The sequence below is a fragment of the Athene noctua genome, chromosome 17 (genome assembly GCF_965140245.1).
Source record: "Athene noctua chromosome 17, bAthNoc1.hap1.1, whole genome shotgun sequence".
NCBI lineage: Eukaryota > Metazoa > Chordata > Aves > Strigiformes > Strigidae > Athene > Athene noctua.
In genome coordinates, this window is record NC_134053.1 from 12,338,463 (window position 1) to 12,442,101 (window position 103,639).

The following is a 103,639-nucleotide window of genomic DNA, read 5'->3' on the forward strand; positions in this document are numbered from 1 at the left end:
TGCTATGTGCTTCGCCAGGAGCTTTAGCTTGGGACCAACCGGCGGCAGGCAGAAGTCAGCTTAAGTGCCAGCTCAAACCCCCATGCCCTCAGGATGACTGGTAGAATCAGCCAAGCAAATGCAGCAAGATATTTTTTAGTTTGCTTCTGTCTTCATGGTGCACCTAGTTAGGAGAAGTGACAAATATTTACAGTCTCTTTGACTCAGGTGCAAGTACATCTTTAGAAAACAAAAAATAATTGGACAGAATAAAAGCAAAAAGTCCCAGCAAGCTTCCCAAAATAGGTCAGATGCTCCCAGTGCTTTTTGTCTTCTTCAATCTGTAACAGCCACTGCCTCTGGAAATGTGTTTGCACTTATTGGTCTTTGTGAGCACCCCCAGTCAGCACAGCAAAAATAAAAAGAGTTGCTGTTGATTCTCCCCACCCAAATCTGCACTCACACACTGCACCCTGCTTCGGTTTTGAGGGGCTTTCACCTACTGCACTGGGCAGTGGGATGCTAGAGCTAAAATTGGATCTAGGCAAAAACAGACAGATGGGGAGGTCTCTGTCAGAGTGAGTCAGGCAAAGAGTTGAGACCCATGTGCCCCAACAAGTCAGTGACTGACACACTCTTTGCACCAAGCTGACACTGGTACAAGCCAAGACCCTGCAAGCCAAGGGGAGCCCTGGCCATACCCGACCGAGCAGCTCCACCACAGTCCCCCTCCTCATCTGCTCGCATTGCTGCTGCCCTGCCGGAGCCAGGCAGCAGGCATGGATTATATAAGGTTGCTCCAGGATACCTGTCCTCTCACCTCAGCACCACAGCTACTGAGTGATGGATGCACTGGAAAATGTTTTTCATTGCCGCCCTCATTAGGGAGACAAGTGCTCTCTGGAAGGAATCTCTAATCCTATGCTGCTCTACACTGCTGGAGTTAAACATAAAGCCACGTAGAGAAAGGACTGTTCAGTATATAGCAACATAAACAGATACATCTTACTGTAAAATAACACCTTGGCTTAATCTGCACATGGGAATTCGGGGGAAAGAAAAAGCAACACCAGACACATCATTTATGTCTCAGAGTAGCCTCTGCAGCAACTCAGATGTGAAGAAGGTGGCTCAGGGTAGGCTATGTTTATGCTGTTAAGAGCTTCTGTTATCTCAATTATTATATTATTTAAGTTCATAATAACTCAGTAATTGATTTGTAGCACTCCTTGAAGTAGAAAAATGTTATTCTAATTTTGCCAACGTGAAACTGAGGCCTAGAGAGCTTGAGGGCCAGACTTTCATGCATATAAAGGTGCCCAACTCCCACTGAAATCAAAGGAAATTATGCACCTAAATATTTTGAGGATTTTTAATTTAACAACAGAAATCAGTGCGGCAGTTAGGAATTTCAGGTCTCAGGCTAACCAATCTACTAATCTTATATAATTGAAAGTGTTCTGCCCTTGTAAAATTTTTTAAATTTTCTTTTTCACCTTAATTCAAATATCTCAACATAGCCTCCACTCTTTGTCAGACACCTCTACTGTCTGTGCTTACCCACAGGTGATGTACTGGTTACTAAAGAGTCATGGGTTAATTTTCAGTTTTTTTCAAAAGCTTCCTTCCCAGATAGGCAAGCTCAAGGATTTTGTTGTTGTCCTCCTTATTGTTGCTTGTTTCTAATACTTTCCCTTTGGTTTACCTGTGGTTGTTTCACAGGTTTCTGGAAATTTACTGAGGAAGTCTTGCAGCATCATCAGTGACAACCAGCCTTATGAATTGTGTCTTCTGTTTAAGTGCCATTCAGCACAGAACACACACTGAGTCCTGTCTCACTGGTGTGCTCTGAGATCTGTTATCTCTGAAAATACTGATCTCAAGCACAGGCTGGAAAGTGAGTAAGACTCGCTGCGGCCATTCTTAAGTTTCTGCCAGTCTTTGCCATAACATTATGGAATTTTGCACGCCTCCCTATAGGTAGCAAGAAATCAAAATCCCGCTGATGCTACTGGATTCTTTGTGAAGAAGCAATTTTTCAATTACACATAATTATCCTTTATCTTCAGAGACCAGAACAAAGAATAATTAATCCATTTTAACATCCCTATTAAGGAGGTATTAAATATGGGTTTTTTACACAGCAGATTACATAGTAATTTACTTGGCCTACTGTTCGCTGTGTTCCCTAATGCTGAAAGGAAAGAGAAAAGAGAATCCTGAACTATCTGAACTAATATTCTAGGTTTTGCCTTATTTTAATTAATTAGTTTGGAAACAGCTGTTTGCTCTTTGCAGCAGTTTGCTGCAAATGAAAAGTGTGCTGCCTACAGATCTCATATATAGAAGCAGTTTTACTATACTTGATAATTAACAACATTCATGTGGACATTTTACTAATTTTTAACTATCTATGAGTAAAACATTTGCAGCTATTCCCATTGCAGAACTGGAGAAAATGAAGCTCGGAAGTTTAGGGCCAGCTTCTCTTTGGCACACTGCTTTTTGCACTGCTCTTCTCACACTGTTTTTTGCTACACAGGAAGAGATTTCTGATTCTGTGTTCATTCTAGACAGGACATGCCAAACTCATAGACACTTATGCCCTTTATCAGATCTTAAAATTTGGCTTCAATCTTCCAAGGTGGCTTGCAATTTCTGATATCTTAATGGAAGCTCACCTTACAACACTTGGGATGTCTCTCAGAGCACACAGTCACTATTAATCTGAACTGAAATTTCCTGTTCTTGACTATTAAAAATAATAATCAAAGAAACGTGAATTTACTATTTTGGTCTTGAGTAGTCCAAGATCACACTGCAAGCCACTGAAAGAAGCAGAAACAGAATTTGCTTCAAACACATGGTTTTGCAAGACAAATATTCCATGTGGCAGGATGACAGCAAAGATGAGGGCAGTGCTGCAGGCAGCATGCATGGCAGCTCTGGCAGACAGACCAGCAGTCTCTGGCCCATGACAGCTTGGGTGCCCAGAAAGCTTATGGTTAGTGATTACATGTAAAGGTGATAAAAAAGGACAGCTTCTATTCCTATATTATTGATCTGAGGGATCCTGAGCTCAAAAGGAGGGAGTAGAGAGATGTAGAAAATGGGGGAGCAAAAAGGAAGGGACTGAAGGGAGGAGGACAACACCCCAAATGTTAAATGGAAGCATCTGCATGAAAGGCTTCAGGCCAACATGCTGAGAGAATGCACTCTTCTGTCTCAGTGACCTTGTGAAGATAAACTGAACAAAAAGCTTCAGGCAACATCAGACGGAGGATTTAAGACACAGTTTTAATTTTGCCCAGATTGTTTTGTATTTTCAACTGCAGGGTTATCCGGGGATGCAATGTGCATACAGTGGAACAAAATGTAGCTGTCACCCCCAACTCTGATACCACACCTGATGGCAAATTCAGTTCCATGCTTCCAGGGGGAAGCAAAAATCATGGATTTGGCTACGCAGCAAAGATCAAATTGTGGTATCATGACGATGGAGCACCAGTGCATCCTCATTTTACTCCAGAACATAATTAGTTGGCTACCTTATGCATGAGCAACATCCAAGACCTATACTTCAACACAGTATTCGCTGATACGCTGATTCCCTCTACTCACATTATGTCCTTGCTCTGTGTCTCCAGACTGACTGCATTTTACTATGAACAAACTGTTTAATCCCCCTGTACCTCAGCTTCCTCATCTATAAAATGGAAATACCCTACCTAAAAAGAGTGCAAGGATTCACTAACTGATATATGTTTTTTCAGTGAACACATTTGCTGGTAATTTTAATTATAGCAAATACATACAAACTCTAAGAGCTGGCTGCATACAATAAAACATACGTATTAATCACAATGTCTATTGCAGCTTATTAGTGCAATTAATTCTATACAGTACAAATGCAATCTAACCTGCAATCTGGAGATTACAAATGCCATATAAATCCAAAATGGGGGTCTAGATCTTCAAGCCTGTAGAAAATGTCAAATCGTGAACTAAAATGGTAATACAACCAACCTGGTCTGCTTGGGAATAACCCCTCCACATGCACAGTACCACATGTAACAAACACGAGCTGAGAAAATGAGACCTCCTTACTCCTCCTGCAACTCCCTAGCATCACCACTTTATTGGACAATCATTGATGAACACTTATGCTGGTAAAGAGTCTTCTATCCTAAGTTCTCAAACTGCTTTACAAATCGTCTCTAATGTGTATAGACAGTGCCCATTATTTCCCCCTGTCCTTGTGTACTCTGTCCTCCATAATTTCTATTTGATAAGCTGTCCCGAGGCCACATTGTCTCTCCAAGTCTGCAGGAGAGACATCCATTCTCTCTTTTGGCAGGTCTCTTAACCTACTCTTCAATTTAAATAGCATTTTCTGATTTCTTCTCTCTCAGATCTTTTCTTAGGAGACAGTTCTTTCCCACCTTGACTGTATAACTCACCATCACTTGCGACAGTTTCTTGAATCACTGATGCTGCAATCAATACAGCAAAGCTGGCAGAGGATGGGAGTGAGGAGGTGGGAAAACAAATGTGAAGATGTTGTAACCTTCTAGTCCTTGTGCTGTCAGCTCAGCACACTGTGATGTCTGACTGGACTCACATGGCTTGTACAAACTCAGGCAGTGACTGTACAGGGAACTGTGGTGGCTCAGGGCTGCTCTGTGCATCCTCCAAACCAACAACAGCAAACTAAAGAAAATATCCTACCTGAAATGAAGCAGGACAGGGCTCTCTCACAACACTGCGTTCTCTTTATACTGTGTCTCTCCTAATCAGCTTTCTGGACCAAAACCAGAGGCCTTCGCTATATGTAGGGCCCAGCCCGTAGCATGCACAGTGCACATGTCTTATTGGATTACAGGGCAGAGTGCACTCACATGGTCTGCTTGTCAGAGACCCAGCCGTGGCTCTGCAAAGAGAAGGAAATGAGGGAGGGCATGAATGAAAGCAACCCGCGGCACAGGACAATCTGAGCCCAGTCAGACGGCAGGATGGGGGCTGCCACCAGAAAGGCAGGGGCCGCAGGCAAATATACCTTGGCAGGCACACTGGAAGGCTAAGCCAGGACCTCACTCCACAGAGAAAATACATGGAAATCTTCATGGACTTTGATATCATTCAAAAATGTGAGAATAGCTTATCACCTAGGAGCTCACTGTATTGACAAGTGGAACAGATGACGGCTAGATCCCAGTTTGGATACTAAAACACAAAGCAATACGGCAAAGATCAATGCAATGCAGTCTCTGTCACAGAGAAAATGCTTCTATCTGCATCAGCTTCAGAAACCATCAAACTTCCCCAGTCCCTTTAATCACAGCCCCAAAGAAAAGGTCTCTTGAAAAGTCCAGATTAGACTTTGTGCTTTTTTCTCCCTGGGCAACTCATATTCTAGAGATCTCCAAAAAACATGACCCAAGAATGTGATCATGGGTGAAGGACAGAGGAGTTAATAGAGAGCAGCAGAATAGGCATCTATTTCAGAGGGCAGAAGTTTATCACCCACAACAGGATTTCCACTGGGTTTATCATTGTTTGTCTAGAATTAAGGTCATTAAAGAAGATGTTTCCACTCTGAATTAGCAATGAGTTCCCACTTAATTTATAGTGCCTCAGTGCTCCCGTGTGATATGGCTCCAGGGACCTTGGTGTTTCTCCTGTGAATTATACGTTGCCCTAACTGGTTCTTTCTCCCACCTCACATCTTTTCCCTGACGCTCCCATTCCCCTTTCCCCAGTTTCTCCTTTTCAAAGAGCACTCCCTGCTTCCGCAGGTCACGTCAGAGATCACACCTTTGAAAACCACTATAGAAATAATTGGAAGAAGTAGCTCTGTTCCACAATTCTCCTCGAAGTACTCATCCCAAATCACCCCATACCTGGAGCCTGAGGAGCTATAAATACTGGAGCAGTTTCGTGAGGTAGCAAAGGCAGAGCGCTCTTCCAGGGAGGGGTACAGGGGCGGCACTGGACACTCTGCTAGTGCCCTCAGCCCCGGAAGGCAGATGGCGGCCCCACCACCACCGCAGCCGGAGGGTGACTGCAGCACCGGGCCTGTCCTCGCCCGCCTCCCCAGGACCTTTCCGCGGCTCCAGCAGGACGAAGAAGGGGGTGAGCGCGGGACGTCCCGCCTCCATCATTTAAGACTTTTTGGCACTAGACAAAGCGGGCTGGGGTCACCTCAGTCCAGGCGGGCAGCAGCAGCGCGGCGAAAAGGGCCAAAGCCAAAGGAACCGCCTTCCGCAAGCCCGGGGCAGCCGCGGGCCCGCCGCCCCTCACGCCGCCCCGCGCAGCCGCGAGCCGCGCGCGCCCCCGCGCGGAGGGTGCGGGCAGGCGGCGGGGTCGCCACGCGGAACGCCCCCACGGACCCGCCCGCGCCTCGCCGGGCAGCAACGCGCATGCGCGTGAGCGGCCGACGGAGGAAGGCGGGGCCATACCGGCGGATGGGCCCGGCTCTCTCCCCGCCCCTACACGATGACGATTGGCTGCTGTGCGCGGAGAACCCTCGCCCATTGGCTAGGCGCAACATCCGTCCCGATCGGGCGCCACCGCCGCCATGGTTCGCTTCAAGAACAGGTGAGGCCGGAGGTGAGGCCGGAGGTGAGGCCGAGGCCGGGCCCGGGTTTGTTTCCCTCCCGCTCCGCTGACTCCGCGCCCTCCCGCAGGTACGTGCTGTGCGAGGTGGTCTCGGAGGACCCGCGGTGCCGGCAGTGCATCGAGGACCGCGCGGTGGGGCTCGCCGTCAGGGACGCCATCGGGAAGGTGCACGGGGACTACGGCCTGGCCTGCTGCTCCATCTCCTTCACAGGTCCGGCGGGACGCGCTGCCCCCGGGCCCTGGGAGGCGGGGGGGCTCCTCCGGGAAGGGCTGTGGGCTCACCGGCGCGTGTGTGTCCCCGCAGTGAAGTACCTGAACGCCTACACCGGGACCGTGCTGCTGCGGTGCCGCAAGGACTCGTACCGGCTGCTCTGCTCCGCGCTCCCCTTCGTGAGGCAGCTGGAGAGCCGGAACCTGCGGTACCCCTGCTTCCTCAACACCCTGCACGTCGGAGGTCAGCCGCCGTGCCGGGCAGGGGAGGGGGGAGGCCGTAGAGCTTAATCGTACCTTCCAGACCTGCTAAAGTGGAAGAACCGCAGCTCCCTACTGTGGGTGTGATAGACACAGCTTATGCGTCACTAACTTAGCAGCTTCCAGCAGATCTAAATAAGAAACAGGCACCAGCAGTTCGTTGTTGAAACCCTCACCAATTCTGCTTAAATCTTCATTACATTTAACACAAAACCAGAGCAGTGAATACTATGTTACATTATTTTCTTTTAAAAATATATTTTAAAGTATGGTATTCTGAAGATTAAAACCACTTGGGGCAAATAATGGGCACTACATGTCAGAAATTATTATTCCACTTAACCTCCACAGTGCAGGAATGAAGTCTACAGCCACTTAATAAAATTGTTGCCTGGGACATTACATTCAGAAAATATACTAGCAGCTCTGAAACACTCGGTTTTGTAGATTGTTACATATTTTTGTGACTCCTACAGGTACCATAAGAACATGTCAGAAATTTCTGATTCAGTATAATAGAAGACAACTGCTGATGTTGTTGCAAAACTGTACAAATGAAGGTGAGTTTGTCCAGCCGCTCTCCTAAAATGCAGCCTCAATTCCTGGGGATTCTGTAGGATATGCTGGGCTACTTCTGAGTTCTTGTACTAAGACATGTTCTTTTCTTAGAAGTTGACGATATTCCAGCATATGTGAAGAGATCAAGTACTGACCCTCTGTTGCTCTTTATTGCAGAGGAAAGACAGTGTATACAGAAGTCCTTGTTGAGCTGTTCCCTTACAGAAGAGCAGTCTCACAGCGGAGATGAGGAAGATGATGATGGCACAGAGACAGACTGAATGTTACTTGTTACTGTTCATCTCTGTCCTCTACTCGTGTAATCAAGATGATACCAGTTATCTTCAGTGTTAAGCAAAGGACAGAAAAAGCATCTGTACATATTTAGACTTCATTCCCCCATTCAGAGTGTTCTTAAATAAATTTTTAAAAAAATAATACAGTTTGACTTAAGTAGGTTACTTGCCTGTTTCACAGCCACCTGCACTCCTAAGGAGCGCAGCAGCTCAATGTGACCTTCATGCTGAGGTAGAAGTGAGCTTTAGGCAGTTGGCATGGCCAAGGAATGTAGTTATTCTCCTTTAGTACAGAAAAAGCATTAACATCTTACTGTTTTTTTACCTTGTCTTCAATGCACCTGTTATCCATAGGGCTATCCATTGTTTTGAGTCACAAAAGCACCAGTTGTGTACACAGGAGCAGAGATGACAGGGAATGCAAGGTAGAGCTGTAAAGCTCCACTCCATCTGACCCATTATAAAACTCATAGGTACAAGTACTGCTTAGATATTTATTAAGTTTACACCAATCAGTTACAGGAAAGTAGCATTGCTGGTGGTATCTCTTGAATCCATAGGAAAACAAGATACAACTTGAAGATGCTGTCCTGTGGAGACTGCCCCTGCAGAAGGGACGGTCTGCCTTCCCCGCATCACTTCCCTTGCTCTAGTGCCTGTGAGAGGTGGAGGTGAGTTACACCAGCTCCAGCTATTCTGTCTCTCTTCCCAATGCAAAGAAAAGTTGACTATAAATGTGTAGAGATAATAGAACACAACAGATACTGGTTAGACACTTAATAAGTTACTCCTGTTCCATGGCTTTAAATGACTATTACAAATAGGAAATTATAGTACCGTGAAGGCAGTTACCTGCGTACTTGAATCTTACTTGGCTGCTTTCTCTGCCCTCACCAATATTTTTCCAATGTGCACGTAAAGCATTAACAGCAAGATGTGCTACCACTTTCAGGCATCCTGCCTTAGTTTCTTTGCACTCTCTTGACAAGCTGTACTGTCTTTCCATCCAGTGTAGTCAATTGTGACCAAGCATGAAGTCAAGCTGCTTTCAAAGAATGTTTTGCAGGTGTTTCCTCTATCCTCCTGTAGCAGTTGAAGTATTTTTTACCTCCCCCCTCTCCCTCTCCTTTCTGATTTACAGCCACATACAGAGCTTTGTGCAGTATATTCTTTGGAACTAGCTTCCCATGCACGCATGCTTAAGTGCCTCGAGGAAGCACTGGTATCATGTGCAGCCTATCGCTTTGAGATCAAGCGTCAGTGTACTGACAAACTTTTTAAACAGGGATACGACCAATGACTTTACCAGTAGTATAAGAGTCTCCACGCACACACTTCCTTGCTCAGATCAGTCACTGTGTAAAAGGGAGAGAGCACATCACCTTTTATAAGGCCTGTGTGAATGCAGGCCAGCCACGGTGCAAATGAGGCCAAAGATAACAAGACACAGTCAGCCTCGCCCTGTAGGTCAGGCAGTACTTTATACCAGCTCCCTGGCATGAACTGGGGCAGTAGGATGGTAAGATTTGAATCTATGCAACTAAGTGTTCTTGTGCTCCACACTGATAGGACAGCTCATTTACAGCTCAGGAAGTGTACAGTGCTGTAAGTGCGGGTGCATATGATTTATTGCAGCTGTTGGCCTTGTAATGTATCAGACACCTACAGTTCGTTTTATTCAACAAAATCCACACCACTGAACTCATTAGCTCAAATCAAACCACAAGCAGTGCAGAATCTGACCACCCAAAAAGAGCGGGGAGGGGTCCAAGAAGAGGCATGTTTCTAGCCTGAGGTGCTTAGTGCAGATCAACTTACATCCCAGAACCAAGCGGATACAGGCCTTTATCCCAGTACAAGAGACCCCAGTCTCTTGCTGGGGGATAAAAGTTAGCTACAGTCTCCAGCTATCAGTTGTTTTCCAATTCAAGAGCAGCCACTGTCAAAACATTCAGGTAGTTACCAAGAGCCCTAGGGTGGAGTGTTTATTCTAGATGATCAGGTTACAAAGAATGTGTAGCCCATTGTTGGCAAAAAAAAAGTTAGCAGCCTCACTCACCCACATTAAAACAGAGTTGAACAACTGAGAGAAGCTAGGAGGTTCCTTCTACCACTAGTGCCAGTACGCATTTTGAAATACACAAAATCATCAAGAGTCACTTCAAAACCAAGTAGCCGAGTTGTGCTTTACACTCGCCTCAGCTTTAAATCTTTCCAAGCCAGGAGAACAGGAGGAATTCTTGCTCTTTAGAAAAAGAACGGATATAGCAGCTAACACCCTAAAGCCAGGAAGCTCTTTTGCCCATTTCAGTGCAGCAGAAACCAGTTTCTCAAGAGAGCAGTTTGACAGCTTTACCGAAACAGCACTACTGCCACAGTGAGATGGACTCCTGCCCATGAATACTTCTAGGGAAATAGGCTTGCTGCCTCTTCACTTAGTTAATATTGCAGTATTCTGGCAGTGACACATACTCCTTTCATACTCCTTATTAGGCCAAAAAAACAACACAGCACAGACTAGAAGCCTTGGCTGGTTTGTCTCTGGGTTGTTTCTTTCAAAACTTTCTTTCAGTAAAAACTGATAAAGCAGTTGGGATCAAAAGATCTTACTTCAACATATACTATCATGGTTTCCTCCTGAACCCCCTAGAAGCCCTGGAAACACAAGTTTAGTCTGTTCAAATTTAAATACTTAAACTATAGCAGCAAAACAAAGCAAAATGAAAAGAAAACCAGGAGAGGAAACTTCTCTTGAATAGCAGAATCACTTTGTGTGAACAACAGAGGTGCTGAACAATAGCTTCTGCTTCTGTTTCTTTCTTTTCTTGCCTCCCTTTTCCTCTGTGAAGAATTAAAATGATACTGTCATTCTTCTCATGGAACAGGAACATCACACAAATGATAAAAGGTTTTCCCTAGCTTCAATGACTTCTACAGGTTGTCCTGATTTCAGCTGGAATAAAGTTAATTTTCTTCCTAGTAGCTGGTACAGTGCTATGTTTTGGATTTAGAATAACACTGGTAACACACTGATGTTTTAGTTGTTGCTAAGCAGTGTTTATACTAATTCAAGGACTGTTTCAAGCTTCTCATAATGCCCTGCCAGCAGAGGCTGGGAGTGCACAAGAAACGAGGAAGGGACACAGCAAGGACAGCTGACCCAAACGAGCCAAAGGGGTATTCCATACCCTGTGACATCATGCCCAGTATATAAACGGGGGGGGGGGGGCGTGTGGCCACAGGACACCAAAACTCAGGGATCAGATGGGCATCAGTCAGCAAGTGATGAGCAATTCTATTGTGTTTTGTATATTCTCTTACTATTTTTCCTTTCCTACTAAACTGTCTTTATCTCAACCCATGAGGTTGGGGGTTTTTTTCCCCAATTCTCTCCTCCATCCCACTGGGATGGCAGAAAGTGAGCAAGCAGCTGTGTGGTGCTTAATTGCTGGCTGAGGTTAAACCACAACAAGGTCTGTGACACTTCCTATCAACTCACTGAGCACCAGGTAATTTAATTTTAACAAAAAAATTACTGCAAACACACCTATAAACATCCTTAATATTCTAAAACTGCTGTTGCAACAGCAGATCCTAGGACTGCAAGTGTGCAGTGGTTTGCATTTCAGACAAGTATTGCTTCCATCCATGTCCAAAAAACACAACTGGAGCTCCCAGACCCTCCTGTTCAACTCTCTCCATCCATCATTCAGTGCAGTCTCCAAATAGAAGCCAAAGCTAAACATCAGAACTGAGCATTATAAATGAGTTTTACCTGCCAGCACCCTGCTTGGAGGTTTAATTTAATTTCAATTTGTTTCAGACTCCTAATCTGAAATTTCAGCTGGCAGTTACCTTGACATTTTGGTCAAACATAAGTGGTAATTCAGCAGCTCAGGTATTTTTAGTTTAAAAGAGCATAACCTGAACTTCCTTGAGATAAAGCTTAAATTAAGTTCCAATAGAGACATGACAAACATGATGGTCAAAAGCCATCTTTGTCCTAACATGATTCTTTGCTAGTTGGGAGATCTCAGCTCCCACCAACAGAGCTGCTTTAAGCCCTAGTCAAGCTGTTCAGAAACCACCACCTGACAGTTTTCAGAACTGTTCTGTGGCCAATTTTTGGTCCCCAAAATTGCTGCTCTCACTTCTCCCAGAGGAAGAAGAGGAAATGCTCAGTTTTTTCACTTCAGAAATTTTTCATGCCTTCCTCCCACCTTGTACCTGATAAATGATCAGCTGTGGACGGTTTGTCCAGTTTCAGGAGGGCTGCCTCAATAGCTTGGCTGAAGGAATTCTGGAAGCTGGGCACAGGTATGCGGTCAGAGCTGTCACTTTCTCCATCACTATCCACTGACACAGGGAGTGCCAGAGTATTCTCATCTGAAAGAAGGAAAGAACCTTAAGAGGCAGAAGGCTGTATAAAACTTTCACAGTGCAAATGCCCCCCCACTCTAGATGTTTCTCGTGAAGTTGTATCTTAGATTTAGATGCGCAGTAAAGAATCCGATGTAATAATACCAAATTTTCTTACCTCTTGTCTTTGGAGCAGGTTTGGGCCATGTTTCTGGTTTCGCCTTTCCAACTCTCAACATCTATCAAAAAGTTGTAAGACATGATTAAATCCCATGTATTAGAACAATCCTGCATATCCACTAAGTAGCAAGAAAGTCTTGGAATCCCCTGAAGGACTCAAACCCTGCACTGTCTCCACAAGATTTATCCCACATTGTTTTTGTGGGGGAAGCATTTGTGTTCTCAGACTAATCCCCAACTAAGACACAAGTAATTCTGACAAGATTTACTCTGCTACATGGCTTACCTGGGCAAAGGAAGGGAAGGGAGACTCTTCTTCTAAACTCCCACAGAGCAACGGACTGACCTGGCTGGCAGCAGGTGACAGAGGAGTTGGAATAGACTCTACAGAGAAAACAGCAAATAATTAAAGCCAGTTGCATTTCGCAAAGGCACTCATTATGCTGCTTATCAAGATGAAACAATGATTATGTTATGTAATTAACCATTTTTATCTCAACAGTTTCCATTAGTCACACAGTGGGACCTCTCAAAACTACTCAATCTTTTTATTTAAGGGAGATTTAAGTTTGGATTTGTTGGTGGGTTTTTTTGTTTGTTTTGGGTTTTTTTGTTTACTTATTTTGGAGTGTTGTATGGGTTTTTTTGTTGGTGAGGTGTTTTGGCTTGATTTTTTTGATGAAAAAACCCTTTAAGAGTAGTTTCCATTTAATATTTTATGAACTGCAAGATAAAACATTTTGTAAAGCATGACTGGACAACAACCTAACTGAGAGCTCATCAACCACATTTTATTTCATTATAATGTGGTGGCAAAAATGGAGAGGGTAGAAAGAAAAATTGCCAGTAGCATTTTCCGGGCATACACACTTTTCTTCCCTTTTTGAGGCATTTTTTCTCCTTTCTTCTGCCTCAGCAAAGACTTAAACGAAGGGGTAACTACAATGCAGATCTCACATTGTCACTGAAGTAGAGGTAGTAAAAAGCAGAAAAGGACCAGAATGTTTCTTAGCTGTGCCAGCCTTTTGTGTATGATCTCACAGGAAATCTATGAAAGAAGCAGTCTTTCATCAGTATTAAGGAAGTTTAGAGTGATGACCTGAGCAGTAGATCCCAAAAGAATGATCGAGAGCTAGATGTGATGTGTTTTTCCAGATGCTCACCTGTCTGAAACACAGGGCTTCTGCCAAGAGGAGACAGACAGAAGCTCTGATGATCAATGCTGGTAGTTTCTCCATGACAAGAGGTAAAAGCAGGGAACTGCTGCAGATTCTCTAAAGCAATATGGACCTCTGGATCTAGAAAGAGGTTTTAAATTAAAGCACTACACAATGTGGGGGAGGACTGTCAATATGCAAGTTGTTTCAGGAGTCTAGGAGGTGCCAACTCAATTTTTTTCCACCCTCTATTTTAGAGACCAGCACAAGCCCTGCTGCTGGATGGAAGCAGTTCCTAGGCATTTTTCTTCCTTCTTCATTTTTTTATTCTATATCGTGATTACTATAAAAACAGCAACTAAGAATCTTGAGAGCTGTACACACCATGGAGACAGCTGCACCCTCTAATGCCCTCTGTCTCTCTCATAATGGGCAAGTATGCAGCAACTGCATAACATCATTTAACATCCTAACTAAAACGGCTTTTTTTTTTTTTTTTTCTTTTTCACTCTACAGACACTGTTTCTAATACCTCATAATCTTTTCCTAAGTACACACTACAAACTAAGGGGCTTAGAGTTCATCCTATAGCTCAAGAAATCAGCTCAGCAACTGAAGATGACTGGAAACCCACCAGTTATGCTCAATCACAACTTACATTTGCCCTGTTTCTTGTTTTCTTCTATCTCAATTCTGCGTTCACGTCGTCGTTCATCACGAGCTTTCTTCTGCCGTAGACGTTTCCTCTTTTCAAGGTCATCTAGGAGCAATGCACAGGATTGGATATCAAAAACCCCACACCAATACACTTTGGCAATGTTTTCTCCAACTTTGAGAACAACATATTCAGTTATAACACATTAGTAACACAATATGCTTACAAACAACATATGCTCTTCCAAGCAGTCAGCTTTTTTATTCTTTGTATAATTGTTCTCTATAAAACAGTGAATTGGGGTTGTTCTGTCTAGTAGTCATCAGACAGTTGGTGCAAGAGGAGTAAAGCTGCTATGTATGTTCTTTTCTCTGCCATTAAGGCATAAGAACAATTTCCCCTTCACCATCACAGATACATGACAGAGCCTACCAGAAAGGTTGTACCAACCTGAAAACAACTCTAAAGTCTCCTTAGAAATGATGGGTGGCTTCAGAGCCAGTTCACAAATGCTGAACTCACAGGTGAGAGGCAAGTGACAGAGGTAGCGATGACGCTGTCTTATATCCTGATAAAAAATGAGCAGATATATAATCACAACAAGGTCTAGAAGCTGCCATGGTGATGAACTTATGGAGACAGAACACCCACTATTCAAAAAAATCAAATGGAAAAAAAAAATAGCAGTAGTGACACAATAATCACTTTATAAACTACAAACACATGAAGGATAAACTGGGTCAGAACCAAATGCTCCAAGATCTCCATCAACTGGATCATAATCAGGTTTGGATGCAATTACTCCAGCTCGTTTACTGATTTTCTTATTCCTCCCTACTCACTCACATCACTGGAATAAAATTCTACAACACCTGTCATCCGACACAATTATTTTCTGCACCAAATTAGCATTTTACACTTAAATTATTTGGACCAACGACCACCACTTTGCTAGACTGAAACAAGCTGGGTTTTGTATTTTTTCCTCACAGACCTGAAAAACTTGAAGACAATTCCCTACTACTTCTGCGTCCATTCTTTCTTGAGCATATCCCTTCTTAAAGATGAATTAAGAATTATGTATAGTTGTTACTGCACATGTCAATTCTCACAGTTGTCTTTATCTGAGATAAAGGAGGAATTCAAGACCCATCCTCTCTTCCATAACTTCAGTACCTTAAGCACTTTCACTCTCTCTTATCTCACTGAAGTTTCTTTCCATCCTCTTTATTTTCATAATATCCCACCTCTACCCTTGATGCTCAGCTCAATACAGAAGCAGAACACTTCTTCCAGTTGAGAAAGATGATAATCTGTCTAGTTCAAGCTACTGTCTTATATAAGAATTTACTTTTTCTTAAAAGAATTTTTAAGACAGCTTGAACAACAAACCAATCTTAAGCTTGCAATTCTTTTCCTACCTTCTAGAAAGAAAAAAAGCTAGACTGCAGCCTATTTATCTAAAGCAACATAAGGTACTGCACCTGACACAGATGCCCTTCACTGATGAGCATGCCTACCCATTCATAGTTATTATTTCTTATTTCCAAAGAGAAACACATCTCATCTGTCAGCTACAATGATCGATCTGCTAAAACAAGGGCTCTTAATTAATAAAAAGATAAAATAACTACCTCTGTCATTGAGTAGCCAGTTATTTCCACTACAGCTGCAGTTATCTTCTCTGGACTCTTCTCCAAGCTGCCATATTCACGAACAAGACATCGAACATTCACAGGGTGAAGATACATACACTGTCCATCCTCCGCTATAAGATAAGATATCATCACTTGTTCTTTGCCTGTTAATTTTCAATACCCTTCTCCCCACCTCAGTACATTCTCCAGTAATAAAATTAAAACTCCTTTGAGTTTCTGCGGGACTGATTTCACAGGGTTTAGCTGCATTTAATGAAGTGACAAACATCTTTCTCAAGAAGGATCCCAAAGAAGGAATCTCTGCCCCCGTGGTTACAGAATTTCACTGCACTGACCTTGATAGAAATAGTAAAAAGGAGAGTTGCTAAGATGTCCACTGCTAATTGTATCTTTAGATTCTCTGCAGCTTGTTTCAGCTGGATTTGGTTCTTCTGTAGTGTTCATATCGGGTTCCCCTACAGTGTCCACCTCTGGTACTTCCTCTTCATCCAGCACTGCCTCTTCTGCTTCCACAGGAGGTGAAAAGGAACTTGCCAGATCCGAGCACGGCTCCACAAGCTCCTCATCAAATGCAGAGAGATATTCCACACCACACTATCACAGCAGAGAGCATACAGTTAGTACCCACATCACCACCTTCAAGAGATTATCATCTCTGCAAAAATCTTTGGCACCAGTTCACCATATACTGCAGTGTAAAGTGGCAGAATTAAGTATTAACAAGATCTGCCAGAGCAGAGTTGTCACCCACCTTCTTCTCTCGGGAAACTGCAGGCTCCACAGTCTTGGAGCCTTCTAGGACCAATTCTTCCACAGCTGCACTGATTCCAGCAATACCATTGTTTTTATCCTGGTCAGCAGAGAGTGCTGTTTCTCGCTCCTACAGGTCATCCAAAGAGAGTAAGTTTCATTTTCCTATTTAAGCCAAAAGACTATCACCAAAGTTATTTTTAGCCTTGTCCTTTATCTTCAGGTTTTCATAGATCTATAATTCATCTGTGACAAAGAGTGACCCTCAAAGAGAGGTCCTCTCCTTCTTGTTATTGGAATGTGAACCCATTGTAGGATGCCTAAAGGCTCTGAAAAGGAATGTTCTACAGGTTTGCTCATGTCTACCCAATAAAAGTTATCCCAGAAACTGTTGGGCCTGAAAGGGAAACATCTTCCTTTGAAAGCAGAACTCTTACATTTATGGAAGAAATACCATTCAGTAAAAAGCATTCTGTTCTGTTATCTTGAACATCACACCAGATACCTGGAGTCCAAAGGATATGTTCTCTTCCATGATTTATAATAGAGCAGCAAACCACCACCTTGCTAGTACGTACATCGTGGAGACCAGAATAATCACACACAACCACTTACACAGCAGAACGTAGGTGATCAACACTCAGTATACTGTCAAAAATAGTTACTAAAAGCCTCCAAAGAGGTTCTCACCTTCAGTTCCTGGATAGCTGCCTCAATAAAGCAAGCTTCTGGGGTGTGTTTTTCTTCCTCATACTGTTTTAGTAATGCTGTTTTCTCCTCCAGAATCACCAGCTGCAAGACCTGCTCCCTGGATGCCAGAAGCAGCTTTGAATACTGACTGTGTTGGTCATCTGAACAGAAGGAGCACCACATCATTAATATCTGTGTGTAGAAGCACCAGTTTGAACTGCTGTTTCTTCTGAAGTTTTGCTACTGCTCAGTTTTTGAGTTAATCTGCTTCAGAGTGGACAATACTTAGCAAGAGTTTGATACAGACTCAACATATTACCATTACACCATTCATTGATGACACAAGCTGGTGCCACATACCTGCTCTGTTACACACATCTCCTCCACACAGTAGTTTATTTGCCACTTTCAACCTGCCACTTCACCACTCAGTTGCTACGCATCCAAAAAAAAAAACCCAAACCAAGTCTAAACTTCTTTGCTGTGGAAGCATCACCTTTGAGAAACCCTGAGTGGTCAAAACTTCCCAAAACAATGCAGTCTGTGGCTTCTTCCTCCTCTCTATATACTAAAAAATTCTGCAACTGGAAAGTTCTGCAGAAGTGACCTCTATTTTGGCTCAAACTAATTCATAAATCCATATGTATTCAAAATCCGTACAAAACATTATTATGAGGTTTTTTTACAAGAAGCACAGCAGAAACAGTAAACTAAAGAAATGCAAGTTTAGCAGAAGCCAGTCTTCTTTATTACTAGAGAGCTTATCTTAACTATAAAGTTTACAGCAACCACAGCATCACGTTACTAGTACAGTCCATAAATTCACTGCTCCCAAGGGTCCAACCTTGTCTAAAGAACACCAAGTTAATGCTGAATTTCCTGGGTTTAGAATGATCTTGAATCCCATATTTCTTCTTTTGTTTGTCTTATAACAGGATTTAAAGTCCTTTACTTCCAAATACCGAGGAACATGTAAGCACACACCCTGCCTGCTGGATACCCATCATGTGTTAGAAGACTTGACTTTTTACAGACAGCTTAAATGCACACAGCCTTTCATAAATGTGACTGCAAAATGAAGTGAGCCAAGACAGCCCACAAAACAGCAATGTTAAGTAAAATTATTTCTTTAGTCACAAAATTTTTGTGATACTAACAGATAAGATGATGATGTGTTAGTCACATTACTTGACTGGAGAAAACTGAAGAAGTCAGGCAACAGATGTTTGGAATAGGTTTGCAATAATTCTGATTATTTTCCCATATCATTCACAGATTTTAGTTGATAAGTGAAGATGATTAAAACCTTGTGGAAGATTACATCCTTGAAATAGTTTAGACACAGAGACAGTTATTTTAGCTAAACTGTATAATGAGGAACCAGGAAAAAAGTTAAGGACACTGAAGAGCCAACAAGAGCAGCAAGAGTCACACCAATGACCGCACGATACGAAGCACACATCAAACTAATACCGACAGCTGAGAAGGCATGAGTCTGCAGTGCACTATCTTGAAGGGAAACAGCACACAAGTTAAAGCCTTACCAAAACCAAGGTGTGGATAGAAAGCTTATTATTGGTATGTGGTCATTAAGGTTTTCAGCTGCTAAAACCCATGTTTTATAGTCTGGTTTATTTTAAGGTGACAGCATGGCACTGCTATGGTAAATCCTCTCTACACAAGTCGTAGTCACAGTCAGGAGCAGGATGTCAACCACTCAGATACACTCACCTCCGATGTAAACAGGCTGCACCACATTCATCCACTGAGATTTGGGCAGTGCTATCAGAACACCTTTCTCTCTTCTCATAAGTTGCATTGTAATGGTATCACCAATTGCATATTGGCGTGTTTCCATAGCAACAACACTGCAATGTAAGGAGGAGGTTAGTAGGGTAAAAATAACATTTCAAAAAGATTTATCATTTAATAAAGTCTCATCATTTAATCAAGTCTCACCTCTTGAGATCCTTCTTGTGAACAGAGCCATAACAAATAGGACATTTGCTCCAGGTCTTTTCACTCAAGGAGAGATAGTGAAGGATACATGCCCAACAAAAGATATGCCCACAGCGGGTGATCTTTGCTGCGGTTGGTGGGTACAGACATATTGGGCAAGAGGGCACTTCATGGCTACAAATTCGCTGAAATGGCATATGAAAAAAATAGTACAAGTTTTAGACTTGGAAATCAGTTCCTGTGCTACAGAGTAAGCCACCTGTAAGATCTACTCTAGCATATTAATCTTCCAGCTCTTTAGGCTCTGCTTTTTTACCAGGAAATTAAGCACACTGTGAACTACTTCAGACTGCATATGGAATAACCTTCAAAGCCCCCCACCTGGTATTTCTACTCTAATGATATTACCTACTTTCTATTCTCATGGTTCCCCTCGTGTATTTATTATCCCTAAGAGTCAGCAGCATCTTCATCATCTGAATTCAGACACTGAGAAGACAACAAATGAGCTCTGTCACCTCATTTACACAAGCAGACTTGTGCAGCCCTGTTAAACTGTGAGACTGAACTTACCTATTTCCATGAACATGCTAGTTTTGTCAGACACTTTGTTAGCATCTGCATGTTGCAGAGACATAACTGCTAAGCAAGCACCTAGATTTTTCAGCTCTCTTGTAGCACCAGTTAAAAGTAAGCCTACCTCCTCTCCAGCTACACCATACACCAAAACTAGTCTTGGCAGATAGTAAGTTTCTACTTGAGGCAACCTCAAGTTCTGACCACAGCTCTCAAGAGATTTTCCATTTTGTTGCTAGGCAAGATGAGCCACCTATGCACAGAATAATTCTTCAAAATTCTACACTCTAGTCCTCTTCCATGGACTCGTGCCCAAGTTTTCTGTTAATATCTCGATCACAAGGACTCTGTCTACAGAATGTCAGATACTATTTTTGATGAGCTCCCATCTGCGAAAGCTAGAAGAAGCTGCTAATTTTCCTAATAGATTTTAGCACTTCTCTTTTCCTGTCATGAAAGTATTTCATAATATATTCCATGACAGATCTTTCCCAGTATTGTGGGAGTGACAGAAGAGGACTCAACTCAAAAACAGCTGAGTTTTACGTAACATCACAGAGATAAAGAGGCAGATAAAGACAGGTTGAGCTTCTTAAGGAAAAAAAATAATAAATCTAGCCCATCACAACTGACCACTTGCTCCACAAAGTCCCAGTTGACCAAGGTATCTGGATCAGCAAAGTGGACTGTGTAGTCCTGTTCTTCAGAGACAACAAACTGGCAGCTGGGGAAAGGCAAAGAGACAGATGATCCACTCAGTTGTTTCCAAGAATTCTTTGAGAACTATCCTACAGGATTCTCTGAGCTTCTTCTTTGTTACGCAGTCAGTAACTTCTACCAACAAAACCCAAAAGAGTTCAAGTCACAGCCAGGTTTCCAGAATACAGGTGTGCCTGATTTCAGTTAGACACAGTATCACATACTAACTACAGCATGAGCCAGGCAGAGTGGTTTTCCAAAAACATGTAAGAAACAGCCAGCTCCATCGGGGATCTATTAAAAAACAGGGAATCCACAAGTGGAAAAAGTATGTTCACAAAACCTAGAACTACTGGGGTTCCTGCAAATAGAATTCACTACAGTAAGGCACAAAACAACAGGGAATCAGAAGCATCAATGCTGAAAACAGTTTTTATTCTCTTTAATATGATCAGATACAGTATGTCCTGAACACACTTCAGATTCTGGTGAAAGCAACCATTATTTCCAGTCAAAAGCAATTCTGCTGCTGGATTACTACACTGATCATCATTTGGGTTATACTGCATACCTAGGGGCCTGTGAAATAATCAGCAGTTTAAGAACTAAGACCCATATGAGTAATTGCTTCTGCAACTTACAAAGTCAGATTAGCTTTGATCCAGCAACTGCTACCCCTACCATCTCAACATATTATTAAAAAAATAATCATCTTCTGTAAGGGAACTACATAGGTCTTCCCAAATGGGAGTGTCATATTCCACAAGCAATGCTAGAAAATTAGAGCAGAAGACTAACTGGTTTGTGGTTACAGAACTCACTCCATGAAATACCTTGTAAATAGGTAAAGATGACAACCTGATATATTTTTATCCCTTTCAAGTATAGTCATCATCACTAAAAACCCTACAGAGAGGTAACTTGGTTAGAGGTCATCATCACTAAAAACACTACAGAGAGGTAACCCTGGAAAAGTCAGCACAAGTAGTCAAGGTCAAACACCATTCCCTGGCTAATTATCCCTTACAGCTCAGTGTCTCTGCAGAAGTCTAAGAGCCCTACTGGTCTTCCACTCACTTGGCCTGTAGGAAGAGCTCCTTGTTGAAAGGCTTATGGCCCCACTTGTTCCTTTTCCCCCAGTTGCCATGTCCATTCCCATCAAAATGGCCTGCTTGGCCACGGGGTTCAAAAGTGAAGTTCAGTAAGTGGTTCAGATTAATCTTCTTGGGACCAGAGAATTGGGCAGGGCTGAACTCTGCCCGCTGAGCCTCTGCTACCTAAGAGACAATAGCATTTGTTAGAACTTGCTAGAATTGCAAAAGCATCAGTACAAGTTGGTACCCAGGCCCCATCAGTGATTACATACAGAATACACAGCATTCCCTCACTCATCTTCTCCCATTCCACTTCTGCAAATCAAGTAGCGCAGCGTTACAAGTGCATGAGAACTTGAAAGTTAGAACAGAGTGGTCTCACCCCACACTGATCAAAAGGAGAAAAGCATAAAAAGAACCCACATAAGTAAAAGCTGGCAAAACCTAGTAGTCAAGGTTAATAACAGAAGAAAGTTGTTTGAATCCTGACAATATTCTTTTAGATGGCCAGCAACACAAGTCTGATTACTATCTGCACAGGTTATACTTGTTTTGGTTAATTTTCATAAAATGAAGCAAAGAATGAGAACAGAGGCAGCAGATGAGTTTTGACAATAGCAATTTAGGTGAGCAGCGCTGCTCATCCACTAAAACTGAAAAATCAGAGTATCAATGAAAACCCACAGTCTACAGTATTTAGACCCACATCAGCATAAAAGCCTGAGTCTGGTTTTACTCCATCTTGATGTCACCAAGGCTAATACAATTACTTTCCCAATACCACCATCACATGCAAAATTGTACACTGAAGTGGTTAGACACAACCGCCTCAGACTTAAAAGCTAGAAATTGTACCACTTGATATTTTCATGAAGGACCTCTGTTTCGTGAGGTATGAACATGGCCTGCCTAGGTACCCATTCCTCAGCCGGTGTTTTCTATTGCAAGTCTCTCAGAGCAGAGAGCACTCCTCTTCTGTTGTTGCCAAGTTGTTTTGCTCACACTCACTGTGGCATCTCAACGATGTTAGCACCTCTTACCGCTCTCTCCCTTCCCAGCCCTGGAGCTGAACACAGAAGACCTATCTAGGCAGGTCAGAGTGATCCTCTGGTCCCAAGAAAGAAGGCCTCGGAGGAATGGCATTACAATTCTCACCTCATCTCGTCTTCCACCATTACAAGAGCTAAAAAGTTTGCCACTTCCGCCGCTACCTCCCCTTTGAGGGGGCATCTTGTTAAAAGCTTTGCTTTTCTGTGAATTGGAGCGACGGGACTGACTGGAAAAGTTCTCATTTTTTGAATATGAAGTTTCTCTTTTACGATTATAACGTTGTTTGGATCCACTCGCATTTTTTCCATCTGAAAGAAAAAAAAACAAGCAAGAATCAGATCAGCAGCCTCAGCGTTGTCCACACGTACTGCACCTCAGCCAGCTTTGCCTCAGAGCCAGAACCATGTTCTCCTCAGCCACTGCCTTGGGCCCTGGTTAAAAGACTGGTGTTTATTAGGACATCAAATCCCCCCAGAAACCCAAATTGTTTCATTCTTATCACTGCCCAAAGAAAACTGGTCAAAGAATATAAAAGAAGAATGTATTTGCTGTGTTTTATCTTTTATTAGAATGGCTGAGTTTTCTTCATCCAGATTTGGAATTGCCATTACCAGATGTTAGCGCACTGCCTGGTACATTAAGTGATAAACACCAACACCACATTTTCATGACCCATTACAAAAATTGTCAGTTAGTTTGGTTTTTCATTCCATTTTCTGAAAACACACAATTTATCATATATCGTTCCCTTATATAAATATACTGCTACCTGCATTTGTCTCGAGGTTTCCCACTTTCCCACTTTGCAAGACCCCATTCCCTGCTTTCACTCAGTTCCACCCCCCACCCCCTCCCAATGCTTAAAAGACCCCAACAGATCTAATTCTATTCTAAAATACCCTTTTCTTTCACAAAGCCAACAAATGCTCATCGATCCTGAAGCACAAACCCAATGCTTTGGCCTTGCAGGGCATACACCTAATATCTAAGTACTAAGTCCACCAACCTATGCAACAAGAACTGTTTGCCCACCACTGACCCTAACACAGAACACGGCAGTGAAAACACAAAGCAAAATACTGCCAAAATAAAGCTCACAAGAGCAGAAAAATCACTCAGGCTCTTGAAAGAGGTTTCCTGTGTCTAAACAGCTTCTTCATTAGACTGCTAGAAAAGAAAATTAATACTATAAAGGTTAATAGGCTTAACACAAGATCAGAGTTGCCCCAAGGACACACAGACTGCTTACCTTGTCACTTAACCTATCATTTCCACCAACCACCCTAGGTTTTATTTGTAGAAGAGTTATGTTGATAAGCTTGGAAGCAAAACTCCACAAGCCCAGCAAGATGTCTATCCACACCAGCCAGCTCCAAAGTCACTCTGGATACTCAGCAAGCGTTACACAAACAGCAACACCTCACAGAGTATCTAGATCCATTTAGTAAAAGTCTACTACTAGTTTCCCTTTTCACACTTCGTAGATCTCCCCACCCTTTAATATAAATCTTACATGGCAGGCAAACATACCACTGTGATTCAGGATCTTGTTACTCACATGGGAAGTTGTCATTACCAGTGCCTCCAGACTGCCCCTTCCCCAGCACCACTTTCAATCCACCTGAGCATTTAAAGCAGCTGGAATGGGATCATTCACAGAAAATCTCACTTTTTGTGTTATTTTTAGTTTTGCACTCCTCAAAAGAGGGGGGCAGTGGACTGAAAGGCCTATGTGTTGTTGTACATCGCTGAGGATCCAACTATTTAAGAATAAGTAATAAAAACAGCCTGGCTGGGGTTTGTGGTGGTTTGCTGTTTCTTGCCTGCTACTACAGCAATAGAAGTAAAAGGACACTATCATCACTTTCACATGATGCAACAGAGCTATTTTGCAGACAAACTTCATCACCAGAACTGGTCATTTACTCTGCTATTCAAAAGGCTGATCCTTTAATTCAGAATTAAACCAACTCAACTGGAACCACAGATGTGTAACTCAAACACATACTTGCATAGCTTGCAGTGCTGTAATGCATGTCAGGCTAAAAAGGCATGGCTTGAGCATTATCAGGAAAAAAACACACCAGAAGCTGCCAAGTACTGAGGGTGTGACCAAGTCTGGCTGAATGATTATTTAGATAGACCTTTTCTGAGAGTTTGTAGGGAATCAACACCACTGAGTTTCTGGTCAAAAATATTTTTTTTAAGAGTTTTGGACAACTACTTGAGCTGTTAAGGAGCAGAGCTTGTCACTTTAGAGGTCAACCACCCTCTTAAATCTGCAATTTCAGAGAACCTGCTAGAGAGGCACATGCTTATTGTGTCTATAGCAACTTTGCAGTTTCTCTGCAATCACTACCTGGGGAAAAGAAACAACTCAAGAGGAGTTCAGTCTAACGTGGGTCTTTACAAGGCCCAGGAACAGCTTGTTCCTGCAGCTGACAAGAACTTCCTACCACTTAATAGTTTTAATTAAGTTAGTCACCATCAAATCTGTCAACAGTTTACACACATTCCTGTCATAGTACAACATCCTTTCAGACCAAATCCTAAAGCCTTTGGTAGTCACTATTAATGACACTCACATTTTCTGCAGTCTTCTCCACGTGTGGCTTTTTTATGAAGGACTTTAGATGACAGACTAATGATGCTCCACATCTGATTTTACTAATGCACATTGCCCCCCACCCTCACCCCAAATCCTCATGAGGATTATGGTCCATCAGAAATTAAATCCATCAACAGACAACCAAGAATTTGGAGTATGCATTTGTAAACTGGAACACTTTTCCCCCCACCCTGAATCTAAGCAATGCTGTTTCTTTCAACCTTTCCAGCATGACACCCATCAGGAAGCTCTCTGCTTTGTATCATCCCTCCTTGCATTCCCACGAAGAGCAGGGCAGGACAGGGCTATTTGCACTCATGCAGGGAGAAAAGTGGAAGATTCTCACTGCCACCCTCTCTTGTTAGAGCTGACTTAAGTTGCATAAGTTTGGATTTGGGAGTTTCCTTTTTCCTTGTTTTCTTGGCAAATTAGGAATGAGCGGTAGTGCTGGTGAGGTACTTGCTCTTCATTCAGGTCCTCAATTATTTTTTTTGCTGTCCTCACAGGATCTAGCCTATAATAACTATATCTACCCATCCACACTTCAAGAGAACACAGACTGCTAAAAAATACTGTCCATATAATTTTATAAAACTAGCAAAAAGCTGTTCTTGCCTTTTGGAGCAAGTTCTCACATCTGTGGTTTCTCCTGCTGGATGCCACGTTCTGTTAGAGGACCTCTGTCTCCAAAAATCCAGAGAGAGGAGATCAAGTTCACAGGACTAAAAGCAGCTCTAGGTGACCACTTTGGTTCTAGAGCTGCAGTACTGGTTTGCTTCCAGGGTGAGGACTGCAGTTTCCTTCCATCTTTGTTTGCCTCTTCTTTTCAGCTGAGCTGTGTTGAAGCCAACTGTATAGCATAAGGGGTTTGAGCAGTGGATCACACTTAAGCCACAGCGTGATTTCATGAAAACACACTGAAGTTATTGCTGCTGCTAAGGCGAACATCCCAATGAGCAAGAGGTGACTGAGCAGTCACACACCCCAGCTAAGCATGCTCACACTGTCATAGTAAGGCAGCCCAGGAACATTTGCGAGAACTAATGTTGTCCATCAGGTCTCAAGGACAGCAGAGAAACCCAATAATCCTATTTCCCCTTAGCTACTTCATTCCATCCTAATGAGATGTGACTCTTGTTGGTGCACTAATATAACCCAAAGAAACTTTTCTGTTGGAAACTTCTGAGTTTAATTCAATTTCTAAGGTCAAGGTTGAAGACAGCTGGAGTCCAACTTCCACAAGTACAAGAGCTTAACGCTATTCTATTTAGCTCATTTCAAGATGTGCTGCAAGAGAAACAGGAGAAGCTACCACAAGGTTTCACATAATGCCCATTTCTCCACTTCCTCAGCTGGACTTGATCACAGCAAGTTAACTCTGGAAAGCATCTAAGAGGCAAGAGCTTGACTGGACTTAAATCCAATGACCATCACTGCAAAAGTCAAGTATGTAACTAAGGGTCAACATTTTGAGGAAGGTCTATGGTCCATAAAAATACTGTCCATTTCAAAGGAGATGCAAGATTTTCAGAATATACATCCTATAGCTTTCCTGAAACAGGAGAAAAATTGGAGTGGACCACATCAGCTACACATAGACACATCATTCCTAGAGTGACTGTCCCATGTGGTGACATGCCAATGTCTTATGTGCAACAGCTACAAAAACACAGCCACTATTTAACACAGCTGCATCCTGTGGCGGTTTGTCTTAATCTGACCAAGGGAATCTTATTTCAGTTTTCAGTACCCTTCAGTTAAGATATTCCCAAATATACATCTACTGCCACTAAAAGAGATTCTAAATTTTCCAGGCCTCTTCAGTGCACTATAAAGGAAGCAACACATTCCATATCCCTTTGCCCTCCACTGAGGTTAGGAAACAAGCATCTTCGAAGCAGAATCACATCAAAATTTTCTTCTATTTGATTAAAAAAAAGAGGTAATCAGAAAAGTCTGGGTTTTTTTTTAATTAAAAGTCTACTGTATTGGAGTAGAAGAGTATGGCACACCAGGACTTCTCTCCCCACTGCTCCTCTGCTACTAGTGACATTGTTTCAAGCCCGCAAAAATAACGCGTTTATTTTAGGCTGGAATGACCAAGGCCTTGTACTTCCTTCCTCACTACAGATACCGTTTCTTCTACATGAGGGCAAACCAGCCACAGGACAGACTATCTTAAACCCTTACTGAAGGATGTTTATATTCTGTGAACAATCTTCCATATGGCATCACACGTCACTAAAAAAGAAGCTGTAGTGATGAGATATCTCTTGGTGAGAGAGACGGACACCAGTTCACCACAACAGGAAAACCTCCAGTCTGCCAGCCTTTCACGCTGCCCCTCACAATACATGCAGAGAGGTTTACACCCTTTGTTATTCCATCAGAAGCCAAAGACCTGGTTCTAAAACTCTCATTGCTTACCTAACACATGATATCCCACACTTCCACCAGTCTGCCCATGAGAGAGAAAAAAAAATAAACAAGAGACTGAAAAATAACGAGAATGGATTGGAATAAGACTCACATCAAATCCTGTTGCTGATGCAAAAAAATTTGCAAATCAGTCGGGAGTTCTTCAGACATTACTGCCTAAAAAGTTCTTTCTAAAAAGACTTTCTTGTGTTTGAATTTGAATTTAAAGTTAAAACTTAACTATAATTGCACAGTTACACCACAACCTGGAGAGCTGTGGGTGAGCCACCTCCCACGTCACTCACTTCAGTCTACCCTATGGAAGAGCAGTTAATACAGGTGAAGAGCAGATAATACTTGATTATCTGGGATCTGAGTATATTTAGAAGGTCCAAAAGGGAGTCAACTCCTTCAACTTACTCATTTTGTTAATCCTCTGAAGTATATTGCTGCTTTCGCAGAGACCTAAAGTAATGCAGTTGAAACAAACCACTGAGGAAGGAAATTAGCACAGCAATAACATTGCAGCAACTTGTAGATAATCTCACAAGTACTTCCAGGACTAAAAGCACCAATTTTAATCACTACTGCCCCTTTTCTGGGTTTTAGAAAAAAATACAAAGTTGCCAGGAACACTCCGCTCCCAAACAGGTTTAGAGAACTGGAGGTGGCTTAGGTCTCACCTTGAAAAGACAGATGACAGGAACCATAATGGCTCCTCGGGAACTGCCATGTCAGCAAACCCACGTGTTTGCAGTGACAGGTGTAAGTAAGACTTTGGTTTAAATGCCAGATGAACTAACAATGTGTAACTAACTCAGAGCTCCTCCGAAGTAGGTTACTGAAGTACAGCTGGTAAGGGGAATGCTGTGTGCCGATGCAAGACCCACGGAAGCAGGATGTAAAAACACGTTCACCCTCTGTATAAAGTTAAGAATAGTGTGTTCTTACTATAAAAGCAAAGCTTTGGCTCTCAAACGGATTACTCCCATGCTAATGGAGATGAAGCATTAATCCTTCAAGGAAGAAGAGCAGGAACGGCAGCTCGGCGGACAGGGCACAAAGCCGGAAGAGGAAGGAAAAATAAAGCAAAAACAAGCAGTGACCTAAAACGAAGCGTATGAAAACTCAGCTGAGAGCAAACAACCTGACAAGGCGAGGTTCAGCTTCACCACAAACCCAACCCCGGCACAAAGCCGTCGGCTCCCGCGGCCCCCCCGTTCCTCCCTCCCGAGCCACCGCCGCTTCAGGCCCGCAGCGAGACCCAGCGGCCGCCGAGGGCCCACCGCTACCGGCCCCGGGGAACCCCGGCACTGCCGGTGCGCGGCCAGAGCCCCGCTCCGCGCCACCCCCCGGCCCCGGCCCTTACCGCCTTTGGGCTTAGACTCCCCCGCGGCGGGCCCGGCCGAGGCGGATCGCGGCTGCTGCCCTTTGCTGCCGGCCGAGGAGCCGGGCGCACCGGAGCCGCAGGGGCTGCTCTTGTCCATGGCGGAGGCTGAGGCGGGGGCCGCGCCGGGCGGACTCTGCAGCATCAACGGGCGCCCCGGCGGGCGAGCGGCGGCCCTGAGCGGGGGGGCACGACGGGCGCTGGCGGAGCCGGCGGGGGCCCAGGCTCATGGCCCGCGGGGGCGACCGGCGGGGGCGGCGCAGCGCGGACTCGGCCTCCTTCATGGCGACATCTTCTCGCTGCTCCGCTCGAACCGGGGAGGGCCGCGGGAGGCCGGGCCGGGCCTGCGGGGCTCCGGGAGATGAGGGAAGGAAGCTGCTCACGGAGCCCCGCGGGGCCCGGCGCTGCCTGCCGCCCGAGTGGTCGGCACCACCCAGGCACTCACCCGCTCCTCGGCGCCGACCCGGCCCCGGCTCGGCCGCCGCTGCCCCGTAATGGCGACGAGTCGCCCACAGCAGCGTCCGGGACCCGGATGGAGCCGGGCCCGGGCGGGCCCGCGGGCACGACGGGACGCGTAGTCCCCGGCCGCCGCCGAGCACGCCGGGAGCTGTAGTCCCCCCGGCCGCCGCGGGCACCCGCACGGGCCCCGGGCGCCCTCTCCTCGCTCCCGACCCCGGCACCGCGCCCCGGCCGGGCAGCAGGAAGGGCTCGGGCCGCCCGCGGCCTCCCCGGGACCGACCCCCGCCCCGCGCCGCGGCAGCCGGCCCCGCACAGGGCAGCGGCACCGGCGGCCCCGCCCGGGCCCAGCCACCCACCGCCCCGGCCCCGACGGCACAAAGCGGCCAGAAAGAGCGACCTGGCGCCTGGGGGAGATCTCGTCCTTTATTTTCCAAAACGGTTCTCCACGAGGCATCGGCAGAAAAAGAAACGGCTCGGGCTTTGGGGCAGTACATCCAGCACAACAAGGGGGGGAAAATAATCAAAAAGCAAATTAGAAGAACAAGGGAAGTTCGGAACAGAAAGAACTAAACGCTGTCAGTTCTTGAGCAGGTATGTGCTGACAGTACTAGGGGTTAAGCTTGTGAACACGGAGGCCTAAAAGGATATAAAGAGCCAAGCATTTCCACTGAACTGTCGCAAACAACAGTGCAAGTTATGAAGCCAAAGTGGCTTCACTCAGGGCAAATCGTGCCTGACAAATTTGGTGGCCTTCTACATTGGGGGTTACAGTTCTGGTGGGTAAGGGAAGAGCAACCAACTCGTCTACCTAGACTTTTGCAAAGCTTTTGACACTGTTCTGCACAACATCCTTGTCTCTAAATTGGAGAGATGTGGATGTGACAGATGGAGCACTCGGTGGATCAGGAATTAGCTGGATGGTCGCACTCAGAGTTGCAGTCAGTGGCTTGATGTCCAAATAGAGAGCAGTGACAAGTGGCATCCTTGGGGGTCGGTGTTGGGACTGGCACTGTTCAACATCTTTGTTGGTGACACAGACAGTGGGATCGAGGCACCCTCAGCAGTTTGCCAACGACACCGAGCTGTGTGGGGCGGTCACACGCTGGAGGGAGGGGATGTGCCATCCAGAGGGACCTGGACAGGCTGGAGAGGTGGGGCCGTGCCAACCTCATGGAGTTCAACAAGGCCAAGTGCAGGGTCCTGCCCATGGGTCGGGGCAATGCCAAGCACAGACACAGGCTGGGCGAGGAGTGGATGGAGAGCAGCCCTGCGGAGAAGGGCTTGGGGGTATTGGTGGATGGAAAACTGCCTGTGAGCCAGCAACGTGCGCTCACAGCCCAGAAAGCCAACCGTGTCCTGGGCTGCACCCAGAGCAGGGTGGGCAGCAGGGCGAGGGAGGGGATTCGCCCCCTCTGCTCTGCTCTGGTGAGACCCCACCTGGAGTCCTGTGTCCAGCTCTGGGGGCACCAACATCAGGACAGTGACCCCCCCCCCGAGCAGGTCCAGAGGAGGCCACAAAGATGATCCAGGGCTGGAGCACCTCCCTTACAAGGACAGGCTGAGAGTTGGGGGTGTTCAGCCTGGAGGAGAGAAGGCTCTGGGGAGACCTTCTAGTGGCCTTCCACTACTTAAAGGGGGCTACAGAAAAGCTGGGAAGGGACTCTTATCAGGGGGTGTAGGGATAGAACAAGGGGTAAAGGTTTTAAACTGAAAGAGGGGAGATTTAGGTTAGATATAAGGAAGAAATGCTCTACTGTGAGGGTGGTGAGACACTGGCACAGATTGCTCAGAGAAGCTGTGGCTGCCCCCTCCCTGGCAGTGTTCAAGGCCAGGTTGGACAGGACTTTGGGCAACCTGGGCTAGTGGATGGTGTCCCTGCCCATGGCAGGGGGTTGGAACTAGATGATCTTTAAGGTCTCTTTCAACAAAAACCATTCTTTTAACTCCTATTTTCTCCCTGCTTAAGTCTGTTATTCTTAGAATGACTGACCAAATTATGAGGGTGGTTAGCACTGTTGAAATGTTTTAGATTTGAGAAAAGAAAGTTTCTAACAAAGTTAATCATCCATATTCACAGGGAAATAAGAAACAGCATGAGCAACACTAGAAAAAAAGAGGGTACACAGCCATAAAACCTTTGAAGGTAGAACATAACACTTTTATTAGCAAAGAAGCTGGCTATAGAAAGAAAATAAATACAAGTTTTTTTGAGGTTTTTTTTCCCTCCTAACTACAATGAAAACATGCTAGCAAAATCCTTGCCCTTGAAGGCCAAGGTCTACTTCCTCAGGAAGGCTGAAGACACCAGGCTTCATGCATTATGACACAATTGAGCAATGAGATGAAAGTCTGAGGAACAGTCCATGGCTCTAAGCACCCTTGAGAAGAATAGTAAAAGGACCCAGGCAGATGAGCATGAATTGACTGGTCTCATGAGTCACAAAATTTCTTCCTACAGTGGTGCACTGCCAGGTAGGATTATATTTCCTGTCAAACTCCTACAGAACAGACCCCTAGGAATTTGGTATTACTATTCAAGTGCTGTCTTTACAGAGTGGAGGAAAGGACTTAAATAGAAGGAATTGTGAAAGAGAAGGGGAAGAACCAAAAAAGTGCATATAAGGGGTACAGAAAGGAACATAAGGACTGGTCTGCAGAAAAAGTCTGACTAGACTATACAGTGACCACAGAACTTGGTTCTCCAGAACTACTTACCCACCAATATTTTTGCTTGACTTTTGAAGCCCATACAGTATTCAGTAGGAAAATATTATGAGTGAACACTTATCCTCTTTATATGAGCTGCAATATTATGCTCAACATTGTATTCCTTCGGAGACTGAATGGCACACTCTACAGCATCTTGCTACATCTCTTCAGACACGTCTGTATCCTTTGTCACAGCCATCTGATCACCCATGGTTACCTGTAATAAAAAGAGAAGAGCATTCAAAGCTGCAGGAGCAGCCACACCGGTATCCTCGCTCCCGGCCCGTCCCCAGGGCCCGCGCTGTGCCCACACCCGCGGCTGGGCAGCCTCGGGGCCGGCTGGGCCAGAGGCGCAGGCACAGCCCGTGCTCAGAGCCGCAGCAGCGGGGCCTTACAAGCCCGGCCCCGGCCCGCTCCCGCTCCCCAGCCCCTCCAGCCCGGAGCGACACAAGCACCGCCGCGGCGGAGCGCCTGCACACCCGGCCACCGCCCGGCCCCGACGGCCTTTCCCTGCCGAGCGGAGGCGAACCAGGCCCGGCGCCCCCCGCCAAGGGCCCGGAGCCCCGTGCGGCTGCGGGGACGGCTCCGGCCTGCGGCTCCCGCGGACGCGGGAAAGGTGGAGGCGGCCGCCGCGAAAGGTCCTGGCACGGGGGAGCCGCCGGGACACGTACTAGAATTCGCGGTCCCTGGGTGGGAGCCGGCCCCTCTCCGGACCCGCGCGGTCCCAGGGCGGCCTCTCGGGGTCCCGCACGGCCTTCAAAAACCTCCCCTCACGCACCGGCGACAACCGCCCCCCCGCCCCTTCACTGTTTCGCGGGATCCGCGGGACCAGCTCTGTGTGGAAGGGGGCGGAGGGGCCGTGACCGGGCGGGCCGCACCCCGCTCCGCCGCCGTCTCGGTTTAACCGACCCGCGCGCTCCGCGGCCGCCTCCGAGTGCCACCAACCCCGCCCCCTGCGCACCGGCCGACAACCATTGGCCATCGCCACCACACCCCCGAGCGCTCATTGGCCGGGACCACGCTCCTCCCGGGGGTGTGTACCCCTCTTCAGACCAGCATGCCCCGCGCCTGCCCCCCGTTCCCATAGCGACGGGAATGCGCCGCGGCAGGGCCGCGCCCGCAGCGCCCCCTGCTGCCGCCCCCCCGCAACGGCCCCGCCGCGGCGGCTCCCCCCGGCAAGCGGGGACAGCGGCGGAGACCGGCTACAGCCTGAACGCTTCCCAAAACTGTTGTAGTACTTGAGGGCGCTGCAAGCAAGTAAGAAGCAGCCTTGGCTAAACGCCCCCCGGTGCCCTCTGGCCAAGCTTTGATCGAACCCAGAGATGCAGCTTCTTGAGCTGCTACGAGCAGGGACTTTGGTTGCTGAAAACACACACAGGACCCTGAGCTCATATTCAAAGCTCCACCCATCTACCTGTGCATCCTTACCTACACCAGGACACCGGGAGTTAGCCACTGGACAACTGAAGACTTTGAGCCCGGCCAAGGGCTTGCTCTAACTCCTACATGCCCCTGACAGAGCACAGTCCTGTCTAACTGCAGGGCTCCTCGGTGCAGCTTTGGGTTACTGACATACTGGTGCACTTAGCTCCGCATTTGAATATTCTCAGTGAGAGATTTCTTCGAAATGTGGTTGTTCACACGGAAATGAGGAGCCCAAGCCATGTTAGGGAAAACAGCCATAGAGAAAACAGCCATAAAACTCTTAGAGACAGAACACACATAACATTTTTATAGCAAGCTGACCCTGGAAATAAATACAAGGTCGTGGGGTTTTTTCCCCTAAACAGAAAAACCACATTAACCACTCCAGAAAAATCCCTATTACCCCTGAAGACCAAGGTCTTCTTCCTCAGGAAAGCTGAAGGCACTAAGCTGCTCCTGTTAGTGTGCAGTCCTGTAAGCACAAGCAACTCCAAACAATGATCGACAGCTCTAACCAGCTTTAAACAGAATATTTACTCCATGCGTGAGGAAGATGAAGTACGTGATCTCATGAGACACACAGCTGCCAGGTTTCCTTCCTACAATGTAGTACCGAGTGGGACTGTATTTCTGCTCAAACTCCTGCAGAAGGGATCACTAGGAACTTAGCACAGTTCTCACCTAAAAGTTGACTACAGATTTTTTTGTCATTGTGTCTCTTCTTAAGAAGTATCACTTTTTGAAAAGGCAATTAAGCAGCAGCATATGCTTTTAACTATAAGGGCTGTGTTACTTACCTCTTATACTTCACCTGCTTCTTAGACACACACAAAGAAAAAAATCCCAGAGAGTTTCCTAGCTGAGCAGGAATAAGCCCATGGACTGCAATTCCCCCCAAGAAGTCATGATGTGTTCTCAAGCTATACCGCTGATGTATCAGGTCATGAGATCATGTTCTCCCATCATACTCAGAAACCTACCACACATTACAAAAATCAAGATACACAGCTCTACGAAAAGCAGAACATTCCAGTCAGTCATTATATACTGTCACACCCAATAGCTCTCAAATGAGGAAGCTTCCCATGAGAGCATGCAAGCATTTCTGATCAGCTATTACAACCCTGGATATATTACCTCCTCAACACAGTTCCAACTAGGAGCCTCAAGGAAAATCTGACAAATAGAACCTTAAGACTAATTTGAACACAACAGATCAAGGACTAGGTAAAAAAAGGCATTCCTTCTGAGGAAAGTAACAGGAGTCTTCAAAGGGTTGCATTTGCTACCAGCTAATCAGTCACACTGGGAAAGGCCAGCAGAATCTCTCCTATTCTGCTAGACAATGGTAGTGAAAAAACAAACATAGAATGTATGGCAAAACAAAAACTAGAAAAGGTACATGTAAAGCATAGGAAAAGGAACACAGGGACAGCAGCCCATGGGAAAAGCCCAATTTATTTTGTGTCCACAGAACTTGCTCTTCTAAACAGTGTAGCAACACCACTCTGCCTGACTTCCAGTGTGGATAGTGTTCAACAAAAAGATATTACAAGCAAACATTTACTCTCTTTATAAGGGCTGTAATTTCTCTTCCAACATTATATTTCTCTATGGCCAAAATGGCATACTCCAGAGAATCACGGCATCTCTTCAGACATGTCTGTACCCTTTGTCACAGCTGTCTGATCACTCATGATTGCCTGTATTGAACGAAGAACAAGAGCATTCAAAGCTGCAGGAGCAGGCGCCTGCCAGGGTCCCCCGCCGAGCAGCCACACCGGTATCCTCGCTCCCGGCCCGTCCCCAGGGCCCGCGCTGTGCCCACACCCGCGGCTGGGCAGCCTCGGGGCCGGCTGGGCCAGAGGCGCAGGCACAGCCCGTGCTCAGAGCCGCAGCAGCGGGGCCTTACAAGCCCGGCCCCGGCCCGCTCCCGCTCCCCAGCCCGGAGCGACACAAGCACCGCCGCGGCGGAGCGCCTGCACGCCCGGCCACCGCCCGGCCCCGACGGCCTTTCCCGGCCGAGCAGAGGGGAATGAGGCCCGACCTCAGCCCTCCCGCTTCCCCGGGCCGGCCCCGGCCCCGCTCGGCAGCCGCCCCGCGGGACCGGCCCCGCCTGGAGCGGAGCGGCCGCGCGCTCCCCCTCGGCGGCGGTTCGAGGGACCCGCGCGCGACGCGGCCGCCTCAGAGGGCCCCAGCGCCGCCGCCCCCCCGCCCTTACCGCCGGCAGGCCCACGCTCCCCGTGGCGGATCGCAGCCGGGGCCGAGCGCCTGGGAGCCTCAGGGGCTGCTCTTATCCACGGCGGAGGGCAGCAGGGCGAGCGCTGCAGCACCAACGGCAGCGCTGGCGGGCAAGCGCCGTCCCGTAATGGCGACGAGTCGCCCACAGCAGCGTCCGGGACCCGGATGGAGCCGGGCCCGGGCGGGCCCGCGGGCACGACGGGACGCGTAGTCCCCGGCCGCCGCCGAGCACGCCGGGAGCTGTAGTCCCCCCGGCCGCCGCGGGCACCCGCACGGGCCCCGGGCGCCCTCTCCTCGCTCCCGACCCCGGCACCGCGCCCCGGCCGGGCAGCAGGAAGGGCTCGGGCCGCCCGCGGCCTCCCCGGGACCGACCCCCGCCCCGCGCCGCGGCAGCCGGCCCCGCACAGGGCAGCGGCACCGGCGGCCCCGCCCGGGCCCAGCCACCCACCGCCCCGGCCCCGACGGCACAAAGCGGCCAGAAAGAGCGACCTGGCGCCTGGGGGAGATCTCGTCCTTTATTTTCCAAAACGGTTCTCCACGAGGCATCGGCAGAAAAAGAAACGGCTCGGGCTTTGGGGCAGTACATCCAGCACAACAAGGGGGGGAAAATAATCAAAAAGCAAATTAGAAGAACAAGGGAAGTTCGGAACAGAAAGAACTAAACACTGTCAGTACTTACATAGCACAAGCAGTAATTGGGCAATACTGTAGATGGCTATAAAAACTCTCAAAGGCAAAACTGCTCCAACAGCTCTACTAGCAAAGAAGCAGCGTTCTGAAAAAAAAATAAATACAAGGAAGACTTTTTTGGTATTTTTCCTTTTTATACCCACAATGTAAGATCATCTGCTATAGCATAATCCCTGCCATTGCCCTTGAAGATCAAGGTCTGCGTCCTCAGGAAGGCTGCAGTAACTAGTCAGAGGAGTCAGCACACAGTCCTGTAACCAGATGCAAGTTTCCATAACAGTCCATGGTTCTAACCAGACTTGAAAAGAAGAATAGCGACTTGGCCGAGGTAGAAGTAGATGAAGTGCTTGGTCTCATGAGTCACGTAGCTGCCAAAGTTCCTTCCCACGATGCAGTGCCAAGTGGGATTGTATTTCTTGTCAAACTCCTGCAACGCAGATCACCAGAAATTAAGAACTGTTCTACATGGGTATTCACCTTCTGAGCAAGGCAATTAGAGGAAGAGCAGATACTCTTAAGTACTAGCATTATCTTATTTACATCTTACTGTTCACCTGCTGCTTAGTCAGACCAAAAAATAAAATCCACAAAAAAGCCACAGTACTTCCCATCCGAGCAGTAATAAGTTTAAAACATTTGTTCAGAGAAAGTAGTCTCTCACCCCATTAATTCATGATCTGAAACTGCAGCCCTCAAGTAAAAGCTTCACCACTAGTTTTATACCCACAGAGATTAAGCCGTAATTTAGACTTCATTGTTCATCTGCAACATGGGTGTTAAAGGTACTCAGTGGAAAATTCTCTGCCACATGCTCTGTAACAGCAGTAGTGCTACCAACAAATAATTTGTTTTATACATTTGAAACATATCCTCTACAAATTCCCAGTAGTTTCTATAAAGAATATGTGAAAAATTTTTGATTAAGCTGTCTTTTACACTGTCATGGATACTTTCTGCATCTGGGGAAAAAATGCCTTTCTGTATTATGGGCATAGCAAATCAATATTTCTCTAGTGGAAGCAATCATTCTGCTTAGTTGAATTTATTTTTTAACAGCTCTTCCACTCAGATCAGTTTAACTTCCATTGACGCTCTTTGATTTCTCCATTCTCCTGAGCTGACAAAGCAGGAAATGTAATCAGAACTAGATCTTTCCTATGTTCAGTATTGTTAATCCTACATAAAGGAGGACACAGACATTGCAAACAACAGATAATCAGTGCCACCAGGATTTTTTGTGTGGACTTTTTTTTTTCTTTTTTTGCTTATGTCACTACATAAGGAGAGGTGTGATTACAGTACACTTGCAGAAAACTACTTTTCCCTGCAATTTTGGACCCAGCTGGATGGAACTGTAACCAGATCCTGAAGTTCAATAAAACGAAACTAAGGACCATGTAAAACAGGCTTTCTCTCAGAGGAAAACTGTGTAAGAGCTCAATAGAGCCCCTGTGTTTTGTACCAGCTCAGTCACAGGGACAGTCTGCTGCCACTCGCTGTTCCCTGGACAATGGGACAGCAGCAGAAAAGTAGAACGTGGTGCAAGAGAAAAGCAGAAGGACCCGGAAAAGGCCACATAAAGGGTGGGGAAAAGGAACATAAGGACACCAGCCTCCAGACAAAGCCCAACTCAATTATCTACTGTCTCTAGAACTTGTTTCTCTAGAGCTACTTGCCTAGCAGCATTCTGCCTGCTTGATTTTTTATGTTCATAGAGATTCCAAGAGAACATCACAAGCAAACTTTTACCTTCTTTATGTGAGCGGCAATGTCCTTCTCGATGTTGTACTTCTCCAGGGCCTGAGTAGCACATTCCACAGCATCCTGCTGCATCTCTTCAGACATATCTGCATTCTTGATCACTGCCTTTCGATCACTCATGATTGCCTGTATTGAACGAAGAACAAGAGCATTCAAAGCTGCAGGAGCAGGCGCCTGCCAGGGTCCCCCGCCGAGCAGCCACACCGGTATCCTCGCTCCCGGCCCGTCCCCAGGGCCCGCGCTGTGCCCACACCCGCGGCTGGGCAGCCTCGGGGCCGGCTGGGCCAGAGGCGCAGGCACAGCCCGTGCTCAGAGCCGCAGCAGCGGGGCCTTACAAGCCCGGCCCCGGCCCGCTCCCGCTCCCCAGCCCCTCCAGCCCGGAGCGACACAAGCACCGCCGCGGCGGAGCGCCTGCACACCCGGCCACCGCCCGGCCCCGCTCCGGCTCGGCAGCCGCCCGCCGCAGGCCGGGAGCCCCGGGAAAGGCGCGGCCGCTCCAGCGCCCGTCCCCGACGGCCTTTCCCTGCCGAGCGGAGGCGAACGAGGCCCGGAGCCCCGCACGGCTGCGGGGACGGCTCCGGCCTGCGGCTCCCGGGGGCGTGAGAAAGGCGGAGGCGGCTGCTACAGAAGGGCCTGGCACGGGGGAGTTGCTGGGGCGCCCAGGCACCGGCTGCCCGGCCTCAACCTCCCCGGTGCCCACGTCAGGCCCAGCCCCTCACGGGAGCTGCCCCACCGCAGCGCTCGCGGCTCTCACGCCGGTCCTCTCACCGTTTGCCAGGCGCCGCAGAACCAGCGCTGCGTGGAACGGAGCGGGCGGGGCACAGAGGAACGCGCACACGCAACTCGCTCCGCCGCCGCGTCGGTTTAACCGGCCCGCGCGCGCTGCCGTCGCCTCCGAGTTCGCCCAGCCCCACCCCCTCCGCCCTGCCCGCCAGCCATTGGTCACTGCCACCACCCCCCCGAGCGCTCATTGGCCACCATCCGACATTCTCGTAGCGTTTTCCTCTTGCGTTTTCTTTCAGTCCGGCATGCCTCGCGCCTGCGCCCGTTCCCATAGCGACGGGTGGCAGTGGCCGTGCAGGCCGCGCCCCGGGCCCGCCCGGAACGAGACCTTTGGGGAGCCCCGGGTCTCCCGGAGCTTCCGCCGGGGCGAGCCCAGGGCACGGCGCGGCCGCAGCACCCTGCTCGCGGCTTGCTCTCAGGCCGTGCGCGGCCTCTGCTCGCCTCCCTTTCCTTTCCTCGCGGCTGAGCCTGAACGTGGCTGGTTGCCTGTGACTACAGCGTGAGAGGCTCTGGGTCACATCTCTCGTAGGCAAAGATCGTCTGTAGCTGAGGCAGGCAAAAAAACCCGCACAAACCCCCAAAACATATGTGATGCTTTGCAGGGCATTCTGCTGGAAAGAGCACAGGGCAACAGATCAGAATTTTATGTTTTGCTTAATTCTGCAGATAAGGTATGAGAAAGTCATGGTAGGGTCTGATGGTGCTGAGAAGTCTGAACGCAGAAGATTTTGGCAAGGGAGACCAACTCGGGGAGTGCCGTCTCTGGTCTGCTTTATTAACAGTGTGATGTAATCTCTCACGAGAAGGCGTTAAGTAACTTTTTTGTATCTACAAAGCTGACAAAATTTCCGGATGATTCAAACAGTGTGATAAGCAGGGCAGCTTTTGCAAAAAAATAGCAGAAAAAGTCCCTAATTTGTACTAATATCCCTAAGAGGAATCAGAGGCAGCCTTTCACTCCTCTCATCAGAACCCACAAACCAACCAACCCTCCCTCCTACACCCCGTGAGGCTTTACTTTAGCCAGGAAACTGTAAAATTAACTTCTAAAGAGATTAGAGAAAATTATTTGCAAAATCACTCAGATATACTCAGGTGTGTTGGGTTTGGGGTTTTCAGGGATAGTCCCCCCCCGTTTTACATGTTCTACCAGGGCAGGTTGAGCCGTGCACCGAAGCAGCCGGTGGCACCGAGCTGTACAGCCTCGGCATGAACAACTCCCCATCACCCCGTACGGGGCACGGGCCTTGAACCCCGCGTTCCCCGGGGCCGGGGCCGAGCACGGAGCCCGCCCGCCGCGTCCCGTCCCGCCTCCCGCCCCCGCGGGGCCGGCCGTGCCGCGCCCAACGCCGGTGTTGCGGTTGGCGGAGCCGCGGGCCGCGGAGGGGAGGTCGTGCCCTTGCAAGATGGCGGCGGCGGGGCTGTGCCCGTGCCGGGCGCTGCTCACCGGCCGCGGCGGGGCTCTGCGGGCGCTCGGCGGGGCCGGGCGGGGCCTCGCCGCGGGGCCGGAGACGCACTTCGGCTTCCAGACCGTGACGGAGGCGGAGAGGAGGGAGAAAAGTGAGGGCGGCAACGGGGACTGCTGTGGGGCCGGGCGGCGCCGTGGGGGAGGGCGGGCTGGGCCCGGCCCGGCGGGAAGCTCCCTGGGCATATCGGCCCTGGGGGTGAAGGGGTGCCCGAGATGTGCTTGGAGCTGTGCCGTTGGTCTGAGACGTTACCGGGAGTCTCGGTGAATAGTATCGGTGTTACGCCAGCTCGGTTCTTCCCTCAGTTCCAGAAGCGTTACTGGAAGTGGCTGTATTTCTCCAAAGAGACTTTGTCAGGAACAGGCTCGGTAGGATTCGATCATATTGTTTGTAAGGAGTTTTCAGGTGGTGCTTTTCAGTTCCACATGGTGATAGACCTCCACGAGGCAATAAAGGACACATTTTACTTCCACAGGAACATTTTAAAGTAGATTGCATCTCATTCTCATGTCCTTTCTTTGCAGTTTATCAGGTCTTCGAAAGTGTTGCCAAGAAATATGATGTGATGAATGATTCAATGACTCTAGGGATTCATCGAGTGTGGAAAGATATCCTCATGCATAAAATGAACCCTTCCCCAGGAACACTTCTTCTTGATGTTGCTGGAGGAACAGGTAAAAAATTTTGGTGAGTTCCTCCTAACAGTGCCTCACTGTTTTTGAAACTGTTTGAGACTGCCCAGGTTCAAGCTGCCTAGTGTTTTTTTTTCTCCGCTTGGTTCCCTGTCTTTAAAACTAGTGAAGCATCTACTTTATTTTCACAGAGAAGGGTTAAGAGCTAACTTGTGTTTTTAAGTATTTTCCTCTAAGGATCTGAAAGTATTATAGTACTACCATGATACTTTTTGGAAAACTTCCATTTGTAGGAAGCCCTAGGCTCTTTCATTTGAATGTGTTCCCTTTATATATTTTATATATATATATATATATACACACATACACACTCTCTACTCTGTGTGTGGTGTTTATTTTTCTAAATATATATATGTAAATAAAAATTAACTCGGTTTGATGTTCAAAGTCTTATGTTCCAATTTCCTGGAGTCAGGAAATGTTCCAAAACATGTATCTTTCTTTTAAAACAAATGCAGGTGACATCGCTTTTCGATTTATTAATTATGTTCGCTCTACACGAGAACGCCAGCTCCAGCAGAAGCTTAAGAACCATCAGAATTTATCGTGGCAGGAAATTTCTGAGAGTTACCAGGAAGACAAATTTAAGTTGCTAGGGGATTCCCAAGTGGTGGTCTGTGACATTAACAAAGAAATGTTAAAAGTTGGGAAGCAGAAAGCACAGCATCTCGGCTACTCTGAAGGTGAGTCATGCATTGTACCGTTTCAGTAACATGCCCGATAACAAGAATTTGACATGTGATAGCCACAAGGTAATCACCACTTCAGGATTACAATATATATTATATAGCCATGGTGTATACTATAGTTGTGCATGCATATTTGCCAACGTTGAGTTACTTTTTCAGTGAGCCTGTATGTAGTATGTATGCTGTTCAGATGTACAGTGATCCTCTTGAATAACACTTGAACGTTCAGAAATATATTTACAGAAGTGTCCATGAGGTCTGATACACAGCTATCCTTGAAAATTGATCACGTAATCTAAACCTGATGTTTATATCTGGGCAAATGAATCTGATTTTACTAAGGCAGATAATGCAAAAGAGCTCAGCCCTAGCATGATTACTCTAAAGATCTTATAACAGGTATTTAAGAATCAAGGCAAGAAATAAAAATTGCAAGAGCTGAAGTATATTGTGAACCTATGAAACTTTCCACCATTAGCGTATATGCTAATAATACTCGGAGAAACTGAATTATATTAAATGTTAGTTTGCAGGTCAATGGATTAATTCACTGATATCTAGAATTTGTTGGGGACTACGCCAATCCTGATTGAAAAGCCTGATATTAAGAAGTAAGACATAGAGAAAGAAGTCCTGCTTGTGGCTCAGCGTTTGTATGATAGTTGTTTATCCTCTCTTAATTTATGGATATTTGGCAAATATTTTAGCAATGTGAAGTACACCAGGAGGTTCACAAATTTTGTTTGCCTGGGTACCACCATTAGGAATGCCCTGGGTAGCCTCTGTGTGTGTGTTACGAGATCTCCTGCGTGTCCTTTCACTGTGTGCTGCTCCCACACCCCCCCTGGGACTCCTGTCACAGCTGCAGCCACTGAACCTTCTAATATTTACTGCTGTTGGGAGGGGTGTGAAGACGGGGCCTTCAGGCTTCCAGGCAGGTACAAGTGAATTTCCTGCCTGCAAACTGTACAGGCTGAAGGACGTACAGAACAGCTCAGTAACACAAAGGGGCTTAAAGAAGCTGCTGGCCTAAGTTCTCTCAGTTGCTTTTGTTCCCTGCTGGTGGGTTACCCCAGGCCGTTGACTGCCTGCCTCTCCTTTTTCTTTAAAACAAAAACTAAGTGTGAAAGCATTGGTTCTTCCAGCTCTGGCAGATTGCTTGCATCATGCTTATCTGAGCAGCTTTCCAGCCTGTCCAAAGCTATTTTTATGCATCATAGTTTGGGAACACCTGAACTGTACCAACATTTTAAGTACAAAAGTTTTATGACAGTAGTTTAGGACCTGAAATGAAGCTTGATGCTGCCTTCCAGCTACTATAAATAAAGTATTTTCTTTAATTGGCTGCACTTTTTAGGTATTTTATTGACAACAAACTCTCAAAATGAATATTTACGGTTTTTAATTTTCTTCTCCTGTACATTGTAGCTGTAGAAGCCTAACTGTCTAATTGTTGCCTGGGTTGTCTTATTCCCCACCATGCCACAATTCTGACTTCTTAGTCTTTTTCACTCCCTTGTTCAGCACATACCCATTTCATATGTCTGTTTTTCAAGTGATTCCTCCCTATTGTAGTAATCTCAATTTTTACCTTGCTTATCTGTTGGTTGTCTGAGGTCTCAATTATTTTTTTTTCTTAAAATTGTAAGGGGCAGAGTTTTCTTTCACTGCATTCCTATGTACATTCACCAACAGTGGGGGCTATGCATGCCAAAAAGAAACACATGTTGCACAGTTGCTGATTGTGCATTTTGGCCAGCAGGAGTGGCAGCCTGTGCTGCATGTGCCCCGGTTTCTCCTGCTGGACACCAACAGCCCCTTTTAGGTATCCATTTAAAAACTCCTGGCCTCTGATTTTACCACAGTGTTATTTTTCACTCAAAACCTTTTTCTGATGCTCACTTCTTGGGTGTTTTCTCAAACTGTCTACATTTAAATAAACTAAGAATTGCTGCTTTAATAATGTTGCGTGATGCTTTGCATACAATAGATTCTACAATATATATTTTGTAAAAATTAAATTTGAATGTGTCCTGGCAACAACTGTTGTTTTCTGCTGTTACGCTCTCCTCCATGTCACTTTCTAGCATACTGCCCTTTGAAACCGCTGATCTCTGTTGCAGAAGACTCCTGGTGTTTTTTTCTGTTAGTTTTTTTGTTTTGCATTTGAGTCACCAAAAACAGTGACATCAAGAACTATTAATTCTAAATTAAGCAGTCTCATGCTCCACGGATTGACATGGCCTTGATCCACTGGGGTTTTAGGAAGCAACACGGCAGCAACAGGATCACATACTGATAGTGCTGATGGAGTGTGGCTTTTCATGTTCCTCAGTCTCTGGAAGTTTTCTAGCAAAGTGTTTTAAGTGTTTTGACCATTGCTGGATGGCAAGACGTTAATCAGTGTTTATAGTTATTTTTTGAGGAGAGAGTCTTTTTTTGCAACTTTGCTACAAACAAATGGCAGCCAGTTTCTGGAAAGCCAGTTGCTTTCCACTACGATGCAAGATTTGAATGAAATCTTTTTGGCAGACTAAAGCACTGTGAACACAACATGTATATATGCAGAAGAATGTTTTGGCTGATCTGCAACATTAACGATTTTACTTGAAAGACAGCTGTATAGTACAAACCTTGAAAGGTTTGTGAGTATAGACCAAGGTGTCCTTCCTCACACAAAAATGCAAAATTGAAATATTAGTTCTAAATATCACTTTATTATTAATAATAATTCCTTCTAGAATAGATAAATTCTAGTCTCTGTGGGGCAGTCTGAGTTTTATAAGGTCTGTTCAATACTGTGTCTTTGTCTTTTACTACAGGTTTGTCCTGGGTACTTGGGAATGCTGAAGAGTTGCCCTTTGATGATGATAAGTTTGATGTTTACACAATTGCCTTTGGAATCCGAAATGTAACTCGTATTGATTTGGTAAGTTGCTGTAGTGTATCCTGACATGGAGCCTTTAGGATTCACCTGAGGTTTTTTATTCTAGTGGAGGAAGCAAAGGAAGAGTTCCTTTGGATAAAGGAACATCTTTGTCTTCTCCTGAAGCATTTAAAATAAGTAAAGACCCTTCTGCTCAGTGTCTTTGCACTGACTGGTAGTAGAGTTTTCCATGAAGAATGAGGATGATTTTAATTAGGATAAGCAGTATAGTACCCTTTGTTCTAAACAATATCTGTCCTTCAAGAAGGACTAGCTGTCTTGAGGATGAAGATAGGTTAGATCACCTGCTTAGCTGGACTAGTTGTCTGTGTTTTGGAGGAGTGTGTTACAACCTTGGCAGAGTTCCTTCTGTGGAAGGTGTAGTGTTTGAATCCAAGCCACCTTGAACTGTACGCCTTCGAACTTGCCTTAATGTGGATGGCTTTTCGTGATGCTTTGCCTGCACCCTTCCGAAGCACAGGCTCTTTGCCTTCATGGATACATCAGGCTGGTAGCATAGCTCCCTGGAGACATGGTGCAAAACATATCTGAGCTTCCAAATCTTTTGCAGAGCTCCTGTCATATATGTGTACTGTTTATGTTTTATCCCCTAGGAACATGACAGTTGAAGCCAAGCAGATGTACAACCTGCAGAGGTTCTTGAATACAGCTCTGCTGTGCTTTTGTATGAACAGTTGTAAACAGAATTTTTTCTTGGTGGTGCTTAGGTGTTTTATTTTGGATATAGGATGGAATTTTTGAAGTAGCGAAGATTTTCTTCTTCCCTGTCTTTCCTCCCTGTTCTCACACGTTGCTCATCCAAAACCCAGTATAATTTCTTCTTTCATCCTTTGGGTGTGCCTCACAGTTCAGTAAAAGCTTTTATTTTGACTAAAAAAAATACCTATTGTGTGCTCTTTTGATTTTCAGCTTCTTGTAGCTGAGTCACCTTCTCCCCTTTGGGTTTGGTCTATAATTACAAGAGCTCTGCTGGCAAACATTCATCAGCTAAGAGTAGGGAAGAAAAATAAAAGCTGCAAACCTGATGTCATAGTTTCAATACAAAGCCTGGAATAAATCTATTTATATAACAGCAATCATGTTTGTGGTCTGGTTTTGTTGTTCATTTGGGGTTTTTTTAGTACTTGTCGTGGGATGCTTCTCTACAAGTAAATATGGGAGATTGCCAATCAGGATTCTCTTTACTCCCCTCAGTTCATCACTGAGTTGCCATCACATGGCATGGCAATAGGCAGGTGCTGTTCTACAGAAACATTTATCACATCTGCTTTATCTCAGGCACTTGAGGAGGCCTATCGTGTGCTGAAACCAGGAGGAAGATTTCTCTGCCTTGAATTTAGTCATGTCAGCAACCCTCTTCTTTCCAGGTAGGAACATGGTGATGCTATGCCATGTCACATGGCCCTGATTTGTACTCAGCCAGAATAAGAGGTGGAGACACTTTGAGGCCACCTCATTGTGCACTTTTAAAATCATATACAGATTCCATAGTGTAGTGGTACAGAGATCAACCTGTGGTGGAGGGGTTGGTTTTAAACTTATTTGTATTCATCTGTATTTGCTGTCTGTCTGTGCAGGCTCTACGATCTATATAGTTTCCAGGTTATTCCTGTTCTGGGTGAGGTTATTGCTGGTGACTGGAAGTCTTACCAATATCTCGTGGAGAGCATCAGACGTTTCCCCCCTCAGGTAAGACAATTTCTCTGAATTCACTAACACACAAAACATGGTCCCAGCATAATCTTAGAGGCAGCTGGCTTATAGGCCTTCAGGTTATTATAACTATGGAACTATTATTTTTCAGGAGGAGTTGAAGGCAATGATAGAAGATGCAGGCTTTTTTAAAGTGGATTATCAGAATTTAAACTCGGGCATTGTTGCCATTCACTCAGGTTTCAAACTGTGAATCTACTATGTAGCAAAACACAGGAAGTGTAATTTATTTGCTGAGGAATATGAAAGCTGTGGAACTTTTAAGAACTTGTGCAACATACACTTGGTCAGCAATTGGACCCAGAAGAGCATCAGCTACCTTTTTTCCACTGAGAAACCTGCAGAGGGAGGCTCCTGTGGCATTTCTTACGCTTGCATTTCCCTTCAAGTGCAACATGAAGGACATGGCCAAAACTGAGCGGTGCCAACAGATGAAGCAACAGCAGTTACCAGTGCTGGATACAGAAACAGATTGACTAGTCTTCAAACGAGATGCCTCGTTTTTTCACTAAGCTTCAAGGAGGATATCATACTAGTATAAAGTAACTTGGATTTATTAATTTTTATTAAGCTGTCATTATCTTTGTTGTGGACTTTAAGGGATTTTTCCCTCGATTCCTTTACTGCTTTCAAGGGTCTGTGGAAGGTTTGCAAAATAAAACAGCTCTGCATCAATGTTTTTCACTTACATCAATATTTTAACCTTTTTAAGGTTTCCTTTCTAAGAAAGGAATTTTTTCCCGAAGGAGAATGACCACATAACTATATTGTGGAATGAGATGACATGTTTTCACCTCCATATAAATCTTTTTGCTAGTGCCAAATGCATAATCTACATAAAAATACTGTGCATTTCCTTCTGTTCTTTCAACTAAACTGTTGAGGAACAGATGCTTCTGTAGCAGGATACAGGGATAGAGTACAAAAAAAACCCTAGAGAAGGTAAATTTATATTTTAAAGTGACAGCTGTGTAAGGAACTAGCATGAAAATTTCTCTCTTCTGGAAACCGAGAGGTGAAAACTTGCTTTTAACTCACCCCTTCACTTGAAATCAGAAAAGCAACACCATGTATCCCAACTCCAGAATTTGCACTGGAGGTTACTAAAAATATGCTTATCAAGAATTGAATAGCTGTCTCTCTTTCAGAGAAACTCTCCTGTTGTTCTCATTACTGACTGATGACATATTCAGATTAGCTCAGGCTTTGGATGCTGTGGATCTAAGGGGAGAAATTGAGGTAGAGATTTTCCTCCTTCATTCATAATGGAATAAAGACAATAATACAAGCAATAGAGGGCAGAAGGGTAGAGAAAACTCTTAAAGGATAAACTTGTTCCAACAGTTTTATTAGCAAAGAAGCCATATTTTGAAAGAAAATAAATACAAGGAAGACATTTTTGCATTTTTTATAGCCACAATGAAAATACCAGCTGCTACAGCAAAATCCCTGACCATAACAATACAACAAAAGACCTGAAGATCAAGGTCTGTTTCCTCAGGAAGGCTGAAGGTAGGAGGCTGTTTGGAGTTAGTGTGCAGTCCTGTAACCAGATGCAAGTTTCAGAAACAGTCCATGGTTCTAACCAGACTTAAAAAGAAGAATAGCAACTTGGCCGAGGTAGAAGTAGATGAAGTGCTTGGTCTCATGAGTCACGTAGCTGCCAAAGTTCCTTCCCACGATGCAGTGCCAAGTGGGATTGTATTTCTTGTCAAATTCCTACAGAAGAGAGAACTAGAAATTCAGCATTTTCATGAGAATTGTACTAATATTGCCTAACGGGTTTTTTTGTGATGATATGACAGTTGTTAACAAGTATCACTTTTGGAAGAAGGCAAATTAAGGCACAGCATATGCTCTTAAGTGCAAGGATCATCTGTCACTTTATAACTCATCTGCTGCTTAGTCAGACCCAAAAAAAAAAAAAGTGCTTCCAAGCTGAGCAGGAATAAGCTTAACACATATGTTGGGGAAGGAACTTCTCCCCACAAGTCACACCATGATCTCAAACTGTAACTTCACTGCTTGCTCTGAATCTCTACAGATTAAGCCATTACTTCGACTTCATTAGCTGTTTTCAACAAGGATGTTGAAAGGACTCTTGATGGAAAATTCTTTGCCACATCCTTGATACCAAGTCATGAGACCATGTTCTTCCTACACACTGTAGTCAGGAGCCTGCTGTGACTTTCAGATAAAGTCGTGTGTACAAGTCTACGGTGAGTAAAACCATTCAGTCCATAGTTACATACTGCAGCTTGTAACAGCTGTCAGGTGAAGAGACTTTTTATGAGACCATGCAGGAGTTTTCTGTTCTGCTTAATCAAACCCTTCAACTATTTGCAGCTCTATCAAGCTGAGTCAGAAAATCTGACACACTAAGCTAGGAACCATCTGTTCTGCGTTAGCATGAACAGTTTGTCTTGTATGTGGTGGGGAAGAAGAAACCAAAACCACTTATGAGAAGGTCCGCAAACCAACACTTCTCAAATAGACTCCATTAGAGCCCCTGCGTTTTGTATCACCACAGGGACAGTCCACTGCCACTCGCTGTCCAAGGCTTAAGTTGAAGGTGCTGCAGAAGGACACGGAAAAGGCCACAAAAAGGGTGGGGAAAAGGAACATAAGGACACCAGCCTACAAAGTCCAACTCGATTATCTAGTGTCTCTAGAACTTGTTTCTCTAGAGCTACTTGCCTAGCAGCATTCTGCCTGCTTGATTTTTCATGTTCATAGAGATTCCAAGAGAACATCACAAGCAAACTTTTACCTTCTTTATGTGAGCAGCAATGTCCTTCTCGATGTTGTACTTCTCCAGGGCCTGAGTAGCACACTCCACAGAGTCTTGCTGCATCTCTTCAGACATATCTGCATTCTTGATCACTGCCTTTCGATCACTCATGATTGCCTGTATTGAACGAAGAACAAGAGCATTCAAAGCTGCAGGAGCAGGCGCCTGCCAGGGTCCCCCGCCGAGCAGCCACACCGGTATCCTCGCTCCCGGCCCGTCCCCAGGGCCCGCGCTGTGCCCACACCCGCGGCTGGGCAGCCTCGGGGCCGGCTGGGCCAGAGGCGCAGGCACAGCCCGTGCTCAGAGCCGCAGCAGCGGGGCCTTACAAGCCCGGCCCCGGCCCGCTCCCGCTCCCCAGCCCCTCCAGCCCGGAGCGACACAAGCACCGCCGCGGCGGAGCGCCTGCACGCCCGGCCCCGCTCCGGCTCGGCAGCCGCCCGGCCCCGACGGCCTTTCCCTGCCGAGCGGAGGCGAACGAGGCCCGGCGCCCCCCGCCAAAGGCCTGGAGCCCCGTACGGCTGCGGGGATGTGGGGACGGCTCCGGCCTGCGGCTCCCGGGGGCGCGGGAAAGGCGGAGGCAGCCGCCGCGGAAAGGGGCCTGGCGCGGGGGAGCCGCCGGAACACGCACCGCACCGGGATGGCTGAGGCACGGCGGCCGGTGCCTGGGCCGGGCCCAGTCCCGCTCTCCCTCGGGAGCCGCCCGCACCCCGCCGCTCCCCTCACCGTTCGGCGGGCGCTGCGGGACCAGCCCTGTGCGGAGCGGAGCGGCGCTGCGGTCTGCCCACTGCGCGCCGCGACCGCTTCCGAGCTCGCCCCGCCCCCTGCGCGTCGACCGCCAGCCATTGGCCAACGGCGCCCGTCCCCCGAGCGCTCATTGGCCACCGGCCGGCGCTCGCGTAGCGTTTTACTCTTGCGTTTTCTTTCAGACCGGCATGCCTCGCGCCCGCGTCCGTTCCCACAGCGACGGCGGCCGCGTGGGCACCGCCCCGGGCTGGGCGGGGCGAGCTCTGTGGGGCGGCGCCGCTGCCCCCCGCAGGCCGCGGGCGAGGGGTGCTGCTGGGGGTGTCAGTGTAGATTTCAGCTGTGTATGGAATCCTCCGGTCCTGGCTCCCGTGCTGCTCGTCCCTGGCAGCGTCTAGTGACCTGGGCAAAAAACGGGTTCCTGAAAGGACGCTCGGTCTCCAGTGCATTTTACTGTGTCCACCAGTTTGGGTAAAACACCTCTCCGTGGTTAATATGGGGACTCCAAAGGCCATTTTATTACTTACCCCAACTCATATCACAGAGATGCCGAATTTAACCCAGTAATCTCTGCAACAGGCCCTTGTTTCTCTTTGAACTGGGACAGCTCTTTCGGTAAGATGGTCTTTACTGAGAGGAAAGCCCACCCGTGCTTCAGGAAGGAGTTTCAAAATGGCACTTGATCATCTTGCCTATTCACGTGTCTGTTTTCAATTTATCTTTGTCTTTCAGACTGTCACCTCTGATAGAAATCTTTTACTATGTTTACTGAATGTGATCAAGTCAGCACTACACCTTATTTTTTTAGTGAACTGATTTCATCAGACTTAAGTCTCATTTAAAGCATCTTTTGCAGACCTCAATATTTCTGCAACTCATTACTTTTTGGAGGGAGGTGTCATTTTGGGTTTTTTTGTTTTAAACGAGGCAAGATGTTTTGGGAGACGGTCCTGCTCTGGTTTGTTAGTTTCACTCTCCCTGGGACACTTTTGCTCATACTCCTGTCCGCAGCTAGAAAGTTTCTGTTGAGTCTTCCATAGCTGGTGATCCATTAATAACAGTAGTCTGAACCATGTCTACAGCAAACAGCACAGGATGACTTGAAAGAGATTTTCAAATACTGGTAGGTGGGACTGCTATTTCCTTGTAGAAACAAAAAACCTCAAGAGCAGTCATCCGCCTCATTTGAAATGCATATATTTCTCATATTAGTATATTATAGTTACCTGCTCAGTGTCATTCATAGCAAAAGCAGCATAACTACAAGGAATCTTTTGCTTTTGCAAGCTCTTTGAAGAATCTTTGAATAGTCTGGGGGCCACAGCACTTAATTTACAGAACTGTTTAGTATCTGCAGCACTAGCAATGGTTCTTTGAGTACTAAACAGTTTTGTGCTGACAGAACGGAAACATTTAACAATCTTCCCAGTGCTTACAGTGGACTTCAGAAACACTCATGAATCTCTAAGGAGGTGGCTGCGTTTGGTAGCTGCAGGCAAATTTCTATGCATTTATTAAGTAATGGTTAGCTGAAAGAACAGATGTGATGACGACTGCAGGAAATGTCAGTGTGGGTGAGATACACATCGTTAATGAGAAACATTAAAGCCTGAGATATACAGCTTTAAAGAGAAACATTAGAGCCTTACTTGTTAATCAAGAATATAAAAGTATAGTTTCCCTAAGGACAGAGCTGCAGGGGAAGGCAGAACAAATACATGTAGGAGATGATAGCTGGAGTAGAGGAGGTGCTGAGGAAAATTGGGTAATGGATAAGGCATATCACGAGATTCCTCTTGCAGATGGAGGTTAGACTGTAAGCACTTTCAGCTGAGGCCTTTTTTTGCTGTGTTGCGTACTGTATCACTATATCAAATACAGATTTTTCCTGAAGTTCCTGGTTACTATCAAAACATAAAATAATCATTATTAGCAATAAAATAACTTCCATTTTCTTTTTTCCATAAAACTGAAGAAATCTCCACCTTGACATTTTCTCTGTAAACCTGAATCTATATGTTAGGTCTTCTAATTCAGTTTTATATGTTACAGATCTACATAGCAGTAGAAAAACCTTAGCAGCTGTAAGTCAAATTAACTCTATGGACTCCAGAGAAACTAGATACATCTACATCATCTCGGAATCTGGCCTTCTTTTGTTGTTTTGTTTAACCAACTTTTTTTCTCTTTTTGCCATACCTATTGACCACAGAGAAAAGATGAGTTATTTCACAAATATATGTTTGTCTCACTACAGTTAGAAGGATTTTACAGGTAGTGATTTTATTACACGAGTCCTTAACGATAGTTACTCACTTGCCAGTGTTTATAAATTGCATTGTGGCCAGAATGCCGTAAAGATCTGAACCAGATCCAGACCCACTTGTGCATCAAGGCCCTGTGGTGAAAGCAGGTGAACTGGCACTATGAAGGGCATCTTGTCCCCACCTCAGGGTGCAGCCAGGGCCCAGCAGAGCTTTGTGCCATCCCATGGGGTGCAGCACCCACCACATCAGACATGCTGAGGGAGGCTGAGGTACTAATATATTTTGCCCCATAGGCAGCTCATCTGGCTTTTGCCAGGATTTCTGCTTTGGTGGTTGCATGTGTCTGAGTCAGGGCTGTGGTAAAATTGCAACAAACTCCTTCATTAAGGAAATGTGTGTTTTCCACTTTAAATGCAGTTTGGGCTGCAGGGAACAAGCGTCAGGCAGTCTGCTCTCCCGCTGGAGTGTGTGGGTAAAGGAGCAGCAGTGAACTGGCAGTTTTAAGCTTAGCCTGTGCTGCACTGGGAATGTTGGATCATTTTTGTCCAAATTGTTGGTTTGGTGGTTGCTTTTGAAGTGTTACTTGACGATATATTGGGTTGGAAGCTCCTACAGCCATGCAGTTCACTCTCAAATTCCTCTTCCTTTTTCTATGTAAATAACGTCCCTATTCTCTCTGATGGTCAAAGGAGGCCAAAATGGATAAAACAAGTGGGGATTTCACCAGCTGGGAATTCTCTGCTAATATGTTTGTTGTATAATGACTTGAGGTCTTTCTATGTCATGATTTATATATGCATCATAAATTACTTTTAGGCTGAGATTGTGTATTTGTAAAACTTCAGCATTTGCAGGGTCTGAATCTTGAAAAGCCTGAGACTAAAACACTAATACAGTGTTACAGCTTTGCAGAGAACTCGATTAGTGGGGTTAAATAGAGACTTTAATTCAACACCCTTGAAAGAATTCAAGTATCATAATAATTACATGTTTTATGCATATATATATATGTACCTATGTATACATATGTACGTATATTATGGAAGCTTAAACAAATAATGAAGTAACCCCACAAGTAAGAGTGGAACAAGTGTTTGGTCTCACTTCCTGCCAGAGAAATATGAAAAAAAATCAGTTCCAAGCTTACCAAACACGCAACCTTTGAGGGTAGTGAGTGACAGTGGATCCTACCCAGTAGCTGTGAAAGACTGCTGTAATCCTTTTCACTCAGCCTAGGTTTTCCATTAAATACATGGCACATAATGAATGAATAGCCTGAGAGGGAGCTTGTCAAAGCAGTTTGTACACACGATATTAAGAGCAAACCACTAATAGGCGAACCTAGTACCAGTACTATTCAAACTCTTCAGTCATTTTTTCAATGTTTTTCAAATTATGATACTTCTAATATGCTTGGTGGACTTTTGAGATGTTAAGAAACAACACATGTATCATTGATCTCTCATTTATATTACCTGTTGTTTGCAGGGGTGTGGAAGATGCAGTTCATAGGACAAATAGTTATTATGGCCATGCTCAGGACTTCCTCTATCAGACAGCTGCCAGGACCTGAAGGGACACATGCACCAAGCTGGTGTTTATTATGCAGATGTACAGAAAGATGGGATGGGAGTAACAGCTTTTCTTGGCAAAAAGGTACAGAACAAGCACTGTGTAAGCTGGATGACATCAAGTTACCATCCCATGAGGTGAGTTTCTGCCCTCAAGGGAAGCATGTGCCTGCAGTCATGGAGGAGCATACTTCTCCTATCAGGCTCTCAGGAGCTTAAGATATGACTCAGAACTGGTGATTAGTAGTATCCTATTACAATAAAATCAGGGGTCTTTTCTAGCACTTCCAAAGAGAATTCCACTGTGGCTCAGCATGTCATGATCCATTCTAGTGCACAGAGGTATTGGAATAAATGATTATGGATTCTTAAATCTGTACGTAGACAGGGCCCCATGCAGGAAGAAAAGTTTGTTTCTCAGCTTCTTCTGCGTTCTTTATGGCCTGAAAGTGAATGGTCTGGACTATTTTGTTCTAGTTTGCTGCAGCATTCTTCTTTGAGCAGGTCTCTAGTTTCTCCCAATGAGCCTTGGCTTATCTTGCCTCTGCCTGTTGGCAGTTCTGTGAGGAAGCCTCAGCATTCGCTGCCAGGACAAGACAGGGACAATGAACGTTGTTTGCTAGAGCAGTCTTCCCCATTTGCTCCGCACAGCACCTCTTCCTGCAATGGTCTCCTGGCCTCTGAGCCAGTAAGGCAGAGTCCAGGGGGCTCCTTTTGTTCTTGAAGCTCTGCTACTTCTTTGCAACCACTCCTTTACTGTGGCAGAGCTTCTATGACAAACAGCCCATCTGGGAGCTGATGGCTGAGGTGCTTACCCCAGCCATTTCCTTGCAGGATTTGAGGTACTGGTACATGACTATTACTTGAGGGTAACAGGCTGAGCTCAACAGTTAATACTTTTCCGTACCATCTTGCAAAGAAACAGAAATATCCCTGCACTAATTCTGTCTATTGTTTCCCTCAAGATGGAAACTTTGTAAGCCAAAACCACAACTGAGCAGCAAGAAAAGCATTTAGAGCTGTGTGCTCAAAGATATTTTACTTCTAGGATATTATAACAGTCTGGGGAGTGGTTTCTACAGCTCTGAGATCTAAAGTAAAGGCTCATACTTCATACTTATAACAAGTAACAGAGAGTAAAACGGTGATACTGAGGTGATACTTGCAGGAGTTTGTAGAGCCAGAAACAGATTAAAGGTCAAGCTGTATCCAGAGCAGTATCTGCTAATCACACTGCTTCTTCTAGTAAAGCTGTTGCAAGCTTCCTGCTAACAATGTCTGCCTACAGCACTGAAAAGTACCAGAGTACTTGTATTTCTAAAACCTGTTCCAACAAAAATAAAGGTGACAGCATACATTTAGTTCACTGTGCCAACAAAACAAAAATGCCAAGTTCACAAGTAATTACATTCTTTATTTACAACAAGCTTAGCCACACAAGATGTTTTAAATAATGCAAACAACTGCAGTATTTCAAAGTGGAAAAACGGTTTCATCCAGAAAATATTGCTGGTGCCATTATAGGTACGCATCTGGTGGACAGAAATACTTGTGGCAAACATTTTTTATTTTAGAGCAGCTATTTCTGCACTTGAAAAGTACTTTCTCAAATTATGTACAACTCCAGTTGTATTGTGAGAATAAAAACATGAAGTGGGAAACAGAAGGTAACCCATACAGACATGGAGCACAGAGACCAAATGGAAATATTCAGTAGAAGAAAAACATCTGAGTGAATCATCTTCTCAAAGTGCCTTTTCTTCCATAATGAAAATCTGAGTTCTGTCTGTATGTCACAGAGATACTCAGCAATGTTACGGACGCCTCCTCCACATTAGACTTTGTTACTTCTGGCAGGTCAGAGCCAGAGTCGATCTGAAGATGAGAAATAAGCAAATACAACCTTCCAACTCCTCTTGTTTTCCTGACAAACTTGTTGAGGAAAAACACAGTGGTCTGGGGGTTTTAATCATCACCTTTTAACGGTTTCTTTAAAGTCTTTAAGCCATTCAGTATCTTAAAGAATAACATCAAATTCACTTTGCTAAATAAAATCACTAAGGTCATCTGTCATGCTGCCTTCCAGCATGAATATTTCAGTAGTACTACTAAACTTTTTACACCTTCCTTCCTCTGTAAATTATCTTGCAAGTGCTCTTCTGATCAAAATACATGGCAGGCTATTTCAGCTGTGACTGCACAAAACTTAAGTTTTCCCAAGTAAAATACTGAAATGGCATTTGGTTTCTGGACTTCTGCTAAGAGCCCTTCAGAAAAGTCTCTCGTTCTTCTAGCTTTGGTAAAGGGATGTTACCTGATAAAAAACAAAAAGAAAGTTGTGTGAGACTAGCTGTAAGTTACCTTCTGGGTGCTTCTCCAGTTTATCCCAAGTATGTACAGGCAGTTTAAATTTCCTGAGCAAGTAAGGAAAGTAAATCCTGTCTGACTTCCTGTAAATAATCACTCAATATATGCAGTAACTTTGGAGTAAGATTAGCTTCTGTGCTGCTTTTGGACCAATAGAGTGCAGACTGTTTTATACAGATGGCTACAGTTATTTATTTTAGTACTTACTTATTACTAGCTAGTATTTCTGAAAGTAAACGTAGCTATGGCAGGTTATATTCCTCAGGTTGATTCAAGCAAGATTAAAAAATTTTTATAAGCAAGGCAATACCTGGTGGAGCTACAAAGTATTCCTCTACTTTCTCTCTGGCATTTTTCAGCAACTCTTCTGTGCAGTTGCCTTCTGTAACATCATCTTCTCTGAGATACAGACACCTGAAGCACAAAGATTACTAGCCTGTCTTTAAGATATTCTATGAATATGAAGAAGGAAGTGTGGCTTATCTCTAAACCCGGTTTTGGTATTAAGAAAGCAGTAAGACAAGTATTGGAACATTTTTAAGCAACTAAAAATGCCACTATCAGGTATTTGGGGAGCAGCGTGTGCCCGTCATTCATGACAAGCAAGATACACAAAGGAATTGGAGTTCATCTTTGCTATGCTTATGCATAAAGATCATGGGTGTTGGTGACATCTTCCTTCCACACAAAGCCACAGTAAGACTTTGCATAGCCAGGGTGATTCCCAGGGTTTAAAAAAACAAAAGTTACAAAAGCAAATAGTGTGATACATTAACAGATAAAAGGATGCTGCTGTGATTTATTACCTGTCCTCCAGGACTGAATCCATCGGTTCTACCCCATCAGTGTTTACTTCATGAAGCTGATCAGCGAACTCGATTGCTTTCTGCAGCCGCTCTACGCCCTCTGAATCACGGAAATCAACCAAGGCCAGGTGTTCCAAGTGATCCAGTACCTCCACTGTCACTTTTTGCTGTACAGAGACAAATATGGACAAAAAAGGCAAAGTAAGGAAGTCTAATACAGTGCTACTTTTGGTTGGTTTGTTTTTTGTTTTTTTTTAACTAAAAACTTGCTACACGGCAAAACCTCGCATTTACATCTGCTGGGACACGCTGATTTCTTGCAGTTTCTCAGAAAACTAATCGAAACCGTGTCTTTTCCTCCATGTAAGCTCCTTTCCAGCGAAGGACGAACCGGAGCTGGCTCTCGCTGCGGCGGCTCGGCCCGGGCAGAGCGGGACCGGCAGCAGGAACGGCCCGGGGCCGTGCCGGGGGGCTGCGCTCTCCCCACCCGCTCCGCTCCGCTCCGCGCGCTGCTCCGGCCGAGCCGCCCTACCTGGGCCGGCGGCCGCTGCCGTCCCGCCGCTGGGTCCGGCGCGGAGAACCCGGCGGGTGCCCTCAGCACGGTCCGGACAGGAGGGACCCGCCGCAGCAGCAGCCCCACACCGGGCGCCGGCCGGAGCCAGCGGCCGAGGCCCAGCGCGCGCATCCCGCGCTACCGGCGGCGCCGCGCTACGTCACCTCCCCGCGCCGGAAGCGCGTCAGAGCGGCGGCGCGGCCGGCCCGGCGCGGGGACAGGGCGCGGGCGGGCGCTCGGCCGCCGGCGCCGCGATGAACAGCGTGGGCGAGGCTTGCACCGAGCTGAAGCGCGAGTACGACCAGTGCTTCAACCGCTGGTTCGCCGAGAAGTTCCTCAAGGGCGAGAGCGCCGGGGACCCCTGCGGGCAGCTCTTCAAGCGCTACCAGCTCTGCGTGCAGGTGCGTGCGGCGCCCACCCGCGCTGCTGCTGCTGCTTTGGCACACGAGCACCCTCACGCCGCTCTTAGCTCTGCCTCTTCACTTTCCGCCCCAAGCGTTCTCCCACCGGACTTACTCTTCCTACCGCTCTCCTGGTAGCCCAGGGGGAGCTTCGGCCATAGCTGCGCACCCCACCGCGCTGCTCCGGATTGTTTCTTGTCTCATGTTTCTCTCGGTCATGACATATGGTATTTTACAGGTGTCTCTGACTATATTTCTGTCGTTAACGTGACTTCTTAAGCCTCCTGGCTTAGAGGGTGTAGCACGTTTATGTGAGAATCTGGATTGTAGTTCCTCGTGAGTTCTCAGTACATACTTAAGCATCTCTAATATTGAAGCTTTATCCAAAGCGTTCTTAAGACTACTTTTTCTAGATCATGTTTTGTACCAAAGATTACGTCACTTAGTACTATAAAGATGTGTCAAGTTTAAGTTTTTGTTTTTCTTTTCAGAAAGCGATCAAGGAAAAGGACATACCCATTGAAGGCCTGGAGTTCATGGGCCCAAGCAAAGGAAAAACTGAAAACTCCTCTTGACCTCAGCTGTATGGACGGAGTCACTAATATGAGCCTTTGGACTAAGCAGCATGGTGTACGACTAGATGCCACCTGGATAAGACCTTTGTTAAGCTGATTTCTAGGAAGCGAGAAATCTTCTCTGCTTGTAAAAACAGCCACAAAAAAAAAAAAAAAAAAAAGACGACTGGATCATGGGGTAACTACTGCCTTCTCAGTGAATTTTGGTGGTGGTTCAGCATCTAACAGCTTGAAAAGCCATTTGAACTAACTTCCTGTTGAATGTACTCTATAACAGGAGAATGCTTATTAGGGTGGGCTGAGATAGGAGTTGCTTTGTGACAGATTTCTCTTGCTTATTTATATAACACTTAAAAGTGTTTAAAAAGAATATGAAGGAGGTTGATTTACTTTGTTTCATTTCTATGCTGCTGAATTTTGGTGGAAGAAGTTTGTTTTATATGATCCTGAATGCTGAGGGGCTAAAGCTTTGTTTTATATCAGCAACAGAGATGGTATAAAAGCACTCTATTGGACTTGCAATAACTTAGCTAAAATAAATATAACCAAGTTATATTTTGTTCAAGTAGATAACTGTCTAGTAGAATCTGACTGTGACCTCTAGGAGGGATGGTGGTAGCCTGCAACAGAAGCTAAAGAGGTAACTTCTAATGCAAAGGTACTTCTTCAGCCTTTTATGGGGTCCTGAAAGAATCCTGAACTTGAATTCTCTCTCCTTGAGCAGGATTGTGTGTTCCTGCAGTAAAACTGCAGCGCAGCCCTGGCCATCCTTTTCCACCCTACCACAAAGCACCAGGCTGGCCATGGTCACTGTTAGGTTTTTGCCTGTGGTAGTTAAAGCCCGTGTTGAATGACAGAAATATTGGATTGGAGCTTGACAGCTTTAAAATTATCATGTTAAAAGCCCCAGCTGCTGCTTGGGGATCTTACCTGCTCAGGAAGCTGCTCCTGAACTGTGTGTACTTTACACCTAGGAAAGCAAACAAAAAGTAATTGTGCTGGCTTGTAAACTGCAGAAATGCTTGCAGCAACTAGAAAAAGGGTTAAGAGGTCAGGATTCATCCCATCCAGTGGCCCTGTGAGCACTGTGGCAGGTGAGATTTCTGTTGATCCTCATAAAGGGATGAGGGAAAAGCTGTTGCCTCGCATTACACCAACAGAGGTGAAAGAGTGAAAAATATTATGGCCTGGGGATAAAAGATGTCAGCTTGCTAATTCTGCTACAACTACAGTGAGGAAGAAAGTGAGCTTCACTCTCTTTGCTTTTAAGCACTACCTGAATGATCGTTCAGAGGCTTTACTTTTTAAAAAGGTGCATTTCTCAAACATAATAGCTGGCTTGTCTGCACTACAGCCCATGAGTAATGAGACCCCAGACACTGAGAGTATTGTGGGACTTGTGCAGAAGATCAGGGACTGCCCCAGACTGGGGCCATTGTTCTCTGTGTCTTCAGCGATGGCCTGAAGACGTCAGCTGGAGATGATCAGGTAGCCTGGGTTAGCCACACTCCTGTTCTCAGGTGCATAAGACAGTGCAATGTCAGCACCACAATTAAATGTAGCACTTACAAAACCAAGCTGCTGATGCCTAAAGTGCTGGGTCGCTCAGGTATAAATAAAAATAGTAAGGGAAAGGTCTTTTGAAGAGCACTGTAAATAGCATTTTAGGGACTGTCAAGTATGCGGCTTTTTTTTTAAAGGAATGACATGTACAACGTGTAGGCATAAGTGTAGTATGACTTTATCAGCTTTAAAGTAACTGAGCCTATCAGTGCCTTGTTCTGTGCTTTTAACACAGAAAAGCTCATCTTAGCAGTCATTTTACTAGTAAGTGGATAAAATAAATTGCATTGAAATTGAGGTGTCCTGCAGCACCCACTTAGAGATTCTCACTTGCTATTCATCAGAAGCAAGATGCCAATTCAGCTGCTGCATTCTTCCTTTTGGGAAAAACAGTATTAATGACAGCTAAGACATAGCTCTCTTTCATACCCTGCAAAAAAAATAGAGAAGTTGCAGAAGGAATTGGAGAAGTTGACTTGCAGAGAAGAAAAACTTCAAAATTAATATTGTACTGGAACAGACTCAGGGCTTTCGAACTGGCTGTTAACTATGGAAGATAATTAAGCTCTTCTAGATTAAGAAGCTGCTGACTGACACAGTATGCATTATACAGACCTATGTAATGAAGCAAAGATTGTGTTTTTGTTTGTAACACCTGTATGAGATTTTGTACAACCAGACTGCAGCTTTATGAAAAGCAGAGTTGTGAGCAACATACGTGCTGATCTACTAGAAAATTTGAGAGCTGAATATTAACATTGTGAAGGCACACAGAACTTAATCAAACATCTTTGTTGCCACTCCCTCGCCCAGAAGGGTCCAAGAGAAAATTACCTTCATGACTGTTAATAAATATTGCATTAGCTGATTACGGAGGATGTGCTTCAGTATATACTGAATTTTAATCTACATTATTAGCCTGATCATCTGGCTGTGAGCTGTGGGTTTATAATGATCAGTTAAACCAGACATAAAGAATACAAAATTGAGTAATGTCCTATGCTGAATGCTCTTCTGTTGTTAGCACTAGCTGATAACAGGAAGCAGGTATTAACACTCCGGCACTCTGTCTTGTGGGAAGCCTCAATGTTTTAAGCAAACTCTAAACTAAAAAACTTCTAAGGACTCAGATTAACAAAAAAGTCAGATCCTAAATTCAAGTTCAGAGTTGTTTATTTAAAGGACCTCTACACAAGTACAGACAGCCACAATGCCATTCAGCTTCATCACTGAAGGAATGTAGAGTTTCTTAAATGATGGTTCCCTAAACGATGGTTCCCACACAACATTCTGGTCCAAGACGGGAAGAGCCAAAGTTCTGGCTGTGGTCAGAATCTTAATTTTCATCTTCATAACCAGTTGGGAGAGCATTAACATGGGGGTTGTGGAATAGAGTTTTGTTCCCGTCACCCCAGGGGAAAGGCTGTTGAAGGAAGAAAGAAAATAAGCCAGTGGCAGCTAACTGAACAATCTATACAGCACAGGAAATCAACAGCAATATAAATTCAAACTATGGGCTGATGAATTAAGGAAGTTGGCAACTGTTCCTGGGCTGTAGGAAGCAAGAGTTAGAAAACAGGCTCCCTGAGCTGGGAGCCACCATCTCTAGGCAACAAGATCTTTGATCTTGCTTAAACATCAACAGTGCTATACTATGGGACCCCAGTGTTGAGAATCTGGACTCTCCTCTGTTAGGTTTTAGATCTGTATTAGTTTAAGGTAAATACAGCAGCTCTAGGACTGAAATGTTTTTCAGCAAGACAGTAGCAAGATTACTTGGGTGTAGGAAGGCCTGTGAATCCCATGAGTACCTCAGCTGAACTGCGAGAAACTTCTGCTGCCTCAGAAACAAAGCCATGAGTTAAGATCATGGCTACGTAGGCAGCACCTCACATAGCAAACAAGAAAGGAAGAGACGCTGTAGTAATCTCAGATGAAGCTCTGCAGTCACTGAAAAAAAAAAAAAAAAAAGGACCTTTAAACAGAGCAGGTGAACATACCTTGGTCCTGATCCGGAGGTGAGCGTACGGAATAAACTCGGGTCTCTCGTGCTCCTGCTGTCCCTTCAAGTAGCAGTTCAGCATGCAAATGCCAACGCCGGGCAGAGCCACGACAAAGCTCAAGGTCTTCCACAGGCGGGCTAATAGGAAGCATTATGTGAATTAGAACATCAATCACCATTTCTGTTAGTGACCTGAGAGCACGTTAAATACAGCTAATGCATTAACGAGGAACTAAGGAACACTTCGCACCGCTCACCAGAGCGTGAGGTGAGGCAGCTGCCCTCTCTTGCGGGGATTCTGGGCTCTCGGGTCAAGCTACAGCTCTCCCGGGGGGGGCTGCCGCCTCTCGCCAGGGCTCACACCGCCGGCGCCCGCTGAGCGCCCCGGTTCCGCGGCGCAGCCCCGCTCGCTGCCAAGGGCAGCGGCTGTCAAGGGCAGCGGTACGCCCCCGCGGGCCTCGGCTACGCCCTAGCCCCCAAGAACCCCGTTACCTCCGCCGCCTTCGTGGGCCGAGGCCGACATGCTCCTCCCCGGCAGGGAGCGCGGGGCGGCGGCGCCGAGCAGCAGCCGGGAGACCCTTCGGAGCGCCGCCATCCCCCCAGCGACCGCGGGCGCCCACCGGACCGGAAGTGACGGCGGCCGGCAGGGGACGCGGCAGGTGCGCGCGCCGCCGCCCGCCAGGCCCGAGCATGCGCACTGCGCCCCCCCGCCAGCCTGACCTTGAGCGGCAGCGGGCTGAGGCCGCCGCGCTGCGCATGCGCCGTGGGAGGGGCGCGGAACGGGCAGTGACGTAGCGCCGCGGTGTGGTCTTAAAGGGGGAATGGCCGCCATTTTGGGGCTGAGGGGTGGGCGGGGCGGTGTGAGCGGGGCGCGGCAGGGTTGTGGGGACGGCCCAGGCGTGAGGGCAGCCGAGGGCTCCGCGGGTGGGCCCAGGCTGGAGCTGGGGCGGCCACAGGGGGGGCGAAGGAGCCTGGTGTCCTGGAGGGGCTGCCAGACCGGGGCACAGGGTGCGGGGCAGTGCGGTGGCTGTGTGCTGGCCTCCATGGGCCGTCGGAGGGCAACGCTGGCTGGGACCTGTGACCACACAGATCTCCAGAAGGAAGCGCTCCGGTCTGTGGCATCATGCGCAGAGAAAGTTGGGAGGGATGTCTCCTGCTGTGGGTGTTCGTGAGTGAGTTTCAGATGGGTTATATTCAGTGTAGGTGGCCTGGGGGACAGCCCTGATACCTTGTGTAGAATTTCCTGGCAGTGGGGTCACCGCACAGCTGTATTTGAGTTTAGCTTATGCACCAGCAGAGAAGGGCTATTAGATTTGTTAATGTGACTTTTTAACATTAGGGGCCAATCCCATCCCTGGGATATTAAAACTCTTTCAGTCATGACAGTAAAAAGATTTTAACGAAATGCAGTTTTGTAACCACTGATATGTTTGAATGTGTGGATTCCTGGGGTGATTCTGCTGAAATAACATCACTTGAATAAACAGGATCTCCAGAACAAAAATAATCATCATAATTAATTTGCAAATGTCTAGATCCTCATTTATTATAATTGTTTTCTAGAGCCTGGTGGTTGGCAGTTTGACCTTTAGAAGACAACGTGGGTGGAAGGTACATTTTCAAACGCTTAAAACCCCACAGTAAAATGAGAAGACTAGTGGATATAGAGACTGAAACAGGCAGAGTGGGAAAGCAGAGGAGCAGGGCTCTCAGGAAGGGACAGTGGTAAGGTCTGGTCTGTGAGCAAATGATGATGAAGGAACTGTATGCTCTTCCTAATGAGGTATGTTCATTCATGGAAGGAGGTTTGTCTGTCCTATGAAGCAGGCATCTATGAAAGATGAAGAGGAGCTAAAGGAAAGGGCAAGAGTTCTGTCCTGGTTTGGGATTATATTATTGCATGGTGCTACTTTTGCCAGGGGTAGTACAGGCTCACATTTCACCTTGATCACACGAAACTCGCTGCTTTTCTGTTGGCAAGACCAGAGCATGTGGTGTGGCCGTTACAGCGTGGTTATTGTGTTTGCTGCTGGGGAGTGTGATTTCTTCCCCCTTTTTCATTTGGAGCAGGGCTTGTGTCCAGATTTACTGTGTAGCATATAGGAATGCTGAGATAGCCAGGATCTTGGAAAGCTGTTGTGAAACATACCTTGGCATAAAGATATTTCTCAGTTGTTTGTTTACTGTATCTTTGTAGTGTAAACTGTTAATAAGTACTTTGGTTTGTTATTCTGTTTATTTTTTTTTAAATCACAATTACCTCTTCCAGTAATTTGTTTTCATATTATTTCATTTAATAAATCATTTTAAGAACAGTCTTGCTTCCATACCGAAAGGAGAAGTTATTCCCTGGTGGCATTGTGTGTACCTACAGAAGTGTTCCATCTTCACTGATGGGATGCATTTTTGTACAGTGCAGACCTGAAAACACTGCAGCTCACCATGTGCACACACACCTGCTTTGCTGGATGAGCTTGGGAACATTTATGTCATGAAGTTCTTGTCCATCCACATTGGAGGTAGATTTTGGATCTTTGGATTCAGGCTTAGGAGATGTGTAATATTTGAGTTTTCAAAAGGAATTTACATGTGACTTCTCTTGGTAACAGAAGATAGAAGAATTATTTTGTATAATATTTAAGTGATGAAACCATGATTAAATTTGTATTCTAAAGCAAATTGTGTTTTTATAGCAGGAACTACATAAAACTACTCTTGTTTGTAGCAAAAACCACGAAGTAGGCAACAGACACTAATGTTTACAAATGAGAGAAAACAAGAAAGGATCTGCAAAACAAGAAGCAAACTTCTGTTCAGGATGAAGAAAGGTAATCTCTAAAATAAAAAGAATTTGTGAACTGTGCTGCTGCAGTAGCCTCAAAGGACAACATGCAAGTGTTCAGCAGGAGATGAAAGCAGCCAAGGCGTGCTTCTCCCTAGTTCTCCCTGACACCTTTGCTCCTCTGACAGTCTTGAAAATACGCTTCAGAGAAGAAAATGCTCACAGACAGCAGCACATAGTAGTGGTGACTCTTAGCACAGCTGCCCCAGGTTAAAGGCAGTTCCTCATGAGCACTTCTTCCATTCATTGAGCCCCAGGGGGCTCATGGAGAGAAACTGAAAATGGGGTTCAGGTCTGTCGTGGACCTGAGTATGGTGGCAGTTTCATTAACAGTCTGAGTTACACTGATTTAAAATGGATCTTTCTTAGGCTTTATCTTCCCAACAGTTGCAATTAATCTCTGTATTTAATGTAATGGGTCTGATTCATGTCTGCAAGTCTGGTGTAAACTCAGAGTGACTGTTAGAAGACATAGAAGATTGCATGTGAAAAAATATTCCAGCTGAGGGAAGACAGGCAGATATTTGAAGAAACCTAGGTATTTTAAAAGGAACATTGTGAAGAATGTTTTGATGTATGAAATATATTTAACTGTGCAATGTGTAATGGTTATTATGACTGTGATGATTGCAGTCATCCTGGCAGCATGTGATTTTACAAAGGTGTGGGGAAAGTAGCAGTGAATGAACTGTCAGCTCTGCCACTGGCTCAGTAGCTCTGTCTGGGTTATTAACCTGTGCCATGGGAACCCCTTCCTGCGCCCATTGCTATGCACTACTGCCTTACAGAAAGGACTTCATGTGAGGTTTTTACAAAGCTGACCTATTTGAGGGCCTATAGCTTGATTTAGAGACTAGTTTATCACCGTAAAAAATCAGGTCCTAAAGGCAATGTTTTGAGGAAGTTTCAACACATTTTTTTCCAAAAGATCCAGCACCCTGGGGGCCTTCTGAGTGCAGAAATGCTACAAAATTAGCTCTGAAAAAGAAGAAAAAAAAAAAAGTGCTTGGTAGCCAGTCACTTTGAGAAAGCTGTTTTCAGTGTGGTGGTGGGACAGGTGGAGGTCAGGCCAGAACTCAGTAATTTGGCTTGGCTGCGCAGTAAACATCTCCTGTTGGGTTTGCAGCAGCGACGTGCAGCACCTGATCAGAATACTTTGGATCATGTCACTGTTCAGTTTACCAAAATTTGAAAAACCTCAGTAAACTGGTGTTCAGTAGAGGTGGAGTTGACTTGTTAAGCTGAAAAAGAATGTTTGTAGCACAAAACTAAGCTTGGGTTTATATGTACTAAGCACAGAAATGGTTGTGGAGGCAGGAAGTTTTAGCCTTCAGATAACAGCCCTAAAAGTGAGTGACTTTTGAGACCAGGAGATTACATTGTAATTCAGAATCAAAGGCTGCTTTCCAAAGCGTCGTCTTTCACCTTTCTTTTTCTTATTTTTTCCTAGCTGCAGTGGTGGCTAGTGGAGAGAAGAGGACACAGATAACAGCATCAGTCACTGATGAGATGCAATTTATAAAAGCCTTTGATAACTGTCAGCTGGGGCCAAGGGCTCTCGAAGCAATGCCGGACTGGCCCGCCTGGTGGCAAACTGCTTTCACTGGAAGTGCCTCTCCGTTTAGGAGGTTTGGGAACAACAAACGTGCTCACTGGGATTTCAGACTGTAATCTCTGTGCATTTTTAAGTTTTCAGGGACGTGCTTATCCCTCTCAAATAGCAATGTTTCCTCTCTCAGATACTGTCGCGGAGTTCGTGCTGCGGAGATAGCGTCTGTGTCTCAAACTTCACAGAGTTTCTGGGGGGTTCTTCATCTTCTCCCTGTAGTCCTGGAACTGCAGAAATCAATATTCTGCCATCTGTAAATCCTTTGTTCCCCTTTTCACCAGGGCTTTATCAGCTTTGTAAGTGAAGGAGGGAGGGGGGAAGAGGGCGTTGAGAGAGCCATTGTCCCTTCTCTCGGGAATGATCTGGAAGTACTATGCAAATCTTCATTTGAAGACCCTGGGAACTGGGGGAGGGCTTTAGCTGCGAGCTCAGTAGGAGGGGAGCTCTGCATCCCTGCTCACACACTTCTGCCTAGTGCAAGGGGCTGGGAAGAGTTTTTTGAACTGGCAGAAGAAACATTTTGCGCTTTGTGCGCTTCTGTGAGGCTTTGCGCTCCTTATGTCTCCTGCTTTGTGCCTTTCTCTGCCTGCTTCTTCTAAATGTTTGCATAAGAATTGGGTAGGGGAGAGATCTAAGAGCTGCGATTAGCAGTGATGAAGTCAGGACGGTGCAGGGTGCAGCACCCCTCCTGCCTGGCACCCAGCAGCGGAGCAGCTCCAGTGGTGCTCACACACACGTATCGCCCGGCTGCTGGCATTAGCATAGAGCACAGATGCAGTTTCAGTAGGCAAATAGCTCAGCTGGTCAGGAGTAGTGGAGTAAAATAGTTTGCAGTTCTCAAATTATCACGTTGTAGCCAGGTCTTAAAAAGCCTCCTCTTATGGGGCAAAAACTCACAGACCAGTACCTGCTTTATGAAAGCCTGCAGTCTGTCCTGGCTTGGCTCGGCTCTGTCACCTGTTTTATATTAGGGCAGGGTCACACTAACTGCCAGTTTCCTGGAAGCTGTGTAGGGTCCTTCTTAGGCCTCATGGAAGGGGAAGTACCCTGACTGCATAGACACATCGGTGAACAGGGCAGCGGGGGAGAGAAAGTACAGATTCATATCTAGGCATTGTTGTGTTTGTAAGCTACTGTGAAGGCAGTCACAACCTTTCTGATCTTCTGACTTTCATTTTCATGGCATCAGTTCCATTGTTTATTTTTCAAACTTTGAGGGGTTTTGTGTTCCAGCAAGCTAAAAATTACTTTTTGAACAATGACATCTCTGGAAAATACAACACTTCTCTCTCCTGGGCAGCTGAGAAGATGCAGTCTGTCAGAAATCCCACCTTCGGTCAAAGCCATAGGAACACATGCCATGAGACCTGATTCTCTGTTACCTCTCATGTTATATCCAAAGCAACATAAAACCGTGGTGTTTTGTTCTGCAGGTACTTTACTGCTTTGTAGAGGGAAATTGCATCACAATATCACATCTCATATGCACAATTGCATCTAAATCTTTCATTTTTTTCATGTGTAACTCTAGAGTGACTCAGCTGACTTGGGTGAATGTCCCCTGAAACCGTGCTAGCTGGAAACCAGCCTGGACATGTCCTGTCACTCCTGTAAGTGCTCCCACTACCTGTGCACAGTCCATGTAGATGTTTTTCTGACTACACTTGTTTGCATGCGGGCTGGTGTATGAATGCACATTCTTCTCACCCGCTCTTCACATATGCATGCAAACACACACGCATTCTCAAGTGCACACATCCATTCCCTTTCTCTCATATACATTTGTGCACATACACAGACCTTTTTGAAAGCTCCTGTTTTCAGAAAGGTTTTATTTATAGGTCCTGCCTGGTTGTGAATGTGAAAGGGAGAAAGCCCCTCAGAGGGTTCCTTTCATGTGTAAATCAGCCTAGGCTGAGAGCATTGGGGTCACTGAGAGGAGGATTTCACTCTTAATTACTCAGAGAGAAAGCAGGCAGGGGACTTTCTCAAACTAACAGGGTTGTTCTCTGCTGCGGAAAGCAGCTTGAGATGCCCAAGTTTCTCTTGCATCAGACTTCGGGCTCTGATTCACAGGCCTCTTCTGCCAGTAGTAAGAGCTGGTGACTATGTGGCACTTGGAACAAACAGTTCAGCTTCCAAACTGGCTTACTTATCAAAGATGGTTATGTTCATTCTGATAATTGGGTGTTCTTTGGAGACCAGTGGAAGAACTGACCTAGTTCGCTTTATTTTTATGCCACTTCTAATGGAAAAAAAAAAGTTAATCTGTGCTGTGTATATGTGTGACTGCATCTGAGGACCTCAGTATTCTTTGAGACCTGAAAGTTCCCATCTCTCTGCCAAGCAGAAAAATGTTATTGTCTAGAGATTAATCCAGTGAGCAGAACTCTGAACTTGGATTTAAAACTAGCACTGAATTCCCAGTCCAGACACCTTTTGAGACCTTAGCTGTGAAACAGTGTAACCTTCTCTCTGGAATGGGGCTGTTAAGAACAAAAGTCAATATGGATTGTGATACTGCTGGTAATGAGGCTGTGAATGCCAGGGTATATGTGGGTGATGAGCATGTCTGAAGGGATGTGTCTTTTTCCTGGAATGCAATGCACGCACATGGATTCCACTGCTGGTAGCACCGTCCTCTTTCCTGTCTGGACATTACTGCAGAGACGGAGCACCCTGCGCACAAGCCACTCTGTTCCCTGCAGGAACCACAGGACCTGCTTGTACAACCACACACTAAAACAAAGTGCAGCTGCAAAGTGCAGCTGTCAGTAGTTGCAGGGAAGAGATCTGTGCTGTCAAGTGCACGTACACACACAAGCAAGTCTATTTTTTAACTTCAGTTGACTCAGTTAAATTTACATCCTATCATCTGTACATCCTTTTCATATGGCCTCTGCTTTTCTAGATAGGAAATAAACGCTTTTAGGGCTGAACATTCCCAACCTGCACACAAAGAGTCCCCCAGGAGTCCCAGTACAGGATTCTTGAAGTTACTTTAGCTCAGCTTGCCTGGGAAGGCAGAGGTTTTAGTCCTGGAGCACCTGTTTGAGGAACCTTGCAGTAGTGGTGGGGGCCATTGGCAGATGAGGTCAGCAGTCTGAAGTGTCTGCAGAGGTCAGAGAGAAATGAATGGGTCATTTCTTTTGCAAATGAAGAGCTGCAGCCTGGAGCAGCCTTAGCAGAGCCCAGCATGTGGGTCCAGGCTGTTCCTTTTATGAGCTGATGGAAATGGGGCCCAAAAGGACTTCCCTGATGGAGTTCTGTCACAGCCTTTGTTATCTTTGCCTCCTGCAGCATGCACTGGGTATAGAATATGGATTGGGGGTTATCCTGGCTACCAGCACAGTCAAGAGGATGAAGGCTTTATGGCTGCATAGAAAACGTAAGGCTGCAGGGTATCCTTATTGCCATTCCACGAGGAAAATCTTGTTTTAAGATGTAGAACACATGTTTGTTTCTGCTTTAGTGCTCCTTTTTACCCAGCCTACACTAAAATGAGTAAATCCAAGGACTGCTTTAAAATAATGCACATAACTGAGTAACAGGGATTAAGAAGCCTGGATTCTATTCTTCATTCTGGTGGTAAATTGTCAGTTACTTTGGCAAAGCCCTATGAATGCCTTATACCTCACTTTTTCTGTAAAACACCGAAGAACAGTAGTGTATTCCTTTTTCTAAAATATTTTGAGGATTTGGGGTACAGAGTACTTTAAATAAGCAAAATGTTGCTGTTAGTAGCACTGTCAATGAAATATCTTTTTGTCTACTTTTTATGCAACAATGTTACTTTCTCTGAATTGTTTATTTAGAATACATTTTATATTAAAAAAATGTCAGTTCTGTCTTGCTATTTGCTCTTTTGCTTCTTTGCAGACCACCAGGGAACTTCTTTTGCTGTGACATTGTAATGGGAGGTGGAGACACCTCGAGGAGAAGGTCGAAACAGACAACAGCAATTACAGTCAATAATATCTATGACTTGAGAAAATGTTGCCTCAATTACAGGTTTGTGTGTGAACTGTGCATGCCATCTTTCTTATGGACACATTTAAAATAACGCAGGACATGGAAATAACTGTTTCCCTCGTAGGAGTTCTACAAACAGCTTCCTATTATTATTGTCTTTTCACAGCCTCAGATGAAGTAGGGCGGGGTGGGGGTTTTAAGGGGAAGGCAGCTAAGCTTGGAGTAACTGTGCTCAGGGTTTTTCCTCATGGCTGTCACGTTACAGCTGTGACAAATAGCTAGAAGTTGGAACAGTCCTGGGACTGCCAGAACTTGCACTAAAGAGGAAAATGAACTTACGTTTAGACTATTTCAACCTCTGCTATGTGTGAAGGATTGTTTTTATGGCTTTTATGTCCATTTTCCTTTAGAAACCTCAGGAGGACTGTCCACCCTTCAAATCTGTTTTGATGTGTTTTAAATGCATGATATGGAGCACAGCCACTCTCAGTAGGCTGCAGAGAAAGGACGTAAAATTGTAACATGTCTTTGGAGGGGTAAGCATGCTCTTTATTTCCTAGAAGCATCAGCCAGGTTTATACCACTTTGTGTAAGAAGAGCTGCAAGAGAAGATGAATGTTTTTGAGGGCTTGGGGACAGTTTCATGTTTGGGGTAAGGCTGAGGTTAGCCATGGAGCCTGTGTCCAGACAGTAATTTGACAGCAGACATGGGCACACAGTAATGCAGTCTCTGAAAATCACAGAAGCCTGCTGAGTTATTGTGAGCTGGAGGAGCTTTTCTGTTTGTGGGCACATGGGTCTGCCTGCCTCACATTGTGCAGACATAACTGAGACATAAAGGAGGCTGGCAAATTGCAGAACACTGGTGGAAGGGGGGGCAGGGGGCTGGAGAAGAGAAGTTAAGAGTTTGTAGACAAAGGGCTCAAGCTTAGTTGTGAATTCCTAGCAGGTAATTGGTCTTTAAATGAAAGCATTTGTCAAGTAATGTACTGATTTAATGTGGGAATTGGATAGATATCTACAAAGGTTTTTACACCCTGTTTGCAGTGTGATTACAGGAGATGTTAACAGAGAAAGCAGTTTTACTTTCTACCAAGGTGTGTATTTGTTCATGTACCTAAACTATATAGGGCAGGCAGCATGGATGACACCATACAAAGTGAGACACAGATGACACTATGGGGTAGGAGCATATTATGTCCCCATATGTTACAACGGATTGTGTTTAAGGCATATAACTTGCTTTCCTTCTGGTAGTACCGCACCATACCGTGAGCATCACTGTTGGATTATCCAGGGCCTTGCATCAGCTGCACTTTGCTGCACCTGGCTGATGGTCTATATCCCCTGTCCCGCAGACCCACTCCTGTCTTACCTGGACAATGCACCCTACTCAGCATCTCTACGAGCAGCGCCTTTCTTGGGCCCTGCGTTATCTCCTTTCACTGCACTGGGACCTCAGTGTTGTGATGTAGTTGCTTGGCTGTACTCAGCAGTGGCTGTGATCAGACTGCACGTCCATGCTGTGCCTGTTACTGAACTGTTGGAGCAGATGTGTTCCACAGAGCACAGCCAGCAGCTCCTCGCTGGTCAGTGTACATCCCCTTTTTGTGCCTGTCAGGACTCTTTTAGGGACTGTAACAGGCTCTGCATGGCAGGTTGGTAGGCAGTCCCCCTATACTTCCCCCAGTATCTTACCACAGCTCTAGCTGATGCACAGTGTTGCAGTATTTTGAGATGGGTCCCTCATTTCAATTTTTTTTTTAACTTTCAAAAGCCTCTTCTTGGACCTTGAACCATTCCTGTGCTGGAGCCGTGTGAATTAATTGCCAGGAACTCACAAGTTGCTCGTAGATGTGTGCAGAAACTTGCTAAATAGTTGGCCATTCCTGTAAATTGTTGGACTCTTCATAAATTTCATTCTGGGCTTTTTGTTAAAAGCCCTCTCCCAAACTGGACACAAGACAATGGACACCAGCAGGCACAGCTCCCAGTGACTAGAATATTGTCACATATCCAAAAGCCTGGTGGGAGGAGCAGACATTAGGTCTGAATTCATCCTGGCAGGGAGATTCGGCTGAGAGGGGAGGAAAAGAAGGTCAGAGCAGCTCCAAGGAAACAGCTTTGGTTTAAAGTGTTTCATTAGAGTTTTCACACTGGAAATATAAAGTATGGGAATACAATTGCTTGGCAGAACCACATTTAGTAACAGTCCTGTATATATTCAGTACTCTATACAGAAGGAGACATAATATATCCCTGGCATCTCAGGAAAATTACAGGTCCATATTGTAAATGTGACTTTTTTCCAAAACAGTTTACATAATCTGGATTTTTTTTATCAGTATTGATAAAAGATGTTCTTTTTCCAGTAGACCATTGCTCCCTGCTGTAGCCATGCAGCCTTTGTAGGGCAAACTAGCTTTATCTAAGCGGTGTATCAGTGTCAGCCTAGCTGGGAACATTACTGGGATGTTCACCTCACATTTTCCCTTCTCTGTGTCTGTCTGATTTTTTCCTGTTGTAACTCAATAAGATAATCATGGTCACCCTTTTCCAAAGGGTTAGTCTTCCCCCCTGTTGATTTGAGAAGCTGCTTTTTTGAAAATAGTTCTTACCTGCCACTTGAGCTTTGTCACCTCAGAATGTTTTACCTCCTTATTCAGGCAGGGTTGGGAATTTGGACTGGCACACGTACCTGTGAGGTTTAGCCGATGCAGGACTATGGCAACTGTCACCAGTGAGTAGGTAGGAAATGGATTTTAGTATGTTTTGTCTGATTTCTTCTTTTGGAACATAGCTTGACCAAAGAACAGAGAAGTTGAAATGTCACAGAGGAGTATGTAGTGTGGATGGATTTTTTTAATGGGAAGCTAGGATTAGTTTACATTTGTGTTTTTCTGTTTTAAGTTATATGTGGAAAAAATAGGGGGGGCTTTGTCATTACATACCAGTGGCAGTTTTAAATTTACTCTGGCTTAGAAAGAAGTGTTTCCCAACAGACTGGCAAGACAAAAGCACACATACAGCACTCTGCAAAGGTCATTCCTGACCAGGCCCTGAAACAGCTGAAGTACAGATTGTCAACCTTTCACACTGCCAACCCCATGGATGTTTGTACCCAGGTTCTTTTGTCAGCACTTCAAGTAATTTTTATGTTCTTCAGAGTGTGCTGGGCAGCTTGTTGTCAGGGCCCTGGGTGTACCAGCTGACTCTGCAACCTCTTCCCCCTGTCCTGCAGGTTTGGCTGCCTGTGTTCAAGGTCTGCCCTGATATGGTGGAGTGTAACCTGGGATCAGAGTGCTGTGAAAAGATCTGTGTGCTGAAGAGCTGAGAAGCCTGCTGAGGCCTCCCTGCTTCCCTTGAGAGCCATGGCACAGGGCTGCCCTTGTCCTCGGTCCTCATCTGGGGTGGGTGTCTGTGCCCGCCTGTGGACCCTGCTGATCCTGACCCTGACTTGCTGACTTGACTTTCTGGCTTGGCCTCAGACCTGACTTACCTGTATGGGCTTGTCTGATGGTTATTGGGCTCCTGCCTAAATGTGGTTACTCTGACCAGACCTGCCCCGCTCTCCTTGCGTGGCCACTGTGGCACTGTGCCCCTGCACACTGAGGCCCTGTCCCTGCCAGCCGGGCTGGCCTTTGCTCTGTGCTCCCTGAGCTCCTCTGCGGCCGCCACACTGCCCTGCTCCCGGGAGTTGGCACCTCCCTCTGTCTGAGAACTCGGAGAGGGAGTGGGCAGTGGTACGAGAGACATTGTGGCATCATGCTGATTTATTGCTATGAACAAATAGGTAAAATGTGGCATTAGCTTTCCCTCTCTTCATTTCCAAGTTCCTGAAAAGACAAACCGAAAATCGGGTCTACTGGCAAGAGCTCGAACCGCCAAGAAAGCAGCCGGCAGGAGGAGCTCTCTAGACATTTCGCTGGATCATTTTCGGACAGTCATAGCTGCATGTTTCAAGGGCATCACTTTAGATCGGCTTTCTCGGGACTTCCTTGCAGACAAACCAGCAGCAGCAGAAAACGGAGGCAACTTCGTGGTGTTGCAACTGAGCAGCTCCAGTGATTTTTTTAATTTTTTTTTTTGAGATTCCTCAGGTTCCTTCTCCCACCATGATGCTTTTCTCTGTCATTGAAATTTCTCTGTCATTCAGAAATTTAAAGTGTTCATGAAGATGTTGGGGATTCTTTTTGGACCCTGGAAGGGGCCAAGTGTTTTATCTTCAGAGAGAGCCAGTGTAAGATTTCATGGATAGCATCCTAGTCACAGAGTAAAGAATTCCAAAGCAGTGTTTATCTTTGCATAGAAAGATATCCTGGATTCCTCATGACCTCCAAGGGGACATGTAAGCAAAAAGCTCTGAAATGTATCAGTACCACTCTGAATACTGGCCTGACAGTTATTCATATAGTTCTGCCTCCTTCTATACAGTTCATCTTTTTCTTCTGGAAAAAGGACAGTAGTCACTCTTTTGCACAGCACTGTGTTTTCATTATTAGGTGTACAGTATCACTGCTTCTTAGGGCCAGACCTGCACTCCTAAATTGTGTGGGCCCTGTGGCCGTGCATCTGCACTGCCTTTAAAAAAGAATTAAGATTCTTTTTTTAATTGGTGAATTCTTTACTTTTGTCAGTCTGGCCATCATTTAGTTATCTAAATGGGAACTAGGTGCTTTCTGGTCTTGAATGTTGCTGTAATAATTATTTTGATTCTGAATGTGCCAGAAACTATTCTAATGCATATCACTGTAAATTAAGTCAATAGAGATTCCTCCAATTTATCCTGGTGTTCAAGAGAATGGAATTCATGCACTTCAATTTACAGCTTATTAAGTGATCAGAATTAATGAACTCGCAACAACCTTTTCTGTTCTTGTTTACACATTTTCTTCCTATTCACTCATAATGTACATGATTTAGAAAAAGCAGGGAGTTGAAAAGGCAGTGTGTGGGTCAGATATGTCCCATGGAGCACATCATTGTGCTTCAGGCTTTAATCATATTTACAAAGCTGACATGTAGAAATGGCACCTTCTGACTCAGCTGATGCATGGAAACCCAGTTTCAGAACCTTCTCTGCATTCTGAAAGCTAGAAAAGTATTTGTACTGAGGAGAAGGAGGATGTTCTTCAGAGTCACTGAAGTCTAATAGATGCAGAACAGTACCTTTTTTTTCTTTGAAAGTCACTTTTCAGCATAGTACCATATTTCAGTCTGGAGGTGGGGAATAACTTAAACCACTGGATTCACCTTTCCTTTTATTCTGAGATTTGGAAGTCACTTGGGATGTCACCAAGAAAACCTCACATGAACCTTCTTTTTCCCAAGATCAACTGAAAGTTATCCCACCATGGTTCATTCAATTCAAGGCTGGAATGATGTAATGTTACATTTGATTTTTGTAATGTTTAAGGCTAAACTTGTGAGGCTGCATGCTCATCTGGACGTCATTTCTAACTTCATGGAACAGGTTAACTTTTAAATTCTCCATCTGATCCATTGCAGAACTTTCAGAGACCTCTTTTTATTACTGGGAGAGAGAACACCACTAATTTGTGAAAATACTGGGAAATCAAAAAGGGGAGACTAGAGTAGCAGCAGTAATTTGGATACCACTGCATCTGTGGATGAAACAACTGGGGGATAGCACTCGCATACCAATACCTTTATCTCATCTCTCTATCACTCTAGAAAAGTTATCATGTGAGCACACTGAAAGATCTGTCGCCAGATAAATACAGGGCTTGTATGCAACCTCTGCAGAACGGGAGGAGAATGAAGATCTGAAGTTAGAAGGAAAACGGATGGGAGCGCACAGAAACCCTGATATGAGGGAGTTGAGGGTCCTCCACTACAGCAGTAGTGTAGGTGTGCACAGAAACCCTGACAGTGACATTTAGAGGACCCATTTACTCAGGGAAAGCAGGTAGATGGGACATTAAAATGCTATTATAGGGGAGAATGCGGGATTCCTGAAGAGAAAAATCTGGGAATCACAGCAACCCATACACAGCCTGCTTGGGGGCATGCATATGCCTCAGGCATTGAAGGGGGAGTGGAGAGGTTTGGAAAGGTGGCATGTGTGCAGGGGCGGGGGTGTGCCTTATGGAGTAAATCCCTGTATGAGAGAGCAAAATCTTCAAAAGGACAGCTGTAGATAGTGAGCTGCTCTCAAGAAATAGGAAATAGAGGGCAGGCCAGCCATCTTGCATGGAGCAGCTATGCTGGCAGAGCTGCTGAGAGCAAGGGGGGTCAAGGCAGCAAATGGGAAAGGTTGTTTCAAACCATGTGGGCTAGTTCTGGCTGACGTATGACTTGCTGAAAATCAGAGAAACTGGTTACTAACTCAAGCAGGCTAGAGTGGAGCCCAGGGCTGGACAGAGCTCCGAGCAGAGCCACAAGCTGCTGACTCTGAACTTGGTCCCTGCAGAGCAGCTGAAACTGCCTGCCTGGCTGCTCCTCTCTGTGCTGGTGCAGTGGTGGTGCATCTCAGGGGCTACTGGGCAGTCCCTGGCCGTGAAAGGACTGTGCGGAGGCAGGTAGCCTCTGGAAGTTGATGTATGGCAAATTTCTTGTTCTTTTTACCTTTTTTTTTTGCTTGGGTACTTGTACACCAGTGTTAAAAGATGAGAGAGACCCTCAGAGGAAAGAGTAGTGAAGTGATCCTGGACTCTGGGGATTTGAGGGAAAACAGGGGAAAGAGGGCCTGTGGTTGCATTTGAGGAAGGTAGAGCATGCTGGATTCACAAGACAGCTTTAAGTACAACTGACTTTAAATTCTGATGAAAAACCAAACACGTCTTAATACAAATTTCAAGTACTGCTCTATTTTCTGAATTTGTTAGCTTTTTTTCTTCTTAGTGCTGAGTGTTCAAGCCCACAAGGCAACAACTTAACAACACTGCTAGTATTTCCAAGTTCTGTTTCTTTAAGAAGTTCATAAAACTTGTCACAATACCCCAGCAAAGCTCTTTCTGCTGCGCTATCTAATCCAAAGTAGTTTGTATCAGATTTATGTTCTGGCAGCTCTGTGATAAACTTGGACTCTACCACATTACAAACACAAAAGATTACTTAAAGTTGTTGTTATTGAATTTGAAGGACTCTTTTGTTTCATGGAGTCCACACCCTCGTACCAGGGTTGTGGTCTCCAATGGCTCTGCACCTTATACATTTGCAAACTTAGGCAGTCTGGAATTAAGACATTTCCACCAGTGACAGTTTAATATTTTGGTAGATTTAATCTGTTCTTTCTATTAAAATTGTGCATGTCAAAAAACACAGTAGAAGATATAAAGCATTGGAGAATTGTGAGGTCTGGTGTATTGACCAAAGGGTCTGTAAGATGTAAATGTTAGGCTTCTCCTCCCTTGCATAAGTCCCTTTAAACCTGATTTCTCCATTTCTAAGGCTTCCCTGAAACCCTGGATCAACCTTGTGAAGTTCCTAGAAAAAGACAGTTACACGGAAAATTCAGACTCTCAATTCCCCTGGTGTGAGGCCTTGCAAACTTGAGCCTGAAAACATAAAAGACTGAAACTGTGATGTCAGTCACACCCTCAACACAAAGATTATAGGTGTAACCAGAGGAGGAATTCATCACAAAATCTGTCTGATCTGAAATCAAGCAGAACTCTGGAAACAGCTGCAAAATACCCAAGGCCAGAGACCTCTCATCCTGGGGCTGGTTGTCATGTTATCCGGTGCTCTAAAACTTGCTCTATCTCCAGTTTATGGAAAGAGGAAAGATTACTGACATCAATTGTGGAAGTTGGAATGTTATTTATTTGTTTATTTTTAAAATGAATCTGTATTTGGCTGAAGGAATAGTAGTTTTTCTTACTAGAATTCCAGGAGAAAAAAATATTTACTATCTCCACACTTTCAAGTGAGAAGTTTACCCTATAGCATCAGATGTACCCTTGGGGTTGCAACTAACAGTGACTGCCATCATTAATAGTACAGTAGCCTGTACTAACTGCCCCTGAAGCAAAAGACCAGTTTGGTCATTAATAAATTCATCTTTAAATTACTTGTCTTGAAAAGGTTATATATGACTTGTGTGGGACCATGGAACCCGGTCTCTATATTGTTTCTGTACTCATGACCATCACTATTTTGCTTGTTCATTGTCTGATTCTGCTGGCATTTGTAAAGCATTCATGGAATTTGGGGGGTTTCTTCTAATGTTATATCCCAAACACATGACTCTAGGTCAGTGGGACTCTGGTGGAGGGTCACTCTGCATTGCTCTAAGACCTGTTGGAAGTCCAGGCATGCAAAGGCAGGAGCTAAACAGGGCAGGGACAGGCAGAGGACAGTGAACTTCTCAGCTGGCTTCTCGTTTCCAGCCCCATGCTCTTTACTGTTGTGTTCTGCTGTGAGAATCCTTCAATTCTTCTTCCCTTTGGGTCTTTAATGTTAGCAGATGGAAATCCAGCTCAACTTTCAAAAACTCTGAATAATTTACTAAGAACAAAATTGTTGGGTCTGAGAGCTGGTTCCTTCTCTCTCTTTCTCCTTTTCTCTCTGCAAACTGCCTTTCAGAGGCAAAGTTTCTAATTACAGGTCAGGGAGGCAGGTTTAATCACACAGCAGAGCCCTTGATGCAGCATTAGAGAGTGTTATTTATACACCTGAATTAATAGGGATGCAGCATTTCAGTTGAGAAGAATAAGGTGGTTTTCAATTTCACTCTTTTTATGTGAAACACCACATCAGATTCACCGGGCTTTTTGACCTAAATTATTAGGATTCTGAGTAACTAACAAGTAACTGCTGTGCAGAGCTAGCACAGAAAGAAGCAAGAATAGACAGAGAACTGCTCACATAGCAGGGGAACAACAGAAGCAGGATGTATCAGAAAAAGCCAGGAGAGGATAGAAAGAGGAAGCCATTGGGAAAACCGAACAGGGTAAAAATACACACATACAGCTGTCTATCCCAAGGAAGACTTTTGGAGAGTGGTAGCATCCACAGAAACTGAAGGGCAGTCTGCAGAGTGTTGGCACACACTCAGATACCTCAAAATATTGTTGTTCTTTTAAGGCCAAGAATAGGAGAGGTGGAGATGAAACCTGAAGCGTGTGAGGAGTCCGTTGTACTCTTTGGTGCAGGGAATGGGATCCCTGCACCGTCAGCACTTAGAGTCACCGTCAGCTTTTACTGAAAGAAGTGGGGAGTCGTGGATGGGATTGTTCCTGTAGTGTTGTGAGCTCCGGTGTGACTTATTTACAGCAGCAGAGATGAATTTTCTCTGCAATTTTGGATATGAAACGCACAATCCCTGTGGACTTTCATCCAGTTTTATCAATATCTCTAATGTGTGTAGTTTGGCTTCATGTTTGGTTTTTGCTTGGCTGCTTGGAAAGTCTGTGAAAATTTCTAGGAGCTTTCTGGACTTTTTTTCACGGTTAAAAAAAAGGGAGACACACTAATGTATCTGATTCTCTAAGTTATGGAATACGCTGATTGACTGAGATCCTGATGCCTGGAGTCATCGTTCGGGCTCTGTGATAGGTTTATGTATCTCCCACCAGGTAGATGTGTTGGGCCACGTGATGGGAAAGGGTCCCCAACACTAGGCTGTTCTTCTAGCAGCAGTTCTCCTGGCTGTGGTTCATGGGTAAGACACTTCTCCCACAGCGTGCCCAGGTACCTGCAGAGCTATAAAGCTCACTGTGACCTGCTAGACCAACATATCTGCCACATGAATATCCCAAAGTGACAGAGAGAGAGGGTTGCTGTGCTTCAAAATAGCTAAAATGCAGGTTCTGTGGGTATGGAGCAGAGCATAGCAGCCAGAATACCAGGTCTTATGCTCAGTATGTGATACTTGGCAAGGCCTTGAGCTCCTGGAAGCTGCATTTTGCTGCGATTGGTAGATTTCTAGAAGCTGTACTCAGCAGTCTCTAAGCTAAGCTAAGAGACAGATGAATGCAATGCAGTCAGTACATATATGATATATTACTTTAGGAAAAAAAAGGTTATCTACTTTTGTAAATTTACTTTCAACCCCAAGATAATTTTTTTGTTTGGTATACCTAGACTGTGAACCTTGTTCTCATGCATGTCTGCAAATCATTACCACAGTGCTGGAGCAGTATGTGTGGGGAATAGAGACTGATTCACCAGGTACAGAGTGTCACAGTGCTCTGGCCATCGATCTGTCAGGCTGGGTCTCCAGCAGTGTGACGGGATCCAAAACTGGGTTGCAAGCTGGATGGAAACTCAGTTGCAGAAAAGAGGTCACAAGCTTGAGAGAGCAAGGAAAAGAAAAGTCTTCAGCAGAGAAAGATGGAAAATACTGGTCCCCTGGATGCAGTGGGAGCAGCCCAGCTATGCTTCCTAGGCTTTGCATTGCCAACAGGTTTTCTACCAGGCTGGAAGGGAGGAGGATGTGAGGTCTGTGTGCCCTCTCCTTGTGACATCCCTGTTATTACTGTCACATGCAGGTGGGTGACACCCGCTGTGACAGAGGCAACCGAGGGGTTGGTGGTGTGCTGTACTAGACAGCTTGTCAGGTGTGTGATAGTCAGGCTGCTCTTCCTGTGGGAGGAGATTTAGAGAGCACTGTTGCTTTTTGGTATGCATGTGGTTTTCTCCTCAAAAAGTAGCTATCTGTCGAAGTGGGAGGATTTCAGAGATGGAAGAGGATTAGCAGTGATAACATGGATAGTCATATTTCAGGGCAAACACCTGTAAATCAGTCTAAGCCTGTAAGTAGCAACCTGTTAAACTGAGTTTACCTCAGCAGCACTTGCCCTGTGTCTGTTCAGGAAGGCTGGAGCCAGCTGCCCAGCCCTCAGAGTACAGCTGGTGCTACAAGCTCAGCCTTTTCCCATCTTCCGTACCAGTGCAAATGGAGGAACTATGGATGTTCACAGCTGACAAGACAAAACACATTAAAGAGGTGATGACATCTTTTTAATACATCTTCTGCATTTCTACTTCTATCTTACCCAATTTGTGACCCTTCTTGGAGCTCTGAAATGCTTTTCTTTCTTGTTTTGTTTTTACGAGCATTTTAGTAAAGAAATTCTTCTTAACATTAGAGATGTTAGATCAAGTCTACCAGTGCTTCCCCTTCTGTTCAGCAGAAGAGCTGCTGGCAGGGAGGTGTTGCCTGGTTTTCTAGAGGTGAAGCATACAGCTGTTCTATCATCCCATGATCTTTACGACGTGCAGTGAGAAATCAGGACATAAACTTGAATCCTCTGGTATTGCCACTGGCTTATCCTCTTTCAAAAAGGACTCTGCCACGTGGAATTTCTGAATGAACCGCTGCAAACTCCTGTTTAATAAACTTTGCGTGATAACATGTTAGGAAAACATTTCCTGTAGATACATGGCTTAACCACAAGGTATTAATGATTGTTAAGTTACTTTGTGAACAAACACTCTGCGCCTGTGACCCGGCGGTGAAAATGTTATAGGGTCATGGAGCTCAATCCAGTTCTCTCAGCTTCCAGAGTGATTTCTGACATCACAGTATTTTTGTGCCTGGGTTCCACTGTTCCATTATTCTGGGTTTCTAATAAAAATAGTATCAACCTCACCAAGGCTTTGAAAGACGTATGAGATCTTTGGCTAGTCTGTGCATGCAACAGAGATCACATAAGGAATTTATCCTTATATTTTCTGATATTTTTCTGTTAGCTGCTTTCCCTTTTATATAACTTACGTGTAGATATATACTTTTATATAACTTACTTTATATAACTTAACTTAGAATTTAAGGTGAATATTGCTGTGAAAGAAGATCCAATCATTTCAAATATTGGGTTTTAATAGTAGTTTATAAATTTTCTTCCATTTTAAAGGAAAATAGCAAAGTTTTGTTATTCTTAGCTTGTCACCACTAGATTGGAGTGTAGGTTTATATAACATTTTGTTACAGTGATCGGTAGATACTTCAGAAGAAGTATCTAGTATAGGATGATGCACTATAGAGAGTCACTTAGTTTCTCACCTGTATGGGAATTTTCTTCTGTAGATGAGGCAGAGTGAGTATCCAGCAGGAACTGAGATTCCAGCTCTGGCCTCAGCACATGAGCTGGTCCCATAAAGTCTAATAAACCACTGATTCCAATAGGACTACATCCTTCCTTCAAGCTAAGCATGTGCTTACGTGCTCTACTGATCTCAGACTGCAGATATGAGATCTGTTAAATCTATTAATTTGTCTCCTATTTAATGTAACTGGCTGTTCCAATTAATGGTATAAATGTCTTTCTGTCATGTATCTACTAAAGTGAAGGTGCCTAACTGGGCATCATCGTTCAGAGCACAGCAGTGCCTGCAGGTCTGCTGGAGGCTAGCAGGCTGTGTTTAATACCTGTGTGATACAGGGCACACAGTGCAGCTCTGGATAATGCGGAACTAGATATACTTCTGAGTGCTTGTCTGCTCCCTCTCGCCCTTATGTTTGTTTTCCTGAAGAAACAAGCCTAGCTCACCTGGTCATGGCATTGAACTTCACCAAATTATGCAGCTATTTTGTTTTCTCAGATGTTCTCATGATCCTGCAGACATTGCAGGTGATCTCTTTGCTTCAGGGGGGCTGCTGTCTCTGACCTCTTTGCCAAGTAAACATAGGTGAGCGTCAAAGTCCAGAACAGCATGTTGTAAATGATGAAGAACTGTTTTTTTCTTCTGTCACTTTGTATTCACAAATAGCAAGATGTATTGTAAAGACTGAGAAGTATGTTTTAGTAGGTCCAGGGAGCAATTCGAGTCCTAGTCTTTGCACATCTTCGCACTGGTGCTGTCACTGCCCTGTCTGTGAGCATGGGGATTCCAGTGATGCTGATGCTGAATTTTCCAGAAGGGACTGGGAATAAAGAAACGGGACAAGTTCAACAAGGAAATTGCATTTCTACTGTTTCCGTATGAGTTCAGTAAGATAACTGCTGCAGATCTAAAAGGTTCTTAAGAGTGACCACTTCTTCAGGTCAGTTACATACACTGTTCTCCCAAGAAAATAAAAAATTGGCATTCAAAACAATTTGCATCCAAAGAAATCAAAGTGAATGTCATCATCCCCGTTTTACAGATGCAAAACCTAAGATTTCAGCAAGAATTTACACAAGTGAGAGAAAAATAGGAGTCAAATCTTGTGTAAGGATGCTCTTATAAATACGTCCTGTGTTTTCAGAGTCCCTTCTAGCCTTGGAGTTTGGGAATTACTGGGAACAATCAGTGTGCCTCTGAGATGCTGCATTTATCACTTCAGGGTTGTGCTGAGAGTCACTCTCCTTCCTGAAACACCTTGCCCTAGTTTCCTTCCAGGAACTATGCGTGTTAATTTCTTAAGAAACTTTTGTTAATTGTAATGTAAGCAGTTTTGGGGGAGGGTAAGAGTCAGTTGCATCAAAAAGATCCTGTTCTGCGTGTACTGAACAATAAAGATCGGGCTGTGGCAAAACCCTGCACCTAAATTTTCTCGAGTGCTTTTGGGAAAGACTGCACCTCTGTGGGAAGCATGGTTGGCCTGGGTGAGTTGCTGGCATACAGCTGTCAATAAAAAAATGCAGTCTGTGCCACTGCCTGAGTAAAGAACATTTCATTTTCTAGTAGGCATAAAGAGTTGCCAGTGTCATTGAAATTTTGTAGCTCTGAATAGTTGCTGTAAATTTCATCTGGGCAATATCCCCAATTGTGTTAGATATAATTACATTCAAAGTTCTTTTTAATCATTTATTTGGAACATGTCCCAAGATTCAGCAGTTTTGGATTGGGACAAAAATTGAATTATTTATTATCAATTAGAGGTTGTCAGAGCCTTTGACACCACGTTGAGCTGGCATTGTTTGGTATCTGTATTAATGATCGTATAGATAAAAGCATGAAATTATTGGTTAGAAAGCTTTTATTCTAGGCTGAGAAGGCTAGTTTGCATACTTGGCTGGATGCTTCCCTACACTCACTGTCATTATGGCTCTGTTTAATCAAGTCAGCGTTGCCTGTGGAATCGCTTGCCCATAAATTGATGAATTGAGTGTAAGAATAATTCCCCCTAGATGGAACTCAGTTGTGACTTCCCTTGCCATCCCAGCCCAGCACATTTAGACTCTTCTGCTTTGGCTGTGGTCTGCTATAGACCCTGGAACAATCTTTGTCACATCTGTTCTTTTCTTACGAGAGCAATTTATTGATGGCTATTGGTGCTATGGTAATGCTGGATGCTGAGCTTTTGTTCCCCCAGGTGAGGGGATGGAGATGATAACCTCACAGGTGTTCTTGAGCTCTCTTCACAGCTCTCTTCTGCATTCTTCTCTCATCAGTGTGGGTCTTAAAAATAATTTTTCTTGTTATGTTTTGGCACTTTGCAAGAAACCTCAGCTTAAGGGGAAGATCACTTAACAGAAGACTGCGTAGGGTAATCCCAGATACATTGCTGCAGAAAGGGAAACTGTCAGGAACATGGAGAAGATGCCACTTGTCTCCTTGAGTGGCAAAGGAGTGGCTGAGAAGAAAGGATGCTCATGTAACATTATCTCATCCCCAGTCTTCTGGATTTGGCTGTTGCCAGGGTTAGCATAGCCTTAGTGCGAGAAAGAGGGAAAAAAAAAAACCTTCTGAGGACACAGGCGCACAATTTTTTGTAGCAAATACATAATTTTTGTGCCTGCACTCCAAGCTGCTGGAAGCATGTGCATTAGCCCAGTACAGAGGCTGACCCAGTAAGTTACAAGATACAATTTGAACAAGGTTATAAGAAGTTGTATGCTAGATCCAGGGAGAGAGCAGGAACTTCTCATATGATATAATAATTCATATTACAACTCCCTCACCAGTTCTACTCCCCATTGGAGTCAGTTTCCCTCATATCAATTTTCTGTGAATTCCAGTATAGTTTCTTGAAATATATGTAAATTTCTCAGTGGGATTACTGATCTGTAAGGGTTTTTCTTCTGAATTTTTTTTTTCTGCTTCACACACACTTATCAAAAGCAGGGTTTGTTCTGCTGTCACAGGGAAATTATCACATACACTACTTTTCCAATGACTTCATTACAGCAAAGAAAACTGGAACTAGGGAAAGACAGAAGTTCTCATTTTACTGGGAAATGTTGAGATTTCAAAACCTTTTTCATTCCAGAATGAATCACATTTTAAAACAAACTTTCTCACAAAATGAAACTTTGAAAACATTGTTTTGTTTTGATCAGAGCAATTCCTCTGATTTCAGTGCCTTTAAACTGAAAAAAAGTTGTTTTATAGAGCTTTATGTAACTTTTTATATAATTTTGTTTGTTTGTTTTGAAAAGCTTTTGTCAACAACATCCAATACACTGGAAATGCCAAAATAGGCCTTTTTGACATTATTGAAATTCCTCATTTACTTTGTTGAACAGAATCACCATGTTTTTCAAAACAGTTGGGTTTCAACAAACATACTTTTCCTATAGCATTCCTTCACACACAAACACTCATTATCGAGACAAATATTTTAATACCATGTAACTCTCATTCTTTTCAAATTGGTGCCTGTATGGTAAGAAGTACCTCTTCCAGTGAGCTCATTTGGAAAAGCCGAAGCTGCATGTATCCAACCTCTCAGGCTCAGTACTGACTTCCACAAAAGAAAGTATGCAACTGGAATTCCTGGAACAGATCTCTCTTCAAGTATGTGCTTTGTATCAGAGACGCTATTTCTCAAGGAAAAATAAAACAGAACCCAAGCCAATCAAAGGCCAGCCTGTAACAACAAATCAACAAAAATAAAACCACTTTTGTTATAAATCAGCTTTTGTCTCGACTTGCAGAAGGTGCAATGGCCCCTTCATCCGCTCAAATCCTTCAATTTAGGGAGGGGGAAAAAAAAAAAAAAAAAAAAAAAGTGGAAATGGAGAATGTGGCATGTCGAGCTGCGGCACAAACACGCCTCAAACCCTGCGAGCAACTTTTCTTTCCCAATCTGGTAGTGCTGTTTCTGATTCCCAACCTCCCTCTTCAGAAGCTGACAAGCAGCAGCAACTCTCCACTGAGGCAGACTTGGGAAATGACTAATTAAGCAGTGATTGCAGGATTGCTTCCTGACCTGGGTATCAGACCACAAGGGTGAAGCTTCATAAAGATAGAGTGAACGCAGGAAGCAGTCCTGCACATTTCCACAATAGGGGCATTATGGAGACATGCCCTGGAGGCTGCTTGAGACCTGGCTGAATGGATCCTGATACCATCGGGGAATGGAGTACCTGCTAGTTCAAAGCGAGTCTGAATGCAGGTTTTAATCCCTTCTGACAATTGTTGAGAGGAAATGGCCTTTCCTCTGACCTTATCGTTGTAAACAACAACTAGTCATCAGGTTTGTCCTGCTAAGGGAATAGTCAAGGTCTATGCAAGGATTTTACTTCAGATTTTTTTCTTCTTCTTCTCTGATTACAATGGTTTAATTCTCTAGGCCTGAAATGCATTGTCACCCGTTAATATGCTGGCTTCAGGTACATTCTTTCTTAATTATTGAGTCCATATAGCTCGGCCTGGTTCAAATTAGCTTCTCAGAGTTTTGGGTAGACATCCTGCGGCCAGTTTCGGTACTCAGCCCTGTGGTTGTTTTTGTGATGGCTATTGTGAGATGCCTTTTGGATACACCAGTATCCCCAGAACTGGGTGTGAGGCAAGCTGACAAACTCTTCTAGCATGACAGAGAATCACTAAGAGCTATGTTCAGATGGCCAACAGGCAGGATGGAGGACTTGCTGCTGGGCACCATTAGTGTGTTAATATGATAGAAGGATGCACACACTTCTGGAATTGCAGCAGTGGGTGGATTTAACTCTGTGGATTCATATGGCTTTTAGTGCTAAGACAGTACAGATGACAGAGGAAATGAGACAGTAGCTTTTGCTGCTCCCATAGTTAGATCCAGCTGTCTGTAACCGGCAGGACAGAGTGACGATGCAGAAGAGGGCTTGACCTGCTGTACTGACAGAATTTCAGGGTGATGAAATCCACTTTCCCCCAGATCTCTGCAGGACTCTGCCACTGACAGGCCCCCAACATTGAGAAGTGCATTGCTGAGGCCACCTGTAAGCATCCCCTTCCTAGCTGCTGCTCATCAGGTGCTAAGTGGTGTAACAGAGATCAGCTGTCACAGCCTTTCTGAAAGGGAATTTGCAGAGCTATTAGGAGGGCACTTCTGTGCCTAGTCATAGACCTTGGCAGGGTATAGGAGGTTACTGATGGTTTTGTATGAATGGCTTTTTGGTTCTGGTGGAGGTTAGGGTAGCACTCATGTCTGCTCTTTGGTCCCCCTCACTAAGTCAGAAGAGATTTTTTTCCATGGTAGTGCACAGCCTGGCTGATCACTGTAAAATGAGGGATGGGCTGCAGAAGTCTATGTGCCTGAGCTCTCTGGAAGTCACAGCTTTTTCACTGGAGCAACAAAACATTTCTTCCCTAGGTAAAGACAATGAATTGTATTTTTTTTCTTGTTATCCTGGTTGACTCAGCTTAACATTTGCTTTTCTAGCTTGTAAGGATTCTTACTGGATGCTTTGACAAGATAAGTGTGGTGTATTTTCAGTAGGCTGAAGTTCACTATATTTAAGTCCATATTTCTAGGGGAAAACCTATGAGAATCTGAAAATAAGAAAAGGTTAAAAGTCACTTTTGCTGTTTTTGTAGGAATGTCCGAGTGGGCTGTGGCAGGCTAAGGGGAGACTTCTGGATTTCTATAGAAAGGATGGCTGTTTTTCACAATTATGTACTTGTGTAATGATGTCTGTGAGCAAAAGGAAAAGCCTTTGTGGGGAGTGATCTCTAAATACTGTGTACCTCCTCTGCCGAGTGGATGGTCAAGGTCAGGGTCTCAAGTGGCGAAAGAAAGGGTTGGATCTATGCTGTGCCTTGTCTCTGGCACCTACATGTGCTGTGACAGACTGTACCCAAGGGCACGGGTTTCTCTGATTTTCATTAGGGCTCTATGGCTGTGGGTGGAAGGCTTATGGTCTGTCCTGTAACCATGCAAAGTTGTTTTGCTTGATCCATACTGAAATGATTTGGGATCACTTCACTTCTAGTTTTGTTCAGAAAGCAACTATACAAGGCTGCGGCCCACGTGTGTCAGTGAGACTGAGACGTAAGTGGGAAGGATCTGAAGAAGCTCTGATGTGATATGCCTGAAAGGATTTCCTTTCCTCCCGCCCTGGGGGTTGACCCTTGTCACAAGGTCGTGTAATTAGGCTGCTTGGAGATCTGGTCACGGGTACGGTATGGTGTATACCTTGCAGGACACCAGCAGGTCAGGGGGGGCACTACCACCATCCCCGTTGCCTTGTGTGTGCTGTCTGCATCAGAGTCGCATTGTCACAAGACTGAAAGGAAGGGTGTTAGAGGAAGTATTCCCCTTTCAGTTGGGATTAACACAGTGTTTTCTGAAGGAAACATTCTCTTTCCACCCCACCCCTTCTCCCCTCTGAGATTTACTTGTTTATATATTTGCAGGTGGTAGCTCTCTGCCTTGTTGTGGTATTACCTGTGCTAAGGAGAATCATAAAAAGCTCAAGCACTTACTGATTCAGTAGTGGGAGCCATTTCAACAGTGATAAAATGCTGCTTCTCCTCAGTTATGGAATACCTATCACGTTTTCTCTTCCCACCCTGAGGTTTCTTTTAAGACTTTTTGAATTATTTCCTCCACTTTATAGAGCTGTAACAAAGTAGAGGCAGCTGGATCATTGTGCCAGCTTTACCTGAGTAAAAGGGGCCACAGACAGGCTGAAAGGGTGCCTGTCAGCAGGCTACTAATTGCATGTGTCCATCAGCAGGTTGTCCTTCTACCGAAGAATGTTATCTTGAGATGAATCCATAGGCAGCACAGAAGGGTCTTGTTGAGAGAGGCAGACCAGGGAGCTATAGAGTGCTGCTACTTATCAGGATGGTGCCTTCGCAGCAGGTGCAAGAGTGAAAGAAAAATACTAGCTATGTGAGAACTGCTTTGCCTTGCAGTGATCATGTTAAAGGGAGTACACTTTGCTTTTCTTTCTCATAAGGGACTACTTGCATTGCATTTTGTGTGGCTCCGCAACATTTCTGGAAGTAACTGGTGAGCATTCTGTGGTGCTTGTTTGTGGTGAGTGAATGCTGCTTTTCCTGCTTGTTTTGCCCCATGCATGTTATGCTGTGACACTTCAAATGCACTGTTTGTAAAAAAGAGCAATCTCTTTGTTTCAGAGCTTAGTGAATACTGTAATGGACTGTCTTGGCAGTCTTTGTACCTAAGAGTTTGTTTTTGTGGTGGTTTTTTTATCTTTTTTTTTTTTTTTTCTCCTCTTATATAGGAGCAACACATTTTGCTGTTCTGCACAACCCAAGCTCTGGAAGGGTCTAAATATTCTTGTACAGTTCAAATGTTCCCTGTGGCCTGTCTTGGAAGCTCTCATTGAGCCTACAGAAGAGGGCAGTTAAAGATATTCACACGTGATTAGACTTTTTTCTGATCTACTGAGAAATAATCATAATCACTTCCAGATTGTTTCTTTGACCCAAAGAAAGCATCACCACAGCTGACAAGGTCTCATTCTCAATATGGTATATGTTGTAATTAGGATGTATATTGCCATCAGCACCCTGAGACCCCAGGAGAACAAGAGCTGAGGATTCTGCTTGTCTGCCCTTACTCAATGCATGTGAAAGTCTCATGAATATTTTTGAAGCAGGTCAAATACTTGCCATCACAAATCTGTAGAGGCCTTAATGAAAGCAATCCTTTGAGCAGGAGTGAAGGTGGATTTCTCCTTCCTTACAAGGAGGCTCAAGGAGTGCTGGAATAATTTTGAAGCTGGGGAGGGGAGGTTCCTGATTTTCATTCAGCTGCAGGCTGGCACTTAACACATGTCTGAAGGCAGTGGAAGAGCCAGGTAGGACTGTGGGATGGCAGTGATATACTCGATGTGGAAATCAAGACGCTTCCCAAAAGCAAGTTTGCTGATTATATAGCAGCAAACAACTTGGTGTTAAGGAGACTTGGGGTATGGTAGAACCTTCTTCATTAGTAACTGTAATTATTATTATTATTATTTAGATGCACTTACATTGTTAAGTGAACACCTCACAAACATCATTACCCAGCAAAATGTCACATGTGATGCTGCTGGGAGGTGGGGGAAACAGTGAAACCGAGACAGTATGTCACCCTCTTAATGCGTCCAGAGTGTGGCAGAGGAAATCACAATACTGCTGGAATTCAGCTTTCAGGCAAAATTGCCTGGTCAGGTTAAAGAGGATCCTGTGAGCAACAGAAGTGTGCCTGAACCCTCAAAAGAGAGGCCTGGGTGGAGATGCAGGATGTGATGTGCAGTTCAGATGGGGTGATATTGGAAGCTGGTAAGACTACCCATCCGTATCACTTCAGAGCCTGACTGTCAAAATATCTGGTCCCATATTAGCCCCACTGATTGGGAAACATGAACTGAGGAGCCAAGAGGTTTATCCCTGAGCTCAGCAGCAGCTGGGGAATAGAATTGGCAGAGGAACTTGCTGTCTACCTGGAGAGCCTGGAACATCTGGCTACGAGGACTGAGAAGCCTGTATTTAGCCACTTGTGTCTTCAGCAGTTGGAAGTGGGCAGGAATTTTCCTGTGGTGTTGAGCCAGTGCTACACCTGTGAATTAGACCAAGTTTTGTTCTGTTTCCTTGTTGCTGGAGCAACCTTTCGTGGTTTGGTTGCATCCTGAACCTAATGGTGAGCAAAAGACTGAAGAGATCCCAAGCATTGCCATGTTCACAGGTAGAGTTCCCTCCTCCGGCACATGCAGGATGACTAATATTCTTCTTGCACTCATGATGTCCAGGGGGCTGGAGCTGAGCTTCTGCAGCCCCAGCTGCTTGGGGCTGGAGTTGTTTGCAGGAAGGAAAGACTGTGTTTTGGTGGAGGTGTGGAGGAGGCAGATGTCCTGCCTCCTGTTCCTCAGCAGCCAGAAGTTGTTTTCTGTCCTTCAAGGCTACATGTGTCCAGGTAGACTTTTTTAAAGAGACAGAATAATCTCTGCTCTGCCCTCAGTGCAGGAAAGTTTACCCCCAAACTCTCTCTCCTGTTGGTTTGCTTGGTGTTGCCTCAGAGCTGGGGAGGACCTTTCCTGTAAACTCCTGCACAGAAGAGGCCTGTTGCTGTGAACTCTTGCATAGTAATTAGAGGAAACAACTTTGGGCTCCCACCACTGGTTACGCAACAGGACTGGATTCGGCCGCTGTTTGTCACCGTGCAGTCCAGCACCTCAAGTGGTGCCTCTGACCTGAAACCCCTCCTTCACCTCTATCCCCCTTCCAGGGAGATGCTTTGCAGATTGTGGGAGCTTCTGTCCCACAGTCAGCTTCCAGGTAAATCCTGTCTGGGACCTATCGAGGGAAATCATAGCCCCTCAGCAGAAACGGCCCAAGTTTCCAAGGCAACTCTCCTCTAACCCTATTTTGAATGCTGCCTCGTTCCCATAGAAAGTTGCCCGTTAGTCTCATCAGCAGCTGCTGCAGGGAGCACGCCACCTCCAGAGAAGTTGTCCTCCGCTGGGCTCTTTATTCCTGTAATGAGCAGCCGGGGGGGCGCGGGTGGCCCCCCGGGCAGGGCCCTGCCAGCACTCGGGCAGGGCACCGCATCCAGCCCAGGAACTGCTTCTGAGCAAGCGAGGGGGTGGTTGTGCCTTTCTACCTTCCCAGGGAGAAAGAGGTGCTCGGGGCTCCTGGGAGGTGCGTGGAGCAGAGGCTCGAATGCAGATGGGGCTGCTCTTAGGACTTTTTTGGCGAATAGGAAGGTGACAAGTGAAGAAAAAGGACACAGCGTTTTATTTAATTAGAAAAACCAAACTCCCTAAAACTAGCCTCCGAAGGGCCTCCGTTGTCATCAGCTGCACAAAGAGCTGTGACAAATGAAAGGAACTGAGCAGAGAAAAGGCTGCTTTCTCTTTGTGTCTCTTTCCCAGCTTCTGTTTGCTTTGCTGTCTCCCTTGCTCCCATTGATCAGGCATGTGGAAACATTCCTCCTCCTGCGCTCCCATTGTGGCCGCCCGGTTGCCAGGCTGCCGTTGGCTTGAATAACTTCACTAAGCCAGGCCTCTCCAAAACCATGCCATCCGGCGCACTGGATGCGGAGCCAGACGCTGCCCTCCCATCCTCCTCTTCTCCCTCCCCCCTCCCCAGCAGTGCAGGGGCGCAGTGAAAAAATGCGCCAAAGAACAAGGGGAGGTAACGCAGAGCCCCAGCTGGCCCGACACGGGGGAGAGGCGTGAGCTTGCTCTAAGAAAAGAGGGGCAGCAGGGAGGGGACAATGGCCAGCCTGGGTCGCTGCCTTAAAAAGAAGGTGGGTGGTGGTGGTGAGGGCTGCGAGCCCAAAGTTTCTGAGCAGAGCGGGGATAAAAAGGCCTGTTTCCAGGGGACACAAGCTAGTAAAGTGCAGTGAGGTAAACTCCAGCCTTGTTTTCCATGGAGGGGAGAGGTGGCAAGGACAAAACAGGAGGCAGCAGGCAGCCGGCTGTGACTGGGAGCGATTTGTGGCCAACTCTTGCTGGCTGCGCCACAAACGTGTCCCTTCAGCAAACAGGGCACCTTGGGCCAAGCTCGCCACTGCCGCTGGCTTGTGCAGCGCCTGTTGTTCCAGTGGTGTTGCACCAGCTGGTGCTGGAGGTGACACTGGTGCCCAGTGCAGGTGACAGCTCTGGTGCAGAGTGTGGCTGTGCTCCTGAGGAGAGTGCAGGGGCAAGCCATGGGGCTGTAGCCTCGGGACTTGCCACTGAGATTAAGTCTGGGTAGCTCTGGTGCTGAAGACATTGGAATTGAGCACAAGCCAGCGGCCCAGGGACCTCGGAGGCTCGTGCCTTTGCTGCAGAGGGGCTGGCACCTGACTGAAGCCGCCTATAGCTCTGCTGCCTGCAGTCGTTATTATGCCGATACGAATCTGGCCTATTGTTCCTAATGCTATTTTTCATCGGTGAAATAGTAGTAAGCAATCTGTGCTTTCAGACATGCTTATTGACTCAGCGCGGCCAGGGCTGGATCCTCAGCTGGTGTAAAGCAGCACTGGCCCATCAGCTCACAGTGTCGCCTGTGACCCCCATTTAGTCTTCGCCCTGCTGGCAGCTGTGGCCTGGTGCTCTGCATCAGAGGAGCTGTATGACCACGGGCTGAGGCTGTGGCCAGGCAGAGGATCCTCTCCTGGTGCCGGGTGGCCCCAGGTCCATCCGCAGGGGTGGCCCCTGCATCCTGGGAGGTGGAGAGAGATGTCCTGGGGCAACTGGAGCCTGAATGAGCCTGGATTTGCTCTGCAGCGGGGTCTCGGGTTTGTACTGGGTTTGTACTGGTTTGAAGGGCAGAGACTGCTGAGCTCAGGTGATTAACATAACAATCCTGGGGCTCTGCCTTCATCCTGCGGCTAAAGCCTGGTTTGCTCAATCCAATTTCCAGCCTCTGCCCTTTCTTTAGCAGGCTAATTACACCGGCAGGACAGTGGAAATGACCTTCTTAAAGCCACAGTGCCCCTCGTCTACTCACCTGTCAAAACACAGGAGACAGAACACTGATACCATTCAGAAAAATAACATGTTTAGGTACAATGGGCAAGCGTACTGAAGTAGCAGAGCACTGCCCTGAAGTTCAGAGTGGTAACTTGTGAGTTGTTTGTCAGGAGTGATGGCCGTTTGTAAAGATCTTTCCAAGCAAGGTCCACTGGCTATCAGGGCGGCGTCGGTTTGTGCAAATTTAAGGAACAGTAAGTGTGCAATATTACACTAATAAATGTGCAAAGTATTACCATCTTGCACAGAAACCTGTGAGTGCACTGGGCTGGAAAGCTTCTGCAGCGCTGGCTTCTCTCATTAGTCATCCTAGCCTCATTCTGTCTCTGTAATGCGAACTGCCCGGCGCTAGTGCAGCTTGGTCCTTCTCCTGCACAAACTTGGATGTGGCCTCTGTGCCCAGAGAAGCTGTGAATGCTCTGATGTCTGGTCCTGCAGCAACTACCGCCCTGGCATGGGCTGGGGCAGGAGCCTGCGAGGTGGGGGCTGCAGCTTCAGATGAAGAAGCACAGGAAGCTGCAGGCGGTGGGAAACCCTTGGGCGGCACACAGGGTGCGGGTGTGGCCATCGACAGAGCAAAGGATGGGTGCTCCCAGAGTCCTTGCAAGGGCTTGTCCACTGGAGCAGAAATAGATGACTTCCAGGGAGGGTTGAGTATGTTTCTGTACTAGTGTTCTGACCGGTTTTGTAAAGACCTGTGCTGTAGGTGGTCTTCATATTATAATTCTTGAAACTGTTGTCGGCAGCCACATAAATTTGCCCCTTCATGGAGGATAACAGAAAGTAAAAGCTTGTGCCTGACCAGTAGCTTGGCACAGGATGTACCTGTTGTGGTCCTGTTGAAATTGGGAGTGATAACTTGTTAGGGCTGAATTTTGCTTAGAATTGTCTTTGTTTTTGTGATGTTAGTACTTGCAAAGAAAGAGGTGATCTCCTGGTTACAGGAGGACCTGTAAGGTGAAGCCAGTCTAATTGGTGGAGCAGCCATAGCTAAACTTCTTCTGGAGCTGAAAGGATGGTTTTACTGTCTCTCCTGCTTGGAAAGGAGGCAATATGGTGAGCATCTTGAGGTTTAATGTAATGGAACGGGCCGGGAGTAAAATTAACTGGATAGCTGATACAGGTGTGCCAGTCACACTTTGCCCCAAAGCCACTGCTGATTGCCGAGATACCTCTTCTCAATGCCTGACGGAACAGGTAGCAAAACAATTTTCAATTCATGGCAGTCTTAAAGAGACCTGCTGCACACAGCAAATTTGATGCTGTGATAACTGACACTGTTTGTGACAGACAAATCTGTGGCTTGTGTAGTGAAGCAGTTCAGAAGTGCCTGCTGTCGCATACCAAAAGGCTGTGGAAATGGTACTTGCTAGGAAAAACGTTGCAAGAGGATCCCAACTACCAAAGGCGTCTACAGAAAGCCATAGGAGAGCAACAAGATATTTGAACATACTGGGAGATATTTTTTTTAAATTATTTTTCTTTCCAAAGGCACAAATGGCATTTGGTCTGATCCTATAAGAAGCTACAAAATAGGGGACTGTTGAGAAACAAGGTGGTATCAGGAAAACCAATACTCCAGCACTGAAGTATAAAGATAAACTGAACATATCTGAAAGAGAAGGAAACAATTACAGGAAAGGCTGTTACTAGAAAACTGCTGGGAGGAGGGCAAATGCATCCAGGGCAACAAGTCTAGGATAAATATAGGGAACAATCTTGAAGGCATGACCTTGCCCATCCTTACCACAACAGCCTTTTCCTACTTCTTTTTTTTTTGTTACTGGGAAAATAGCCACAGGAGTTGCTCTGTCGCTGACACTGAACGCAGAGTTGTAGGAAGCAGTGCAATTGCCTAGTCCTCTGCAGAGCAAAGTGACTTTCCAATGAGACTGGGATCGTGTTTAGAACTATGCACAGTGAGATGGACTTGCAAATGTTACTGTTGATGATGAAGAGCAGCTGGCTGCTTCAAGTGAGTCAGATATCATTTGAAATTATACCTGCAGATTAATTAAAGCTTGTAAAATAGAAGATGAAATAAATCTGTAATGCGTATGCTACCTGTAATGCTGGTGCACTGTGAGAATGGGCAAGGTGAAGCACACAAGAAACATTGCTTAGGAGGGGAAAAAAAAGTATCTCTTATATGATTTGTGGGGCACTTTTCTGTGTGTTTTCCTACATGAGCCTTCCAGGGGAGAAACCCTTGTTGGAGGAAAGCCTTGCTGCTCCTGTAGGGCAGGGCTCTTGTGGGTTGTCACTGGTCAAGTGGTGACAATAGGCAGCTTGGCAGAGTCAGAGTGTAGACTTTGCAGAATTAAAAATCAAGGCAAGTAGTGTTAGCTCTTCTCCATGTGTGGTTAAATGCTTTCTGTGTAGCGGGTGCCAGGCACTGTCGCAGCCCACTGCTCACGAATGCCTTTGCCAGGTGGAGACCACGTCTGCTTTTAGTTGGAGTTAAGGACCAAATGAGACTTCAGTCTCTGTGTCACTCCTAATAGTTAAGCTTGTATTTCAGGGTGGGGGTTTGGAAAACTGGATCCTATGACATTTTCAGTGGGTGAATTCACTGATCTCTCTTTTAGCTTTATTTTTTTTCTGTGCTCTGAAATACATTAATAACCCACGTGTATGTGAGAACTACCCCCTACCACAGCTGTGTAAGTGGAGGATCTTGTGTTTCCTTCAGATTTCACACCACAGTAGGTGACTCGGATCAGACAATCTCTTAGAGAGAAGCCACCATGGGAATGCTGTTTTCAGCATCCCACACTGTCCTCGAAAAAAAGTCAGAGACCTCCTATTTGAGTCCGTATAGTAATTGGTTGCAGTGTCCCTGTTTTGGGGGAGGTTAGTGCCATGGTGTCTACAAGCAGAGATCGTGCAGTCTAATTTTGTAATGAAGAATTATAGTAAAACAGTAGGCAGCACTTCCTGCAAAGAATATCTGCTGTGTATGGTTTTATACAGGATAAACTGTCTGGCTTAAATATAGAAGAAGTGTTCTCCTATCAGGAACTCTAACAGAAAATGAGTTTGAATTGGTGTTTGCCGGAAGTGTGTTTGGTACGTCATTCACATACCTACCTAAATACCAAATGTAATAGGGGACAAACAACATTAATTTGTTCTCCTATGATGTACTGGACTGATGGAAATCATTATATATTTGTGAGATGTGTGTCCCCCATCACAGTGTAGCAGCTGTCTGTCAGGATCTGGTTTTGCAGGTACCCAGGGTCCCTTTTGCAAGCTGGGCAGTGTGCTGTACCTCCTACAAAGCCGACTGTGAAATCTCCTTAGCTCCTGATTACTCCCTTTCCCTTTCACTCTCAAGGACCTTGATTCAGCTATGTCTGCAGCAGGCTCTTAGTAACAAAACTTCTGTCTGAAACGTGCTGTGTCTGGGAAAACAAGCAGCAGCTCTTGCAAGGTCCTTCCAAGCAGGTTTCTCTCACTGCCGTTGTTCCCCTTGCACGGGCACCCCATGCCCATCCCAGGCTTTTCCTCCTTCCCTGTGGTGATCGACTCTGTTATTCCGGAGCACAGGCTCGCAGAGCCAAGCTAGAGGATCTCCAAGGGAAGTTTTCAGTGTTCAATAAAAGAAGGAATGCAGGGAGAAAAGAAAGCCCTGGCTCGAATGTCATCATTCTCTTTCCCTCATCCCTTTGAGGTTCTCCTGCTTTCCCTGCTTGCGTGTGACCTCCCTCCTCTCCCAACCAGCCTCTTTTTTCAGTCTTCCTCTTGCCCCTCACCCTCCTCATTCATTGATCTCCCTTTAGGCTTTATTAGTGACTCCCCCTCCCACCCTTTCTCTCCCTCAGTTTTCTGATTCTCTAACATAAGACAATTGAATGAGGCCAGACTCCTAAGCTGAAGCTGGGGGTGAGAGGGAAGAGGCGTTAAGATTTAATGATATTGCCTCTTTAAGGAATCCCTAATTCCTAACACCCATCTCCTCCCCCACCTGAGAACCAATTAAAACTCAATGAATTCAAGTGGAGGCTTTTGTGCATCACATGTGCTTGACTAACAAAGCCTTCTCCATGCTGGAATAAAAGCTTCTATTCAGCAGCCAGTTTGTTCTAATTCAAATCACTTCCACTCCAGCATCCTCTCCTTCCTTGCTGCTCCTGAGTTCCCAGGCTGGGCTGCCGCCCGCACAGCCCTGCCCAGAGCTCCACACTCCACCTTGCAGAGCCCTACCTCGGTGGTGGTGGAGCAGAAGACAGGAGATGACCTCCGTACAGTTAACTGGGCAGTCCGTGGTCATTACGGCCTGTCCCCAGGAGCCTGCTGGGCTGGGCAGCATCATGCCCTGCAGCACAGGAGCTCCAGCCTTGGGAGCTGTCTCTGAAGGCACTCAGCTCCAAGGTGCCTTTGGGTAACAGCTCGTCTGTGCAGAGTCAGTTCTGTGTAGACCGAAAATTACCTCGTCTGTGGGCAGAGCTCAGCCTTCCCTGAAACCAGTGAAAACCCTCTCCTTTCCCCTTTGCTGTAGGGGTTACGCAAATGTGACACCTGAAGTAGCAGGGGAGTCCAAAAGCACACAAAGTCTAAGCGAGTCCAAGTGGTTTGCACTTTCATCTGCCTCAGGGTATAAATTGCGCTACCTGGGAGCCTGAGGGTAGCTTCTGTCCTCTATCGTGCCTTGAAAATAAAAAAAAAGGGGCTTGAATAAAGTCATCTGGGGGATAGAATATATTTCATGCTATTCAACTTCCAAATTTAAAAACCTCACTTGAAAGCTTTGAAGCTGCAGATCTGGGTCTTGGGTGACTTTATGTAGGGAGGCAATTCTCTGTCCAGATGTTAGTCAGGTAATCTTCCTGGTGTAAAACAGGCTCTGCTCAGAGCTTCTGCCTGTCCTTTACAGATCAGTGTTACCTGAGCTGTTAGCGAAGCTGTATGCATGACATTAACTGGGTTATCTTTTCTCTATTCCTGCAGCCGCCTATTTGTAGAGACACTTTCAGATTTTATTTTTTTTTTCTCTTGTGAGAAATCTCTGGTAGAAGCAGGTTGAGTGCTCTGCTCTGATGGCAATGAGGTTTTTACTCCCTCTAATCTCTCCTGGGAGTGAGCTCCAGCTCTGTGGGCCAGCTGCCAAGGAAGCTATCTGCTCTGCTCCAGAGCCTTATTCTGGTACATGGCAGTCGCATCTCTCCTGAAACACGTGGCTTCCTCGGGGAGTCACGAAGGAGGTACCCAGCTCTTGGGTAGCTGGGACCTGTCCCGCAAAGAGCTGTGGCAATTAAGATGAGCTCTTGGAAGCTGGCTTGATATTTGCAAAGGCACCAATGGTGAGAGGAGCAATTTGGGTTTACATGTAGTTAGGGACCTGTGGTGTCTGACAACAGGGGTATTACATTTTGTACTCATCTGGAAGTCAGTAAGGCTGGTAATTCTTTCTACCACACTGCCTTGCAGCTGTCAAGCATCGCAGCGAACAAGCATTAACACACATCAGGGTGTGTTGCAGTCTTCTACTCAACTTTTATGAAAGAAAGATTTGAACATCCCTTAGCGATCCTGTTTCTTGCTATGGCTGTGGTCTCTCGCATCTGATCACCAACCTCAGCTGTGGTCAGCATCTAGAGCTGAATATGTTTTACTGTTCCCTAAAAGCATGTTTGGGTCTCTACTTGTCTGTCTCATTTGTGTGTTTATAGATTTGAACACAGAATCCTCCTTTGCTGTCAAAAGACTTCTACTGTTTAGTAAATTGGTACAAATTTTTCATCCAGCTTTTTTCCAGCAAGTTGGCCTCTTGTTGCAGTGATGTGCAGAGTAGAAAAAATTTGTGCTCTGGATAGGTTTTTCCTTAGCAAACCCAATCATGTGTCTACATAAATGCAAAAGAGCAGGGACTCTGAAAATATGCAAAATGCACTGGGCTCTTAGACTAACCCACAAATTGTAAAGAAAGGTTAAGTGACAAGTTAATTTCAGGTAAAGCTAAGTGGTATCGTGACAGTATAATCCCTGTCCATGAATATGGTGAGGGGGAAGAAGATCGGATCTAAATCTGTTGGTTTGAAAAAATACTTCACTCCCTGTGAGTTAGAGTGCTGATTATTCGGAGGAAGTTAAAAAGTATTTCCCTCTACAGCTTTTGGGTTATTTTCTGCAGCATGTTCTCTCTGAAGATCTCAAAGCTTTTTTTGCTTTTTATTTTTTTTTAGGTAGGGAATGAAAACGTCAGTTTTCAAGTAGAAAACCAGAGTTTTTTTGGCCCAAATCACCCAGCCAATCTGCGAGAAGAGGTAGGAGCAGCACCAACAACCCATGAGCTTTACTGAAGAGCTTGGTCCTCTCTCTCAAGCCTCCTGTGAAATGCAGCAGCTGTGTTGTAAACTCTCTATGGTGTGGGGCTGACAGCGCCATTGTGCCTGCTTGGGAGCTGGCACAGCTTAGTTGGTCCCTAGGTTTTTTTGTAATAAATATAATTAAAGGGAGCAGAAGATCTGAGCTCACACAGTTGCGTGGCTTGGTGGGCAGAACAGCCCCTTCCTTCATGATGCAGCTGAGCTCTCCTTGTGTTGAGCACTGACCTTCGTCTCTGGGGCTCTGCACTTCGTTCCTGTTTCTTGTTAGTGAAATGAGTTTGATGGTCTCAGACTTGCTAGTAAATGGTTTCTACTTCAAAACAAAGTGCAGCTAGTTTGGCAAGAGAGTCCCAGGTCTGACCTAAAACTAAATTACAGCTGACCCTGAGACAGTGAGGCCCCTCCAGGTCAGGGACAAGGGCATTGTCAGGACACTGGGAGCTTGCACTGTAATTAGCAGCAAAGGTATCAAATACCTCCGTTTCCAGCATTCCTGTCCTTAAAGCAACACAAGCATAAAATCCCAAAACTTCTCCTACTGCAGCCTCACTAAAAAAAAAAAAACAAACACACAAAAGGGAAGTAAGGCTGAACAAACTTTCATTGATTTGCTTTTTCTCTGTTCTGCAGTAAATCCCTCCCCATCTTACACTGTCTCCCACAATCCCTTGTTCCCCCAGCATCTGGGAATGAATTTACCAGACGCTGTGTTGCTTTCAAGGCTCCAGAATGACCAACGAACTTGAGCACATTTTGTCTGACTAGAAGGAGTGCTTAAGAGGAGCTTTCCTACTTCAAAACCTTGCTTGGCTCCAGAGCTGCTCTCCCAGCGAGCATCTCTTCTATCCCCAGGTTTCTTCAAACACTAGAGACACTCTTTTAGATTCACCCTCCAAAATGTGATTTGTTTTAAATACACTTTAAGTCACAGGAATATGATAACTTTTAAGACAGGAAAGCGCTTGTACTACCTTTCTTGGTGTCTAGCACAGTGCCAGTAAATGGAGGACAGGGTGCTATTGCAGCTGAAAACATAGAGAAAATATAGATTATCTGAGTGTTACACTTTTGACCTGGTCACCTACACCACTACATATCAAGAAACACAAATCTTGGGTGTGCACCTTGAGATACCACGTGCTTGTTTTGCGGAAAATGTTGTGTGCCCAGAGCTTCCCCAGCCCATATTTGGAAAGAGGAATGTTTACTGCATCTCAATTTTTTTTTTTTGACACAAATGCTCAAAACTGATGGGAAGTTTTGGAAGATACCTCACTGTTTCCATCCATCACAAGTGAGCAGTTTCCAAACCCCTAGGGTGTCTGTGAAGCAGCAAACTTGGTGATCCCCAGAGGGGAAATACTGGAGCAGGGCAGGACATACTACACAGGGCTTCCAAAAACACCCGTATAATCAGATTACCTGTCCAGTGAGTCAGGGTGTCACAAGCCTGAGTGTGATCCCACTATTTCCAGTGTAACTCATGAGATTCCTCTCTTCTGATGTCTCCAGAGCTGCACTGGTCATTCCTGCAAACAGGAGAGCAGGATCCATTCACTGATCAATCAGGAATGTGGCAGGTAGATGCAACTAAAATCTTGAAAACATTGAATTAGATCAAATTTTTGTGGGACCTTTTTTTTTTTTTTTTTTTTTTTTTTTTTTGTTAATGTTAATGCTCCCCATTTTGATGCATGTATCTGACAGAAACTTCGAAATGTAGAGGTTACTGTTCCATTCCTACTTTAAATAAAGGGGTGGTTCCAATATATACCGTGCACCTCCACTGTGAGAAGAGAGGATTCCTGCTGCTCCTCTGCATCCCCCTGCTTTTGGCTGAGTATCTCCACATTGCTTGTGTCCTAGCTTTGTGCTGCAGAGTGTCTTGGACAGCTACTTTGGAGGGAGCCATTCCTTAGCTGTTGCAGCAGCTTGGCCACCAGCCTGCTGGGAGCTCTGGGGAATACAGTTTGTGAATCACTTCTTGCTCCTGGCGGGAGAAGGGTCAGTGACTCAGTTTACTTCAGCTTGTGGAAATGCATGGGCATGGGGTAGGTGGGAAAGTTCTGCTTGGCACCAAAAAAAAAAAAAAGGAAAAAAAAAAATGGCATAAGGACCCTGATATAGCAAAATTAGCCTTGAGGGAAATCCAGAGCAGGCAAAGGCGTGAAAAGATAAATGCTTAAAGGCTGTGAAAAGTGAGCAAAAGATACAAGGGCAAGAATGGACAAGTAGCAGCAGGAGTAAAGTATTTCCCACTAGACTATAAGCAGTGCAGAATCAGAGCTTGTCTTCAGTGACAGGTTAGCTTGCTGCATCTGTGGGCAGGGGGAATCACTATCTTGGGACCAGAGCATGGATTTTGAGCCTTTTCCAGTTCCAAACTCAACATATTAAAAAGCTGGTGTAGGTTGCTGCAGCTGGAATCTTTAGTAACAGCTGCCTCATTTCACATTCCCTAGCCTGGAAGGATCATCAGGAGCTTGTAAGCCTGAGTGAAGATGCTGTGCCCTGGGGTGGGGGAAGCCCTCCCTCTCTGGAGGATACCTCTCCTGCCCCAGAGAGTCTGTTCTGGGTGTGGTGCTGTTAAAAAATAGAGTTCTAAAGTACAACAACCACTGAGTGAGTTTGTGCCTTGCCATAGACGGTTCTTCTACGGCAAACAGAAGAATGACCAGGGATGACTACAAGTGCACCTGGACCCTCGCAGCCTCTCTTGCCTCCCTTCCCCGTTCAGCAGGGAGGAGGCTCAGGCAGGGGTTACGTGTACAAAGCAGCTAAGCCTCTCCTGCAATCTGAGGATGGGAGCTTTGCCTGGGAAGACACTGGTGTCCGTCTTGATTAGGATGTGATGCCTGATGCAAGTCATGTGACAAGTACAAACAAAATACCTTGGCAAAACCTTGAGGAACCAGGACAGGCTGAGCTGCTTAAGGAGATTTACAGCGTGTATTTCTGTCCTGTACACTTGCCTTGGTCTGAACCTTTCCCAGCTCA

At 45.6% G+C, this 103,639-nt stretch overlaps 8 protein-coding genes and 1 long non-coding RNA gene across 11 annotated transcripts; 3 read left to right on the forward strand and 6 right to left on the reverse strand.

Moving 5' to 3' along the window:
* The first annotated feature begins 6,538 nt into the window (after positions 1–6,538).
* POP5 (POP5 homolog, ribonuclease P/MRP subunit) lies at positions 6,539–8,268 on the forward strand. The gene is made up of 5 exons (XM_074921571.1): positions 6,539–6,576; positions 6,666–6,808; positions 6,902–7,051; positions 7,545–7,628; positions 7,804–8,268. Exons 1-5 carry the CDS (start codon positions 6,557–6,559, stop codon positions 7,905–7,907), a joined length of 501 nt encoding a protein of 166 aa, XP_074777672.1. The 5' UTR covers positions 6,539–6,556; the 3' UTR covers positions 7,908–8,268.
* A 134-nt stretch (positions 8,269–8,402) lies between these two features.
* On the reverse strand, positions 8,403–30,603 carry RNF10 (ring finger protein 10). Its single transcript, XM_074921570.1, has 18 exons — positions 30,595–30,603; positions 29,145–29,298; positions 22,855–23,057; positions 21,683–21,882; positions 20,540–20,630; positions 19,331–19,515; positions 19,103–19,239; positions 17,372–17,532; positions 16,683–16,811; positions 16,267–16,525; positions 15,908–16,041; positions 14,724–14,841; positions 14,277–14,378; positions 13,625–13,759; positions 12,748–12,845; positions 12,460–12,520; positions 12,150–12,308; positions 8,403–10,763 (listed from the first exon to the last, which is right to left on the reverse strand). The coding sequence occupies exons 1-18, from the start codon at positions 30,601–30,603 to the stop codon at positions 10,687–10,689; spliced, it is 2,412 nt and encodes an 803-aa protein (XP_074777671.1). The 3' UTR covers positions 8,403–10,686.
* A 4,592-nt stretch (positions 30,604–35,195) lies between these two features.
* LOC141967317 (uncharacterized) lies at positions 35,196–36,153 on the reverse strand. Its single transcript, XR_012634681.1, has 2 exons — positions 35,977–36,153; positions 35,196–35,458 (listed from the first exon to the last, which is right to left on the reverse strand). It is a non-coding gene; the product is annotated as an uncharacterized LOC141967317 (long non-coding RNA).
* Positions 36,154–36,491: 338 nt separating this feature from the next.
* On the reverse strand, positions 36,492–39,356 carry LOC141967362 (dynein light chain 1, cytoplasmic-like). The gene is made up of 3 exons (XM_074921069.1): positions 39,216–39,356; positions 38,436–38,573; positions 36,492–37,113 (listed from the first exon to the last, which is right to left on the reverse strand). The coding sequence occupies exons 2-3, from the start codon at positions 38,565–38,567 to the stop codon at positions 36,976–36,978; spliced, it is 270 nt and encodes an 89-aa protein (XP_074777170.1). The 5' UTR covers positions 38,568–38,573; positions 39,216–39,356; the 3' UTR covers positions 36,492–36,975.
* Positions 39,357–40,617: 1,261 nt separating this feature from the next.
* COQ5 (coenzyme Q5, methyltransferase) lies at positions 40,618–47,412 on the forward strand. Of its 2 annotated transcripts, XM_074921117.1 has the most exons (7): positions 40,618–40,790; positions 41,221–41,370; positions 41,847–42,071; positions 44,900–45,006; positions 46,303–46,391; positions 46,602–46,713; positions 46,829–47,412. In XM_074921117.1, the coding sequence occupies exons 1-7, from the start codon at positions 40,637–40,639 to the stop codon at positions 46,928–46,930; spliced, it is 939 nt and encodes a 312-aa protein (XP_074777218.1). In that variant the 5' UTR covers positions 40,618–40,636; the 3' UTR covers positions 46,931–47,412. The 2 variants fall into 2 exon arrangements, with proteins under 2 accessions (XP_074777218.1, XP_074777219.1); XM_074921118.1 differs by lacking the exons at positions 46,303–46,391; positions 46,602–46,713; positions 46,829–47,412 and adding an exon at positions 45,934–46,275.
* Positions 47,413–48,068: 656 nt separating this feature from the next.
* On the reverse strand, positions 48,069–50,337 carry LOC141967382 (dynein light chain 1, cytoplasmic). Of its 2 annotated transcripts, none has more exons than XM_074921108.1 (3): positions 50,252–50,337; positions 49,508–49,645; positions 48,069–48,456 (listed from the first exon to the last, which is right to left on the reverse strand). In XM_074921108.1, the coding sequence occupies exons 2-3, from the start codon at positions 49,637–49,639 to the stop codon at positions 48,319–48,321; spliced, it is 270 nt and encodes an 89-aa protein (XP_074777209.1). In that variant the 5' UTR covers positions 49,640–49,645; positions 50,252–50,337; the 3' UTR covers positions 48,069–48,318. The 2 variants fall into 2 exon arrangements, with proteins under 2 accessions (XP_074777209.1, XP_074777210.1); XM_074921109.1 differs by having other exon boundaries at positions 50,157–50,256.
* Positions 50,338–55,484: 5,147 nt separating this feature from the next.
* On the reverse strand, positions 55,485–57,997 carry GATC (glutamyl-tRNA amidotransferase subunit C). Its single transcript, XM_074921149.1, has 4 exons — positions 57,813–57,997; positions 57,281–57,447; positions 56,785–56,888; positions 55,485–56,421 (listed from the first exon to the last, which is right to left on the reverse strand). The coding sequence occupies exons 1-4, from the start codon at positions 57,963–57,965 to the stop codon at positions 56,366–56,368; spliced, it is 480 nt and encodes a 159-aa protein (XP_074777250.1). The 5' UTR covers positions 57,966–57,997; the 3' UTR covers positions 55,485–56,365.
* Positions 57,998–58,030: 33 nt separating this feature from the next.
* Positions 58,031–61,240, forward strand: TRIAP1 (TP53 regulated inhibitor of apoptosis 1). Its single transcript, XM_074921019.1, has 2 exons — positions 58,031–58,234; positions 58,726–61,240. Exons 1-2 carry the CDS (start codon positions 58,088–58,090, stop codon positions 58,807–58,809), a joined length of 231 nt encoding a protein of 76 aa, XP_074777120.1. The 5' UTR covers positions 58,031–58,087; the 3' UTR covers positions 58,810–61,240.
* A 287-nt stretch (positions 61,241–61,527) lies between these two features.
* COX6A1 (cytochrome c oxidase subunit 6A1) lies at positions 61,528–63,026 on the reverse strand. Its single transcript, XM_074921170.1, has 3 exons — positions 62,867–63,026; positions 62,373–62,512; positions 61,528–61,795 (listed from the first exon to the last, which is right to left on the reverse strand). Exons 1-3 carry the CDS (start codon positions 62,967–62,969, stop codon positions 61,709–61,711), a joined length of 330 nt encoding a protein of 109 aa, XP_074777271.1. The 5' UTR covers positions 62,970–63,026; the 3' UTR covers positions 61,528–61,708.
* Positions 63,027–103,639: the final 40,613 nt, after the last annotated feature.

Coding starts and splice junctions, on each gene's coding strand:
- RNF10 (XM_074921570.1), bottom strand. Junction 19,240..19,330: donor CACAAGAAGGATCTCAAGAG/GTGAGACTTGAT, acceptor CTTACATTGCAG/TGTTGTTGCTATGGAAACAC. Junction 16,526..16,682: donor CAGTTTCCCGAGAGAAGAAG/GTGGGTGACAAC, acceptor CTGCTGTGATAG/TGTGGTGTGGAATATCTCTC.
- TRIAP1 (XM_074921019.1), top strand. CDS start 58,088: ATGAACAGCGTGGGCGAGGCTTGCACCGAGCTGAAGCGCGAGTACGAC. Junction 58,235..58,725: donor GCTACCAGCTCTGCGTGCAG/GTGCGTGCGGCG, acceptor TTTTCTTTTCAG/AAAGCGATCAAGGAAAAGGA.
- COQ5 (XM_074921117.1), top strand. CDS start 40,637: ATGGCGGCGGCGGGGCTGTGCCCGTGCCGGGCGCTGCTCACCGGCCGC. Junction 40,791..41,220: donor GGCGGAGAGGAGGGAGAAAA/GTGAGGGCGGCA, acceptor CTTTCTTTGCAG/TTTATCAGGTCTTCGAAAGT. Junction 46,392..46,601: donor AGCAACCCTCTTCTTTCCAG/GTAGGAACATGG, acceptor CTGTCTGTGCAG/GCTCTACGATCTATATAGTT.
- LOC141967382 (XM_074921108.1), bottom strand. CDS start 49,639: ATGAGTGATCGAAAGGCAGTGATCAAGAATGCAGATATGTCTGAAGAG. Junction 48,457..49,507: donor TTGCTGCTCACATAAAGAAG/GTAAAAGTTTGC, acceptor TCTCTTCTGTAG/GAATTTGACAAGAAATACAA.
- LOC141967362 (XM_074921069.1), bottom strand. CDS start 38,567: ATGAGTGATCGAAAGGCAGTGATCAAGAATGCAGATATGTCTGAAGAG. Junction 37,114..38,435: donor TTGCCGCTCACATAAAGAAG/GTAAAAGTTTGC, acceptor TCTGCGTTGCAG/GAGTTTGACAAGAAATACAA.
- COX6A1 (XM_074921170.1), bottom strand. CDS start 62,969: ATGGCGGCGCTCCGAAGGGTCTCCCGGCTGCTGCTCGGCGCCGCCGCC. Junction 62,513..62,866: donor GGCCCACGAAGGCGGCGGAG/GTAACGGGGTTC, acceptor GCTTCCTATTAG/CCCGCCTGTGGAAGACCTTG. Junction 61,796..62,372: donor ACCTCCGGATCAGGACCAAG/GTATGTTCACCT, acceptor TTCCTTCAACAG/CCTTTCCCCTGGGGTGACGG.
- POP5 (XM_074921571.1), top strand. CDS start 6,557: ATGGTTCGCTTCAAGAACAG. Junction 6,577..6,665: donor ATGGTTCGCTTCAAGAACAG/GTGAGGCCGGAG, acceptor GCCCTCCCGCAG/GTACGTGCTGTGCGAGGTGG. Junction 7,629..7,803: donor GCAAAACTGTACAAATGAAG/GTGAGTTTGTCC, acceptor TCTTTATTGCAG/AGGAAAGACAGTGTATACAG.
- GATC (XM_074921149.1), bottom strand. CDS start 57,965: ATGCGCGCGCTGGGCCTCGGCCGCTGGCTCCGGCCGGCGCCCGGTGTG. Junction 57,448..57,812: donor GGCAGCGGCCGCCGGCCCAG/GTAGGGCGGCTC, acceptor GTCTCTGTACAG/CAAAAAGTGACAGTGGAGGT. Junction 56,422..56,784: donor ATACTTTGTAGCTCCACCAG/GTATTGCCTTGC, acceptor GTTTTTTATCAG/GTAACATCCCTTTACCAAAG.